The following is a 103,721-nucleotide window of genomic DNA, read 5'->3' as shown; positions in this document are numbered from 1 at the left end:
ATACAGTCTCGCATGATATTCTTATAGATAAGCTAGGAAAGTACAATTTAGATGGGGCTACTATAAGGTGGGTGCATAACTGGCTGGATAACCGTACTCAGAGAGTAGCTGTTAATGGCTCCCAATCCTGCTGGAAAGGTATACCAAGTGGGGTTCCGCAGGGGTCTGTTTTGGGACCGGTTCTGTTCAATATCTTCATCAACGATTTAGATGTTGGCGTAGAAAGTACGCTTATTAAGTTTGCGGACGATACCAAACTGGGAGGGATTGCAACTGTTTTGGAGGACAGGGTCAAAATTCAAAATGATCTGGACAAATTGGAGAAATGGTCTGAGGTAAACAGGATGAAGTTCAATAAAGATAAATGCAAAGTGCTCCACTTAGGAAGGAACAATCAGTTTCACACATACAGAATGGGAAGAGACTGTCTAGGAAGGAGTATGGCAGAAAGAGATGTAGGGGTCATAGTAGACCACAAGCTTAATATGAGTCAACAGTGTGATACTGTTGCAAAAAAAGCAAACGTGATTCTGGGATGCATTAACAGGTGTGTTGTAAACAAGACATGAGAAGTCATTCTTCCGCTTTACTCTGCGCTGGTTAGGCCTCAACTGGAGTATTGTGTCCAGTTCTGGGCACCGCATTTCAAGAAAGATGTGGAGAAATTGGAGAGGGTCCAGAGAAGAGCAACAAGAATGATTAAAGGTCTTGAGAACATGACCTATGAAGGAAGACTGAAGGAATTGGGTTTGTTTAGTTTGGAAAAGAGAAGACTGAGAGGGGACATGATAGCAGTTTTCAGGTACCTAAAAGCGTGTCATCAGGAGGAGGGAGAAAACTTGTTCACCTTAGCCTCCAATGATAGAACAAGAAGCAATGGGCTTAAACTGCAGCAAGGGAGATTTAGGTTGGACATTAGGAAAAAGTTCCTAACTGTCAGGGTAGTTAAACACTGGAATAAATTGCCTAGTGAAGTTGTGGAATCTCCATCTCTGGAGATATTTAAGCGTAGGTTAGATAAATGTCTATCAGGGATGGTCTAGACAGTATTTGGTCCTGCCATGAGGGCAGGGGACTGGACTCGATGACCTCTCGAGGTCCCTTCCAGTCCTAGAGTCTATGAGTCTATGAGAGCTTGGAGGCCCAACCAGGACCCCTCAACTGAGTCCCTCTGGGGGTTCAGGAAGCTTTAGTTCCCAGCTTGGGATTCCCTGAATTCCAACCACCCAGCCCAAAACCGAAACTGAACTAACTCCCTCCAGCCAGCCGATTGCTTTGTCCGGCTTCCTGGGCCAAGGTGCTGATTCCACTCCCCCTCCCCCACCTGTCAGGTTATAGGCTTAGATCTTCTCCCTCATTTAAAGAAATCCCCTGCTCTCCCATCCCCCACACAGACAGCCCCTACTCCATCACATCTCTCCCCCCTTTGAGACTGAACTGAGCGGGGTCACTCTACCCAGTGACCTGGGGAAGTTCAGGGCCCCCTCTCCGGGACAACGTGTCCGCTATCAGGTTGGCACTTCCCTTCACATGGACCACGTCCATGTCATAGTCCTGCAGGAGCAGGCTCCACCTCAGGAGCTTGGCGTTGGCTCCTTTAATCTGGGCCCTTCCCAGGTGGCCTGGAGTTTGTTTTTCCTCATGGGGATGAGGACCATCACCTGATCCCCGGTGGCGAAGGCGCGGGCCCGCGCTGTGCGGTCATACCAGACCTTCTGCCTCCTCTGGGCTCGGGCCAGATTCTCCCTGGCCAGGCCCATGAGCTCGGCCAGTCTTTCCCGGAAGGTCAGGACATACTCCACCACTGACTCTCCCTCGGGAGCGGCCTTCCCCTCCCATTCGTCCCTCATCAGGTCTAGGGGCCCCCTTACCAGCCTTCCATACAACAGTTCGAAAGGTGAAAACCCGGTAGATTCCTGGGGTACCTCCCTGTACGCGAACAGCAGGCGAGGTAAGTACTTGTCCCAGTCCTGCGGGTGCTGCTTCATAAATGTTTTTAGCATCATCTTCAGCGTCCCATTGAACCTTTCCACCAGCCCGTTGGACTGGGGGTGATATGCTGAGGCCCAGTTGTGTCGGACCCCACATTTCTCTCACAAGCACCGGAGCAGGGCTGACATGAAGTTGGACCCCTGGTCCGTTAAGACTTCTTTGGGGAACCCCACCCAGCTGAAAATGGTCAGCAGCACATCTGCTACGGTGTCTGCTTCAATAGAGGACAAGGCCACCGCCTCGGGGTAGCAAGTGGCGAAATCTACCACCACCATAGACTCATAGACTCATAGACTCCAGGACTGGAAGGGACCTCGAGAGGTCATCGAGTCCAGTCCCCTGCCCTCATGGCAGGACCAAATATTGTCTAGACCATCCCTAATAGACATTTATCTAACCTACTCTTAAATATCTCCAGAGATGGAGATTCCACAACTTCCCTAGGCAATCTATTCCAGTGTTTAACTACCCTGACAGTTAGGAACTTTTTCCTAATGTCCAACCTAAATCTCTCTTGCTGCAGTTTAAGCCCGTTGCTTCTTGTTCTATCATTGGAGGCTAAGGTGAACAAGTTTTCTCCCTCCTCCTGATGACACCCTTTTAGGTACCTGAAAACTGCTATCATGTCCCCTCTCAGTCTTCTCTTTTCCAAATTAAACAAACTCAGTTCCTTCAGCCTTCCTTCATAGGTCATGTTCTCAAGACCTTTAATCATTCTTGTTGCTCTTCTCTGGACCCTCTCCAATTTCTCCACATCTTTCTTGAAATGCGGTGCCCAGAACTGGACACAATACTCCAGCTGAGGCCTGACCAGCGCAGAGTAAAGCGGAAGAATGACTTCTCGTGTCTTGTTTACAACACACCTGTTAATGCATCCCAGAATCATGTTTGCTTTTTTTGCAACAGTATCACACTGTTGACTCATATTAAGCTTGTGGTCTACTATGACCCCTACATCTCTTTCTGCCATACTCCTTCCTAGACAGTCTCTTCCCATTCTGTATGTGTGAAACTGATTGTTCCTTCCTAAGTGCAGCAATTTGCATTTATCTTTATTGAACTTCATCCTGTTTACCTCAGACCATTTCTCCAATTTGTCCAGATCATTTTGAATTTTGACCCTGTCCTCCAAAGCAGTTGCAATCCCTCCCAGTTTGGTATCGTCCGCAAACTTAATAAGCGTACTTTCTACGCCAACATCTAAATCTTTGATGAAGATATTGAACAGAACCGGTCCCAAAACAGACCCCTGCGGAACCCCACTTGGTATACCTTTCCAGCAGGATTGGGAGCCATTAACAACTACTCTCTGAGTACGGTTATCCAGCCAGTTATGCACCCACCTTATAGTAGCCCCATCTAAATTGTACTTTCCTAGCTTATCTATAAGAATATCATGCGAGACCGTATCAAATGCCTTACTAAAGTCTAGGTATATCACATCCACCGCTTCTCCCTTATCCACAAGGCTCGTTATCCTATCAAAGAACGCTATCAGATTAGTTTCACATGATTTGTTCTTTACAAATCTATGCTGGCTATTCCCTATCACCTTATCACCTTCCAAGTGTTTGCAGATGATTTCTTTAATTACCTGCTCCATTATCTTCCCTGGTACAGAAGTTAAACTAACTGGTCTGTAGTTTCCTGGGTTGTTTTTATTTCCCTTTTTATAGATGGGCACTATATTTGCCCCCTTCCAGTCTTCTGGAATCTCCCCCGTCTCCCATGATTTCCCAAAGATAATAGCTAGAGGCTCAGATACCTCTTCTTTTAACTCCTTGAGTATTCTAGGATGCATTTCATCAGGCCCTGGTGACTTGCAGGCATCTAACTTTTCTAAGTGATTTTTTACTTGCTCTTTTTTTATTTTCTCTTCTAAACCTACCCTCTTCCCGTAAGCATTCACTATACTAGACATTCCTTCAGACTTCTCAGTGAAGACCGAAACAAAGAAGTCATTAAGCATCTCTGCCATTTCCAAGTCTCCCGTTACTGTTTCCCCCTCCTCACTGAGCAGTGGGCCTACCCTGTCCTTGGTCTTCCTCTTGCTTCTAATGTATTGATAAAAAGTCTTCTTGTTTCCCTTTATTCCCATAGCTAGTTTGAGTTCATTTTGTGCCTTTGCCTTGCTAATCTTGCCCCTGCATTCCTGTGTTATTTGCCTATATTCATCCTTTGTAATCTGACCTAGTTTCCATTTTTTATATGACGCCTTTTTATTTTGTAGGTAACGCAAGATCTCATGTTTAAGCCAAGGTGGTCTTTTGCCACATTTTCTGTCTTTCCTAACCAGCGGAATAGCTTGCTTTTGGGCCCTTAATAGTGTCCCTTTGAAAAACTGCCAACTCTACTCAGTTGTTTTTCCCCTCAGTCTTGATTCCCATGGGACCTTACCTATCAGCTCTCTGAGCTTACCAAAATCCGCCTTCCTGAAATCCATTGTCTCTATTCTGCTGTACTCCCTTCTACCCTTCCTTAGAATTGCAAATTCTATGATTTCATGATCACTTTCACCCAAGCTTCCTTCTACTTTCAAATTCTCAACAAGTTCCTCCCTATTTGTTAAAATCAAGTCTAGAACAGCTTCCCCTCTAGTAGCTTTTTCAACTTTCTGAAATAAAAAGTTGTCTGTAATGCAGTCCAGGAACTTATTGGATAGTCTGTGCCTTGCGGTGTTATTTTCCCAACATATATCTGGATAGTTGAAGTCCCCCATCACCACCAAATCTTGGGCTTTGGATGATTTTGTTAGTTGTTTGAAAAAAGCCTCATCCACCTCTTCCGCCTGATTAGGTGGCTTGTAGTAGACTCCCAGCACGACATCACCCGTGTTTTTTACCCCTTTTAGCCTAACCCAGAGACTCTCCAGACTTCCGTCTCCTATGTCCATCTCCACCTCAGTCCAAGTGTGTACATTTTTAATATATAAGGCAACACCTCCCCCCTTTTTCCCCTGTCTGTCCTTCCTGAGCAAACTATACCCATCCACACCAACATTCCAGTCGTGTGTATTATCCCACCAAGTTTCAGTTATGCCAATAATGTCATAGTTGTATTTATTTATTAGCACTTCCAGTTCTTCCTGCTTATTACCCATACTTCTCGCATTTGTATATAGGCATCTAAGATACTGGTTTGATCTTGCCTCCCAGCTTTGCCCTGACCCTCCTTTCTCTCTGCCATTATAGCCCGTGCTCCCTCCTGTTTCTAACCCATCTCCCAAGTCTTGTTCCCCACTTACCTGTGGGGTTTGCTCACCTGTACCCGTCGAACCTAGTTTAAAGCCCTCCTTACTAGGTTAGCCAGTCTGTGCACAAATAAGGCCTTTCCCCTCTTCGAAAGGTGAACGCCATCTCTGCCTAGCAGTCCTTCCTCGAATAGCATTCCATGGTCGAGGAAGTCAAAACCCTCCTGGCGACACCATCTTTGCAGCCAGGCATTCACCTCCACGATGCATTTGTCTCTGCCTGGGCCCCTACCTTCAACAGGAAGAATCGAAGAGAATACCACCTGTGCTCCAAACTCCTTAACCCATACTCCCAGAGCCCTGTAGTCACTCTTGATCTGCTCAGTGTCACACCTCGCAGGATGTTTTTCTTCCCCGACCGGGTCGTCTTGCTGAGAGGTCCCACTATGTCCATGGCCATCTTCTGGAAAGGTTCTTCTATGATGGGTAAAGGCCTCAAAGCCGCTTTCCACTTGTCCCGGGCCTTCCCCACCCTCTGGCAGGGATCACAGGATTGGCAGTACTGTCGCACATGGGTACAGACCCCAGGCCAGTAAAAGTTCTGTAGCAGCCTCTGCCTGGTGCGCCGGATTCCCTGGTGCCCTGTGAGAGGGATGTCATGGGCCAGGTACAGCAGCTTGTGGCAAAACTTCTGGGGAACCACCAGCTGCCTCCTGATCCCCCATGACTCTACTTCCCCTGGGGGAGCCCATTCTCGGTACAGGAACCCCTTCTCCCACAGGAACCTCTCCTTGCAACCTCTCCTCATGGTCTGTACGGCACTGAGGTCAGCCCGGTCCTGGGCTTCCACAAGGAGGGATCTTTCTGCAACTCGGCCTGGAACTCAGCAGCTGGGACTGGAATGGGGACCTGCTCTCTCTCGCTGGCTGGGTCTGAGCCCGCAGCCTCTCTGAGCCGTGTGCCTGGGCGTTCCCTCCTCACCAGGTTAGGGTCCTGCACCTCGGGCAGAGTACCTTCTCCGTTGTCAGGGTGCAGTGCCCTGCGCTGACTCTGACTAACGGGTCACGACCAGGGCACCCCAGGCGTTGCTTGGCCAGACCTCCAGGTCACCCCCATTAACGGCTCCGTGGGCAAATGTGGGTGTAACCTCACATCCTTGCGACTCTCCTTGGCCCCCCACTTCAGGTGTACCCTCGCCACGGGCACCTTGAATGGGGTCCCGCCCACGCCCATCAGGGTCAGGTAGGTGTTGGGCACCATCCGATCTGAGGCCACCACCTCGGGCCGGGCCAGCATCACCTCTGCGCCCATGTCCCAGTACCCAGTGACCTTCCTCCCATCTACCTCCAGGGGAACAAGGCACTCTTTCCAGAGGGGCAGCCTCGCGCCCACCCTGTAAACCAAAAACTCGGAGCCTGGAGCATCCAGCCCCCCAGAGGAGCTGATCTGGGGACCTCTTCCCTCCTTCGCAGGTGGTACATGGCCAGCCCCCCTTTCCTGTGAACGCTGCCCCTTGTCCAGCTGGGTCTCTACCAAGTTAACCCGATGTGGGGTCGGTCTGCTCAGTCTGTCCTTGAGCCTGGGGTACTGGGACCGTATGTGGCCCCTCTGACCACATTGATAGCAGCTCATGTCCCGTTGGTCCCCTCGAACCAGTCACTTGTCCCTGACACTGGGCATTCCCCTTGGGAGGGGGTTCTCCCTATTCCCCCTTTGGGAGGTCCCAGGATGACTCTCTCTCTCCATTGTGGAGGGCCTGTTCCTTTGGGACTCCTCCTTGCCACCCCCCGACCGGCTCTTCACAAACTCATCAGCCAGCCGCCCTGCGTGTCACGGGCTCTCTGGCTTTTGGTCCTGCAACCACAGCCTCAGGTCGGATGGGCACCGCTCATACAGTTGCTTCAGTACCAGCAGTTTAACCAGGTCCCCCTTTGTCTGGGCCCCATCTGCCAACTTGATGGCATATTCCTCCATGCGGACGGCTAGCTGCAGATATGAGACCTCAGGGGTTTTATCCTGACTCCAGAAGCTCTCCCGGCACATCTCAGGAGTCAGCCCAAACTCGCGCAGCAGGGCCTGCTTGAATAGTTCGTAGTTCCCTCTCTCCTTCTCTCCCAGCTGGCGATACAATGCCACGGCCTTGGGGTCCAGTAAGGGGGGGAGAACCAGGAGCCTGTCCGCAGGATCTACCTGGTGCAGCTCACAGGCCGTCTCAAAAGCATCCAGGAAGTCATCCATGTCCTCCGCCTCCTTACGCTGGGCCAGGATGCACTTCTCAAAGCTCTGCGCAGTCCTGGACCCCCCCTCACTCCCCACAGCCTGGGGCCCGTTGATCCTCAGCCTTGCCAGTTCCAGCTCATGATGACGCTGTCTCTCTTTCTCCTCCCGGTCATGTTCTCTCTGTCTCTCTTTCTCCTCTCTGTCGCTCACGATCCTCCAGCTCTCTCAGTTTTATCTCTCTCTCCCATTCCTGCCGCTTGCGCTCCACGGATGCCAAGCACCGCCGGGAGGATCCCCTGCTGGCCGGGGTGGTCACGGTGCCCTCAGCATTCGCTGGGCTCCTCCCCACCCTTCCCCTGGGCGTAGGAATGGGGGGTCTCGGGAAGCCCTCAGGGTATGTCTACACTATGAGATTATTCCTATTTTACATAAACCGGTTTTGTAAAACAGATTGTATAAAGTCGAGTGCACACGGCCATACTAAGCATATTAATTCGGCAGTGTGCGTCCATGTACCGAGGCTAGCATCAATTTTTGGAGCATTGCACTGTGGGTAGCTATCCCATAGCTATCCCATAGTTCCCGCAGTCTCCCTCGCCCATTGGAATTCTGGGTTGAGATCCCAATGCAAAAACAATGTGGCGGGTGATTCTGGGTAAATGTCGTCACTCAATCCTTCCTCCGTGAAAGCAACGGCAGACAATCATTTCATTCCCTTTTTCCCTGGATTGCCCTGGCAGATGCCATAGCACGGCAACCATGGAGCCCGTTTTGCCTTTTGTCACTGTCACCGTAAGTGTACTGGATGCTGCTGACAGACGCGGTACTGCAGTGCTACACAGCAGCATTCATTTGCCTTTGCAAGGTAGCAGAGATGGTTACCATCCTTATTGTGCTGTCTGCTATTGTAAATTGGCAATAAGATGACAGTTATCAGTTGTTTTGTACTGTTTGCTGCTGTCATGGGTGCTCCTGGCTAGCCTTGCTGAGGTCAGCCAGGGCACAGGGATAAAAATGGGAATGACTCCCTGGGTCATTCCCTTCTTTATGTTCTATCTAAAAATAGAGTCAATCCTACCTAGAATATGGGGCAAGTGCACTAGAGAACCAGAGAGCACAGCTGCTCCGTGTCAGAACCCCAGAGATCCCACAGAAATGATGAGCTGCATACCATTCTAGGGGGTGCCCCTGCAACAACCCCACCTGTTGCTTCCCTCCTCCTGCAACCCTCCTGGGCTACCGTAGCAGTGTCCCACCATTTGTGTGATGAAGTAATAAAGAATGCAGGAATAAGAAACACTGACTTTTTAGTGAGATAAAATGAGGGGGAGGCAGCCTCCAGCTGCTATGACAGTCCAGGCAGGACATCAAAGGGTGTGGGGTGAAAGGAGCGCAGCCTCCCACTGCTATGATAGTCCAGGCAGTACAAAATCTTTTCTTTAGACATGAAAGGGGGGTGGGGGCTGATGGAGCTCAGCCTCCAGTTGCTATGATGAGGACAGTTACCAGCTGTTCTGTATCATCTGCCAGGAATGACCAGAAGTCATTCCCATTTTTACCCAGGCACCCCTGGCCAACCTCATCAAGGCCAGCTAGGAGCACTCACAGGGTGATGAAGATGATGGATAGCAGTCATATCGTACCATCTGCCACCAGGAAGGGGATGCTAGTGTTCAGCGCTGCAGCATCCCGTCTACCAGCAGCATGCAGTAGACATAGGGTGACATTGAAAAAAGGCAAAAAATGTTCTTTTTCCCTTTTCTTTCAGGGTGGGGGGAAGGGTGTAAATTGACGACATATACCCTGAAACACCCCGGAAAATGTTTTTGACCCTTCAGGCATTGGGAGCTCAGCCAAGAATGCAAATGCTTTTCGGAAACTGTGGGGACTGTGGGATAGCTGGAGTCCTCAGTCCCCCCTCCCTCCCTCCATGAGCGTCCATTTGATTCTTTGGCTTTCCATTACGCTTGTCACACAGCACTGTGCTGTGGACTCTGTATCATAGCCTGGAGATTTTTTCAAATACTTTGGCATTTCGTCTTCTGTAACGGAGCTCTGATAGAACAGATTTGTCTCCCCATGCGGCGGTCAGATCCAGTAGCTCCCGTACAGTCCATGCTGGAGCTCTTTTTGGATTTGGGACTGCATGGCCACCCGTGCTGATCAGAGCTCCACACTGGACAAACAAGAAATTAAATTCAAAAGTTTGCGGGGTTTTTCCTGTCTCCCTGGCCAGTGCATCTAAGTTCAGATTGCTTTCCAGAGCGGTCACAATGGTGCACTGTGGGATACTGCAGAGGCCAATACCTTCGATTTGCAGCCACACTAACCCTAATCCGACATTGCAATACCGATTTCAGCGCTACTCCTCTTGTCGGGGAGGAGTACAGAAATCGGTTTAAAGAGCCCTTTATATCAATATAAAGGGCTTCGTTGTGTGGACGGGTGCAGCATTAAATCGGTTTAACCCTGCTAAATTCAGTTTAAATGCGTAGTGTAGACCAGGCCTGTGCCGCCGGCTGACCACTCCCAGCGGGGACAGACACTGGTGCCTGCGCTGCATCTGCCCTGCTGCTTCCCTCAGAGACAGGGCTCCGTTCATTCATGCAGTCTCCCTGCTCCAGCTGGGCAATCAGCTGGTCTTTCGTGAGTCTCCCACTGCGCAGCCCCCTCTGCTTGCACAGCTCCAGCAGGTCACACTTGCGCCGCTTGGCATACATCTTCCTGCTGGCCACTCACAAGCCGGGGTGCTCGCCGCTCCCCACGGTTTCCAGGGGGACCCCTAGTGCACCAGCCCTTCTTGAGGTCACCACCTCTCTGCCAGGGTCGAGCTGCAGACTCCTCCGCCCCTGGGACCGCTCGCTGCAATCCCCCGGGGGACCCTGTTACTGCAAAGTCCTTCTCACTGGGCACACACTCCCAGGGGTTAACCACCCCTTCGTTTTACTGCTCCCCAGTCACTTACTGCAGGAAGCGTCGTCCACAGGGTGCAGTATATCCCACCGCTGCCACCAGTTGTCACAGAGTGTGGGGAGTCCAGTCCTGCACCCCTCTTTCTGGGACCCAGAGTGACTCTCAGCCAGCCAGTAAAACAGAAGGTTTATTGGACAACAGGAACACAGGTTACAGCAGAGCTTGTAGTCACAACCAGGACCCCTCAATCAAGTCCTTCTAGGGTTCAGGAAGCTTAGTCTCCAGCTTGGGAGTCCCTGAATTCCAAGCACCCAGTCCAAAACCGAAACTGAACTCACCCAACTCCCTCCAGCCGGCCCCTTCCTTTGTCCAGCTTCCCCCAGCAAAGGTGCTGACACCCCTCCCCCTGCCTAGCTCAGGTTACAGGCTGAGCCCCTGTCCCTCACCTAAAGTAATCCCCGACTCTCCCATCCCCCACACAGACAGTGCCTACTCCATCACACTGGGTCACACACAGACCAAGCAGGTGGGGGGAGTGGTGCAGGAGCCTGGTCTTACATTCAAGGTCAGCAGCACGGCTCCCCCCATAAGCCCATGGCACCTGCACAACCCAGAGGAGCCAAACGCAGCACCCCTGCTCGCCCCGTCCTGCAGAGCTGATCAGGCAGCCCGGGCAGGAGAGGAGACCTGGGGTTCAGCTCAAGCCTGAAATGATGTGGAGAGAGGCTGCTCCAGCCAGCAGAACTGCAGTGGAGAAGGCTCTCACACCCGCAGCAGGAGACTGGGTGGAAAGCCTAGGGGAGGGAGGAGGGGAGCAGAGAGCAAGGGCAGGCCAATGTATGTCCACGGACGGCTGTCCGCCTTGTGTAGTCGGATGCAATGCTCAGCTTGGCCGCTACTATCCACCCCAGAGGTGGCTGCATTTCAGTGCTGCTGTGTGGAGTTTGTGAAGCACCTGCTATGCATACAGGTGCACTGCACAGCACTGTGTGGGTTTGGCGCCTTTCTGACAACCGAAGAGGCCTGGCAGGATTTTTTGCTTTGTAGGTAGGTCCCATGTTCTATGTGGGTGACATGGTGGGGTGGGGTGAGGCAGGAACTCTCATAGACACTTTGCTTTTCTTCACACCTCTTTGGCCAGGCCTACACTGTAGACCTAGATTAGGGGTGTGCAGAGCTGTGAGAGATCCACCCCCCTGAGCCACACACGTACACAGACCAACCCCTCGTGTAGACAGCGCTGTGGCAATGGGAGAGCTTCTGCCAGCACCGCTACCACCTCTCGCAGAAATGGGTTAACTACGTGGCCGGGAGAAGCTCTCCAATCGGCTTCCAGCGTCTTCACTAAACTGCTGCAACTCTGTGTGCAGGCTGCAGCCCTGCCCCCAGATAGCAGGGAGCGCTCCGCACTGGGCTTGGCCGTCCTCCAGCCAAATAAGGTGGAGGAGGCTGGGTGGGCCCGAACTGCATAGGGGAAAACAAGGAGCTGAAAGCTTTCACCTTCCTGGCCTCCTTGGCCCAGCAGAAGGACACTAACGAACAAGTCCACAAGTCCCAAAGCACGAGCACCGCCCTGATTACCCTGGAAGGGGACCTTTGCGCCTGGCTTCCATCTTGTCCCCTGCTCTCACCTGCCGGACAGAGGCCCCAGCTCAGCTTTCTGGAAAGTTTGAGTGAAATCTTGAAAGATCCTGCTGGTGCTGGCTGGCTCTGCAGCTCTCCCTGCACTCAGCCGCTGGCCAGAGCTGCAGCAGATCACGCCAGCCTGTGTAAGCTGCTGACTGTTAAAAGGATCCCATTTGCTTTTGTGCACATGGCGTGCCTGGTTTTCCTTACTGGAGTGAGGGAGGCCGGGGACTCAGAGCAGGGCTATTAGCGCATGGCTGGACTAGAGGCGCAGCTGGAGACTTCAGGCAGCATAAGGGTGCCATTGGGTGCTGCACAGGCATGTGGCCTGAACAAGCACCTGTCCTGCAGCACTGCCTGTCGAGGCTAACACAAGAGGCAGGAGGTGGGTGTAGCGGGGACAATCCCACCACATCCCAGGGTTGCAGGTGCCCATCCCAGCACCTTACCCTTCCCTGGGCTAGATAAAGTAGATAAATTCATGGAGATTAAGTCCATGTGTCATAAACAGATAGTTAAGGGTTAATGCCTCTTTTACCTGTAAAGGGTTAAGAAGCTCAGTAAACCTGGCTGACACCTGCCCAGAGGACCAATAAGGGGACAAGATACTTTCATATCTCAGTGGAGGGAAGTCTTTGTTTGTGCTCTTTGTTTTGAGTGTTGTTCGCTCTGGGGACTAAGAGGGACCAGACGTCCATCCAGGCTCTCCAAATCTTTCTAAACCAGTCTCTCATGTTTCAGAATTGTAACAGCCAGGCAAGGCGGATTAGTTTTATTTTTGTTTTTTCAACTTGTAAATGTCCTTTTTTGCTGAGAGGATTTTACCTCTGTTTGCTGTAACTTTGAACCTAAGGCTAGAGGGGGTTCCTCTGGGCTATACGAATTTGATTACCCTGTAAAGTATTTTCCATCCTGATTTTACAGACATGATTTTTACCTTTCTTCTTTAATTAAAAGCTTTCTTTTTAAGAACCTGATTGATTTTCCTTGTTTAAGATCCAAGGAGATTGGATCTGGACTCACCAGGGATTGGTGGGGGAAAGGAGGGGGGGGTGGTTAATTTCTCCTTGTTTTAAGATCCTAGGGGTTTGGATCTGTGTTCACCAGGGAATTGGTGAAGCCTCTCAAGGCTGCCCAGGGAGGGGAAGATTTTCGGAGGGGACAAGAAGTGCTCCAGACACTGAAATTTCTGGATGGTGGCAGAGTTATGAGACCTAAGATAATAATTAAACTTAGAAGTGTCCATGCAGGTCCCCACATTTGTACCCTAAAGTTCAGAGTGGGGAAGGAACCTTGACACCATGAATGGCTATTAGCCATGATGGGTAAGTGTCACGGAGTCCCTGGGCGATGCTCTGGAACTGCTCCCCACAAAGCCAGGCAGGACTTTGGGGAGCCTCCTCTCCCTCAGAGCAGTCTCCAGGGCAAGAAGCTCACACGTCTTCACCTCCTGGGTCTCTCCTTGGAGCATTCAGCATCCTCTGCCCCTCTGGGCGCTTCCCACAGTGAGCCCCCCCCCCCCCCCCAGCGGGGTCCTGGGGAAGCCACCGGGTCCTGCCCCCCCACTTCGCAGTCAGATGTGACTCTCCACCAGCCAGTAACACAGAGGTTTATTTGATGACAGGAACAGGGTCTAAAACAGAGCTTGTAGGTACAGAGACCCAGACCCCTCGGCTGGGTCCATTCTGGGGCCCAGCAAGGCAGATCCCCATGTCTACCCTCACTCCTCATCTCCATCCAGCTCCAAAGTGAAACCTCCTCCAGCCGCTCCTTTCTGGGCTTTGTCTCTTTCCCAGGCCAGGTGGTCACCCGACCTTTTTGTTCTCCCACACCTTTAGCATCCGCTTGAAGGGGGGGAGGGGGGCGGAAGGGCCTGGTCATTAGTTGCCAGGGCATAGAGGGCCACCCAGAAACTGAGGCCCCCACACAGTATTCAGGGAAAACGTTAAGAACAGTCCCACTTTGTCACAGTTAGGAATAGCAAAGAATCCTGTGGCACCTTATAGACTAACAGACGTTTTGGAGCATGAGCTTTCGTGGGTGAATACCCACTTCCTCAGATGCATGTAATGGAAATATCCAGGGGCAGGTATATATATGTGTGCTAGCAAGCAAGCTAGAGATAACGAGGTCAGTTTAATCAGGGAGGATGAGGCCCTGTTCTAGATTAAACTGACCTCGTTATCTCTAGCTTGCTTGCTAGCACACATATATATACCTGCCCCTGGATATTTCCATTACATGCATCTGAGGAAGTGGGTATTCACCCACGAAAGCTCATGCTCCAAAACGTCTGTTAGTCTATAAGGTGCCACAGGATTCTTTGCTGCTTTTACAGATCCAGACTAACACGGCTACCCTCTGATACTTGACAGTTAGGAATGGTGTCCCTAGCCTCTGTTTGTCAGAGGGTGGAGATGGGTGGCAGAAGAGAGATCACTTGATCATTGCCTGTTAGGTTCACTCCCTCTGGGTCACCTGGCACTGGCCACTGTCGGTAGACAGATACTGGGCTGGCTGGACCTTTGGTCTGACCCAGTATGCCAGTTCTTGTGGGCTCTGCAAGTTGGGCAGGGACATTGTCACAACGCCATCAGTAGGGTTCAGAGTTAACGGGGTCGGAGTGGTAACCCCCCCCCAGGAGTATGACATGCCCCAACAGCCCCCACTTGGCCACGCCCCTTCCTGCTGAACCCGCTTACTGAGCCCGCCCATCAGCCCCGCCCACCCACGCTGCTCACAGACGCTCTTTGCGGCAGGGGGCGCGGCCCTGTGCAACCCAACGCCGGGGAGGAGGGGTCTCTGAAGCCCCGCCTCCGGGGCCCACGCGGGGGGAGGGGGCAGTGCTGGAGTTAGACCCTCGCCCTGCAGCCGCCCAATGGGAGGTGCTTCTTAGATGTGACAGGTTCCGTTCAGCCAATGGGCGAGTGGCGTTCCGTCGCTTGGGAGATAGGGCTTGTGGGGCCTGGAGCGCATGCGCCCCCCAAAGGCTCGCCCCACAGTGTTTACTGTCTCCATGGAGACAGCAAGGCTGACTGCGCAGGCGCAGAAGTGATTGGAAGGCCCGAGATGGAGCGAGAGCGGCCGCGCGAGGACGGGACCCCGCCGGGGTAAGGGGGCGGTGCCAGGGCAAGGGGGTCATGGGTGGGGTCAGAGTTCGAGGGGATCAAGGTAACGCGGGTGGGGGCTCGCGCTGGGCTGAGGGCACCGGGGAAGTGGGGGCAGGGCCCAGGGTGGCGGGAGGGTGGGGCGGGGCGCGCGGGGAACTGGGGGCGGGGCCTGGGGCGGGGAACAGGGCGCGTGGGGGCGGGGCCTGGTGCGGGGAACAGGGCGCGTGGGGGCGGGGCTTGGTGCGGGGAACAGGGCGCGTGGGGGCGGGGCCTGGTGCGGGGATCTGGGCGCGTGGGGGCGGGACCTGGTGCGGGGAACAGGGCGCGTGGGGGCGGGACCTGGGGCGGGGATCTGGGCGCGTGGGGGCGTGGCCTGATGTGGGGAACAGGGCGCGTGGGGGCGTGGCCTGGGGCGGGGAACAGGGCGCGTGGGGGCGGGGCTTGGTGCGGGGATCTGGGCGCGTGGGGGCGTGGCCTGGTGCGGGGAACAGGGTGCGTGGGGGCGGGGCCTGGTGCGGGGAACAGGGCGCGTGGGGGCGTGGCCTGGTGCGGGGAACAGGGCGCGTGGGGGCGTGGCCTGGTGTGGGGACTGGGCACATGCGGTGTGGGGCCTGGTGTGGGGCTCAGAGCACAAAAAGGGCCGGACATAGGGCATGTGTGGGATTTAGGGTCAGGGTGTCAGGAGTATCTGTAGATGGGGCATGAGCTGGCCTGGATCAAGCCTCAGGGGTCGGCCATCACAGCACAGCTTCAGCTTTCATTTAAAGAAGGAAAGTTTCTGGCTCTTGCAGCCATAAAGTAAAGCCTGAAACTGACCCCAGGTGAGCGATGCTGCCTGTGTCTGCAGAGAGCCTGAGCTAATCGCTCTGTGGCGGAAAGCTGGGGCTGGAGGAACCGATACAGCCCTGTCTGCCTGAGTCTGAGATGATTGCTGAGAGGGGGAAGTTCCCTAGGCATCTCAGTGGCGTGTTAGATGCCCTGCTAGCCCCACTGCAGCAGAGGAATCTGTATATAACAGCTGGGGAATAACACAGGGGGCATGGCTCCTATCAAAGCAGATATCTCAGAAGCTGGTTTGTGAATGCTGGGGGACCTTCTTGCTGCTACCCATGTCACAGACCCACAAGACTGTAACTGTGTCACCAGCTTTAGAACAGTCTCTAGGAGGAACCTGTCAGTGGGCCAGACTCCCGAGGGTCTCAGTCTTCCTCCAGCATAAGCCACACAGCTTCACCACCTCCTGAGACTGGACCTCTGGGCCTGCAGCCCCCCTGCTTCACCCTGTGAGCTCTGCCCAGCAAGTCCCACTGAGACAGACCCTGATGGAGAGTTGTCCACTCCGCAGGGATTAATGCACCTTCCCCAGTGTGAGGAAGTGGAACTGTTATTATTGTTTCCCCTAATACTGTGTGGGGGCCTCAGTTTTGGGCCGGCACTCTGTCGCCTGGCAACTAATGGCCTGGCCCTTCCCCCCTGCAAGGCGATGCTAAAGGTGTGGGAGAACAAAGAGGTCAGGTGACTCCTGGCCCGGGAAAGGGACTCGGCAGAGGAGGAGGGGCTGGAGGGGGTTGGTCAGTTTGGGAGCTGCCTGGGGACAGACGGGGGAGTCTGCCTTGCTGGGCCCCAGAATGGACCCGGCTGAGGGGTCCAGTTCTCTGTCCCAGGGTCTCGCCATCCCAGGCATGTCTCCCGCTTGACTCATAGACTTATAGACTCATAGACTCTAGGACTGGAAGGGACCTCGAGAGGTCATCGAGTCCAGTCCCCTGCCCTCATGGCAGGACCAAATACTGTGGGGCCTTTTGCTCCCACTGGGGGTCCCAGGGGCCTGAGCTCAGGAGACTCCACGCAGACATATAGGCCGGGGCCAGGAGTGGGAGCCTGTCCACCACCCCACCCATCTGGCTGACAGCGTCTATGGCCTTGGGACTCAGCAAAGGAGCTAGATACTGGGGCATTTCCGCAGGGTCCCCCTGGTTCAAATCACCCGCCTGTCTGAAGGCAGTACGGTGGGTATCTACATCCCCTCCCTCCTTAACCAGGGGCAGCAATTTAGTGTTGAGGTTCCCTGTGGAACTGGCAGCCCGGGGTCTATCCCCACTCACCCCTGGGCAGCCCCCTATGCCTCTCAGCTCCACCATCACCAGTCCATGCTGCTGCTGCTTCTCCTGCAGCTTTTCCTCGGGCTCTTGCTCTCTCTCATGGTCCTCTCGCTCTCTCAGGATCTGCTCCAATCCCATCTGTCTCCAATCACCTGATGGGGAACCCGATCGTGAAGACTCTCATCTGGTTGGGGACCAGACTCTCGGGGATGCCTGGCTACTGCTCCAGCTGCTCCAAGATCCTCTTGTAGCCCCATTTGGGTCAGGAATCTGCTCCTCAGAGTGGTCCTCCTCCTTCAACTGCACGATTAACTGGGCCTTGGTGAACCTCCCAATACGTAACCCTCTCTTTGTGCACAGGATCACAATGTCCTTAAGGGGATGGTGATAGGCCATCACTTCACCGTTCCCAAGTGGCTCTGGACTCACAGGCTTGTGTGCTCTTGGCTGCCCCATGGTTTCCAGGAAGAACCCCTGGTGTGCCAGCCCTTCTCATGATCACCACCTCTTTGCCAGGGTCGAGCTGCAGACTCCTCCGCCCCTGGGACTGCTCCTGCCATCCCCAGGGGAACCCTGCTACTGCAAAAGTCCTTCTCTCTCCCAGGGTCGAGCGGCAAGCTCCTCTGCCCCTGAGACTGCTCGCTGCAGTCCTCAGGGGGACCCCGTTACTTCAACAGTCCTTCTCGCTGGTCACACACTCCCAGAGGTTAACTGCCCCCTGAAGCCGTCCCTCTCTGAGCCTTCAGCACGCCTAGTCTTCATTATCTCCCCTTTGTTTTACTGCTCCCCTGTCACTTACTGCAAGCAGCGCCATTCACGGGGTGCAGTACATCCCACTGTTACCACCAATTGTCACGGAGTCCCCCGGCGATGCTTTGGAACAGCTCCCTACAAAGCCAGTCAGGACTCTGGGGAGCCTCCTCTCCCTTGGAGCAGACTGTCTGCAGGGCAAGAAGCTCACACGGCTTCACCTCCTGGGTCTGACCTTGGAGCATTCAGCATCTTCTGCCCCTCCATGCACTTCCCACAGCGAGCCTGCCCAAGTAGGGTCCTGGGGAAGCCAGAGGGTCCTGCACCCCCACTTTGCAGTCAGACGTGACTCTCAGCCAGCCAGTAAAACAGAGGTTTATTTGATGACAGGAACAGGGTCTAAAACAGAGCTTGTAGGTACAGAGAACCGGACCCCTCAGCCAGGTCCATTCTGGGGCCCAGCGAGGCAGATCCCCATGTCTACCCTCACTCCTCGTCCCCAGCCAGCCCCCAAACTGAAACCCCCTCCAATCTCTCCTTCTCTGCTGAGTTCCTTTCCCGGGTCAGGAGGTCACCTGACCTCTTTGTTCTCCCACACCTTTAGCATCCCCTGCAGGGGGGAAGGGCCCCAGCGATTAGTTGCCAGGCGATAGAGGGTCAGCCAGAAACTGAGGCCCCCCCACAGTATTAGGGAAAACATTAAGAACAGCCCCACTTCATCACACCCAGCATCTGCAGTGACACTCACCCAGCACTGCCAGAACAGTCGGGTCTGTCCGTCACCTGGACACAGCACAGGGAGCGCTTAGGGTAGCCCAGAGAACTGATGGTTGGAGCATCCTCCAGTCTGGCCAGCCCAGAGCCCAGCCACGCTGTAGGGAACTCCATGGGCAGTGGTGCAAGTAGAAATCATTTCTTGCAGGTACTGCACTCATGGGACCTCCCCACGTGACCCTCCATGCGACCCCTCCCTGCCCCAGCTCAGGCCCCCACCCGCTCTCCCCGTCCCCTCTGATTACCCCCCCTTTGTATATACAAACATCAACATGCTTAGCTACTCACTTCCCCCCTCATGTATTCAGTGTTTATGTGGAATATGGGAGTTGGATGAGGAGCCATTTCAGCATATGTCTGACTTATTAATAGACAAATTTTGAGTAGAACCGTACCCTAAACTAACTAACTATTGTACCTAACGTATTTCAATGGGGGATTTGACTTCCTTTACAGGAACAGACTCCTGAAACTCTTATCAGCCCACAAAATTGGTCCATAGGCATGCAGATAGTCTCATTGTCTTCAGTGGGGTTGATCAAATGATTAAGGGTTTACAGGATTAGGTTCCAAGTTTGTAAATTGTTTTGGACAAAACTGATGCCTGAGCTGTGAGATCAGAGGGAGCTTCATTCGAATAAAGATGGGCAGGCGTGTGATAACTCTTAGCTCCGTTGCTAAGATGAGGAACATATTGTCAGCAAAGTTCTTGGCAGATTCCTGAGGCAACTGGTTTAAGGCCGTCAGTGTCTGGCATTATAATCTTCACTTCTAGTTCTCTCACCCACAAAGCTGGAAAATGAGGCATTTGTTTTCGTTTTGCTGCTCCAGTTCCAGTTAGCAAAATGCATGTTAGACTAGTTTGGCTGCAAAGAAGAATTCTTTGTACACTGGGAACAACACCTGATTCCTGTCAGGCTGCAGAACTGGGCTGACATCAGAATCCAAACATCCTCTGGGCAGTGCAGGCAGAGGCATTCCTCTAATGATTTGGACTTGATGTGATGCAGTATGGAGGTCATGGATAATTCAGACCAATGGGGAGAAACAGAGTCAAAACCACTGTTTAAACACCTTTCATCCCCCCACTCTCCGCTCTTGAGGACTCCCGACCAACATAACAGCACAATACATATGCTAACAATCTTAAACAAAGCCTTTGTTTAAGGTTATTAGCATATGTATTGAGCTGTTAAAGCCAGTTCGAGAATGAATGCCCTCCCTAACAGCATTCTGCTCCTTTAAGGAGCAGAGTGCAGCCCAAGGGTGAGGGGGGACTAGCTCCAAGTCTTTCCGGTACCCAGTACTCGCTCAAATCTCTTGCCGGTACTGCGTACTGGAGGGTACTGCCCTACTTGCACTCCTGCCCTTGGGTCAAGCTCTGTCTGTCTCCCCATCTGATCTCGTAGGTCAGACTCCAGGTGAGAACCCGGCTCCTCCCAGCTGCCAGCTCTGATCCCCCACCTCCTTCTTCCCCAGTCCTTTGTTCTCCAGCTGGGGAATGGTGCTCAGCCTTCCTGCTGAGAGGTGGGAAATCCCAATCCCTCTGGGGCCTTGGTCACATGGAGTCAATGTCCGGGTGACGAGTTGCCATTGTTTTCTCAAATGCTGTACTGTGTGGGGACCAAGGCCCAGACAGCTTGGTGACACACACACCTGTGTCTCTTAGCCCACCCTAGAGCAAACAGCCCTTTCCCACTCACTTGGCAACAGTGCAGCACACAGAAGAAACTGAGGCACACAGGATTCTCAAAAATATTACAGAAAATTCCAATTTCTTCACACCCTACCTCTCCAGGAGGGAACAAGAAACCCTGGTGCTCCTGATGGGAGAGGGGCCCTGCTGCAGCTCCTGCCTCATTGTGGGGGAGAATGGGATCCCTGCTACCACCACTGGTCTGAGAATGGCAGGACCAGGTGGAGGGGGGGAGGGCCGTGCCATGAGGCAGGGCTCCATAGGTAGAGCCCCATGGACCTCTGCATCAAGGTGCACCTAGGCCCTGGTCTAGCTGGGTCTCTGGGTTGGGTCGAGGGTGAGACGGCATCTGATGTGGAGAGCAGATGTTGATTGTGAACCCATTGCAATGTGACCATAGTGTAAATGACAGCGCTTTCTCCTTCCTCCTACACACAGGTTAGCTCTTCCAGAGCAAGCCGTGCTGCATAGCCAGGGAGAGCTGCCAGGGAGCAATGGAGAGATGCCGCCCTGCCACAGAGAGCTATCGCCCTGCGTGGCAGAGATGCCTGGGGAAATGCCACCCAGCAAGATTGAGATGGAGCCCTGTCTGGTTGAGCTGCCACCCAGCCATGGAGAGCTGGGAAGCAGCCTTGGAGAGCTGCTGCCCTGCATGGTCGAGATGTCGCCCAGCAAGGCTGAGATACCTGAGAAGCAACCAGGGCTTGTATCCCGCGGGAAGTGCCTAGTCCATAACTGGCAGGAGGAGGTAATTTCCCCCATCTGTTTGCAGCAAAGTGGCAGCCTGCTGGTATTTACACAGCAGCACATACAATGCCACATTGATGCAAAGCACTGATGTCCCTACATCACTGCCCCGTGGCCACCAGCCTGGCATCACCCCACCCTGCCAATGGCCCAGCGAGGCCGCTGCCTCCACCCCCACCCCCACCCCGGCACTCTGCATCAGGGCCCAGCTAGCCTGGTACCCACCCCTCACTATACCAGAGCAGACCAATGCCTAGCATCTGCCTGAGTCTGTAGGCCCCTGCGGCTGCTGCTGCTCTGGCTTCCCTAATGAGCCTCTGGTCAGTTTCATGACAGCTTCGCCATCCTTGTGAGCAGTGGGGGTGCTATGGAGTCCTGGGGCAGTGACTTGTGCTGAATGGTGCCAGTGGCTGCACTGAAGCCATTCCTGGTGGGAGGTCACATGTATCAGACCCATCCCCCCGCCCCCCCAGGCAGAGTTTTGTATGATCCACCATCCTGCCTGCTACCCGGGGCCATAACCTCGCCTCATCTTCTACTCGGGCACTTCTGTAGGCCCTCACCCCCAGGCGAGGTCTGCATCCCGCTGAGTCTTTCTGCATCGTGTCTGGAAGACCCAGTCTTTCCTGTCCACCCACACAGTGAAAACTCTTCTCCGAGATCCCAGCGCCTCGCACCCCTCTCTGGCCTTGACAATGCAGCCCTGCCCCACTCGGCTGCATTCAGAATTCTGCTACCCAGGTCATTCTCCTCGCCCGTCACTTTCCCCACGTCACCCCTGCACTGGCTTCCCCGGCCAGCCTCAGCGGTTTGTCTGCACTTGGCCCACATGTCTGATCTCACCCGCCCTGACATCTTCTTCATTACTGAAATGTCAATGTCAGCACCCTCCCGGCCAGGGCTCTCGGTGCGCATACAGTCCCAACCCCGTACACTCAGCACCGGCCAGGATAGGGTTCCCTGCAGGGCTCCTAGCCTCCCAACAGCCAGGATAAAGAGCCACAGGGTGTGTGGGGATTGGGCCTTTCTGTTCAGAGGCTCAAAGGATCTGTCTCTTTTATGCTATGGCAACACTTGTCGCCAGGCTAGTCGTGGCTCAGTGAATTGAGTTCCAGGGTGGGAGAGTCCAGTACCCTGATGCCAGTTTCACATCATAAGTCCTAGACTCCAAGGCTGGAAGGGACCAGTGTGATCATGCAGTCCGACCCCGCGCACGGCACAGGGCCCTGGGACCGGTCCGACCCCCCCCGCGCACGGCACAGGGCCCTGGGACCGGTCCGACCCCCCGCGCACGCCACAGGGCCCTGGGACCGGTCCGACCCCCCGCGCACGCCACAGGGCCCTGGGACCGGTCCGACCCCCCGCGCACGCCACAGGGCCCTGGGACCGGTCCGACCCCCCGCGCACGCCACAGGGCCCTGGGACCGGTCCGACCCCCCCGCGCACGCCACAGGGCCCTGGGACCGGTCCGACCCCCCCGCGCACGCCACAGGGCCCTGGGACCGGTCCGACCCCCCCGCGCACGCCACAGGGCCCTGGGACCGGTCCGACCACCCCGCGCACGGCACAGGGCCCTGGGACCGGTCCGACCCCCCCGCGCACGCCACAGGGCCCTGGGACCGGTCCGACCCCCCCGCGCACGGCACAGGGCCCTGGGACCGGTCCGACCGCCCAGCACGGCACAGGGCCCTGGGACCGGTCCGACCCCCCGCGCACGGCACAGGGCCCTGGGACCGGTCCGACCCCCCCGCGCACGGCACAGGGCCCTGGGACCGGTCCGACCCCCCCGCACGGCACAGGGCCCTGGGACCGGTCCGACCCCCCCGCACGGCACAGGGCCCTGGGACCGGTCCGACCCCCCTGCACGTCACAGATCCTGGGACCAGTCTGACCCCCTGCACGACACAAGGTGTGATGAACTGGGAACATTCTTAATGTTCCCTCTGAATACTGTGGGGGGGCCTCAGTTCCTGGCCGACAGTCTGTCCCCTGGCAACTAATGGCCCAGCCCTTCCCCCCTGCAAGGGGATGCTAAAGGTGAGGGAGACAAAGAGGTCAGGTGACATCCTGGCCCGGGAAAGGAACTGAGCAGAGAGCAGGGGCTGGAGGGGATTTCAGTCTGGAGCTGGCTGGGGACGAGGAGTGAAATGCAGACGTGGGGGTCTGACTCACTGCCCCCAAGAATGGACCCGGCCGAGGGGTCCGGTTCGCTGTATCTACAAGCTCTGTTTTAGACCCTGTTCCTGTCACTGAATAAACCTCTGTTTTACTGGCTGGCTGAGAGTCACGTCTGACTGTGAAGTGGGGGTACAGGACCCTGTGGCCCCCCCAGGACCCAGCCTGGGTGGACTCACTGTGGGAAGCACATGGAGGGGCAGAGGATGCTGAATGCTCCAAGGAGAAACCCAGGAGGTGAAGCCGTGTGAGCTTCTTGCCCTGAACAAGTCTGCTCCAAGGGAGAGGAGGCTCCCCAAAGTCCTGCCTGGCTTTGTGGGGAGCAGTTCCAGAGCATCGCCCGGGGACTCCGTGACACAGGGCCTGGACCAGTCTGACCTGCTGTATAACAGTGGCTGGAGAACTTCCTTGGATGAATTCCTGTTGGAAGGAGAGCAGCTTTTATCTTGAGTTACAAGGGTCAGCAATGGAGCATCCCCAGGACTCTCAGGAAACGGCGAATTTTTCTCACTGCGAAGCACTTACACCTCAGCTCCTATCTGAATGTGTCTGGCTTCAACTCCCAGCTGCTGGATCCTGCTACACCTTCCTCTGCTAGACCAAAGAGCCGCGTGTAGATATTTGTTCCCCTTGTAGAGATGAGAAGACTGTGACAGAGGCACTCAGGGTGCTGGCCTAGGAGGCAGGGGGGTCCAAGGAAGGAAGAGGAACAGTTGGGGTGATCCCTGGTAGGGGAGCGAGGGAGGGGGTTGAGCTGGACAGTTTGGTGCCATCTGCACCTTTTCCCTGCCCCAGGCCCAAGGGCTGGTTTCCTTCTTCCCCTTTTGAGAGTCTCTGAGACGAGTCCTGACACACTGAGGCAGCCTTGCTTCTCTGGACCCTGCAGGAGAAAGTGCCCCCTTCTCAGGCCCTCTTCCAGCCTGTGGTCACTGAGCTGCTGCTCTCAGGGCTCGTGCTGGGCTCTGAGTGTTGGTGCGAGGCTGTATCCGTGCAGCACATCTCACTGTGCGGAGGGGTCTGTAAGGCTCCCCCCGCTGAGGGCACAGTCCTGGCATTAGCAGGCGTTGGCACAGCTGCACGTGTCTCGCAGCTCCTCGGGGACTGGGGGAGCAGACGAAGCTGGAGAAGGAGCTGGGCTTGGGGTGAGCTGCCCTCAGACCCATCCCCTTGGCAGGCTGCCTCGCTGCCGAGGAGTGGTGCATGCTGGGTGCTGCAGTCTCCACAGGCCACGCTGCCCGATAGCCATCCTCCTTTGGCGTGGAAGGCTGGGGCCGGGCCTGGCTGTGCCCTCCCCACCCTGGACTTGCTGTTGCTGCTGCTTGTTTCCAGAGAACCACAAACGAGCTGGATCGAGTGCCGAGTCCGGAGCTGGGCAGTGAAGGCTTCTTCTACCGGCACGGGCACCGCGGGCTGCTCACTCTTCAGCTCCTCTCGCAGCTGGCCGACAGCACCACCATGAAGGATTCCTATCGCAGGCCCCAGCGGACCGGGCTGCCTGTGAGAGGTGAGGCCTGGGGGTCTGGAGCAGCTCGGGTGGGGAGCACAGGGCTGTGGTTCCATGTGCTCCAATGTGAAAGTGGGGTGGGGTAGCACCCTGGGCCACTCGCCTGTCCCTGTGCTCTGGGGCCTGGCGCTGCCCCACTGGCTCCCCAGGGGTCTGCAGGCTCAGTCTCTGCTTGTGGGGATGGGCCTCATCACCAAACCCCGGCGGGACTAGCAGCGCTGGTCTGCGCCCCACCCCTGCCATGGCAGCCCCCATCCCTGTTCCACCTGGCTTGGGGAGAGTAACAGTATCAGGCAGTCTTAGCACTTTTCCTCCAGGCAGCACCCGAGCGTTTTGTAGCTGTGTATGCAGGGATCACTTACCCTGCCTCTGGGGTGGGGCATGCCAGCTGTTTAACAGCCCACAGCAACACAGCCATTTGGGACAGGAAAAGTAGACTTCAGTGCAGTTCAAGCTGTGCCCTGGTGTGTGAGGTGGCATGGCGCCCCGGCATCCCGGGGAGACTGGTAGGGAGTAGGGACTGGCCTGTGAGCCATGCTGCTGTAATGCTGTGTAACGGCCCCTGCCTCCCCGGCCACCTCATCCCTCACGTCTCAGGCTGGCAGATATGTGACCCTCTACGCCGCCCCTCCCGGGCTCGTGCTCATGGGCTCCCCCCAGAGGCAGCTCTCTCTGGGTCTCAGGCGCCTGGGCTGTATCGCTGCCCTTCCCTATGTAGCCATGGTGCTCCCTGCGCCCCGCGGGCTGCCCTTGTTTTCTCTTGGCCCCCCAGCCCACCCCATGCCACTGCCTGGGCAGGGGCTGTGAGTCCAGGAGCTGCAGCATAGAGCCGTGCCCCATCTCTCCCTGCAGGGCAGCGGGAGGCCATGCTGGAGTTAATGCTGTACCAGAAATACAGGTGAGTCCAGCAGGGAGGGTGGGAGGGCAGTGCGGGGTTGGCAGTGAGCAGGCTGGCTGCTGCAGTGGGAGATGGTGCTCCAGCCGGGTAGCTGAATCACTGTGGGCATTGCAGCTGTGGCAGACGTTCAGCCTGGCCACACGGGCTCTAGCCCACTCTACCGACCCTGGGGGCCATGTGTGGTCTCCGACTGAGTCTCCCACTGGTGCTGCAGTATTTCCATTAGGGTGACCAGACAGCAAGTGTGAAAAATCGGGACGGGGTGGGGGGGGTAATAGGAGCCTATATCAGAAAGACCCAAAAGTCGGGACTGCCCCTATCTGGTCACCTTAGTCTCCACTGCTGTTCTTAGCGTGCTGGCCAGAGTCCCGCTAGCGGAGTCCGTCCCCCCGGCGAGGAGGCGCGCGCTGAGCAGCCGGTGCTGGAGAAGAGCCTGTGGAAATGCTCCGATATGCTGCTTGGCTGCCCTGGCACTGCCAACATTCCTGGGCCTCCTGGCCCCACTGGGTGCTGCTTGCCCTGGATTCCTGCCTCCAGCCCTGGGTACAGGACCCCCGGTTTTCCACAGCTCCAGCACAATGTCACTTGGCTCTGCCAGCTCGTGGCTGTGGTTTCCCAGGCGTCCCGTGGGGCTAGGGCAGGGGGACATTCTGTGGGGGTCCTCATCTCTGAGGGGCTGGGGAGGGGTTGCAGCTGTTTCACATGCAGTTTTATCCTGCATAGCGAGAGCCCAGCCCAGCGCGACCCTTCCCGAGGCTGCCCTGGCCCAGTCGGGTGCCCAGCCTGGAGGGGGTGTGACACACTTGGCTGGCTCATGCCCTGCCAGGTGAGCGCTCCGTGGGGCCCAGACTCCGGCAGTGCCGGGTGCCTGTCTGGACTGTAGCCCCCCTGCGGGGTGGCTGGCGGGCTCACTGCTGCGAAGGGCCTGGGACCAGTGCGGCTGGTTCCTGGTTCAGCCCAACCCACGCCGACCCCAGCAGAGGCGAGTGCGGCTCAGACTCAGGTGGAGGAACTCCTTTTTCCTCGCCTGCACCCTGTGCTGAGCCGCTGGGCTGCCTCATGCTCCAGGCCTGGGGGTTTCCTGTTGCTTTTCCTTCGTGATAGCGTCTGGGGCCCATGTGTTGGCTGCTCCCCCAGCCCGTGATAAGGGAAGCATTGTTGTGAGCCTGGGAAACGAGGCAGCAGGAGAGATTAGGAGCCTTTCCAAGGCGTCTGGGGGGCAGCGCTCCCTCCCAGGCGCAGTGTGAGCAGGTGGGGCTGGGAGCAGCCGCTCCACTGGCCCGGCCCGGGGACCCATTCTAGCACATGTCCAGTGGGGAGGGAAACGCCTGGGTGGCCATGGGCCTGGCAGCTGGAGGCCAAGGAGCCACTGTCTCTAGGCCTGGTGGGGTGTCCCAGCTGGCCCATGGAGCCCCAAAGATGGACTGTTCTGGGGGCGGCCAGCGGCTTTGGGTGTCTGACTAATGGGAGCCCTGAGGGCACGGCCCAGCCAGGGCCTGCGTGATGCTGCGGGGCACTGGCTTGCCGGGACAGAAGATGTGGGCTTTGCTCCCAGGCTCTGGCCAGCCCCGAAGAGGCTGCAGCCCAGCCTGATATGCACCATTCTGCTGCTTTCCTACCCAGCGCCCTGCAGCCAGCGCCCATGTGGGCACCAGGGCACAGCCAAGCCCTGCCCTGAGTATATTAACACTCGCCCAGCGCCACCCTTGTGAGGGGGCGGGGCTCTTCAGACTCCTCCCATGCTGTGTGGTGGCAGAACCTTCCCATAGGGCCCCTGGTAGGTGCCTGGGGTGCTGCGCCCCCATCCCTCAGTAACCCCGCGTCTCTCTGCAGGAGGGAGACCCTGACGGAGCTTTCCCCTCTGGCCGGGCCCATGGAGTCGCTCTCCACCAGCCACCGGGACTACTGCCAGGAGGGCTTCCAGGCTGCACTGCTGCCCCCCACCAGGGCTCTGCACCGCTTCAGCGCTCAGCCTGCAGGGGCAGAGGTGGGGCACAGGGCGGGCGGGCTAGTGACTGATCCATGGGAGGAGGGGCCAAGCGGGGAGGAGCTGGATGGGCACATGGCCAGGGCATGGACCTGCCACCTGCACTCTCCCAGCTGGGGTAATGCGCAGCCTTTCAGCCCCTGCTGTTCCTGGCGCTCGGCATCACAGCCAGCACTGACGGGGGCTGAGCTGCAGCCTCACGTGCTGCCCACTCTAGTGCCCGCCTCGGGGTCCTCAGGCAGGGCAAGCTGAGCGCCCATCCCAGGAGCTCGGGAAGCCTGGGGGGGGGTGCAGCTCCCTGCACAGCCAACGGGCACTCCCTGCTGACGGGCACGCTCTGCGTTTGTGCTTCTCTCAGCCCCACGACTATCGCCTGGAGCAGCCCCACACCTTCTGGCTGGAGAGCGCCCGCCAGCTGCCTGTAAGTACCCCCAGTCCATGCCAGCCGGGCTGCCTGCGAGCAGCGGGCGACTTTCCCAGCCGCTCAGCCGTACCCACCTGCCTCCCGTGCACAGCTGCTAGCAGGGCTGGGCCTGACCCAACACACTGGCAGCCACCCCCGCGGGCAGGGGAGTGGAGTGACTCCTGCTGCTCTCCTCAGCACACCTCTGCCCCGTCCTCCAGCTGGGGCCTGCCACATCCGCCACATCCCCCAGCTGGAACCCTGCCGCCTCTGCCCCGTCCCCCAGCCGGGGCCCTGCCTCGTCCACCCCGTCCCCCAGCCGGGGCCCTGCCGCCTCTGCCCTGTCCCCCAGCCTGGGGGCCCTGCTGCGTCCGCCACATCCCCCAGCCGGGGCCCTGCCATGTCCACCCCGTCCCCCAGCCGGGGCCTGCCACATCCACCACATCCCCCAGCTTGGGCCCTGCCGCCTCTGGCTCGTCCCCCAGCTGGGGCCTGCCACATCCCCCAGCTGGGACCCTGCTGCCTCTGCCCCATCCCCCAGCTGCGACCCTGCCGCCTCTGCCCCGTCCCCCAGCTGGGGCCTGCCCCATCCCCCAGCTGTGTCCCTGCCGCCTCTGCCCCATCCCCCAGCTGGGACCCTGCCGCCTCTGCCCCGTCCCCCAGCTCGGGCCTGCCCCATCCCCCAGCTGTGTCCCTGCCGCCTCTGCCCCATCCCCCAGCTGGGACCCTGCCGCCTCTGCCCCGTCCCCCAGCTCGGGCCTGCCCCATCCCCCCGCTGTGTCCCTGCCGCCTCTGCCCCATCCCCCAGCTGGGACCCTGCCGCCTCTGCCCCGTCCCCCAGCCGGGGCCCTGCCTCGTCCACCCCGTCCCCCAGCCGGGGCCCTGCTGCCTCTGCCCTGTCCCCCAGCCTGGGGGCCCTGCTGCGTCCGCCACATCCCCCAGCCGGGGCCCTGCCACATCCACCACATCCCCCAGCTTGGGCCCTGCCGCCTCTGCCCCATCCCCCAGCTGTGTCCCTGCCGCCTCTGCCCCATCCCCCAGCTGGGACCCTGCCGCCTCTGCCCTGTCCCCCAGCTGGGGCCTACCACATCCCCCAGCTGGGACCCTGCCGCCTCTGCCCCGTCCCCCAGCTGGGGCCTGCCCCATCCCCCAGCTGGGACCCTGCCGCCTCTGCCCCATCCCCCAGCTGGGACCCTGCCGCCTCTGCCCCGTCCCCCAGCTCGGGCCTGCCCCATCCCCCAGCTGTGTCCCTGCCGCCTCTGCCCCATCCCCCAGCTGGGACCCTGCCGCCTCTGCCCCGTCCCCCAGCTCGGGCCTGCCCCATCCCCCAGCTGTGTCCCTGCCGCCTCTGCCCCATCCCCCAGCTGGGGCCCTGCCACGTCCACCCCCTCCCCCAGCCGGGGCCCTGCCGCCTCTGCCCTGTCCCCCAGCCGGGGCCCTGCCACGTTCGCCCTGTCCCCCAGCTGAGGCTCTGCCCCATCCTCCAGCCAGGGCCCTGCCATGTCCGCCCCGTCCCCCAGCCGGGGCCTGCCACATCCACCACATCCCCCAGCTGGGACCCTGCCGCCTCTGCCTTGTCCCCCAGCCGGGGCCCTGCCACCTCTGCCCCGTCCCCCAGCCAGGGGCCCTGCTGCCTCTGCCCCATCCCACAACTGAGGCCCCCTCTGGAAGCCCTGCTCTGTTCACCTGGGACGCTGTCCAATTCCTCTTCTTTCAGGGCGTCTCCAACATCCGTACCAGCGACACCCCCTTTCGGAGGAACGCAACCTTCACCACCCCGATCAGCGACTACCTGGACCAGCCCTTGCCCTACGCCCCAGAGAACTACCCCAAACTTTAGGCCTCGCAGGGCAATAAAGAGTGGACGGGACCGGCTGGCTGGTGTGACGCTGGGGGCTCCGCGCTGGGCTGGAGGGCTGCTGCGTGTGCTGCAGGAGGTGGCTGTTAGTGCCCCGTACAGGCTTGGGGTACTCGGGCACAGACTTGGGCCCCCGCCAGCCCTGCCCCCTCCCCAGTGCATTTTGGGGGGGGGGGGCTTGAGGTGCTGTGCTGAGCCAGGGCCGACAGCATCCCTGGCTGCCTCGCTTGAAGGGGGGCCTGTTAGCCCGGCGTGCCCAGTGAGTCCAGCTGCAGCAGGCCAGGGAGCCTGGCTGAGCGGGAGCTTGGTCGGGGGACATTGTGCCAGGCAAAGGGCTCCTGTCCCCGTCATGTCCCAAGCGCCCCCTCCCTGCTGGAGTCTCATGCAGCTGTTGGGGCAGTAGCAGGCAGTTCCACCGGGCGAGGCTGGCTGCCCACTGGGGCAGGCATGGCCCAGCCCTGGCCCTGGTGCTACTGGGGATGGCGGAGGCAGCAGCTGCTGCCATCAGGCGGTGGGGTGGCAGGTTTGCTGATTTCCTTGCAGCTCTGGGGTTGGTGCAGGCGGCTGCAGCACAGGGTGGGATACCAGAGCCGCCAGCTAAGCCCTGCCTCCCATGGGCACACACTCGTGAGCCTGCACTGGGTTCTTCTGGCATCATGGAACAGGGGAGCCCACCCCTGCCGGGCCCCCATGGGACGGACCAGATCTGCCAGCTGGGGCATCCTGCCCACCCCTGCGGCTCAGCCTGCTCAGTCCTGCCTCCTGCTGGTGAGGCCAGAAGCTGAACAGGCCCCACGGGGCCGGACCCTGCTCCCCACGACACCAGTGCAACCCCAGTGACGGCATGAGCAGAGCCCTGGCCCTGACCCCCCCACCCTCCCGCCTTGAAAGGGGGAGCAGCCCCAGTCCTGGTCATGGCCCACTGCTCCCCCTCACGCTCTCTGGGAACAGGGGTGATCTCATTCTCACCAGCCCCGCTGCGGGCTCCCGGCAAAGGTGCCTTCCCGGAAGGGGCTGGCTGAGCAGGAAAGTGCTCCAGTCACAGGCCAAAGCAAACCCAGCGGGGGCAGCGAGCCGTTCCCTGGCTGTGCTCCAGGAGATGCAGTGACCCAGGAGCCAGGCGGGGCCTGCGGCTGCTGCAGGGCCTTGCTGCCAGGGCTGGGCATGGCAGTGCCAGGACATCACTGCACACAGGGCCACCTCCCATGACACGGGCACACACTGCAGGAGCTGGTCTTCACTGCAGCCCCTGCAGCTGGGCACCAACTACCCAGCCAGGCAAAGCAACCTGACTGGCCAGGTCTCCCCAGCCCTCCGCTCAGGGTGGCACCAGCTCCCCTCTGCCCCCGACAGCCGTTGGGGTCGCACCGCGGCAGCCTCTCCCCCCCCCAGCCGCCTGGTTTGCACCGCAACAGCGTCTCTCCCCTCCCCCCCCCACAATACCCGCTCGGGGTCTCACTGCGGCAGCCTCTCCCCCCCTCAGGACACATGGTGGCAGCGTCTCTTCCCCCGCAGCTCCTAGACAGCTGCCCGGGGTCACACCGCAGCAGCCCCTCTCCCCCCACAGCCACTCAGGCTCACACCCTGGCAGCCCCTCTCCCCCCCAGCTGCCTGAGGTCGCACCGCAGCAGCCCCTCTCCCCTCTCCCTACACTCCTGCCACCTGGGGTCGCACCGCGGCAACATCTCTGAAGCCTGCCCGCCCCCCCATTAACCCCCCGAGACACGCGGGGTCCGGTTCAGGAAGTCTGTATTTCAACACAGCCGTGTGCACGGTTTGAGTCCTGTATTCACACCCGGGGGAGGATGTGGGCACTGCCAGGGTGTGGGTGTTGGCCCAGCCCCCTAGGTAGTTACAGGGCAAGGGAAGGCGCAAGCAGCTGAATCGTGCTCGTGTGAACCAGGCCACAGGACAATGGGGGAGGGAGCCGTCCCCACCCCAGCTGAGGGCCAGCCCTGGCAGCAGCCCCAGCTCGCTCACCTCGGGGCAGGGCGCTGAGTACCGGAGAGAAGGCCAAGTGCCATGGGGGAGCAGCCAGGCCCCTGGGGGGATGGCTCAGAGCCGGCTGGGCCCAGGGGTGGCGAGGCTGAGGGGCTCAGAGCCAGCCGAGCCTGGAGAGGGGATCACGGGTTACAGAGACTCAAGGCCCTGGGGCTCGTTCTCAGGCGGTGCCCAGGGCCCCGCCAGCCCCTCCCTGGCACAGGGTACAGCCAGGCTCCAAGGAGGGCAGTGGGGTTGTGCCGGCACCAGTCAGGGCCTGGCAGGTTCCCGCCATCAGCACCAGGCCCTGGACTCGGAGGCTGAGTGGAAGGAGACTGCAGCTGGGGCAGGCAGGGCTGGCTGGGCAGCACGGCTCACCGTGCACAGGGCGCCTCGGCTGAGTGCCAGCCCTGTGTGTCTGCCAGCAGAGCAGGGCCCCGCTGTTCGGCCGGTTCGGTTGGGGCCTGCAGTCCGGAGGCAGAGCCTGCGTGCCGGGCGCTCCCTGCCGTGGCTGAGGGAGTGGTGCTCGGAGATGGAGTGCAGCCTCCTGCGCGCGGAGCTCAGCGACGGAGCCCCTCTCAGTGCAGAGCCCGAGTCAGCCGAGGGCTGGCCTCAGATGATGCTGTCGTCTGTCCGCTCGCCCAGCAGCCAGTACGTCCGCATCTTCCCTTTCCCCTGGAAGCCAGAGGGGAGCAGCTCAGGCCAGAGCCACACCCCCCCGCGTCCTCCATGGCCCAGAGCTGGAGCCAGGCCCCCCTAGGCTTCCCCTCCGCAGAGCCAGGGCCACCCAGGCCCCGAGAAGGGATGTCACAGCTGAGAGCTCGGCTGTGCTCGTCGTTCCAGGCTGTGCAGTGAGCTCCCGAGAAGTCTCCCCGCTGCCAGGATGTGCCCTCCCTGGGCAGAGCTGCTGTGGTGCAGCTGGCACAGGCTGCTGGGCTCAGCTGTGCAGGGGCCAGTATGTGCATTCCCATGGCCCTGGCATCCTGGGCTACTGGCCCCGCGCCTAGCCCCTCCACCTGCTCCCAGCGCCCGGTGCCCCGTCGGCTCTGTATCTCCATCCCTGCCGGGCCCAGCTGGCCTGTCCCTGCCCAGGAGCACTGAGATGCCAACAGCCCTGGCCCCGTCTGTCCGGCCCTGGCAGAGCAGCGCCCCAGACTCACCTTCATTTCCACGTCACCTCGGAGCTCCAGCTCGAAGCAGCCGAACTCATCCAGGACCTCCTTGGTGGTGGATGAGACGTGGATCTTCAGTGCTGGGTCAGAGGAGGGGGAGGCGTCACCAAGGGCCAGAGCAGGGGGTCTGGAGCTACACTCGCAGACCCACCGCTTGGATCTGGGCTGGGGGCTACTGGGCTAGATGGGCTCAACTCGCCTTGCCACTGGGTGGTGAGGGCCAGACCCCTAACATGCCCGGCCACTGGGTGGGCCCTGGGTGGGGGCTGGGTGAGCTGCCCACTGCGGAAGAGACTTACCCTGCCCATTGGACTCCATGCGCGAGGCTGTGTTCACCGTGTCCCCAAACAGGCAGTACCGGGGCATCTTCAGCCCTACGACCCCAGCACAGACGGGACCTGCCGGGGGAGAGAGCTGTCACCCTTGCAGGCCCTGGGAACCCCTCCCCTCCCAGGCCAGCACGCCCCCGCCAGTCCTGCTGGTGACTCAGAGCGTGTGCCCCCACCGGGGAGCTGGGCCTGTGCCCGTCGCCAGCTGCAGGAGCCTGGTCTCTGCTGAGCAGTGCTGGTGGCTCACCGGTGTGGATGCCGATGCGCAGCCGGAGCTGGTCATTGGGCCGATGTCGGATTTTGAAGGTTTTCACGGCCTCCAGCAGTGCCAGCGCCATGCGGACGATCTCGTTGGCGTGCAGTTTCCCGTTCCGCACCGGCAGCCCTGACACCACCATGTAGGCGTCTCCAATCGTCTCCACCTGGGGGCCAAGCAGAGTCAAGGCCGAGCACCGGCAAACGCATGCCCAAGTCTGCCACTCCAGGGAGATCAAAGGGGAGAGACCCCATCCCACTGAGAACCAGGCCCCGGGGGCCCTTGCCGAGGTGCACCATCCCAGCTCCGCACCCCCTCTCTGGGGCACGGCTTCCCCCAACCCGCCCAAGTGCCAGGGCTGTGTCCAGGCCCTGCCCCGATAGCAGCCGGCCAGTCTCACCTTGTACACGTCGAAGTTATCGATGATAGCGTCGAAGCAGGTGTACAGATCGTTCAGCAGAGTCACCACCTGCGGGTGGGGAGCACAGGTGAGGGCCCAGCCTCCTTGGCCACTCACTGCGCTGCTGGCACTGCCCCGGGGCGCCCAGCCACACCCACACCACGGGCCACGGCCCCCCACGCATTGGCCAGCCCATGCTCAGAGCTCCGGGAACTGGGCTGCAAGGGGGGGTGGGACGGCTGCTCACTGGCTGCTTCCCTACAGAGCCATCCCCGCAGGGGTCCCCCCGGCTCCCTGCAGGGGCGCTGCTCTCCCCCCACCTAAGTGACGTGCATGGGGGGGCTCTTCCCCCCCCAGTTACCTGCACAGGTGTGTTCTCTCCCCCCCAGTTACCTGCATGGGGGCTCTCCCCTCAGTTACCTTAACAGGTGTGTTCTCTCCCAGTTACCTGCATGGGGGCTCTCCCCTCAGTTACCTTCACAGATGTGTTCTCTCCCTCCCAGTTACCTGCATGGGGGGTGCTCCCCCCCTGTTACCTGCACAGGTGTGTTCTCTCCCCCGAGTTACCTGCATGGGGGCTCTCTCCCGGTTACCTGCACAGGTGTGCTCTATCCCCCCAGTTACCTGTACAGGTGTGTTCTCTCCCCCCCAGTTAGCTGCATGGGGGCTCTCCCCTGGTTACCTGCACAGGTGTGTTCTCTCTCCCCCCCTCCCCCGTTACCTGCATAGAGGCAGCTCTTCCCTCAGTTACCTTCACAGGTGTGTTCTCTCCCGCCCAGTTACCTGCATGGGGGCTCTCCCTCCCCTGGTTACCTGCACAGGTGTGTTCTCTTCCCCCAGTTACCTGCACAGATTTGTTCTCTCCTCCAGTTACCTGCATGGGGGCTTGTGATGAACTAAGAATGTTCTTAATGTTTTCTCTGAATACTGTGTTGCTGCCTCAGTGTCCCCATGGCAGTTCTTAAGTATCTGGCAGAGCAAAGGGCCAGTGCTCCTAAATGCCTGGCACTGTCTCCTGGCAACTGATGGCCTGGGCCCCTCCCCTGCAAAGGTGCCAGCTGAAGGTGTTGGAGACAAAGACGTCAGGTGACCTCCTGGCCCGGGAAAGGGGCTGAGCAGAGAGGAGGGGCTGGAGGGGGTTGTTAGTCTGGAACTGGCTGGGGACGAGGAGTGAAGGGCAGACGTAGGGGTCTGGCTCACTGACCCCTAGAATGGACCCGGCCGAGGGGTCCGGTTCGCTGTACCTACAAGCTCTGTTTTAGACCCTGTTCCTGTCATCGAATAAACCTCTGTTTTACTGGCTGGCTGAGAGTCACGTCTGACTGCAAAGTTGGGGGTACAGGACCCTGTGGCTTCCCCAGGACCCCACCTGGGCGACTCGCTGTGGGAAGCGCACGGAGGGGCAGAGGATGCTGAGTGCTCCAAGGAGAGACCCAGGAGGTGAAGCCGTGTGAGCTTCTTGCCCTGGAGACAGTCTGCTCCAAGGGAGAGGAGGCTCCCCAAAGTCCTGCCTGGCTTTGTGGGGAGCAATTCCAGAGCATCGCCCAGGGACTCTGTGACAGGGCTCTCTCCCCCCAGTTACCTGCACAGGTGTATTCTCTCCCCGCAGTTATCTGCATGGGGACTCTCCCCCGGTTACCTGCACAGGTGTATTCTCTCCCCGCAGTTATCTGCATGGGGACTCTCCCCCAGTTACCTGCACAGGTGTATTCTCTCCCCGCAGTTATCTGCATGGGGACTCTCCCCCGGTTACCTGCATGGGAGTGCTCTCAGCTGACAGGGCTGTGAACCCCACAATGTCGCTGAAGTAGATGGTGACGCTGTCGAAGGCCTCGGCCCGCACCGTCTCCCCACGCTTCAGCTGCTCGGCCACGGAGCTTGGGGGGAGCAGGTCAGTGTGAGCTGCTGTCCCAGACTGCCCCCCCCCCACCCCCGCTGTGAAATGGGAGCAAGGCAGGAGCACTAGGCCCCTGCCCCCCACCCCAGGCACGAGGCTGGGTGCACCAGTGCTAAGGCCTCTAACCCCCATCCACCAGCCACTCCCGTGAGTCAGCAGCGAGAATGCCTGCCAGCCCCCTCGTTCCCCCAGTCTGGTGGGGCCAGGGCGAGGGAGGGTCTCTGAGGGAATGGCAAGGATCCTGTGGGGCTGTGGGATGGCCCAAGGGATGCTTAGTGGTGGCTCAGGCATCTGCCGCTTGACATCCCTCCCCCAAACCATCCCCAGACCTGCCCCCCACAAGCCCCCGCTCCAGCCATTGCATAGCATCTGTGCTGTCCCCCCAACCCCAGGCTCTGGGCAGGGGCACCCTCCTGACCCAGTGTGTGAGGGCGGGCGGCCAGCCAGGGCAGGGGAGCACGTCTGGGCCTCTCACCTCATGGGGGCACCCTGACCTACTGACCTAATTCCTCGGGTTCCCCGAGGCCTGGCCCACCTGCCCTCCCCTGCTTGTTCCAAAGTCCTGGGCAATATTCATGTGCACCGGGTGCTGACCTCCCCAGGGGGCATGCTGCCCCGCACCCCACCACATGCTCATGGAGGTGCTCCACACGCTCAGCCCGTGCCAGCACACACCCGTGGGGGAGCTTGGCATATGCCTCCTCGGCTCCCCCCCTTGCCACCGCGTGCTCAGGGGCTTGTGTGGGTCTCTTACTGGGGCAGGATCTGGTAGAGCAGGTTCTCGGCCTTGCGCTTCTCCTCCAGGTAGGCCTGCGTCCGCTCCTCCACCAGCTTCTCCAGGTTGTTGGCGTACTGCTCCATGCGCGACAGCAGGTTGTCCAGGATGCTGGTGCTGCCTTCCCTGCAGAGCCAGGCCGGCAGGGAGGCCATGGGAGACTTATGGGGGGACCTTGTGTCCACAACATGGGGGCACCATAACGCCCACCCACCCAGCGCCTGCTCCCCAAGGGCTGCTGCTCCCCAGTCTCCTCCTGAGGCTGGCACTCAAGAAGAGGCTGTGGCATCACACAACCCTGGTTGCTACTGTGACCGAGTGGGAAATTTCTGGAATATGTTACATGACCTTGCAGTGTGCCTCAGTTTCCCCTATATTTTGTATGCTCGTGGGGGTAGTGGGGAGAAAGGACCGTTTGCTCTCAGGGAGGCTGACACACAGGTCTGAATGTCGCCCTGCTGGCTCTGAGGCTGGCCCCGTATTGATGGAGGATCTGAAAACCCAGTCACCAGGACAGTGACACCTGGCACCCAACGCCCCGTGGGGAGCAGAACCCCCCCCACCCCCAAGTGGGGAGGCTGAGCAGCATGCCCCAGCTGAGAACACACGACTGGGAGGTGGGAGATAAGACCAGCCACCCACGCGTATTCCCCCCGCCCCCCCAGAGGGGCTGTGTGCGACACCGTAAGGCTCCTGTGTTCGCACGCACTCGCCATCCTGCTTCCCCGTTCCTGCCCGACATGTGCCCCCCTCACACGTCTCAGCCCTGCTCCCAGGTGTTCCCACACCCCAGACACCTCCCCAGCCCCTGGGTGCCAGCTGCGCCCCAAGCCCTGTCCGCCCCAGCCAGGGCACCCACTTGTTGAATCTGCGGATGAAGATCTTGATCTGGCTGAAGTCGGGGCGCTCAGCGGGCTCCTGCGCCCAGCAGCGTTCCATGAGCACGGCCAGCTCCTCGCTGTGCAGCCCCATGTCGATGGAGGGCCGGAAGAACGGCTTCTGGCTGTTCCGCACCTTCTGCACGATCTCTGCGGGGACGGGAGCGCGTCACCGGCCTGGGCAAGGAGTCCAGCCAGGCCCGGGGCACCAACGCCCGCGCTGCCGGCTGTGCAGCCTGGGTGTCTTCGCCCTGGCCTGGACCAGCCCTCGCACCTCAGCTTTCGGGCCCTGCCGCCCTGTCCCTGGGGCCCAGCCCTGCCTCCCAGCCCTCGCACCTCGGGGTCCGGGGCCCCGCTGCCCTGTGCCTAGGGACCCAGCCCTGCCCCCCAGCCCTCGCACCTCGGGGTCCGGGGCCCCGCTGCCCTGTGCCTAGGGACCCAGCCCTGCCCCCCAGTCCTCGCACCTCGGGGTCCGGGCCCTGACGCCATGTCCCTGGGGACCCAGCCCTGCCCCCCAGTCCTCCAACCTCACGGTCTGGGCCCCACCGCCCCATCCCTAGGGACCCAGCCCTGCCCCCCTGCACTCGCACCTCGGGGTCCGGGGCCTCGCTGCCCTGTGCCTAGGGACCCAGCCCTGCCCCCCTGCACTCGCACCTCGGGGTCCAGGCCCTGCCACCATGTCCCTGGGGACCCAGCCCTGCCCCCCTGAACTCTGAGCTCAGGGTATGGGCTCCTGCCGCCCCGTCCCTAGGGACCCAGCCCTGCCCCCCAGCCCTTGCTTCTCGGGGTCCGGGCCCCACCGCTCCATCCCTGAGGACCCAGCCCTGCCCCCCCACGTTAGGGTCTAGCCCCCCACTGCCCCATCCCTAGGGACTGTGACCTGCCCCACCCCCTGCCCTTGCACCTCGGGGTCCAGGCCCCGTCGCCCCATCCCTAGGGACCCAGACCTGCCCCCCCAGCTCTTGCACCTTGGGGTCTGGGCCCCACCGCACTGTCCCTAGGGACCCAGCCCTGCCCCCCCATGTTAGGGTCCAGCCCCCCACTGCCCCATCCTTAGGGACCCAGCCATGCCTCCCCCACCCGCAGTCTCACCTCGGGGTCCAGCCCCCACTACCCCATCCCTGGGCCCCAGCTCTGCCCCCCCATTAGGATCCAGCCCCCCCACCGCCCCATCCCTGGGGACCCAGCCCCCACTCACCCTTGGGGCTCAGGTCCATGCCCTCGATGTAGAAGGGCCCGTTGCGCAGGGCGATCTCCTGCAGGATGATGCTGAAGCTGTACACATCAGCCTTCTGCATCCCTGGGAGGGGCAAGCGCCCCTGCTGCAGCAGCTCTGGGGCCGTCCACAGCTTCTCTGGGAGGAGCAAGGAGCACAGCCACCTCTGAGTGGAGCCCCACGGGTCCGACCTCCACCCACCCTGAGAGAACCCAGCAGCCCAGAGCCAAGCCTCACCCAGCTCAGTGGAGCCCGGACGGGAGCAGTGCGGGGGCCAGGCTGGGTGGCCAGGGGAGCACGCTGTGGGGCAGCCCAGGCCTGAAGGACCACGCTGAGCTGCCCTCTCGGTCCTGAGCAGGTTGGGGAGCATAGGGGACCCCTTCTCCTCTGTGACGTTATTGACATGAACTGTGACCGTAGAGATCATTGTTGCAGCCACTGTTATATATTTGCAGCAAATATTGTACAAAGGTTGTCGTGTGAGGTGTCTATGGAAAGGTTAGGATTTGCTGGTTATGATGATGCTGGCTGTGTGTGTGTGTATCATTTTGGAATTTGAAGTTATGAGTATGGGCTATGTACTTGTATCTCAAATGTGTTTGATTCCAAAGTAGCCTCAGTGAAGCATTTGCTCAGCTTCTTGAGAATGGGCACTTACTGAGAAACACTTAAGAACATAAGAACGGCTGTAGCGGGTCAGACCAAAGGTCCATCTAGCCCAGTATCTGTCTACCGACAGTGGCCAATGCCAGGTGCCCCAGAGGGAGTGAAGCCAACAGGCAATGATCAAGTGATCTCTCTCCTGCCATCCATCTCCATCCTCTGATGAACAGAGGCTAGGGACACCATTCTTCACCCTTCCTGGCTAATAGCCATTTATGGACTTAGCCACCATGAATTTATCCAGTTCCCTTTTAAACATTGTTATAGTCCCAGCCTTCACAATCTCCTCAGGTAAGAAGTTCCACTTAACTGACAATGGACTTTGGGAGACGCCAATCCACATCTGAGCTTTCCTGGAAAGGTTCAAACTAACATGTAAACAATGGCGTCAGCCTGCAAACGGAGTCATGCCTGGACATGTGACTTCCCCATGTGACGTCAACCTCCATCTTGCTGCTGTGATTTTCCACAGTAAGAAAAAGGGGTGTCCTTCCACAGGGAAGAGAATATAAACGGCCCTGGAAACCTCTCCATTTTGTCTTCTATCCAGCTTCTTGCTTCTGCAGAAACCTTGCTACAAACTGAAGCTCTGAATAAAGGACTGAATGACCCATCCCAGCAGGGGATGTTCCAGAGACTTGATTTGCACCTGCAGTTTACTCCATCACTGCTACAAGCCTGAACTAAGAACTTTGCCATTACTGTATGGAATTGATTCCATTTAACCAATTCTAGCTCTCATCTCTATCTTTTTCCCTTTATGAATAAACCTTTAGATTTTAGATTCTAAAGGATTGGCAACAGCGTGATTTGTGGGTAAGATCTGATGTGTATATTGACCTGGGTCTGGGGCTTGGTCGTTTGGGATCGAGAGAACCTTTTTCTTTTACTGGGGTGTTGGTTTTCATAACCATTCATCCCCAGGACGGGTGGCACTGGTGGTGACACTGGGAAACGGGAGTGTCTAAGGGAATTGCTTGTGTGACATGTGGTTAGCCAGTGGGGTGAAATCAAAGTCCTCTCTGGCTGGCTGGTTTGGTGTGTGTTAGTAATAAAGGACCCCCAGCCTGGGGCTGTGACTGCCCTGCTCTGCGCAATTTGTCCTGAACTGATACTCTCAGCTGTGTCCCGCCAGAGGCTGCATCGTTCCATGCTGCTGGCAGGGAAGGAAACGGGGCTCCTGGGGAGTGCGGACAGCAGGTGCACTCCAGGGCGGGGGCACTCACTGGCATACAGAGTGTGGCTGTCCTCGGCATCGCAGCTGGAGCGGAAACTGGCCAGCCCGTAGTCCGTGATCTTCAGCACGAAGCGACTGTCCACCACGCAGTTGGAGGACTTGAGGCTGCCGTGGTGCCCAATGATGCTGTTGTGCAGAAAGGCCATTCCCTGTGCCAGACAGATGCTGCTCAGACGTCACCCGTCGGGACTCCTGGGGCTTCCAGACTAGGAGACAGCCCCGACCTACCCTGCCCACCCCCAGCCAGAACCTGGGGGCACCCCATCAGGGCAGAAACTCTACCCCCTACGGCCCAGAGGGCACAAGAGCTGGCACGATCCAGCCACAGCTACCCAGGGGTCACCAGCAGGGAAAGCGCCAGCGTCCCACCCTGGCTAGTGGGCTGGTGCCACGGGGCTCTGCACTCCCTGAGGAACCAAGAGCAGGGACAGGTGGTTCCCTGGTACCTTCCCTAGTGTGGGGAGGGGCCTAACAAGGTTCCCCCCCACCTCCAACACCACAGCCAGAGTGGGGAGCGTTGCCTGCAGGGCCGGTGATGTTGACTGGCCATGGCGTTCCCACACTGCTCCCCCAGTGCCAACAGGGCCCCAAGCACAAGGCACCAGACCCACAGATGCAGGGCAGAGAGGAGCCCCGCCCCACGCTCTCGTACCTTCACAATGTCATTGATGAGCGAGTAGCGGAACATCCAGTCCAGGTTGATGCTCTCGTTCTCCAGGATGTCCTGGGAGGTGCCAGAGAGTGAAGTGTGTCAGGAGTGGGCTCCGGGCACTCCAGCCAAGCCACCCCCAGCCAGGCCCTCTCCATTGGGCAGGTATGCCACACCCCATGGGACACTCCAGCCACCAGCACCACGACTCCCCCTCAAGACATGCCCGAGCCCTCGTGGCCCCGTGCCAAGGCTCCCAGCCCCTGGACACAGCAACCCCCGTGCTGAGACAGGTGCTGCAATCCGGGCCACAACTGGCATGGCAATGGGGTTTCTCTTTCACAGATTCACAGAGTGCAAGCCAGAAGGGGCTATTAGATCATCTAGTCTGAACTGCCACAGAGCACAGGCCATTCCAGTCCCCCTGCACACCCCTGTACAGAGCCCACCGACTGTGCCTGCCAGAGCATCTCCCGGAAAGGCTCCAGTCTGGGTCTGAAGGCCCCGAGATGGAGAAACGCCATGGCCCTTGGCAGTCTGTTCCAGTGGTCAGTCACCCTCACTGGTGCTGTATTTCCAAGCTGAATGTATCTGGCTTCAACTTCCAGCCGTCAGTTCTTGTTCAGCCTTCAGTGCCCAAGGTTTGCTGCCTGGGAAGGTCCTTGCACGCTGTCAGCAAGTCGCTGCTCAGTCTTCCATTTGCTATGCAGCACGGAGGTGATTCTACCTCTCTACAGCACTGGGAAGCCTGATACTAGATACTGCGTCCAGTTCTGGTGTCCACATCCTGAATCGCATCTTGGCAAGGGGGCAGAAAAGAGCCACAACAATGATTTGAGGGCTGCAGAAAATGCCTGACAGTGAGAGACTTGAAGAGCTCAGTCCAAAATATGGCGAGTGCCGTGATCAGTGTGTAAATACCATTACAGATAGAAAATTCTGGGCAGTGAAGGGCTCCCAATCTAGCAGGGAAAGGCAGAACCACCACTGAAGGCTGGACATTAAAGCCAGACAAATTTCAATTGGAAATACGGCTGCTGAAGCATGGGAACTGACTGCCATGGGCAGTGGTGGAGTCTCCATCTCTTCGTGTGTGCAGATCAGCCCCCAAGGCCTTCCTCTAAGATGCTTTAGTCAAACTCAAGTTCTGGGGCTCAGTCTCAGGGTAACTGGGGGGGGGTGTTTCCTCTGGTCTGTGCTCTGCAGGGGGTCACTGCCATTCAAACTTGACGAGTGCAGGAATAGCAGCAAAGAGTCCTGTGGCACCTTATAGACTAACAGACATTTTGGAGCATGAGCTTTCGTGGGTATGTCGTGGAAATTTCCAGGGGCAGGTATATATATATATGCAGGCAAGCTAGAGATAATGAGGTTAGTTCAATCAGGGAGGATGAGGCCCTGTTCTAGCAGTTGAGGGGTGAAAACCAAGGGAGGAGAAACTGGTTTTGTAATTGGCAAGCCATTCACAGTCTTTGTTTAATCCTGAGCTGATGGTCAAATTTGCAGATGAACTGGAGCTCAGCAGTTTCTCTTTGAAGTCTGGTCCTGAAGTTTTTTTGCTGCAGGATGGCCACCTTAAGGTCTGCTATAGTGTGGCCAGGGAGGGTGAAGTGTTCTCCTACAGGTTTTTGTATATTGCCATTTCTAATATCTGATTTGTGTCCGTTTATCCTTTTCCGTAGAGACTGTCCAGTTTGGCCGATGTACATAGCAGAGGGGCATTGCTGGTATATGATGACGTATATTACATTGGTGGATGTGCAGGTGAATGAACCAGTGATGATGTGGCTGATCTGGTTAGGTCCTGTGATGGTGTCGCTGGTGTAGATATGTGGGCAGAGTTGGCATCGAGGTTTGTTGCATGGATTGGTTCCTGAGCTGGAGTTACTATGGTGCGGTGTGCAGTTGCTGGTGAGAATATGTTTCAGGTTGGCAGGTTGCCTGTGGGCAAGGACTGGCCTGCCACCCAAGGCCTGTGAAAGTGGGATCATTGTCCAGGATGGGTTGTAGATCCCTGATGATGCATTGGAGGGGTTTTAGCTGGGGGCTGTATGTGATGGCCAGTGGAGTCCTGTTGGTTTCTTTCTTGGGTTTGTCTTGCAGTAGGAGGCTTCTAGGTAGACGTCTGGCTCTGTTGATCTGTTTCCTTATTTCCTCGTGCGGGTATTGTAGTTTTGAGAATGGTTGGTGGAGATTTTGTAGGTGCTGGTCTCTGTCTGAGGGGTTAGAGCAGATGCGGTTGTACCTCAGTGCTTGGCTGTAGACAATGGATTGTGTGGTGTGCCCGGGATGGAAGTACAGGAATGTTCTTCATGTTGTACATTCTAATTCACATCATTTGCCAGGGACACCTAGTTCCCCCTTTTCCATATCCAGTTGCTGCCATTGTAACCCCCACACCTCCTGGGGGTGGTGTCTGTCCCATCTAGTGGCACTGAGACCACTTAGAGAGGGAGACTGGTGAGTCTGCTCTCCAGCGTTAGCCAACAGCCAGATGGCTTTCAGCTCAGCACTAAGCTGCAGAGGTCCCTGGTTTGATCCCACGTGTAACGCCGACAGACCCGGTCGCTGGCGGGCAGGATCGAACCTGGACCCACTGAAGCCAACTGGCTGTAGAGCAAACACATTAACCCCTCGCTCTCTACGGGGTCTCAGTGCCGCTAGCTGGGACAGACACCACCCCCAGGAGATGTGTGGGCTACACCATCACTTCCCCACTGAAACACGATGGGCTCCAGGGCCGTCCTAGCTATTTTGGTGCCCTACGCAGCCCTTCCATGGAGAGGGGGCTGTGTGGGGGGCCCTGCCCCAGCCCTCTGTGGGGCTGGGGGGAGGGGAGGCTGGCCACTTCCTGCGGGAAACGGAGTGGAGCCCCAGCCTGCTCTGCTCCCCTGGCTCCCAGGCTTGGGGGGAGGGGGAACCACCCCCCAGCACTCACCAGCAGTGCAGCTGGGAGCCAGGGGAGCAGAGCAGGCTGGGGTCGGGTCGCTCCGCTTACCATGTGGTGAGTGCAGGGAGCCCCACTGCTTCTGGAGTCCTCAGGGGAAGAGGTGGAGTGGGGGGCGGGGCTGGGGTGGACCAGGGGTGAGTAGGGCGGGGCTGGGGGAGGGGCAGGGGCTATGGGGAAGAGCCGGGGCAGGGCGAGGTGGGGCGGAGCTGGGAAGGGGCGAGGTGGGGGTGGAGCAGGGGCGAGTGGGGCGGGGCTGGGGGAGGGAAGGGGCAGGGGCAGGGGCCATGGGGAAGAGCCGGGGCAGGGGTGAGGTGGGGGTGGAGCAGGGGCGAGTGGGGCGGGGCTGGGGGAGGGAAGGGGCAGAGGCAGGGGCCATGGGGAAGAGCCGGGGCAGGGGTGAGGTGGGGGTGGAGCAGGGGCGAGTGGGGCGGGGCTGGGGGAGGGCAGGGGCAGGGGCCATGGGGAAGAGCCGGGGCAGGGGCGAGGTGGGGGTGGAGCAGGGGCGAGTGGGGCGGGGTTAGGGGAGGGAAGGGGCAGGGGCCATGGGGAAGAGCCGGGGCAGGGGCGAGGTGGGGGTGGAGAAGGGGCGAGTGGGGCGGGGCTGGGGGAGGGAAGGGGCAGGGGCCATGGGGAAGAGCCGGGGCAGGGGCGAGGTGGGGCGGAGCTGGGAAGGGGCAAGGTGGGGACGGAGCAGGGGCGAGTGGGGCGGGGCTGGGGGAGGGAAGGGGCAGGAGCAGGGGCCATGGGGAAGAGCCGGGGCATGGGCGAGGTGGGGGTGGAGCAGGGGCGAGGTGGGGCTGGGCTGGGAAGGGGCGAGGTGGGGGAGGGAAGGGGCGTGGTGGGGGCAGAGCTGGGAAGGGGCGAGGTGGGGTGAGGCTGGGAAGGGGCGAGGTGAGGGCAGAGCAGGGGCGAGTGCGGGGGCTGGGGGAGGGAAGGGGCAGGGGCCAAGGGGAAGAGCCGGGGCAGGGGTGAGGTGGGGGTGGAGCAGGGGCGAGTGGGGCGGGGCTGGGGGAAGGAAGGGGCAGGGGCAGGGGCCATGGGGAAGAGCCGGGGCAGGGGCGAGGTGGGGCGGAGCTGGGAAGGCGCAAGGTGGGGACGGAGCAGGGGTGAGTGGGGCGGGGCTGGGGGAGGGAAGGGGCAGGGGCAGGGGCCATGGGGAAGAGCCGGGGCAGGGGCGAGGTGGGGCGGAGCTGGGAAGGCGCAAGGTGGGGACGGAGCAGGGGTGAGTGGGGCGGGGCTGGGGGAGGGAAGGGGCGGGGCAGGGGCCATGGGGAAGAGCCGGGGCAGGGGCTGGAGCAGCACACAGCTGCGCAGGGTACCAGGATATGCGGTGCCCCAAATTTCCTGGTGCCCTGCATAGCTGTGTGCTCTGTGTATGGGTAAGGACAGCCATGACAGGCTCTTCACCGGAGTTCCTCGCTTGCACAATTGTGGGATAATTTTTGGCCAGCCAATAAACTCTGCTTTCAAAATTCCCACTTTTCATTCAAATTCTTCTGTCTAAATTTTCCCTCCCAATAAATTTTACTCATAATTTTCCTCTGGGTTGGGAGAGGCCCTTCTGAAGCAGCAAGTACTGATTTCCCTGCTTGGAGCTGTCCTCCGCTTCCTCGTACTGAATGTGGTCAGGTCTCAATCACTGGTCCTTGGGCAACCACCAGCCTCCACACCAGTGATTAATTCATCTGCACCCGCGCTGGGTGTAACACCTTTCGTGTTAGAAAAGCATCAGCTATAATGTCTAGAAACTGCTGATCTTGTACCACGGGCAGCAGGAGACCTCCTGACTGACGTCACCCACAACGACGCCATTTTTCTTTCCACACTTTGCGGAGAGGTGCCGAAGGAGGAGTTCGTCCTGCTCTCTTGTTGGGCCAGTGCGCTGTAACAGACCCTGCCAGCCCCTTTCCGGGCCTCTGTTGGCTGCCGCAGCCTCTCCATGGGTCACCGCCCAGCGGCAAGCGAGCCGGCGGCATGCCCCAGCCCCCTCACCTGCAGGCTGCCCCGCGGGCAGTACTCCGTCACGATGCACACGTTGGGCGGGTCGATGCAGGCACCGATGAACCTGGTCAGGTGGTTGAACTGGATGTCCCTCATCTAGGGCCGGAAACAGAAGCAGGGACCCATCAGAGCCCTGGCTGGTTAACCCCACACCACCCAGGTTGGGAGGGGATGGGGCCGGCCTGAGTGTCTGGTGACCAGCGCAGGCACTCTGGAATCAGAGCCACACGACACGCTCGATGCTAGCACAGCGACGGCTGTTCCTGGGCCTTGGCTCAGGCCCTGAGAGCCAGATTCGGGCTGAATGATAAAATGGGGCTTGTGGGGTCCTGGGCAGAGCAGGGCGGAGGGTGCATCTGCGTTTGTGCATTGCTGCCTGTGTGCCCCCACCCCCATGGACACACGTGTCCCTGACATGTCTCGGGCACCTGGCGTCACGTAGGACCCACCAGGCTCCACAAGGCACCTCGATGTGAGCTGAGCACAGCCAGAGCTCTGAACCATGCCGCACTCAGCCAGTGCTGGGGTAGGCTGGAAACCCCACCCTGCGTCAAGCACTCCTGCTCCAGCACAGACCCCTGGGCCCCCAGTCGCCTCCCCGGCCGCGAGCCCAACCTGCCCAGCTCCCCAGTACATACGTGTTTGAGTTCGAAGAGCACCTGCCTCGTCAGCTCGATCCGCTTCTTATTCACATGCTTGATAGCCACCACGTTCCCCTGGGGGCCAGGGACAGGGACAGGGTCAGCGCCGCACGGGCGGGAGGGCAGTGCAAGGGGACGGGGCAGGCGCAGATGCCTTTTGAACACCATGTTCCCCTGGGGGGTAGGGACAGGAACAGGTTCAGCGCCACATGGGGCAGGGCTCAATGCAAGGGGAGGGGCAGGCGAATGCCAGGGACTCACCTTGAAGTGGCCAGTGTTGGCGAAGATCTGGTACTTGCCCTGGGCCGTCATCAGGGAGCCGTAGCTGGAGCCACGCTGGGAGGGAACAAGGCAGTTAGGAGAGCGTAGCAGGGACAGTGGGGGGCAGGATGTGGCCTGGGGGGCGCTCTAGGCTAGGAGGTGGCAGGAGGACCAGGGGCTGGCATGGCGGGTGCCTCGAGGTGACGGGTGGGTTATAAGAGCTACGTGGGGATGGCTGGGGAGGTGACAGGGGACAGTGCAGAGAAAGGCTCTGTGGGGGTGCCTGAGGGAGTGTATAGGGCACGGTACAAAGGGTAGGGCCCCACAGGACAGGGGCCGAGGCGCAGGGGCTGTCGGGGAGGGGCCGAGGCACAGGGGCTGTCGGGGAGGGGCCGAGGCACAGGGGCTGTTGGGGAGGGGCCGAGGCGCAGGAGCCCCCTTGGGGAGGGGCCGAGGCGCAGGAGCCCGGTCGGGGAGGGGCCGAGGCGCAGGGGCTGTCGGGGAGGGGCCGAGGCGCAGGAGCCCCGTCGGGGAGGGGCCGAGGCGAAGGGGCTGTCGGGGAGGGGCCGAGGCACAGGGGCTGTTGGGGAGGGGCCGAGGCGCAGGGGCTGTCGGGGAGGGGCCGAGGCGCAGGGGCTCTGTCGGGGAGGGGCCGAGGCGCAGGGGCTGTCGGGGAGGGGCCGAGGCGAAGGGGCTGTCGGGGAGGGGCCGAGGCACAGGGGCTGTCGGGGAGGGGCCGAGGCGCAGGGGCTGTCGGGGAGGGGCCGAGGCGAAGGGGCTCTGTCGGGGAGGGGCCGAGGCGCAGGAGCCCGGTCGGGGAGGGGCCGAGGCGCAGGGGCTGTCGGGGAGGGGCCGAGGCGCAGGAGCCCCGTCGGGGAGGGGCCGAGGCGCAGGGGCTGTCGGGGAGGGGCCGAGGCGCAGGAGCCCCGTCGGGGAGGGGCCGAGGCGCAGGAGCCCCCTTGGGGAGGGGCCGAGGCGCAGGAGCCCGGTCGGGGAGGGGCCGAGGCGCAGGGGCTGTCGGGGAGGGGCCGAGGCGCAGGAGCCCCGTCGGGGAGGGGCCGAGGCACAGGGGCTGTCGGGGAGGGGCCGAGGCGAAGGGGCTCTGTCGGGGAGGGGCCGAGGCGCAGGAGCCCCGTCGGGGAGGGGCCGAGGCAGAGGGGCTGTCGGGGAGGGGCCGAGGCAGAGGGGCTGTCGGGGAGGGGCCGAGGCGCAGGAGCCCCGTCGGGGAGGGGCCGAGGCACAGGGGCTGTCGGGGAGGGGCCGAGGCGAAGGGGCTCTGTCGGGGAGGGGCCGAGGCGCAGGAGCCCCGTCGGGGAGGGGCCGAGGCGCAGGGGCTGTCGGGGAGGGGCCGAGGCGCAGGAGCCCCATTGGGGAGGGGCCGAGGCAGAGGGGCTGTCGGGGAGGGGCCGAGGCGAAGGGGCTCTGTCGGGGAGGGGCCGAGGCGCAGGGGCTGTCGGGGAGGGGCCGAGGCGCAGGAGCCCCGTCGGGGAGGGGCCGAGGCGCAGGGGCTGTCGGGGAGGGGCCGAGGCGAAGGGGCTCTGTCGGGGAGGGGCCGAGGCGCAGGGGCTGTCGGGGAGGGGCCGAGGCGAAGGGGCTCTGTCGGGGAGGGGCCGAGGCAGAGGGGCTGTCGGGGAGGGGCCGAGGCGCAGGAGCCCTGTCGGGGAGGGGCCGAGGCGCAGGGGCTGTCGGGGAGGGGCCGAGGCAGAGGGGCTGTCGGGGAGGGGCCGAGGCGCAGGAGCCCCGTCGGGGAGGGGCCGAGGCAGAGGGGCTGTCGGGGAGGGGCCGAGGCGCAGGAGCCCCGTCGGGGAGGGGCCGAGGTGCAGGAGCCCTGTCGGGGAGGGGCCGAGGCACAGGGGCTCTGTCGGGGAGGGGCCGAGGCGCAGGGGCTGTCGGGGAGGGGCCGAGGCACAGGAGCCCTGTCGGGGAGGGGCCAAGGGGTACAGGCGCAGGGATGGCCACAGGCGCGGGCGCCCTGGAGCCACGGGGCGTACGGGCTCTATAGGGGAGAGGCCAAGGCGTATGGGCGCCGGGATGACCACAGGCGCAGGCGCTCTGGAGGCGCGGGGCGTACGGGCTACGTCGGGGAGGGGCCGAGGGGCAAGTGCTCTACTGGGGAGGGGCCGAGGGGTACAGGCACAGGGATGGCCACAGGCGCGGGCGCTCTGGAGGAGCGGGATGTACGGGGGTGGGAGTTCTCACCAGCGACAGGGTGAGCCGGCTGCCCGCCCCCTTGTAGTAGCGCTCGGCGTTCCCAAACTGCAGCTCATCCCAGCGGATCCGCCACAACATACTGGCCAGCTCCTTCTCCAGCATCAGCTTCCTGGGGAGCACAGGGTGTCAGGGGAGCCCCTGGACCCCCAGGGGCACCGTGCGCACAGGTGACACATCTGGAGTGTCCCAGAGAGTCCAGCCCCCAGGCCTGTCCCCACCACCCTGTGCCCAGGGTGGAGTCAGACCCTAGTGCCAGGTAGCCCCCCCATGTCTGCTCTCAGAGCCCAGTCACACTGGGTGTGCACGCAGGAGATTCACCAGGCATGTGCAGCGTGCTATGCTGTGTGTGTGCAGCGGAGCACAAGCCCGTGCACATACAGCATGGGGTGGGGGCTGTACCCGTTAGCCACCGCACTGGGGTGGTTGAGGGAACGGGGTTCTGTCCCCTGGGAGCAGCATCCTCTGAAGCCTCCTGTGGGATCCCTGTGGGGCACCCAGTTCCCCTGCGCCGGACGTGGCACCGCTCAGGGACTCCGTGCAGATCAGGCGGGAGCAGGGGCAGCACACACTCCCCAGGATGGTGCACGTGGCAGGCTCGCTCCTGGAGGGGCCCTGGAAAGCCCTGGCCGCAGCCTCCCGGCCCCTGCACTGGTGCTGTGACGCCAGCCAACGCCTTTGGATACTGTGGGGCAGGGGGCAGGCCGGCAGCTCAGATACCGTGCCGGTGGGCCAGGCTAATGGTTTCCCAGCTGACACGGAGCAGGATGGTGCCATGGGGCTGAGCTCCCCGGGAGGCTCTGGGGTTAATACAGAAGCTCTGAGCAGAGCGATTCCCAGAGGAACCCAGCTGCCGGTGGGCCTGCTGCTCTGAGATGTGGGGGTGGCCCCAGGCCGGGCAGCGTGAGGCTGGAGCCGGCCGGGCAGAGGACCCAGAGCTGTGCCCTCCAAAGGGCAGCTGGTATCGAGGGATCTGGCTGTGCTGTGTATGGCTGTTCCCCTTCACAGCTCCCTCCCCATTGGGCTGCCTGGGCAGACTGGCCGGCTGTGATCACAGGGTGGGACATTTGCCCAGGAGCCCCCAGGACAGGACGTCTCTGCCGGGGTGGCCACCAACCAGGCCCTGCACCTTGGCACTCTGCAGATGGGACTGGCTGGGCCAGGCACAGAGCACCCCGGATGGTTGCAGAGCCGCCCCCCACTCCTGGCCCTCAGCTGGTCCCCCTCCTGGGGGCTCCATTCAACAGGCCCCTCTGCCTTTGGCCTCTGCTGAGGGGCTGCTGGGTGCCAGTGGGAAGGGGACTGCTGAGGATTCACCCCACCCCACCCTGCACACGCAACCTGCAGTGCACATGCAGTGGCTGTGATCCAACCTGGGAGCAGGGAGCCATGGCGGGGCTCCGGGAGCAGGGTCCAGGGCGGGGCTCCGGGAGCAGTGTGCCAAGGCCAGGTCCCGGGAGCAGGGTCCAGGGCGGGGCTCCGGGAGCAGGGTGCCAGAGCGGGGCCCTGGGAGCAGGGTGCCAGGGCGGGGCGCCGGAAACAGGGTCCAGGGCGGGGCGTCGGGAGCATGGTGCCGCAGCCGGGCCCCGGAGGCAGGGTCCAGGGCGGGGCCCTGGAAGAAGGGTGCCATGGTGGGGCCCTGGAGGCAAGGTGCCAGGGCCGGGCCCCAGGAGCAGGGTGCTGTGGCCAGGCCCCGGGAGCAGGGTGCCAGGGTGGGCCCCCAGGAGCAGGGTCCAAGGCAGGGCCCCAGAGGCAGGGTGCCAGGGCAGGGCCCCGAGGTCCAGGGCGGGGCCCCGGAAGCAAGATGCTGCAGCGGGGCCCCGGGAGCAGGGTCCACGGCGGGGCCCCGGGAGCAGGGTGCCGTGGTGGGGACCCAGAAGCAGGGTGCCACAGCGGGGCCCTGGAAGCAGGGTGCAGGGCAGGGCCCCGGAGGCAGGGTGCAGGGCAGAGCCCCGGAGGCAGGGTGCCAGGACTGGGAACAGCCGTCTCACCTGAAAATCAGGAAGCTGGAGATTCCAAACATGACAAGGGTGAGGCCGGTGCCCAGCGCCACGATGGCCAGCGTGGAGAGTGGGGCTGGAGAGACGAGTGGAGAGCTCGTTAGCAGGGCAGGGCTCCCCACACAGCCCCCAAGCCCTGTCCTGCTCCCTGTTGAAGGTTCAGCCCTTCCCTCGGGGCACCCAGCATGTGCTGCTCGGTGCCCAGATGGCCCCAAGCCTAGTCCTGAGGGCAGCAGCCAGAGACCTGACAGAGCTCCCCATGCTCAGAGATCCGGGGATGGATCCGGGGGGTGTGCGGGGGTGGGGCTCAGGGGAGCAGGCCTCCTGCAGTCCCAAGGCTCCTGGCTCAGTTGGGCATTTTCCTGCATATGGGGCAGGCGCCTTCCAGTCCAGACGCTGCTGCGACAGAGGGATGCCGGGGCCCCTGACCCCATCCCCAGGGCAGGCTGAATGGGAGGCAAGGATGCCGGGGGCTCAGGAGACAGGCCCAACAGGATGCAGGCTGCCCAGGGCAGGGGTGCAGGCCCATCACACCCACTTTTATCACAGGAGGGGTCATCCACATCGAAGACGCAGGGGGGGTTGTCAGGGGGGGGCGCCCCCTTCACCCACTGAATGGGCCTCCCCAGCCAGTTCAGCTTCTTGTCTGCCCCGGCGTAGTGCCCTGCCACCTGCATGGAGACAGAGCACAGCTGGGCCACAGCGATCCCTCCACAGCCAGACCAGCAGATCCCCCACCCCTCCATGCATCCCCTTCCTTGACAAACAGCCCCCCAACAGCCCAGAGCACAGGCATCACAAAGCCTCCCCCTCCCCCCACGTACCCACTTTGTCCCCCAAAATCCCCCCAACCCCTGCTGGGGGCACTGACCCTGCTGCATCTGCCTCCCCCAACCCCCACGGCAGGCTCAGCTCCTGCTCCCAGCACTGCCCTGCCCTGGGAGGTGGCTCGGCAGCTGGGACAGTCCTGAGGACACTGGAGCCCCCCTGGCTCAGGGCTGCACCCACCTCGTATTCCCCGTTCTCGGGGTCCCCCATCACCCACAGACTGAAGTCCGTGTCCCGGTCGTTGTTGCTGTCCATGCTCACCAGTCCGGTGACCCCTGGAAGGGAGGGGCAGGGGTGAGCACCCTGGGGCTGGGGAGGCAAAGAGAGGGGGTGGGGGCCCCCTCCTGACCAGTGAGCACTCGGCACCAGCTTCTCTCCCGAAACACCGACGAGCAGTAGCTGGGCCTGGGGCTGCTTGCCCCCCTCCCCCTGGCAACTTGTGTGCCTGGCCGGGCGCTGAGCCTGAGCGCACCCAGCGGGACCAGCACAGGCCATGGCTGCCTGGCAAAAGTTGCTGGGATAGTGACGGGGACACAGCCTGTGGCAGCCAGGGTGCCTGGCCTGGTATCTCCCCTCGCCTCACGGGCTCCCCAGGCCGGTACCCTGGAACTTCCGGTCCCGCATCTTCTGCACGATGCGGGTGCCATCCTTCTTGGAGCCGCCCTCGGCCAACGTCTCGTTCAGTGCCATGGCGTAGAGCAGCACGCCGTCGTAGAAGCAGCCAGCCACCAGGTTCATCTGCCCGCAGGAGAGAGACATCAGAGCCCTGCGCCCGTCCTGGTGCCTGCACCGGAGACAGCCCTGCACCCGGCACAGCGTCAATCCCCAGCACGGCTCCCCAGCCCTGATCCCCGACACGGCTCGTACAGCCCCCCCATGCCCTGCACCAGAAACAGCCCCGCACCCAGCACAGCGCCAATCCCCAGCACGGCTCCCCAGCCCTGATCCCTGACATGGCCCATACAGCCCCCCTGTACCTCCTCCACGGTGCCCTGCACCAGAAACAGCCCCGCACCCAGCACAGCGCCAATCCCCAGCACGGCTCCCCAGCCCTGATCCCTGACATGGCCCATACAGCCCCCCTGTACCTCCTCCACGGTGCCCTGCACCAGAAACAGCCCCGCACCCAGCACAGCGCCAATCCCCAGCACGGCTCCCCAGCCCTGATCCCTGACATGGCCCATACAGCCCCCCTGTACCTCCTCCACGGTGCCCTGCACCAGAAACAGCCCCGCACCCAGCACAGCGCCAATCCCCAGCACGGCTCCCCAGCCCTGATCCCTGACATGGCCCATACAGCCCCCCTGTACCTCCTCCACGGTGCCCTGCACCAGAAACAGCCCAGCACCCAGCACAGCGCCAATCCCCAGCACGGCTCCCCAGCCCTGATCCCTGACATGGCCCAAACAGCCCCCCTGTACCTCCTCCACGGTGCCCTGCACCAGAAACAGCCCCGCACTCAGCACAGCGCCAATCCCCAGCACGGCTCCCCAGCCCTGATCCCTGACACGGCTTGTACAGCCCCCTCGTGCCCTGCACCAGAAACAGCCCCGCACCCAGCACAGCGCCAATCCCCAGCACGGCTCCCCAGTCCTGATCCCTGACACGGCCCGTACAGCCCCCCTGTACCTCCTCCACAGTGCCCTGCACCAGAAACAGCCCAGCACCCAGCACAGCGCCAATCCCCAGCACGGCTCCCCAGCCCTGATCCCTGACACGGTCCGTACAGCCCCCCTGTACCTACTCCACGGTGCCCTGCACCAGAGACAGCCCCGCACTCAGCACAGCGCCAATCCCCAGCATGGCTCCCCAGCCCTGACCCCCGACATGGCCCGTACAGCCCCTCCGTGCCCTGCGCCAGAGACAGCCCTGTACTCGGCACAGCGTCAATCCCCAGCACAGCTCCCCAGCCCTGATCCCTGACACGGCTCGTACAGCCCCCCCATGCCCTGCACCAGAAACAGCCCCGCACCCAGCACAGCACCAATCCCCAGCACAGCTCCCCAGCCCTGACCCCCGACATGGCCAGTACAGCCCCCCGTGCCCTGCACCAGAGACAGCCCCGCACAGCGCCAATCCCCAGCACAGCCCCCCAGCCCCCTGGGTCTGATCCACAGCACAGCCCATACAGCCGCCCATGCTTGCCACAGTCCCCACTACCAGAGACAGCCCCGCACCCGGCACAGCGCCAATCCCCACTACGGCTCCCTAGCCCTGATCCCCGACACAGTCCATACAGCCCCCCTGTACCTCCTCCACGGTGTCCTGCACCAGAGACAGCCCCGCACCCGGCACAATGTCGATCCCCAACACAACTCCCCAGCCCTAATCCCCGACATGGCTCGTACAGCCCCCCGGAGCCCTAAGCCAGAGACAGCCCTGTATCCGGCACAGGGTCAATCCCCAGTACGGCTCCCCAGCCCTGATGCCTGACATGGCCCGTACAGCTCCCCTGTACCTCCTCCACGGTGCCCTGCGCCAGAGACAGCCCCACACCCAGCACAGCGCCAATCCCCAGCACGGCTCCCCAGTCCTGACCCCCGACATGGCCTGTACAGCCCCCCCGTGCCCTATGCCAGAGACAGCCTTGTACTCGGCACAGGGTCAATCCCCAACACGGCTCCCCAGTCCTGATCCCCAACATGGCCCGTACAACCCCCCCGTGCCCTGCGCCAGACAGCCCCGCACCCAGCACAGAGCCAATCCCCAGCACAGCCCCCCAGCCCCCTGGCTCTGATCCACAGTACAGCACATACAGCTGCCCATGCCTGCCACGGCCCCACACCCGACGTGGTCCCTATCCCTGACACGACCCCACAGGCCCCCGTGCCCCACCTGGCAAGAGTGCAGCAGGAATGCAGGGCTTCTGAGCAGGGCACGGAATGAGCAGGGACTGGGGAGACGCCCGGTATAGGGGGAGAGTGCAAAGATTGGGGCTGTACAGGAGGGACCCACGGTGACAGGTGAGGGAACGGGGCTGGGGCGCTGCTGCTCCCTTCAGAGGTCCAGGCTGTGGGGTGCAGGGGAAAGCCTCAGGAGGCTGTTGTGTGCATGTGCTGCTGTTCTAGGGGCTGTGTGAGCACCTGCCTGTTTCTCTCACCTGCAGCAAGACCTCCCAGCTCCGTGGGGCAGGTGACCTTCCAGCTAAGCAGCTGGCATCTCTCTGTCCAAGCTCCTAGCGGGAGGTGCTGGGGCCTGCACAAAGCAGGTGGGCTCCCCACATGTTCTCCAGGGCACCATCAGATCCACTGGCTTGTCCTGGGCCGCACTGGCAGGCAGCAGGAGAACCCACTCCACCTCCGTGGGGTCACACCTCAGGGGCAGCGCGGGGTTCTTGGGGACAGTGCGGGTTGGGTGAGGGCAGCTTCCCAAATGTCACTCCAGAGGCTGCTTGGCAGAGAGGATCTGCTCCCAGGCACCAAGCCCTGGAGCTTCCCGCTCCCCTGGTGCTGCCCGACACAGGAAGCCAGGCAGTGCTGCAGCCTGAGCGTCGCCCAACAGCAGCTGGCTGGGCTCCCAGCCCAGCCCAGCCCAGCCAAACTGGGAGTGTCACCAACCCAGACATGCTCCAGAGACTCACCAACAGCAAGAGTGACCCCCGGCTCCAGTAATTCCACAGCAGCTTTCAGCCCCATCCTGGGGCCCTTGGCCACCCACCAGCCCAGCCCCACGGGGAAGCTCCTAAATGTCTGTCTACAAAGCAAAGAAAACCCCATGGCTGGCCCCTGCCAGTTGACTTCAGCTGCAGGGCTGTTTCATTGCTGTGGCTGGAGCCCTGGGTTCCAGGACCCTTCGGGGTGGGAGGATCCCAGCGCTCAGGCTGCAGAATCCACACAGCAGGGACGAGCCCCACGGCCCAAGTCGGCTGGCACGGGCCAGCGGGGGTTTTGCTTTGCTGTGTAGACAGACCCTGAGACGACTACAGACTCCAGCTTCCTGGCTGAGGAGTGGCTCCCAGCCACCAGGCCATAGGGCAGTGAAGTCTGGGCTCCAGCTCTTACCATGACCTTCACATAATGGGGCTGAACCCCGAGAGTATCCTCATGTGACAAACTGGGAATGGTCTTAATGTTTGTTCGGAATACTGTGTTGGTGTCCAGGGCCCCCTGTGCAGTTCTTAATATCTAGGTGGTGGGATAAGGGTGTGTGATTGCTACAGAGCAAAGGGCCAGTGCACCTAAATGCCTGACCCTCTGTCTCCTGGCACCTGATGGCCTGGGCCCCACCTCCAAAGGTGCCAGCTGAAGGTGTTGGAGACAGAGATCAGCTGATCTCCTGGTCCGGGAAAGGGGCTCAGCAGAGAGGAGGGGCTGGAGGGGGTTGTTAGTCTGGAGTTGGCTGGGGACGAGGAGTGAAGTGCAGATGTGGGGGTCTGGCTCACTGCCCCCCAGAATGGACCCGGCTGAGGGGTCCGGTTTGCTGTATCTACAAGCTCTGTTTTAGACCCTGTTCCTGTCATCGAATAAACCTCTGTGTTACTGGCTGGCTGAGAGTCACGTCTGACTGCGAAATGGGGGGGCAGGACCCTCTGGCTTCTCCAGGACCCCGCTGGGGCGACTCACTGTGGGAAGCGCATGGAGGGGCAGAGGATGCTGAATGCTCCAAGGAGAGACCCAGGAGGTGAAGCCGTGTGAGCTTCTTGCCCTGAACAAGTCTGCTCCAAGGGAGAGGAGGCTCCCCAAAGTCCTGCCTGGCTTTGTGGGGAGCAGTTCCAGAGCATCGCCCGGTGACTCCATGACACCCCACAACAGCCACTCTACCCTCATAGGAGGGATCCCAGCATACGGCATAACCAGGGCAATTCCCTTTGTTCATAAAGATACAGAGAAGTTAAGCAACTCATGGAGCTACCTGAGCCACAGAAGTCAACACCCGCCAGCTGCAGCACTAGAGGAGCTGAACCTGCCGCAGCCCCACACCCCAAGGATGGGATGGCAGCCCCATCCCTCCGGGCTCTCCCACTGTGAGGTACGGGTCCCTCCCAAACTGTTTTTAATCCTTAGTATTGTGAGTCTGGCTGGTCTCATTCACCACAGAAATAGCTGAGCCTTCCCTGGGCTTGCAGCCTCAGTGACACCTTGTGGCGGACAGTTCCGCAAGCCGATCACACATTGTGCATTTCCTTTCATCAGCTGTAACGCTGCTGCCCCTTGGTTTCCCTGGAACTTCCTTGTCCTTGTGGCATGTGAAAGGAGCGAGAGGCTCTCACGAACAGCCACTCCCACCCCACGTGCACAGCAGACACCGCCGACAGCAACAGCCCAGGCGACTCCCACTGCAGCGTGCCAGATTCGACCGCACGCGTCGCCCCTTCCGAATCCAGGAGGTTGCTAAGCGACACTCTCAGAGTATTCAGAAACCCGGGCCCTTAGTAGCACAGAAACGATAGGTCAAGGATGCCCTCAGCCTCCACCTGCCTGCACCGCAATCAGGGGTTGTTGTCACTGAGCAGGGCACTGCAGCGGCCGTAACTCTGTGAGTCATGCGGGCAAGGCCCAGCCCACGCTGCCACCGTGACAGAGACCTGCTGTTCTTGGAGGGGCACTGTTCAACGGGAACCATCCCCAGGGCCAGTCCTCAGCGAGTGACAGAGCTTGAGAGGGAGCTCCCACTGCCGCTGCTGCAGGGGGTTGACGTGCCAGAGACAGAGGCAGCATGTGTGTCAGGGCAGCATGCACACTTGTAAGGGCAGTGCATGTGTGTCAGGGGAGCATGCACATGTGTAAGGGTGGTGCATGTGTGTAATGGCAGTGTGTGTGTCAGGGCAGCATGCACACATGTAAGGGCAGAGTGTGTGTCAAGGCAGCATACACACGTCTAAGGGCAGCGCGTGTGTGTCAGGGCAGCGTGCACATGTGTAAGGGCAGCATGTGTGTAAGGGAAGTGTGCACACATGTAAGGGTGGTGTGTGTGTAAGGGCAGCATGCACATGTGTAAGGGCGGCCCATGTGTGTCAGAGCAGCATGCACACGTAAGGGTGGCCCATGTGTGTCAGGGAAGCGTGCACACAAGTAAAGGCAGTGTTTGTGTGTACGGGCAGTGTGCACATGTGTAAGGGCAGTGTGTGCTTGTGTGTGTAAGGTCTTCCTGCAAGTTCAGCCAGTGCCATGCACGTGTGAACAGGACCCTGCAGCCCCACAGCACAGACCTCAACGGCTGGGCTCACAGAGCAGCACTGTCAGGAACGGGGGTTGGGCGGGCCCCTAGATCCTCCGGCCTAACCGGGCCAGACGGGGCCCCTGCCGATCCGTGGCACAGCCAGAAGGGCCCTTTGTGTCTACCAGCCTGTTCCCTTCCTGCTCGGAGCCCTGGGAGAGGTTTCCCAGAGCGGGGCAGGTGGGCGGGATGGGGACTGGCCGGGATCCACCTGCTTCCAGCTGCCAGCACTCCTGTGTGGGGAATCCTCAGGGCCTGCGGGTGGGGAGAGTGTCAAGAGCTCCATACGGGGTGGGGGGCGCTCACCCTCCACACTCCTGTGCTGGGTCCCTCCTCCTCTCTCACGTTTTCATTTTCTCCATCCCACCCTGCGCCCTTCATCTCCTGCTGGCTCGCCCAGCCCATCCCTGCCCTGGGGAGGGAGCCAGCTCGCACACCCGCTCCCAGGCTGCTCTATGCCACCGGCACACATGGGGCAGGCTGGCCCGGCCCAGCCCTGGGACCAGGCGGCTGAGACCAGGACCAACATTTTACAGGCCTTGCTAAGGATGCTCGGGCCGGGCCCCGTCCCCGTAGGCCTCTTGGGTCGTGCCATGGCACCCCCTGCCCACAGCCCAGCAGGGAAGGTGCCAGGCAGACAGAAGCCCTGGCAATGCTCCGGCAGGCCCAGCCCACTTACCAGCGAGTAGCCGAGCTCCACCTTGAACTCCTCCTTGGCTCGCAGGATCAGCTGGGTCTGGAAGTGCTGGTACTCGGGGTTCTGGGGTTCATGGTAGGTGATCACCAGCACCGTCTGCAAGGCAAAGCACAGGCCACAGCCTCATACCCAGCGGCAAGCCCATCCTGCTGGGGCCAGGGAGAGGAGGATGACACCGCCCCTCAGAGAGGGGTGTTCTGTCTCTGGGCCCCGGGTGACCACGTGGGAATTTTCTGTAACATTTTTATGCAGTCTATGTGTGCCTCAGTTTCCCCAGTGTGCTGCAGTGTTACCTAGTGAGTAGAAAGGCTTGGTGCTCTCTGCAGTGGCTCAGAGACTCGGGTGTGGATGGCTCTCTTCAGTCTGGGGCTTGGGCCCCATATCCAGAGAGTTTTTGAGAAGACAATGGCAACCCCAGTCACTGGGACATTGATACCTAGCAACCAGCAGCTATGGGTGGCTCCCTCTAACCAAGAAGACAAGTAGCATTTGCCCAGCTGGAGAACAAAGGGCTGGGGAGGTGCCAGGGGTGGTTAAGGGCTGGCTGCTGAGCGCTTAGGGCACACCCAACGGGGACACAGCGGTAAGGTGACAAGATGTCCCAATTTTATAGGGACAGTCCCAATTTTGGGGTCTTTTTCTTATATAGGCTCCTATTACCCCCCACCCCCATCCTGATTTTTCACATTTGCTGTCTGGACACCCTGCAAGGTGGTCAGGGGCCAAGGCTTGGGGCTCTGGGCGGACCTGACCAGCTGTAACTTTCTTTTCTCTGGGCTAACCAAGGACTTCCTATGCTGTGCGGCTAGTCGACTAATAATCCCGACTGTCTGTCCCCACTGGCTGAGTGTCCCTGCAGACGCTGGCGGAAGGGTGCGTTGCTCCCCAAGGTTGGACAGGTCTGCCTTGGACTCGCTGGGTGGAGCTCACAGGGTGGAGCAGGGGGTCCAGCCTAAGGAGGTGGAGAGGCCGCGTGGCTCACCCTGGAGGAGAAGTGACACCCTAGGGTGTCTGGCACATGATGGGATCCTTGTAGAAGCTGTTCCAAAGTTGGGGTCATAGCACCGGTCCTGTGTGACACCATGTGTCCCCCTGGAGTCTCCCAGAATCCCCCCCACGGGTGGAGTCCCACCACCTGTGTCCTGCTCCTGAGGGAGAGGGCACTAGGTGAGGCTCCTCACAATCACTGAAGAGGGAATGGCTTTTATGGGAGCCCCCAAACCCCACCCCAGGCATGGACCTGGAAGCCCTGGTGCAGTCCCGACCCCTGACCCCCAGACTAACATAGGCCTGACCCGACTCCAGCCCTGGCCTGGCATAGGCCCAACCCCCATGTCACAGAGTCCCTGGGCGATGCTCTGGAACTGCTCCCCACAAAGCCAGGCAGGACTTTGAGGAGCCTCCTCTCCCTTGGAGCAGACTGTCTGCAGAGCAAGAAGCTCACACGGCTTCACCTCCTGGGTCTGACCTTGGAGCATTCAGCATCCTCTGCCCCTCCGTGCGCTTCCCACAGCGAGTCCGTGCAGGTGGGGTCCTGGGGAAGCCAGAGGGTCCTGCACCCCCACTTTGCAGTCAGACGTGACTCTCAGCCAGCCAGTAAAACAGAGGTTTATTCGATGACAGGAACAGGGTCTAAAACAGAGCTTGTAGGTACAGCGAACCAGACCCCTCGGCCGGGTCCATTCTAGGGGGCAGTGAGCAAGACTCCCACGTCTGCCCCTCACTCCACATCCCCAGCCAGATGCAAACTGAAAAACTCTCCAGCCCTTCCTCTGGCCTTTGTCTCTTTCCCGGGCCAGGAGGTCACCTGATCTCTTTGTTCTCCAACACCGTCAGCTGGCAACTTTGTAGACAGAAGACAGGGTGTCAGCCATTTTCTGTCCATCATCTGCCCTCTAGGGCTCTGCAACAATCACACCCTCTTCTCCCACCACCTAGATCGGGGTAGGCAACCTATGGCACGTGTGAAAAGGTGGCACACAATCTGATTTTCAGTGGCATTCACAGTGCCCAGGTCCTGGCCACCAGTCCGAGGGCTCAGCATTTTAATTTAATTTTAAATGATGCTTCTTAAACATTTTAAAAATCTTATTTACTTTACATACAACAATAGTTTAGTTATATATTATAGACTTATAGAAAGAGAGCTTCTAAAAACGTTCAAATGTATTACTGGCATGTGATGAACTAGAAATGTTCTTAAATGTTTTCTCTGAATACTGTGTTGGTGCCTCAGTGTCCCCATGGCAGTGCTTAAGTATCTGGCAGAGCAAAGGGCCAGTGCACCTAAATGCCTGACCCTCTGTCTCCTAGCAACTGATGGCCTGGGCCCCTCCTCTGCAAAGGTGCCAGCTGAAGGTGTTGGAGACAAAGAGATCAGGTGACCTCCTGGCCCGGGAAAGGGGCTGAGCAGAGAGGAGGGGCTGGGAGGGGTTGTTAGTCTAGAGCTGGCTGGGGACGAGGAGTGAAGTGCAGACGTGGGGGTCTGGCTCACTGCCTCCCAGAATGGACCCAGCTGAGGGGTCCGGTTCGCTGTATCTACAAGCTCTGTTTTAGACCCTGTTCCTGTCATCGAATAAACCTCTGTGTTACTGGCTGGCTGAGAGTCACGTCTGACTGTGAAGTGGGGGTGCAGGACCCTGTGGCTTCCCCAGGACCTCGCCTGGGCGGACTCGCTGGGGGAAGCGCACGGAGGGGCAGAGGATGCTGAATGATCCAAGGAGAGACCCAGGAGGTGAAGCCGTGTGAGCTTCTTGCCCTGAACAAGTCTGCTCCAAGGGAGAGGAGGCTCCTCAAAGTCCTGACTGGCTTGGTGGGGAGCAGTTCCAGAGCATCGCCCGGGGACTCCGTGACATGGCACGCAGAACCTTAAATTAGAGTGAATAACTGAAGACTCAGCACAGCACTTCTGAAAGGATGCCGACCCCTGAGCTAGATACTTAAAAGCAGCAAAGAGTGCTGTGGCACCTTATAGACTAACAGACATTTTGGAGCATGAGCTTTCGTGAGTGAATACCCACCCACGAAAGCTCATGCTCCAAAATGTCTGTTAGTCTATAAGGTGCCACAGGATTCTTTGCTGCTTTTACAGATCCAGACTAACACGGCTACCCCTCTGAGACTAGATACTTAAGAAATGCAAAGGGGAAACTGAGGCACCCACACATTATTCAGAGAAAACATTATGAACATTCTCACTTCATCACATCCTGATCCCCAGCCTGGCATAGGCCTGACCCCTGACTCCAGACCCGGCCTGGCACAGGTCCGACCCCCAACCTCTAGCCCTGACCTGGTATAGGCCTGACCCCTAACCCCCAGCCCCAGCCTGTTGCAGCTATGACCCCTGACTCCCAGCCTGGTGTAGGCCCAACCCCCAACCCCTAGCCCCGGCCTGGCGTAGGCCTGACCCCAGTCCTAGTCCCGACCCCTGACCTCAGCCCTGGCCTGGCATAGGCCTGATCCCTGACTCCAGCCCCAGCCTGGCACAGGCCCGACCCCCGACCTCTAGTCATGGCTTGGCGTAGGCCCGACCACTGACCCCCAACCCCAGCCTATTGTAGCCTCCACCCCTGACCCCCAGCCTGGCATAGGCCCAATGCCCAACCCCCAACTCCAGCCTGGCATAGGCCTGACCCCCGACCCCCAGCCCCAGCCTGTTTCCCTCTGGACTTGGCAAGGCCAGGCACTGCGTGGAAGGGAAGGGAGGAGGTGCTGACTCAGCAGCCCGGCTGGGAACCAGAGTTATTAACATGAATGACATCCACAGGTGTGTGAATGGAGGCTCCGGCGAGCCAGGGGGGCCCCAATGGCGAGACAGTTGCATCGAGTGATAACAGCCAAGGAGGGAGGTTCCCTGCCTCTCTGCAGTGAAGCAGAGCAAAGCCCGGAGCGGAGAGCACAGGGGACCAGTGCCAGGTGGCGGTGCCAGGAGCTGAGTGCGCAGAGACACTGAGCACACACCTGGGACAAACGACAAAGGGTGAGACAGGGCTTGGCTGGGTGTTGGCTAGACTGACCCGTCTGAACCTCTGCATCTGTCTGCCGACCTCGGGACCTTCACACACTGTGCCAGGTGAGTAATAAACTGCTGCCTCGGGCCCTGGGGGAGCTCCCTCGGGGCTCTGGCTCTGCAGGATTTTCTGCAGGGAACCAATAACAGGGTGGCTCACCCCTTAGCAGCTGGAAAGCTGAGGCTGGCCCACCCTGGTTGCAGACTGAGCCCCCCGAAGAGGAATCAGGTGATGCCAGGAGAGAAGCAGCAGGAGGCCGCGGAGAAGGGTAAATCCAGAAAGTTGTAGTTATGTCTGCAGAGCTCCAGGCCTGTCTACAGTCAGGGTCAGGCTCGTGTGGAACTAGCTGTGCATGTCTCTACGCTTCCATTCGTCTCCCGCCCATGCATGCGCCCTGTTACGGCGACGCAGTAACACCACCGGTCCTCTGGCTGCTGTCCCACAATGCCCAGTACAACCACTCTGGTCACAACTGTGAACTTGGCTGCCCAGGGGCACGAAGACCGGAACCCAGCACCCTATTTAAAAACCACCAGACATTTCTGAAATGTCTATCTAGCCTAGCAGCCCTCCACCATCATGTGCAACCGCCCAGCCAGCAACACGCTGTCCTGGAGCAGACAGGTACCAGATCTCCCGGGCCTGTGGGGAGCACCGCTCCGGACCGACCATAGAAACGTGGACAGCCGTGAGCCAATTGCTTGGGGGATCCAGGAGAAGGGGTGTGGCAGGGAGTAGCGGCAGTGTGGCATGAAAGCAGAGGAGCTGTGGTGGGTGTAACAGGAAGCTAGGGAAGCCAACAACCGATCTGGCGCCAAGCCACAGACTTGCTGCTTATACAAAGAGCTGCATGCCACCCTCAGCAGAGACACCCCCACACCTCCACGGATGCCTCCAAGAGCCAGAGCTGGATCATTGCTGTGAACAGTGAGGACAAGGAGAGGGGGTCCTGCTACGCCACGAGCCAGAACCCGTCTGAGACTCCCCCAGGCCAGCCAGTCCCACCTGGAAGGAACGTGAATGCCCTTCTCATGACAGTCTAAATGCAGTGGTGGTGATGGAGCACACTGTGAAAGGACACAGCCATCGACTTCTCGCTCATGTACTCGTACAAGAAGAGGTAGAAGCACACCAACGAGACGAGGTGGTATCTGCCCTGTTTGAGTTAGGCCAGGGTGGCAGGCGGAGCAGCTTATTCATATGCTGAGGGATGTTCCTTGCCTCCTCCCATGAGCTCTCGGTGAAACGTTCACGGAGAGACTCTGCAAGAGTCTCGCTGTGTGCGCCAGCTCTAGCTCTGCCACTGCGGCTTCAGGGGTTTCCCCCTCCTGAGCCAGAAGAGGACTTGGGATTTAAGAGGACATGCACCCCCACACCCCATGTCCAGTGAGATCCTGCAAGCCAGCGCTGCATCAGACTGTGAGCAGAGTGCCCAGAGTGAGAATACTGCAGACTGTATGGAGAGGGAAAGAGCAGACAAGAGAAAGGCCCCAGGGTCCCGGCAGGCCAAGGAGAGGGAGGTGCACCAGGCCATGATGGGGCTTCTCCGGCAGCAAACACAGATGCTGCAGACTCTCGTGGACCTACAGATTCAATAAGCCCGGGCTCGCCTCCCTTTGCAGTCCATGGAGAACTCCACTGCAGCACCTCCCTATAGCCCTCTTAACAGTCCATGTCGCATGGGGGCGCATCCCTGCCTGCACCCCTACACCCAGAGGGGCAGCCAGGAGCAGCCCAGCTTCCTGTACGCTGACAGGAGAGAGCCTTGGCTGTGGTATGGGCAGCCAAAATGGGCTGAACTGGACAAGAATGTTCTTTCTCCTTGTTTCGTTCTGTTCCTTTCTTTCCGAACTTTCTAGCGTATCGGTTTTTAATTGCACACCATTGCCATGCACCACTTTGGGCACCAACAGAACCTGGCTTGGGACCATCGTTTATCTTTATTTAGCCACACATGCTACAGAAGGTCAGCGCTACTGAAATGCCCCTGACTTGTTCTCGTCCTGGGCACCAGAATTCTTGGGCTCAGCCACGCACAGTGGGATAATGATAAAGGTACAGCACGCAGCGCCCAATTCACAGGTCCACTGACAAGCTGTTCTTATTAGAAATGGTCCCCAGCCCCCACACAATTCCTAACAGTCCCAATGCGTAAGGGCCAAGTGGAGGACTGGCCCCCACACCACACTGTCGGGATCACGGGTAAAGGGCTCTTTCAAGGCCTCTCGCAACCACACGAGCTCTTCTCACAGTCCTTCTGTCTGTCTGGTCAAACTCAGGAGACAGCCACTCCCTCTCCACGCTAACAGCAGCTTCTCCTCCCGTGCCTCACCGGTATTCTGCAGGACACAACAGGGGATGTTTTTCTCACTGAGATCTAATCCTGTGAACAACCACCACCAGCGTCTTTTCACTTGACCAAAAGCACATTCCACGGGCACATCTCTCCTTGGTGCTGTCCAGGTGGCTGGTGTACAGCTTCGTGAGCCACAGGAGTAAGGGGTGGGCTGAGCCCCCAGGATCCCTCCTGGCATTCCAGCATTGCCAATGAGGATCCATTGATCGGGAAATAAAGTCCCTGCTTGCAGCTTTCTGAGCAGTCTTATGTTCTAAAGATGGGAGCGTCCGGACCAGCAAACACTGACATCAGTGAAGCATCCACAGTGATGCACCAGCGTTGCATAAACACAGAAAAGCCCATTCTGCTGATGCGCTCTGTGGCAAGGTGGTCTGGGGCTAAAATAGAGCTATACGTGCTGTCTATTGCTCCACCGCTGTTCGGGAACCACATAGCTGCAAATCCATCCACTACGTCCTACACGCCGCCGAGAGTCACAGTCCTGCATAACAGGAGATGATTAATGGCCCTGCAGGCTTGAATAGTAATGGCCTGTGCTGTGCATTTTCCAGTTGCAAACTGATTTCCCACGACCAGTAGGAGTGGGGCATTGCAAGCTTCCACAGTGCAATCGCCACTCACTTCTCTGTCGTCAGTGCAGCTCTTGCTCTGGTGTCCCTGTGCTGGCAGCCTGGGGTGAGCTCGGCACACAGATCCAGGACTGCGCCAATGCTTGTCGTCCCAAATCTGCACCGCAGTGCGATCCCACCGGTCACTGCTCATTTCTCAGCCCAGGAGTGGCGTTCCACCATCTGCAGCTGCCCTGTGAGACCACCAACAACCTTGAATTGGTTTTCGGACGTCCCATGGTAATCTGTCCTCCAAGAAATCATCACATTCCCTGTTGATGCGGTTCTTCCTGCAGCTCTGCAAACACCAGAGGCTCGTACGTCCCATGTTCGCAACGCATCTGACAAGAGCGCAGAGCGGTGCAGGCTCCATGCTCCTGTCAGATCCAGCAGACTGGGAAGTGCTGGGTGAGTCTGCAGGACTTTTGAAAAAGGTGCAAAACTTACAGCCTAGGCATGGCATTTGGGAGGCTGTTGCGTGCTGGGGACTTGCTGCCTCACTCCCTGTCACCCCTGCACAATTAATCTCTGCCCCATGTCGCATCACCAGCATTTGCCAAAAGCCAACGTGCCGGATGATGTGAGTTCACGCTGGGACACCTACCCATGGAGCACCGCCCTGATCATGGCCACAAGCACAGTGCGAGGACCCCAGCAGGCATGTGCACAAACGATGTACTAACTGCAGTGGCTTCATGCCAGCGTCTTGTGCGCCACCCGAGGTCTGTAGCATAGACACGGCCTGAGGAGGTTCCTGCAGGGCCCTGAGTCAGCAGTTGGGGGAAGGACCCACTCCAGGTGGGAGGTGCGGGGGGGCAGGACTGTGCCTGGCTGCAGCTGGGAGGTGGGCTGCCTGAGTGGGCAACTGCTATTTGAGTTTATCATGAGAGAGACACTTAGCTGGGGCTAGAGGGGCAGGGGCAATTGGATCCCAGGCAGGGAATGCTTCATTTTCTCTGGACTGGGTGGTGCTGGAAGCCCTGAAAAGGGGAAAGCAGAAGCTGACCACTGCAGAGGTGCCCCTGGGCACCAGGGGATGCTCTGGAGGCAGCTGACTATTATAGAGCCTCAGAGGGAGACAGGGATCGTGTGCACTCAAAGGCCCTGCTTTGGAATCTTGGAGGCTGCCTGGGGGCTGACACGGGACTGGCGCGGGACAGGCCCAAGCCCTGAGCCCCAGTCCCCGAGGGTACCTGGAAGGCCTGACGCAGGCCCACGTCCTGACTCTGTTTGTTCTGCCAGGGTTTCAAGGCATCGCGGGTGGCACTGGCACGCAGGCTCTCCCCAAACACGTCCACATAGAAGAAGACGTAGTCGCCATTGGTCAGGCTCTCCCGCTGGGCCAGCCTCATAATCTGGTGCAGCATCTCCAGGGGGCCGCAAACGTAGATGACTGTGGGGGGAAACACAGGGGAGGCATCAGTCACTGTGGGCAAGAGATGGGAGGGAAGGGGTGGTGTCAGTTTGCTGCAGAGCAGAGACAGGCAGAGGAGGGGGGACGGGAGGTATTAGTCATTGGGGGCAGAGAAAGGCGAAGAGCTGACGGGGACAGAATGGTGTCAGTCGCGGGGCAGAGACAGGCGGGGGCGGGGACAGGCAGTGTCAGTCACTGAGGGCCAGAGACAGGCAGAGAATGGGGGTGTTACAGAGTCCCCGGGCGATGCTCTGGAACTGCTCCCCACAAAGCCAGGCAGGACTTTGGGGAGCCTCCTCTCCCTTGGAGCAGACTGTCTGCAGGGCAAGAAGCTCACAAGGCTTCACCTCCTGGGTCTCTCCTAGGAGCATTCAGCATCCTCTGCCCCTCCGTGCGCTTCCCACAGCGAGCCCGCCCAGGTGGGATCCTGGGGGAGCCACAGGGTCCTGCACCCCCACTTTGCAGTCAGACAAGACTCTCAGCCAGCCAGTAAAGCAGAAGGTTTATTTAGATGACAGGAACACAGTCTAAAACAGGTCTTGCTGGTACAGACAACAGGACCCCCTTTACCCAGGGAGGCCACGGCCCTGTTGGGAGGCCCAAGCCCTGTCGGGACTCCCCTCCATTTCCCAGCCAGCTTCCAAAACTGCCAAACTCCCTGCAGCCCCTCCTCTCTGGGCTGTGTCTCTTTCCAGGCCAGGAGGTCACCTGATCTCTTTGTTCTCCCACACCTTTAGCATCCCCCTGAAAGGGGGACCGGGCCGGGCCATTAGCTGCCAGGTGATAGAGTGTCGGCCATAACTTAGGCACCCACACAGTATTCAGAGGAAACATTAAAACCAGTTGTCACAGGGGGTGTTGTGGTGTCAATCGCTGCAGGGCAGAGACAGGCAGAGAATGGGGATGTTGTGGTGTCAGTCACTGCAGAGCAGAGACAGACAGAGGAGGGGGGACATGCAGTGTCAGACGCTGCAGGGCAGAGACAGGCAGAGAATGAGGGTGATGTGGTATCAGTCACTGCAGAGCAGAGACAGGCAGGGGGGACATGCAGTGTCAGACGCTGCAGAGCAGAGACAGGCAGAGAATAGGGGTGATGTGGTGTCAATCGCTGCAGGGCAGAGACAGGTGGCGAGTGTAAGCATCAGTCACATCTCACTGCACAAACATGTGCCCCAGCTCACACCCACCTGGCAGAGCTCTGGCCTGGGCTCTGCCATGACTGGCCAGCTGGGATCTGCCAGGCGGCTGAGGGCTGTGGGCCCCCTGGGAACACACCGAGCTGTCCCAGGCAGGAATAGCTCAGAGTCTGCACAGAACTGGGGGGACCGGTCCAAGTGTGATGCAGGGCCCAGAGCCCCGATGGCCCAGCCCCAACGGCATGGCAGCGCACGAGGCCGATGCAGGACTCACCCCACACCAGCAAAGGAATGTACTCAGAGCCCACCCCCACCACCTGGATGGGTTCGCAGGCACTGCCAGATAGGATTGATCCGGCACCCATCAGCCCACGGCCCCGCCCATGGGCAGTGCTAGATACTCCAGAGGAAGGCACAGCGACCCACAGGAGCAAGTGTGGGATTATGGACCTGTAGCGGGGTGGTTACCTGCTCTTGCCTAAAAAGGCATACAGCAGCCCGGGGAAAGGCTGTGGCAGAGAGGGAAAAGCGGGGCTGACGGGGAAAGCAGCCTCAGCTGGGGGCCATGCCTCAGTCAGGCCGTGGCTGGCTTAATGAGGGCCCAGCTGGCCATTATAAGAGGGCTGGGGCCAGAAGCCAGAGCAGGCCTCTCCCTCTAGCTCTTGAGAAAGAAGGGTCTGGCTGCCTGGGAGTGAGCACGGCTGGGGGAAGGCCAGAGGAGCTCTGGCCTGGAAACCTTGCCCCCCCCCCCCCCCGCCTGGCTGAGGCTTTGTTAAAGGCCAAGAACAGGTACTAGGGTTGCAGAGGCAGCAGGTCCAACCCCCCTTGCTGGTGATGTGCGGCTGACACTGCAGTCTGCCCCAGGGAATGGGGGCTAGGTGATGACTGGCAGTAGCCTGATACTGAGGTGAGGTGAGAATGGGGTGGGGGTTCCCTGGGGAGGGGAGATCCAGATCTGTGGTGGGGGGGTACTGCCAGGGGGAAGCACCCTGGCCTGAAAGGGGTACTGGGGTCCAGGAGGGACTCAGGCCCAGCGGCAGGGGGACACTGGCCTGCAGAGGGTGCTCTGAAGTTGGAAACACTAATTCCCTGGATGACCAGCAGGAGGTGCCGGAGGGGGGAGTCTTGCACCTTGGCAGTACCCCACATCAGGTCCCATCCTGGTCTCTAATAGTTAGAGATTGTTCTCTGGGCTTGAAGCAAAGTTTAATCTCCCTGCCAGAAGTGTTAGCATTAACTGCACCCTGAATATTGCTGTAATGCTCAGGAAGGGCCAATCCCCTTTGAAACTTGTTAAAAGTTTGGCCTCAATGAAATCCTGTTGCAGTGTATTGCACAGGCCAATTACACACCATGTGAAAATGAGTTTCATTTGATCCATTTTTCAATTTTCCTCCTTTCAGTCTCACTGGATGTTCCCCCTTTCTCCTTGTGGGGGGAATGGGGACAAGGAAAGTTCCCAATCTACCTTTCCATTTAAGGTGAGTACACCCCCAACAAAAACTCCTCAATGCTCCATCATCTCCATCTGGATGACACTTCTGTGTTCCAACTCTCCCCGCCAACAAGTCACCCCCCTGGAACAGCACCTCAATCGCCCCCCGAGTCACCTTCCCGAGATGGCCCCTCTACATCCCAAACCCATGAGTGTTCCCCCTGTGACAGCTCCTCCATGCCCCATTCCCCCACAACAGAATCACCCCTCTGGGATGGCCCCTCCACATGGCCTAGGGTTGCCAGGTGCCCCTTTTTTCAACTGGAAAGTTTGGTTGAAAAGGGCACCTGACAGCTTCTAGTCAGAAACACTGACTGGACACCCAACGTCTGGTTGCTGCCTGCAGGAGCACTGGAACAGTTGGGGTCAAGCAGGTACCTGGGCAGGGAGGTGCTGTGAGGGGATTGGGCACAGAGCGGGCAGCAAGGGCAGCAAGCGGCTGTCCCCCCACCCCACACACACACACTTTGCTTCTCTCAGTGTGTGCCTGCGCCAGAGTCTCCATTGCCGTCTCCTCCGCTCCAGCAGCAGCGCCAGGGATGGGCAGCCCAGGCCCTCCCCCTGCTCCTGCCCAGCTGCCCTCCCTCAACCCCCCCACATCTGTGCCTCTGCTGCGCCACGGCCAGCTTCCCCCTGGCATAGGTGAGTAGCCAGGGCAGGGTGCCCCCATTTGTGCACGTGCTGTGCCCCCTGCCCCGGGCAGCCCACCTGCCCCTTGGCAGTGTGTCACGTCACTGCCAACTCCCCTGCACACACAGCCTGGAGCTGCTGTGTCCCCAGCCAGCCCGAGGCTGCAAAACCCCTGTGTGCCCCACTCCCCCAATGGGGCCAGCTTGGCTCTGAGCCTCATCCCCCTGCCCATGCAGTCCTCCCCCTCCCTGCACAGGACTAGAGCCAGCTCCCCTGGCACTCATTCCGCAGGAGGAACACAGATACCACAATGGACCCCCCGAGCCCAGCCCCCTGGAATTACTGCATGCTGCAGCCTCGCCTCAGCCATTGTGTTAGTATTGGAGTTTATTTAAAGGTCTTTGACTTTTTAGGAACCTTTTTTGGGAGGGCGCTGGAGGTTTAGTTCAGTAGAGTCAATATCTCTCCTCCCCCCCAAATGCTTCCCTCAATGCTGTGTCTCTAAGAGGGTCCTAAATACCCGCTACCTCGTTGGGGTTATTCCAGGACCTGCCTCATGGAGCTGTGACCTTTTCTCTATGCAGCGCAGAGATAAGACATGGAGCTACACCTATCGCATAGAGCTGGAAGGGACCCTGAAGGGTCATTGAGTCCAGCCCCGGCCTTCACTAGCAGGACCAAGTGCTGAGTTTGTCCCAGATCCCTACGTGGCCCCTCAAGGGCTGAACTCACAACCCTGGGTTTAGCAGGCCAATGCTCAACCCCCTGAGCTCTCCTCCCCCTCCAATCTCTGGGGAGAGGAATGTGTCACCTGATCTCAATGTGATCTTGGCAAAGACGGGGCTCGAGTACTGGCTCTTCCGATAGAGGAGGGGCAAGAATGAACTTCTCAGCCAAAATGAAAATGCAGCCAGCAAAAGTCCATGTTTTGCTTTCGTTGTACAGAGGGTGAATCAGAGCAGGGTTCTGCTGCTGAAATGCATTTTCTGTGTTTATATTTTATGGTGCACAGTACTTGTGTAGTAACTATCTGTATCCCAATGGCTCTCTGCTGACGGGTTGTTATGGCAGCAGTCTCATCCCTCTTTTCCACAGCATCTCTGGCTCAGCGCGGCAGGGATACAGGTAATGGTACTTATTGCAGTAGGAGTGAGCAACTCCTTGACACTTTCCAGAGTCCCTGACAAATACAAGAGAAGTATTGCAGCAAAGCTTCACCACCCCCTTTCCTCAGAACACATGATAAGGGTTAAGATTGAAAGGGGGTAGGAAACATGCAATTTCCTGCAATAATTCCTGCTTTGGGGTTTAGATGTTTTTGTTTGGACTGAAGGGGAGAGGAGTGAGTGGGGGCAGGACCTCAGGGAGAGGGGCCAGAGCAGGGTGTCTGGTTTTCAGAAACTGGAAAGTTGGCAGCTGAGTCACACCCCAACCCCCCAATGAGTCTGTGATGAAGTAGGAATGTTCTTAATGTTTTCTCTGAATAGGGTGTGCCTCAGTTTCCCCCATGCGTTACTCAAGTACCTTGGTGGGACAAGGGTGTGATATCATTGCAGAGGCCCCTAGAGGGCAAGCGTGACACCAGCTGGCTGCCATAGACAGAGAATGGCCAACACTCAGTAGCCTGGCAACTGATGGCGGGAGCCAGCCCCTGCAAGAATCAGCTGGAGATGTTGGAGAACAAAGAGAAGTGGAGGCCAGGTGAGGTGACCTGCTGCTTGCCTGGGAAAGAGACAAAGGCCAGAGGGGAGCGGCTGGGCCTGACAGAGGCTGGGCTGGTCAGTCTCCTGTTTTGGGACTCGGAGGAGGGGATACGGGGAGGGAGCCCTAGGTCCCCCCAAGATGGACTTTGCTGAATGTTCCTGAGCTAACAAGCTTTGCTCTATGCTGGGGTCCCGACAACTAATAACGCGTCTGTGTCACACGCTGGCTGGGTCAATGCTGGCTGCGGAGTGGGGGGCAGGGCCCTGTGGGGACGTGAGGCTGCCCAGGGGGACTCGCTGTGGGGAGCTCTCGGGGTGATCGGAGGGCTGAACGCTCCAAGATCAGATCCAGGAGGTGCCGAAGCCGAGCAGGCTCCTTGCCCTGGTGACAGGTGCCCTGAGGGGAGACGCTGCCCCAGAGTCCTGGCTGAGCTTCATCCGGAGCCGTTCCCGCTGTGACTCTGGGACAGTCACCCCCCAGGACAGTCCCCCCATGAATCATCCCCCTCTACCCCTCCACCAAGAGTCACCCTCCTGGGACGGCCCCTCCCCCCTAGGAGAGTCACTCCCCCAGATGGCCCTTCCGCCCCAACTCCCCCAACGAGCATCACCCCGTGGGGACAGCCCCTCCGCCTCCCCTCTCCTTTCCCCCCCCTCCCGCCCAGGAGTCACCGCTCCAGCTGGGGGTCATTGCCAATGCCTTCCCAGCAGCCTCTGACTGCTGAGCCAGGCCTTCCCCGGCTAATCCACTCAGCGCACAGGGACTAGCAGGCTTCAGCCTGGCCCCATTAGCTGGTTCCCCAGAGAGCCGGTGGCTCCCAGCTGCCTGCCCTGGCAGCTGCCTGTGCAGGGCACACAGACAGAGGCAGCCAAGGGGGCTTTACTGGCTCCCAGCTGCTGCCGCCTGGGCCTAGGGATTGGACTTAGGGTCAGCGACTGTTCAGGGGGAGCAAACTGAGCCCTGACGAGAGCACTGACTTGTCATCTCCTCCCCAGCCCAGCCCCTCTCCTGGCACTGACAGCCTAGGACAGGGGTGGCCAATGAGAGCTGAGAAGGAGCCAGAACTTATCCAATGTACATTGCCACAGTAATACATCAGCAGCCCCCCATCAGCTCCCCACACCCTGCTTCCAGATCCTCCCACCCACAAGCAGCCCCACTGATCAGCGCCTCCCCAACCCTCCCCGTACCTCCAGATCAGCTGTTTCATGGTCAGCTGTTTCACGGTGTGCAGGAGGCTCTGGCGAAGGAGGAGCGAGGGCTCAGCAGGCTCAGGGGAGGGGGCAGGGCCTGTGGCAGAGCCAGAGGTTGAGCAGTGAGCACCCCCCGGCACATTGGAAAGTTGGCGCCTGTAGCTCCAGCCCCGGAGTCGGTGCCTATACGCGTGCTGCATATTAACTTCTGAAGAGCCTAGGGCGCCCCAGGGCCAGATCTCTGCAGCTCTCCAGGGCTGTCTGCAGCCAGGAGCTGGAGGCACCTCCCTCGACCCCTAACGCTCGTTCACTGTATTCGGTGCAAGCACCAAGCGGGGCAGCACAGGAGCCCCGGACGCTCGGGAACACAGGCTGTGCCAGGCCTGGGACTCCTCAGCCAGCCAGTGCCTGACGCTCTAGCCCAGGGGTTTGCAACCTGTTTTTTTCTGAGGTCCCCCAACATGCAATATGAACTGCCCGGCCCGCCTATGGCACAACTGCTAAATGCCAGGGCCAGCATTAGGGGCTACCAAGCACGGCAATTGCCTGGGGCCCCTGCAAAGCTAAGTTGCTCGGCCTTCGGCTTCAGCCCTGGGTGGCAGGGCTCGGGCTTTGGCTTTCTGTCCTAAGCTGGTGCAAGGATATTTTGCGCCCTAGGCAAAACTTCCACCTTGCACGCACCCTGACTGCTGCCACCACCTCAAAACTAGTAAACTTGGCATTATAAACAGCCTGTCAGAAGGGGGAAGGGCTTTGTAATGTGTCTTTTTTACCTTTAAGGCATTTCAGTGGTTTGCCATTGCCTCTGATGTGTCCCAGTCAGTCTTACTATTGTGCAAAGCTAAACAATTGAGCCTGGCATTGCATCACCAGCCAGGGTGACAAATCCCCCTTGCCCCAAAGGGCCATTATCCCCTGGTGACTGATTTCTACGCCAAGTCTATAAAGCACTTCTAAGGTAAATCCATTATTCCTTCAGTATTACCCATGCAGACATCTCACAAAGAGTCTCACTCTTGACAAGGTACCAGCCTTGTGTAGATCCCTTCCACGTTCCTCTTTGTGGGTAAGTGCCCTGTAAGACTCATGTGGGGTGAGTGAGTTTGTCAGGCCTGCGGTGACAGCTGTTTGTGAAGATCAAGGGGCCCTTTGCCAAGGGGTGCTGGTGTCACAGTGAGCTTGGGGTGGCTGACAGTATGGGGCAGGGCACACTCACTGGGCTGGGGGGCAGGTGGTGCCGGGACGGGGCAGGGGCAGGTATAGGTATCTGTCAGTCTCCAGTGCTCAGGCCACACCAGCAGCCTCTTCACCTCGGAGTCTCCCCTGCTTGCCTGGGGGCCGCTCCTCCTCTCAAGCACCCCGGCCACGGCCACCCGGGAGGACACAGCGGGAGGTGCCGCTGCGGAGGAGACGCAAGGGGCTCAGCTGGGGCCCGGCAACTGCCAGCCGAGAGCAGCAGGAGCAGGGTGCTGCTCAGGGTGAGCCGGGTGGCCTGAGCCCAGGGCAGCAGCAGCCTCCACGGCAGCAGGGGCAGGCGGGGAGCATAGCCGCCATGGGGCAGGAGAGGTCATGCTGCTGCTGCTGCTGTTTCCCACCTACAGCCGACCTTCGCGCTACATGGCAGTCAGCGGCCCCAGGTAAGTGGGGGAGACTCCAAGGTGAACAGGCTGCTGGCGTGGCCCCAGCGCTGGAGACGGACAGGTACCTGCCCCTAAGCAATAGTATAAAAACAAATTGGGGGCACCCTTTTTGGCACCCCCAAATCTTGGCGCCCCAGGCAGCCGCCTAGTTAGCCTAGTGGTTATAGCAGCCCTGCCTGAGCCCCAGTGAGTCTAACACGGGCTCTGCTCTCTGGTTTCTCTGGGCAGCCCCCCGGCGGTCCTGCACCTCAGGTCGAGAACTGCTGCTCCAGAGGAAGGCACAACTCCCCACCCCTGCCCGCCTGCCCCAGTGCTGCGTGGCTGATGCCGGGCGCGTTACTGCACTGCCAAGACTGGTCAAACTAGTGCGAGTAGCGGAGGCGAAGGGGCTGCTGCCTGGTCAGCGCCGCTGCCCTTCCTGGGCGAGGCAAGACCCTTCCCCCAGCCAAAACAGTGCTGCCTCTACCCTGCTGTGCTCAGCAGCCCCCACTGCCTGCCAGGGAACCTCCCTGTAGAGAGAGACCCACTTCTGTCCCCTGCTCCCCAGATTACGTCCCAGCTCGGCAGGGGCAGCCCTGCACGCGGTGCCGGGATGGGCCCAGCTGGGGGATCCCGCTCCCCTGAGGATGGAGACACTGGAGAACTCAGCCTGTTGGTGAGAGCGCTGAAGGACGGCTCAGCGGCAATGTCCCCCGACCTGTCAGCCCTCGGCAGGGGAGCGCACTCAGGGCAGTGAGCGGGCAGCTGGCACTGGGCAAACCCAGCCAGACGCTTGCTAGTGAGGGGCACAATGCCTGGGCAGAGCTGCCCTGGAGATGGGGGGATTCTCCATCACTTGGGCCCTTGCACCCAGATGGGGCATCTCTTCCTGCAGCCGGGCTCTGGCTCCCCATGGCTTTGGGGGGGGTCTCTGGCCAGGTGATCCTGGAGCTCGGGCAGCCCCAGATGGTCAGACTGGTTCCTAGGATGCTGGCTCCAGTGACCCCCACCCCCACCCCCACACTACATTCAGGGCAGTCCGGGACAGAGTCCAATGACTCCAAGGACAGCGGGACCCCTGTGTCCACCCAGTCTGACCCCGGTAGGACACGGGCCAGAGACACCAGGAACAGATCTCTTAGCAACCCATCCCATCCTGAGTGAAAAACGGTCACTGGGGGAGAACCCACCTCAGACACTTGTCCCCGCAGTTCGTTCCCCTCCCCCCACCCACCTCCTCTCTCTCTGCACACCGGGACCAGAGCTTATGGCCCTGCCTGTCCCCTCTTTGCAAAGTGCCCATGGAGAAGGAAAGTGCCATTTCTAGGGTGGCCAGCAGGGGGCTTGATCCCCAGGGTGGGGGGCGAGGGGGACCCCCTGCAGAGACTTGTGTGATCTTGCAGGCAAAAAAATACATACATCAAAGTGACCCCCAGCCAGCCAGCCCCCCACCACAGCTTGCCAGCCCTCCTAGCCATGCCTCAAGCCAGACCCCTTGTGCACCCCTGGCCAGCCAGCCCCTCCCCCCCATATGCCCACAGCCAGGTCTCCCACACACATGTCCCCAGCCAGCCCCCACCCCCCACTCTTCTAGCTAGCTCCCATAGAATCCTAACCAGCCCCACAGACATTCTCAGGGAGACCCCTGTGCCAGCCCCACCCCACGCAGACCTCCAGCCAAACGCCTTCGCCAGCCCCCCCACATGCTGGGCATCCCCCCCCTTGCAGGCCTCCAGCCAGCCCCATGTACCAGGCCAACCCCAGCAAGTACTCCAGTAGCAAGGTGGGGACCTGCCCTTTCTCATTGCTCCAGCCTCGCACCTGCCCTTCCTGACCCCCATCTCCTGCTCTGGCATCTCCAGAACTCAGCCCCCAGAGCCCTGCCCCCATTCCTCTCTATCCCCCAGCCTAGCCCTTCGCCCCCAACAAAGCCCGGGTCTCTGCCCTTGGAACAGTCCGGGGACTCACAGCATAAGCAGCCCACGAGCAGGGCACCGAGGGACGGACTTCGAAACAGGCCCCAGCTGTGTGGGGCAGAAAAGTGCTGGGGGAGCCTGCTCTGAGACACCCCCCTTGCTCATCCCCGGCCCTGGGTCCAGGAGCCCCTGACACACATGGGGGAGAGTCTGGCACAGCCGGGGAATCCTTGGCCAAAGCCACCAGGCTCCAAGCAGGGTGAAAACATGTTTGGGTTTGAGGCGGCGGCAGGAATGTGCAGGTCCCTGGATTCCTGCCCCTAGCACCGCCCCGGCACTAATTGGAAACAGAGCAGCTGCCCTGCCAGCGCCTCCACGGAGAGGAACGGGAAGCCCAGGCTGTCTCCCCGGCCAGGCCAAAGCCCTGCTCAGCACCCCAGCTGCCAGCACTGCCCCAGGGTGCCCCCAGCCTGCCAGCTGAAATCCCCTCCCCAAGGGGGCCCCTTGCCCCAGCAGGGGCACAGAGGCTGGGGAGCAGCCCGGGCCTCCCCCAGCAGCTAGCAGGCCGTAGGATTGAGCAAGCCGGGGGAAGAGGCTGCAGCAGGAATGCCACACGGTGCTGCAGGCCAACCCCTTGCACACAGGCATGCCCACGCCCTGCTGTGGGGGGAGCAGGGCAGCAAAGGCCAGGCGCAGCGGGACGGGGGAGATGCCAGGCTCTGGGACAGGCCTGGGCGCTGGAAGGAGCCAGGTGGGCACAGGGCCCCGGTGCCAGTATCGCTCCCAGGCAGGGATCCGCTACTTCCGACGTCATGCCCACGATCTGTCTCAGCCCAGCACTTCTCCGATTGATCTCAGGCCCTTTAGCCCAAACTGAGGCCTGCTGGGCCCGAGCACAGCGCTCAGGACATTCACTTGGGGCATGGGAGACGCTGGGCACCCACAGCACAATGAACAGAGGAGCCCTGGCTCGGGGTGTCTCCCCACCCTGAGCACTCGCTGCCACCGTATAAATAATTAAACCATCCCTGGAGCAAGGACTTAGCCTCGGTCTCCAGCACCTACCGAGTGCCCTGGCCACTGGATCACCCCCAGTGCCCTTCCTCTGCCCTAGCCCAACGACTGCCCACCATCAGTCACAGAGCCCTGGCACTGACCCCTCCCTGAGCTGGGCATGGGGCCCTGAGGGCCCAGAATTCAGACCCTCCGCTGGGCTCAGGGGCTGGGTCCCCTCATGCTCTCAGCCCCCCAAGGGCCAGGTCACTGCAGCTCCTAACTTTCAGCAGCAAACACTGCGTTTCCAGCCTGGGCCTGCACCTGCCTGCTCCCAGCATGAGTGTGGGGCAGCACAGAGGGCACCCCAGGCCCAGCACCTGGGGCAGGAGCCAGCACGAAGCACCAACTGCCCCATGCCCCACTCCTGCTGTGGCCAGGCTTCCATGGGATCAGAGCAGAGCATCCACCAGCCATGCCGGCTCCAGCATCCCAGACTCCCTGCCCTTCTTAATGACACAGCATCTTAGGATCCATTAGCCAGCAGCCGAGCAGCTGCCTCCGGAATCAATAACCCCTTCTCATCAATAATGAAACAGCCTCAGGCTGCCCTTGGGCTCCAGCTGCTCCGTAATCCTCTCCATTTCCTCCTGCTCCCAATATAGCCACTCTCCCAGGGCCACCTCCCCAGCGGGCCAGCAGCTTTATCAATCCATCAACAGGCTGGCGCAGCCCCCAGGCCACCCCCCCCCCCCCCGGGCCTGGAATCCCAGCTCCCGGCCAGCTGCCGGGAAAAGTCACGCACTTGTTTCCAGCTCTGTGCTCTGCTCCCTTGCAGCTACCCTCCTGGGGACCGTGCTGGGGCCGGAGAGGGTGACACTGCCCAGCCTGGCCAAAAGGGTGCATGCCAGCTCGGAGATTGGCACTGCTCTGCCGCTCCCTACAAGGGCGTTTAGCCCATGGTGCCTTCCCCAGGCTCTACCCAGGCCAAACCCCGCCCTCATCATGGCACTAGCATGTCCTTCGCCACTACCGTGCTGTTCCCCTCCCCCTGCCTTGTCTCTCACTGTATCAGTCTGGGCAGCGCCCAGCTCAACAGGACCCCGATCTCGGCTGGGGTGGGGCAGTGCCTGGCCCAATGGGGCCCTCGATCTTGGCTGAGGTCTGGGCAGCAGCCGGCCCGACGGGGCCCCCCGATCTCGGCTGGGGTCTGGTCGACGCTCAGCCCGGCGGGCCCTCAATCTCGGCCAGGGTCTGGGCGGCGCCCAGCCCGACAGGGCCCCCTGATCTCGGCCGGGGTCTGGGCGGCGCCCAGCTCAACGGGCCCTCGATCTCGGCCAGGGTCTGGGCACCACCCGGCCCGACGGGGCCCCCCAATCTCGGCCAGGGTCTGGGCAGCGCCTGGCCCGACCAGGCCCCCGACCTCGGCCGGGGTCTTGGCAGCACCGGGCCCGACGGGGCCCCGATCTCAGCCGGGGTCCGGGCAGCGCCCGGCCCGACAGGGCCTCCCGATCTCGGCAGGGGTCTGGGCAGCGCCCGGCCCGATGGGGCCCCCCCGATCTCGGCCGGGGTCCGGGCAGCGCCCGGCCCAACGGGGCCCCCCCGATCTCGGCCGGGGTCCGGGCAGCGCCCGGCCCAACGGGGACCCCCCGATCTCGGCCGGGGTCTGGGCAGCGCCCGGCCTGACGGGGCCCCCCGATCTCGGCCGGGGTCTGGGCAGCGCCCGGCCCGACGGGGCCCCCCCGATCTCGGCCGCGATCCAGGCAGTGCCCAGCCCGACGGGGCCCCCCCGATCTCAGCCGGGGTCTGGGCAGCACCCGGCCCAACGGGGCCCCCTCAATCTCGGCCGGGGTCTGGGCAGTGCCTGGCCCGACGGGGCCCCCCCAATCTCAGCCAGGGTCTGGGCAGCACCGGGCCTGACGGGGCCCCCCCGATCTCGGACGGGGTCTGGGCAGCGCCCGGCCCGACGGGGCCCCCAATCTCAGCCAGGGTGTAAGTGCTGCTATCACAAATAATAATAATAAAGTCTCACGCAGTGCCCCTGAGCCACATTGCCAGGACGGGACCAGGGGTGCCCTGGAACAGCCAGGAACCCACACCAGAGCCAGGCCTACAAAGCCTGTGGGGGGCGGGTGCCTGAGGGTGCAGTTCCTGTAGGGCGCAGCCCCGGGACTGGGGTGTGGAAGGGGCTGGGGACTCCTGCAGCTCAGTCACGGGCTAGTTCGTTCCCCTCTGGCTGGTCTCAGCCCCCTGCCTGGGCACAGAACTCAGCCTGGGAGCCGCTGGGGTCTCTGCTGGCCCCGCCCCACCTCGCCAGGTCCATTTACTCTTCGGCCGGATCCGCTGCGTCCCGCCCCCCCCCCCTCAGCCCCCACCCCCCGAGCTAAGTCGCCCCGACGCACGGTCCCTGCCGCGCCCCGGACCGCTGGACGGCCAGAGCGCCGGGGAGGCTGGGTCCGCGCCTGGGCCGAGGAGAGCTGGGCGGCTGGTGGGCGGCGTGGACTGCCCCACGCAGGGGGCCGGGCAGGGGCTGTGGGGCGCAGTGGCAGGTGCCATGGAGCGGAGGAGACCAAGGCGTGGCTGGGCACTGGGCGGAACGCTGGGCTAGTACCGAGACTCCTCCGGGCGCGGTGATGCCCCCTGCTCCGCCTAAGCCCCAGCCTACCCGGCGACACCTCCTGCGCGGACACTCAGCCCAATTTCCAAAGGGCTGCGCTCGCCCTAAATTCCCACCCAGGGAGCAAAACGGGGGTGCGGACCCCTCGGGAACCGACCCATGAGTGCGCCCGGCCGTCCCGCTGCATCCCGGGACACCTCTGCCGCTGCGCGCCCTGCGCCGCGCAGAGACCCCGTGCGCACTCACCGCGCAGAGGCCCCGCGCGCACCCCCAGCCCCCGCGCACTCACCGCGCAGAGGCCCCGCGCGCACCCCCAGCCCCCGCGCACTCACCGCGCGCGCTGGCCCGCAGGAAGTGCAGGGCCGCGTCGGCGCCGCCCTCCTCGGGCGCGTAGATGTGGTAGCGCACGCTGAGGTTGAGCGCCTCCTGCAGCTCCTGGTACACGCCCTCGATGGTGAAGTAGTAGGGCCGGTCGTCGGTCTTGTGGTCGGCGTAGAGCAGCGCGGCGCGGGCGCTCCAGTTGAAGTGCGCGTGGAGCTGCGAGACGAAGGCGCCCAGCTTGGGCGCGGAGGGCCCGGTGCGCACCGTGGTGCCGTAGTGCTCCTGCTTGTGGCTGAAGCCCGTGGCCACGGCCCCGGCCGTGATGAGCGGCAGGCGCCAGTGCGAGGCGAAGCGCCCCACCGAGGCGGCCGGGTAGACGCAGCCCGGCCCGAAGAGCACGTCGGGGTCGTGGTAGAGCTTCAGGTCCACGGCGTTGAGGGGCGCCACGTACTCGGAGCAGGCGCCCTCCAGCTCCGAGCTCCTGAAGTGGAGGCGCACGGCGAGCGGGCCGGGCAGCAGCGGGGGGTCGCCGCGCTCCAGCGCCTCGAGCGCCAGGCGGATGGCGGGGCCCACGCGCGGCCAGGCCCACGGGTAGCTCACGTTCCGCTCGGGGAGCACCACGGCCAGGCTCAGGCTGCGGTTCGCGCCCTCGGGCTCGGCGCGCCCGGCGGCCCAGAGCGCGGCCAGGAGCAGCAGCGGCGGCGGCGCCATGGGGGGCCCGGCCCCGGCCCCGGCCCGGGAGCCGCCCGGCGCTGTCCCTGCCACGCTCCGGCCCGCGCGGCTCCTGCTCCCTCGCCCGCCGCTCGCTCCGAATGCGCCGAGCTCCCCAGGAGAGGCGCCTCCTCCCCCGGCCCGGCCCGGCCCCGGCCCCGGCCCCCGCTGCCCTGCGCCTCCCTCCGGACGTGACTGTACAGAGCCCGCCGCTGCGGAGCCGCCCAGCGCCCCCTGCCGCCTCCGCCGCCGCCAGGAGCCGCCCGCCGGTCCCCGGGCTGCGCGCGGGCCAGGGCCGGGGGGCTCCCGCGGGGCTCGGCACTGGGGCCTGGAAGCGGATCCGCGGCCCGAGCTGGGGGCCGGCTGCTCCTGCCCGCTGGAGCTCGGCGCCCCTCGGCCAGCGCTGAGCTGGGGGCTGCGGGGATCGGGGCCGCCAGCTGCAGCCCGTGGGCGCCTCGCGCGCTGGCCCCACGATCCGGGTGCCAAATCCTGGAGCGAGGCCGGGACGCTCCAGGGCTGCAGCCGGGCAGCAGTCACAGGGGAGGAAGCCATTCACCACAGGCTCGGCGCTGAAAGCTCACAGCACTCCCCCATCCTTAGTGACACGAGTTAACGCCCTGCGGAGGTGAAAGAGGCAGCTGGCAACAGGACCATACCCCCCTCCATATGTTCCTCCCCCAGCCTCCAGTCATGCCCACCTCCCTGCCCTCCACATGCCCAGCTGAGCAGCTCCCCAGACCTTCACCAGGCCCTTGGATGGTACTTCCACAGCAGAACTGCAGCCCCCCAGCTGTCAAACCAGCTGCTGGCCCCTGCGCTCCCCGTGCCCCCTTCCACCTCACCCCACCTCTAGCGCTGCCCCCAGGTGGGGGAGTCCCCGTGCCAGGTAGCTGTACAGGGCCCTGGCACAGGACTGCAGCCAGAGCATATGGAAGGGGCATGGGAGGGGCAGAGGGGCTCTCAGCTGGCAAACTCGTCTGTGGGAGTGGAGCAGGGGGCCTCGTGGTACCATCTGTGCAAGCCACTGAGAGCGTTGGGGGTATGGATGGGACGGGGTCCTGCACCCTGCTGCCCTCCCTGGGACTGGCCTAGGCTTACACGCCCGGGGCCGACCAAGGCGGTTTTCTCAGCAGGCTGCAGCCTCTGCCCTGGCAATGTGGCACAATCCCACGTGTGGGCTCCCTGGGCGCTGCTGGCAGGAATTCAGTCGGCACCATGGCGCAGAGCGAGCTGGGAGCCCGGGCTCAGCACAGCTCCCCGGGGCCACTCCAGACAGTGCACCGGGTGTCCTCCGTAGTGCCAGTGTGAGCAACATCTGGCAGCCTGGGAACCGCAGCTGTGGCTCCAGTCTCCTTACACAGCAGCTGTAGAGTGGGAGGGTGGCCGCGGCTGCAGTGGCCCTTCTGACATGCCAGGCAGGGCTCTTACACCCGTCTGAGCAGCTTGTGGGTGCCCCACTGGTCTCTGCCGAGCTGAGCACCGCTTAGTGCCAGACGTCTCCATGGGAAGTGTTTTATGAGCTCTGCAAAATGAAGGATCTGAGGTTCCAAACAACTGGAGCTGCTTCAGAGCCTGCCCCGCCCCACCCCAATCCCCTCGCAGCCTCGTCCCTGGCTCCCCCCTCCAGGGCCAGCGCTTCCATTTAGGTGACTAGGGCACCAGGATTTGGGAGGGCGGCAGACTGCTCCGGTGGACCTCCCACAGGCGTTCCTGCGGACGGTCCGCTGGTCCCGCGGCTCCGGTGAAGCATCCGCAGACACGCCTGCGGCAGGTCCACCAGAGCCACGGGACCAGCGGACCATCCACAGGAATGCCTGCGGCAGGTCCACCGGAGCCCTGGGACTGGCAAGCCGGCCCTGCGCCTAGGGTGCCAAAAACCCTCGCGCCACTCCTGCCCCCCTCGGACGCCTCGAGCCTGCCCTTCTGCCCCCCCCCATCTCAGCCTTGTCCCTGGCTCCCCCCTCAGACATGCTGCCTTCAGCCGCCTTGGAGCCTGCCCCCCCATCCCCTCCCAGCCTTGTCCCTGACTCCCCCCTCAGACACGCTGCCTTCAGACACCTCGGAGCCTGCCCTCCTGCCCCCCCAAATCCCAGCCTTGTCCCTGGCTTCCCCCTTGGACACGCTGCCTTCAACCACTTCAGAGCCTGCCCCCCCATCCCCTCCCAGCCTCATCCCTGACCCCTCCTCAGACAAGCTGCCTTCAGCCACCTCAGAGCCGCCCTTCTGCCCCCCAAATCCCCTCCCAGCCTCATCCCTGGCGAGTTGCCTGTTGGGAGCTGAGCTGTGCCCTTGCCGAGTGCCCTGTGGGGCTGAGGTTGCTGCTTGCCACAGTCTCTAGGGCTGCCTGACTGGCTCGGCCCTGAGGCCAGCACAAGAAGCCAGCGATCACCAATAGCCCCCATGCTGTACAAATGTGTGCACCTAGACACAGCACCCTGCGAGCCTCCCGCTGCCTCCCTCACAGAGCCAGGGAACCCCAGATCAGCAAGATGTACTGTGTAACCCACCCCCCCTCCGCAGCCCTGCCCCAGCCCACTGGCATCACCCCTCCCCAGGCAAATGCCATGGGGAGACAGGGAGAGGCTCTTAGGCTGACGAGGCCCAGCAGGCTCTGAGAGAAGGGCGCTCGGTCAGAGTCACCCAGTGGCAAAGGGCTGGAATGGCCCTCCCATGGGGGTTGCAACCAAATGCCCTATGGGCAGCACTGCTGCTGGCCCCCCCAGCCAGGGCCCAGGGTGCCCGTGGCCACCCTCCTGTCTGGCTGCTGCCTCCTATTTTCTCCAGGCTGCTGTTGTGAGAGGAAGTGCTGGGCCGGGGGAGCAGAAGCGTCTGGGCCAGTGGCCAATGCCCGGCCTGGGCCGCACAGCACAGAGCAGGTTTGCATGTGTCTGTCTGGCGCTGCACGCAGCATTCCTCTCATTCCTGGGCAGGACCCATGGTCCTGCGGGGCCGGCCCTGGAGCAGGGCCTGCTGCACGCAACGCCAACGCCAGCCCTCGTAAACTCGGCAGCAGATGTGAGAGCCGCTCCCCACCCGGCTACAGAGGCAGCTTCCCCTGCGGCCCGGGCTGCAGCCTGGAGCAAGGCTGGGGGACAGAGCCTGGCCTGAGGTGTGGGGGCACCAAGCCCCCGGCCGGTGCCCACTGATCCACGCACAGGGAGCTGGCAGCGGTGCTGGGGAGGGGTTTGGAGCTCCCAGGAGCAGAGGGGACCCGGGGAGAGGGGAAGCAGACAGAAGTACAAAGGGCCGAGGGTGAGCTGGGCAAACAGGGAAAGAAAAGGGCTGAGGCAGAGGTGAGACCTGGCAGGGGCAGTGCCCATCAGAGGGCAGTGTCCCGTGGTGTGGGGGGGCAAGGCAGGACCCAGTGGGGGAGGGGGAAGTGGCCTGTGGTTGGGGAGGTGGGGCAGGACCTACTGGGGGAGGGGGCAGTGGCCTGTGGTGTGGGGGGCAGGGCAGGACCCAGTGAGGGAGGGGGCAGTGGCCTGTGATATGGGGGAGGACAAGGCCCAGTGGTGGTGGAGTGGAAAGGCAGGGCCCAGTGGTGTGTGGGGCCCAGTGGAGGTGGCGGCAGTGGCCTGTGGTGGTGGGGGGCAAGGCCTAGTGGGGAGGACGGGACAGGGCCCATTAGGGGAGGGTGGGCAGTGGTTTGTGGGGTGGGGGTAATTCCCCCCCATCCCTGCCCCCAGGCACAGACACTAGGTGTGAGGGAGGTGGTAGGGCCCTCCATGGGGTGAGGCCCCGGCCCCAGTGGGCACATTCCAACCATGGGCGTAGTTAGGGGAGGGTGAGGCGGCATAGTCTCCCCCGCCTGCAAGCTTGGGGCAGGTGCAGAATCCCCCCACACACACACGCAGGGCCCCATTGGCCTGACTGGAGCTGCCCCACCCAAATACACAGCAGAACCTCGGAGGTACAAACTGGCCGGTCAGCCACGCACCCATTGGAACCGGAAGTACAGTCAGGCAGCAGCAGAGACCAATAAAGAAAGAAACTCACTGAAGTGAATCCCGCACTGTTCTGTGTTAAACGTAAACCACTACAAAATAAAGGGCAAGTTTAAAAAAGTTTTGATGGGGAAGGAAACTGTTTCTGTGAGACTTTCATTTAAATTCACCTGGGTAAAAGCAGCATTTTCCTTCTGCACAGCAACGTTTCGAAGCTGCAGGAAGTCACTGTTCAGCTGTAACTTTGGAAGGAACCAGGAGGTTTTGTCCGAGTTATGCCCGTTTCAGGGTTACGGACCCTCCATCCCCGGGGGGTCGTTACGAGTTCTACTGTGGACGTCAAACAGTGTTTCCTGCACGCCCCTGGCCGTCACTCGTGGGCCCACACACGGAGCCCCCAGCTCTGCCCCAGAGCCGCACCCGGGGGCTGCAGCCTGCTCTCCCTCCCTGGGGGCTGCCTCCGTGCCCCCGGCCAGCTGTGGGGTGGCTTTACTGACATGAGGTGACACCTGGTGGCCAGCAGGGGAAATCCAGGCTCCCTCCAGCTCCCGGGGCAGCCGGCCAAGGAGCCAAGCCTGCGGGATGTGGCCCCCAAGGTCACACCGCACGAGCCAGCCCCACAGATCTTCACATGAGCGTGTGGCTTTTGGCCTGGCCTCTGGCTGTTGAGCTCCCACAGCGCCTCACGGCCTCCATGCTCCTGCCAGCGACCCACATTTCTGGAGATGGAATGAGGTGACTGAGATCAAGTTATAGGGAGCTGGATTCAGCACTGGGCTCCCAGTCCCACCCCCCCCAGCCCCGCTCTGCATCCCCTCCTAGCAATTAGTTCTGCCCCCCAGTCCCACCCCCCCAGCCCCGCTCTGCGTCCCCTCCTAGCAATTAGTTCTGCCTCCCAGTCCCACCCCCCCAGCCCCGCTCTGCGTCCCCTCCTAGCAATTAGTTCTGCCTCCCAGTCCCACCCCCCCAGCCCCGCTCTGCGTCCCCTCCTAGCAATTAGTTCTGCCTCCCAGTCCCACCCCCCCAGCCCCGCTCTGCGTCCCCTCCTAGCAATTAGTTCTGTCCCCCAGTCCCACCCCCCCAGCCCCGCTCTGCGTCCCCTCCTAGCAATTAGTTCTGCCCCCCAGTCCCACCCCCCCCAGCCCCGCTCTGCGTCCCCTCCTAGCAATTAGTTCTGCCCCCCAGTCCCACCCCCCCAGCCCCGCTCTGCGTCCCCTCCTAGCAATTAGTTCTGCCTCCCAGTCCCACCCCCCCAGCCCCGCTCTGCGTCCCCTCCTAGCAATTAGTTCTGCCCTGTTCTGCTTCGACATCAGTTCTACCCCCACCCAGGCCTGCACCTCCAGGGGCCCCTCCCCCTACTCGGCCCCTTCCCAGGCGGGGGCTGCAGGGAGCATCCAGGGCTCTTTCTGTTCCCCCTCCCCTCCTGTGAGCTGCTCCTTCCTCCCTCCCCACAAACTCCTCTGGTTCTGGGGTGGGGGGTGGGTGCAGATGTTTCCCCCCAGGAAAGGGAGCAGCAGGGAAGCCTCCAAACAGAGGGGGCTGAGGCTGCCAATGCCCGGCTGGGCTCCAGCCCCCACTGATGCCCTGCGGCAGGGCAGTTGGCAGTGCCAGCACCTAGAGCTGGGGGAGCTGGGACCAGAGACCCGGCCCCACTCCTGAGCTGGCACCAGACTCCTGTCCGTGAGCCGGCTGCCCCACCCCACCCCGTGCCTGCCCCCGGTCCGTCACACAGCACAGGTGCTTAGTGCTGGGGATCATTCTGGGTCTGGCCCCGCGCAGTCATGGAACAGCCCTGCTGGGGCTGGGCTGTTCTGCAGCAGCACGTTGCACCTGCCCCCGAAGCTCGCACCAGCCCCAAACGTCCCTCCCGCTCGGAGAGCTGTGCAGACAGGCCACCGCAGCTCTCCGCACAGCCTTGGAGCTGCACAGAGGGCGCGACCCCAGCCTGTCTCTGCAGAGAGCAAACGCCAAGGGAGAAAGACGCTTCCCGCAGAATGCCAGAGCTGGCCTTTCGCCCAGGGCCTGCGGGGTGCACAGTTCCATGCATGAACACATGGCTGCAGCTCACAGCTGGTGTGCCCCTCTGATCACAGGTGTGTGCATGTCCCAGCATTGCACTGGCTGACCAGGCAGGTGACTGCACGTGCAGTTTTGGGCATGGAGCCTTGGGCAGAAGGGCCCTTTCTCATGTGATCTAGCACATCAGGTCTGGAATGTCTTTCCTCCTGTTTACAGGCATTACCTGTGCCACATCAGCATTACAAGAGTGTGTCCCCACGTATTCCCCTTAACATGGGCAAGGGATTTTTCAAACGATTGGGCACATTGTACATCTTTACAAGTTTTGATAATAGCGACACAATGGTTACAAAAATCACCATTAGCAATAACAACAAATTCATTGCACGTGTCCATCTACAATCATGTTTGTCTGCCACGCCTTTGGATCAGTACCATTGGAGTTTGGGCATTTTAGGGTTAACTTTTGGCTTCCCTTTGCAAAATTCAGTTCTTTCTTTCCTCCTTGTCTTGAAGGATCAAACCCTGATTTCTCTTGCTTAACAGAATTCACTGGCTCATGGGGTGGGCTCTCTGTGCTAACAGCTATTAGTAAGTCTGTCTTCTCCCTGCCAGCCAGGAAATTTGCATCAACACAAACACTAGATTAACTCATTTTCACACCCTGCAGTTGCAGTAAACTGCCTGCACAGGTTACCATGAAGATTCCTTTCCCTATGAGATTTTCTAAGCAGCAGTTCATCCCTCTCAGAAGTTCTGCCCTTACCCTCTTCACCTAGGGCTTGCTCTAAAGGAACACTTCTCTGAGCCCCCACAGACTCTTTCTGGGTCTCACTTACATCCATGATCACCTTTGGCCCATCAGGCAGATTCCTACACAATCCCCTTTCAGGCAAATGTATAGACTCACTAGATAAAGGGTTAGAAGCCTTCTCCTTCCCTTTGCCACATACACTTTCAGGAATCTTGTTCTTCTTGCTAGAAGTTTCCAAACTGTCAGTAGGTACCACAATCAGATCACCTTTATGCTCTCCTTGTGCCCTGGCTAGGATATCACCCTGATCAGACAGAATTGCTACACCCTTTTCCAGCCACACATTAGCAATAGGCAAAATACAAGCACCAGAATTGTCTGGTCTCTGGGATTTTGCTACGACACTAACTGGATGCACCCTAGTTACAGTGCCATTCTCCCCAGCAGACACAAACTTAGGACCATTCTCTTCCTGGGCTTTGGTTGAATCCAGAACCAACTCTGAGGCAACTGCACTATTCTCAAGCATCACAGGCTGAAAGGCAGCTTCTATGTACTCCACAGGCAAAGAAGAGCCGGAGACACATTCTTCTTTACCAGACACACAGCTTGGGATCTCATTTCCCTTGTCCCAGCACACAGGGCTGTTCACAGACAACTGCTTGGAAACTGGGGTAGCTCCCCCCAAGGGCTAAGTCAATACCCCTGACAGACACAGGCACATTCCCTTCACTGTCGCAATTCTCCACACAGGAAACAGGTAAGGGATAGGGACACTCATCTTCCACTATCCTTGTCTTCCCAAACTGCTGACTAGACAAAGCCATCGGCTTACAAGGCTGCCTAGGGTCCTCCCAAAATCTTGTCCTCCTCCCCCTTGTCTTGATCTAATTCCAGATTCACTTCTGAGACATTAGACAGACATTCAGAAACTTCATTCACAGATTAACTGCTTTTTTGCACAGACAAACATTTGGAGAAAGCCTCCCACGCAAATCATTGCCCATAACAGACATAGGTTTAAGATCATTCCTGTCCTGTGACTGGCTACCTGGACTGAACAAAGCTTTAACATCTTCCTCAATCAAAAGATCCTTAGGCAACAACTTTCTTACCCCAGCTATAACTTCATGCTTGGCCCCATTCCATTCGAGGTGAATTCTGGCTAAAGGCATACGGACAGTAAACTCCTAGAGGACTACAACATTCACACTCTGATTTGGTAAATAATCTTCCTCTTTGACCAGATCTGCTTTAACAAGAGTGATGTTAGAAGCCATAATTTGCCCTAAACAGCTTTTACCATTGACTTTTACAGTCTCTATGAATTTTCCATTACCACTCCTGTACACAGCACTGGCACAACTTGTGGGGTCACCCTCTACTGACCTCACAGTAACAGCATTGACATAACAGGTGGCAGTGTTGGGGTACATTGGGTTACTGTGACGAACTGGGAATGTTTGTAATGTTTTCTCTGGGTATGGCTACACTTGAAACTTCAAAGAGCTGCTGCAGCAGCGCTCCCGTGGCAGCACTTTGAAGTGTGAGTGTGGTCGCAGCGCCAGCGCTGGGAGAGAGCTGCACGTACTCCATATCCTCTACGGGTGTAGCTCCCAGCGCTAGGAGCCGCGCTCCCAGCACTGCGGCACTGATTACACTGAGGCTTTACAGCGCTGTATCTCACAGCGCTCAGGGGGGTGTTTTTTCACACCCCTGAGCGCGAAAGTTGCAGCGCTGTAAAGTGCCAGTGTAGCCAAGGCCTCTGAATACTGTGTTGGTGCCTCAGTGTCCCCTATTCAGTTCTTAATATCTAGGTGCTGGAATAAGGGCATGTGATTGCTGCGGAGCAAAGGGCCAGTGCATCTAAATGCCTGACACTCTGTCTCCTGGCAACTGATGGCCTGGGCCCCTCCCCTGCAAAGGTGCCAGCTGAAGGTGTTGGAGACAAAGAGATCAGGTGACCTCCTGGTCTGGGAAAGGAGCTGAGCAGAGAGGAGGGGCTGGAGGGGGTTGTAAGTCTGGAGCTGGCTGGGGACGAGGAGTGAAGTGCAGACGTGGGGGGTCTGGCCCACTGCCCCCCAGAATGGACCCGGCTGAGGGGTCCAGGTCTCTGTACCTACAATCTCTGTTTTAGACCCTGTTCCTGTCATTGAATAAACCTCTGTTTTACTAGCTGGCTGAGAGTCATGTCTGACTGCGAAGTGGGGGTACAGGACCCTCTGGCTCCTCCAGCTGGGGCGGGCTCGCTGTGGGAAGCAGACGGAGGGGCAGAGGATGCTGAATGCTCCAAGGAGAGACCCAGGAGGTGAAGCCGTGTGAGCTTCTTGCCCTGGAGACTGTCTGCTCCAAGGGAGAGGAGGCTCCCCAAAGTCCTGCCTGGCTTTGTGGGGAGCAGTTCCAGAGCATCACCCAGGGACTCGGTGACAGTTACACCGAGACAACTGCTCAGAGTTACACAACATACCAACATTGTTACAAACTGGACTTTCAAGAGGATACAATTTCTGCTGTTGTTCCCTTGCTTCTTTGACTTGGAGCTGAAGTCTGGCAGTTTCTTGTCACATTTGGCGAACCTTCCTCAGTAGCCAGCAGCTCCATGCGCTCCTTACGAGCTCTTTCTTCTCTCTGATCAGCCTCCTTCTTTCTTTTATCAGCTTCTTTCTCTATCTCAGCAGCTTCTCTTTCTAATTCAGTTTTTTGTCAAGACCCTCATATGCTCTTTGCTCATCCATTGCAACTGCTCTTTAACCAACCAAACTCTCAATACCAAAATTCGAATTTGGATAGCGTGGGGTTCTGACCCAAAGCTTAATTGACCTGGTTCTGTGGATCTGCTGACTATGCCACTGTGACGGTGCTGCCCGTGGGAGCCAGCTGAGGTCACTCAGTTAGGGTGAACTGCAAACAGAACGGGGCAGACCAACCCCAGAAGCTGGTGGTTATTCCAATACGTAGATTTACCAGCCAGCACAGAACAGCTTCTACAGCACCTCTCTAGTTACTCAGAAGTCCAAACAACACAGTTCTCTTAAAGTGCCCAGCCTCAAGCCTCCATCCAGACACATCTGACGAAGTGGGTATTCACCCACGAAAGCTCATGCTCCAAAACGTCTGTTAGTCTATAAGGTGCCACAGGACTCTTTGCTGTTCATCCAAACACACTTGTCAAATATGATGATAATTACTGAAAATCTTATCTCATCATATAAAAGAAAAGGTTCTTCCAATCCCAAAGAATCCTCTAGGTACTTACACACTGATTGTTTAAGAATTTGTTCCAGTATCTTTCCAGGTATTCAAATTAGGTTGACATATCTCATAGACTCATAGACTCCAGGGTCAGAAGGGACCAATGTGATCATCTAGTCCGACCCCCTGCACAAAGCAGGCCACAGAACCCTACCCATCCACTTCTATAACAAACTCCTAACCTATGTCTGAGTTATTGAAGTCTTCAAATTGTGGTTTGAAGACCTCAAGCTGCAGAGAATCCTCCAGCAAGTGACCCATGCCCCACGCTGCAGAGGAAGGCGAAAAACCTCCAGGGCCTCTGCCAATCTGCCCCAGAGGAAAATTCCTTCCCGACCCCAAATATGGCGATCAGCTAAACCCTGAGCATGTGGGCAAGACTCACCAGCCAGCACTCAGAAAAGAATTCTCTGCAGTAACTCAGATCCCATCCCATCCAACATCCCATCACCGACCACTGGGCATACTTATCTGCTGATAATCAAAGATCAATTGCCAAAATTAGGCTCTCCCATCATACCATCCCTTCCATAAAATTATCAATACTAGTCTTGACGTCAGATATGTCTTTTGCCCCCACTACTCCCCTTGGAAGGCTGTTCCAGAACTTCACTCCTCTAATGGTTAGAAACCTTCATCTAATTTCAAGTCTAAACTTCCTAGTGTCCAGTTAATACCCATTTGTTCTTGTGTCCACATTGGTACTAAGCTTAAATAATTCCTCTCCCTCCCTAATATTAATCTCTCTGATATATTTATAAAGAGCCATCATATCCCCCCTCAGCCTTCTTTTGGCTAGACTAAACAAGCCAAGCTCTTTGAGTCTCCTTTCATAAGGCAGGTTTTTCATTCCTCGGATCATCCGAGTAGCCCGTCTCTGAACCTGTTCCAGTTTGAATTCATCCTTCTTAAACATGGGAGACCAGAACTGCACACAGTATTCCAGATGAGGTCTCACCAGCGCCTTATATAACAGTACTAACACCTCCTTATCCTTGCTGGAAATACCTCGCCTGATGCATCCTAAAACCGCATTAGCTTTTTTAACAGCCATATCACATTGGTGGCTCATAGTCATCCTGTGATCTACCAATACCCCAAGGTCCGTCTCCTCCTCTGTTGCTTCCAACTGATGTGTCCCCAATATATATCTAAAATTCTTATTATTAATCCTTAAGTGCATGACCTTGCACTTTTCACTATTAAATTTCATCCTATTGCTATTACTCCAGTTTACAAGGTTGTCCAGATCTTCCTGTATGATATCCCGGTCCTTCTCCGTGTTAGCAATACCCCCCAGCTTTGTGTCATCCGCGAACTTTATTAGCACATTCCCGCTCTTTGTGCCAATGTCAGTAATAAAAAGGTTAAATAAGATTGGTCCCAAAACCGATCCTTGAGGGACTCCACTAGTGACCTCCTTCCAGCCTGACAGTTCACCCTTCAGTATGACCCGTTGTAGTCTCACCTTTAACCAGTTCCTTATCCACCTTTCAATTCTCATATTGATCCCCATCTTTTCCAATTTGAGTAATAATTCCGCATGTGGAACTGTGTCAAATGCCTTACTGAAATCGAGGTAAATTAGGTCTACCGCATTTCCTTTGTCTAAATAGTCTGTCACCTTCTCAAAGAAGGAGATCAGGTTGGTTTGGCACGATCTACCTTTAGTAAAACCATGTTGTACTTTGTCCCAATTACCATTGACCTCAATGTCCTTAACTACTTTCTCCTTCGAAATTTTTTCCAAGACCTTACATACTACAGATGTCAAACTAACAGGCCTATAGTTACTTAGATCACTCTTTCTCCCTTTCTTAAAGATAGGAACTACGTTAGCAATTCTCCAGTCGTACGGTACAACCCCTGAGTTTACTGATTCATTAAAAATTCTCGCTAACGGGCTTGCAATTTCATGCGCCAGTTCCTTTAATATTCTCAGATGAAGATTATCTGGGCCCTCCAATTTTGTCCCATTAAGCTGTTCAAGTATGGCTTCTACCTCAGATGTGGTAATATCCACGTCCATATCCTCATTCCCGTTTGTCATCCTTCCATTACCCCTAAGCTCCCCATTAGCCTTATTAAAGCCTGAGGCAAAGTACTTATTTAGATATTGGGCCATGCCTAGGTTATCCTTAACCTCCTTTCCAGCCTCAGTGTGTAGTGGTCTCACTTCTTCTTTCTTTGTTTTCTTCTTATTTATACGACTATAGAACCTTTTACTATTGGTTTTAATTCCCTTTGCAAGGTCCAACTTTACTTGGCTTTTAGCCTTTCTCACTTTATCCCTACATGTTCTGACCTCACTAAGGCAGCTTTCCTTGCTAATCCCACCCTTCTTCCACTCCTTGTAGGCTTTCTGCTTTTTCTTAATCACCTCTCTGAGATGCTTGCTCATCCAGCTTGGTCTACAACTCCTGCCTATGGTTTTTTTCCCATTTCTTGGGATGCAGGCTTCTGATAGTTTCTGCAGCTGCGACTTAAAGTAATTCCAGGCCTCTTCCACATTTAGATCCACAAGTTCTTCAGTCCAATCCACTTCCCTAACTAATTTCTTTAATTCTTTAAAGTTAGCCCTTTTGAAATCAAAAACCCTAGTCCCAGATCTATTTTTGTTTATCCTTCCATCTAGTTTGAACTGAATTAGCTCATGATCACTCGAACCAAGGTTGTCCCCTACAACCATTTCTTCTATGAGGTCCTCACTACTCACCAAAACCAAATCTAAAATGGCATCCCCTCTTGTGGGTTCTTCAACTACTTGGTGAAGGAATCCATCAGCTATCACATTCAGAAAAATCTGAGCCCTACTATTCTTGCTAGCACTTGTCCTCTAGTCTATATCTGGGAAGTTAAAGTCTCCCATGATCACACATTTCCCATTTCGTGTTTACTTCCTTAAAAACATTAAAGAGGTCTCTATCCATATCCAAATCAGATCCCGGCGGTCTGTAGCACACCCCAAGCACTATCTCAGGGGAGGCTCTAGTAGCTTTCTTTCCCAGTGTGATTTTTGCCCAGACAGACTCTGTCTTGTCCATTCCATCACTTCTTATTTCTTTACAGTTAACCTCCTCATTGATGTACTATGATACTCCACCACCTTTGCCTTTATTTCTGTCTTTCCTAAACAGCACATAGCCTTCAATACCCGTACTCCAGTCATGACTACTATTCCACCACGTTTCTGTTATCCCTATAATATCTGGTTTCACTTCCTGCAGCAGTAGCTCTAGTTCTTCCATTTTGTTCCCTAGGCTCCTCGCATTAGTGTACAGACATCTTAATTTTTGCCATTTGGCTTCACTGACATTCTTTACCCTGTTAGACACAGACATTCTACCGCCAGCATCATCTGTTAGTCTGCTATCTACACTACCCTTCCTCCTTATGCCAATTCTTCTGTCCATGGCTGTATCCCCCCTTACTTTGTTTACTTCCCTCTCCAGGTTAAATTCCAGCGTGGAGATCTCCCGAACATCTCCCAACCATCTCCCCCAAATTTCTAGTTTAAAGCTCTCTTAATCAGGTCGGCGAGCCTCCATCCTAGAAGTCTATTTCCCTCCTTACTCAGGTGAAATCCATCCCGAGAGAACAGTCTTCTGTCTGTAAATGCTTCCCAGTGGCCATACATCCCAAAGCCCTCCTTATAGCACCACTGCCTGAGCCATCTGTTGATCGCCATAATCTTGTCACACCTTTGTCGCCCTTCTCTAGGAACTGGCAGAATCCCACTGAAGATCACCTGAGCCTCGATTTCCTTAAGCGTCTTCCCCAGTCTGGCATAGTCTCCCTTGATACATTCCAGAGAGTATCTCCCCGTATCATTCGTTCCCACATGAAGGACAATCAATGGATTCTTTCCCGCTCCTGCTAGGATTCTTTTCAGCCTCAGGTCCACATCCTGTATCTTAGCACCCGGCAGACAGCACACCCTTCTGTTCTCCCGATCAGCTCTAGTTACAGGCCTGTCTATTCTTCTCAGTAAGGAGTCTCCAATCACGTAGACCTGCCTTTTCCTGGTGACAGTGTGATTCTCCGGTCTATTCCCTGCTCCCACTGGCTGCAAGTCCTCTCGATTCCTATTCACCCTTGCAATCCTCCTGGGGCTCATATTTGGTGTTGCTTCCATTGACTCCTCCCCTCCTCTTGCAGGACTATCAGCTCTTCTCTTTTTCCTTGCCCTCTCTCCTTCAGCGGCTACCTGCTGTGCCCCTTCTTCATTTTCCAACTCTGCAAACCTGTTCCTGAGTTCTATTTCTCCTTCGCTGGCCCGTCTTTTCCTCTGCCTGGTTCTCTCAGTCACGTGCTTCCACCGTCCACTGTCCTCACCCAGCAGTCTCTCCTCCAAATTCTTTGGTCCTGCTTCCATCTGCACGTCTGAGCTTATCCCTTCAGCCCCCTCGTGTCTGTGCTCCATCGTCTGCTCAAACCCCCTTCTGAACTCAACCAGAGTTTGCACCTGCATCTCCTGTCCTCAGATCTTCTCTTCCATCAGCTCTATCAGGCGGCACTTCATGCAGACAAAGCTCTTCTCAGGCTCCCCCTCCAAGATCATGTACATGCCGCAGCTTCCACATCCAGTCATCCTCATTGTGTCTTTCACTGCTGCCTCTGTATCAGTCATGGCCTTCCCACCTGACGCCTGGTAGTGCACGGAACAGAACACAACACAAGCCCCCAGCAGGCACCAGACCACCACCCTATCCCTTAACTAGCTTGTCGGTTCCTCTGTCTTAGACTCCCCTGCAAACTCCCTCTGAAACTCCCCTGTTTACAGCTCTGTGTGCTGGCTCCTGTGCCGCTGCAACTGTCTATACATCTATACATCCCCAGGTCCTCTTTGTTCCCCCTTTTAAAGAGAGGCACTATGTTTGCACTTCTCCAGTCCTCTGTGACCTTAGGAGTTCCTCTCTCCTCCAGGAATTCTCAAATATAATTGCTAATGGCTCTGAGATTGCTTCAGCTAGTTCCTTCAGTACCCTGGGATGAATTTCATCAGGCCCTGCATCTAACTGATCTAAATATTCTTTAACTTGTTCCTTCCCTACTTTAGCTTGTGTTCCTCCCCACTTGTTAATTGGGTTGAGTATCTGGTCACCATTAACCTTTTTAGTGAAGACTGAAGCCAAATAGGCATTAAACCTCTGAGCCGTGTGATGTCATTAGTTACTATCTCTGCTTCCTTGCTGAGCAGTGGACTTCCACTTCCATTCATCTTTCTCTTGCTCCTAATGTATTTGAACCTTTTCCCTCAGAGTCCTTTCTGTCCCTTGCTAAGTGTAAATCCTTTTGTGCCTCAGCCTCTCTCATTTTGTCCCTGGAAGCTTGTGCTGATCCTGTGTACCCCTCTTTAGCTGTTCATCCATCTTTCCACTTTGTGTTGGATTCATTTTTGATTTTCAGATCATGAAAGAGCTCCTGATGGAGCCATATTGGCCTCTTACTATTCTCTTCACATTGGGATAGGTGGCAGTTATGCCTTTCATTTTGTCTCCTTGAGAAACAGCCAGCTCTCCTGAGCAACTTTGTCCCTTAGATTTTCTTCCCATGGACCGGACCTATCAGTTCTCTGAGTCTGTTAAAGTCGACTTTTCTGAAGTTCATTGGCCTTATTCTGCTGCTTTCACTCCTTCCTTTCCTTAGAACCATGAAATCATCACTTCACAATCACTGTCACCCAAATTCCCTTCCTCCTTCAGGGTCACTACCAATTTCTCCCTGATGGCCAGAATCATGTAGAAAATGACTGTTCCCCTGGTTACCTCCTCCACTTCCTGAAACAAAAAGTTGACCCTGACACATTCCAAGAACTTACCAGAAATTTTGTGTTTTGCCGTATGACTTTTTCCACAGATGTCTAGGTCATAAGTGTGGGAACTAGGATGCAGGGGGTCCTCCAGGTTTTACACGGGGCTCCACTCCTGGCCCCTCACTTGCCCCCAGCCTCGGCCCCCTTACCCTTGTCCAGGTCCTCCCTCCTGGAGACATGGCACTGCTCCAAGCCCCAGCTCCGGCGGGCAGTGGGGGACATGGACGGGGACGGGCGGGGAACACAAGGTATAAAGTTTGGGAACCGTTGCTGTACAGTTTCTTTGGCTTTCAGCACCCCTACTATAAAAAGAGTTCCAGCGCCCCTGGTTTGGGTAGTTAAAGCCCCTCACTACTGCCAGGTCCTGTGTTTTGAATATTTCTCTTATTTGTTCTAGAAATGCCTCCTCTGTCTCCTCCTGCTCCTGATTCGGTGGTTTATAGTAGCCCCCCATGACAGGCTCTGCTCCTGCCCCCTCCCCCAGTGGCTGCAGTTCCCGACCAATGGGAGCTGCGGAGCCAGCACTCATGGCAGGGGCAGCATGTGGAACCCCTTGGCCACCCCTCTGCCTAGGAGCCGGACATGCCAGCTGCTTCCGGGAGCTGACTGGACTTTTAGCAGCCTGGTCAGCAGTGCTGACCAGAGCCGCCAGTGTCCCTTTTTGACCAGGTGTTCCAGTCAAAAACCGGACACCTGGCAACCCCAACAATGGACCTGGGACAGACTGGAACCCCCCAAGCCAGCCAATCTCCCCTGCCTGGGGCCAGGTGAGAGCCAGCACCTGCTACTGCAGAAAGGCCCCATGTGCCACTCCCCACCCACTGGACTAGCCATTCCTCCTGCCATGTGCCCAGATTGGAGCTGGTATTTCCCCCGCACCCTCGCCATGGGCCATCACACACACTCCAGCTGTGATGGCTCCTACACAGGCCCTGTTCCCAGGTTCCCAGCAGGCCACCTGTTGCCCCGGCCTGAGTCTGCTTTCTCTCTTCTGGCACCGCCAGGCTGAGGGGGCGGCTGTGCCAGGGAACGCACAATGTGCCATTCAGGGCTCCCTGGGCTGGCACAGCCCTCACAGTCACTCTCTCTCTCACTGTCTTCACCTTGGACTCAGTTCACAGGCTCCCGTGCTGACTGCCCGAGCCAGGCTGCAGGTTTGCCTGAGCTCACTGATTCCTAGAGTCCTAGGGCAGAAGGGACCACTGTGATCACCCAGTCTGACTCCCTGCACAGCACAGACTGTGGGACTAGTCTGACCCCCAGCATAGGATGGGCCAGAGAACTTCCTCAAAACAATTCTCAGAGCAGATCTGTTAGAAAAACATCCCATCTTGATTTAAAAGTTGTCAAGGACGGAGAATCCCCAGTGAGCCTTGGTAAACTGTTCCAGTGTTAAAAATGTGCTTTATTTTGAGTCTGAATTTGTCTAGCTTCAGCTTCCAGCCATTGGATCATGTTTAGACCTTTCGCTGCTAGACTGGAAAGCCCATTGTTAAACATTTGTTCCCCAGACAGGTGCTTACAGACTGTAATCAAGTCACCCCTTCACCTTCCCTTTGTTAAGGTAAGATTGAGCTCTTTGAGACTGTCACTACAAGGCAGGTTTCTAAGCCTTAAATCATTCTTGTGGCTCTTGTCTGACCCCTCTCCATTTTATCAACGTCCTTCGTGAACTGTGGGCACCAGACTGTATTCCAGCAGCCGCCGCACCAGTGCTCAATAACCTCAGTGCTACTCCTGGAGGTTCTCATTTACACGTCCCTAGCTCACTGGGGTTCCCATCGAAACCCAGCACTGCAGTGAAGTGTGCCTGTTCTAGGCAGTAACCAGCCCCGTTCTGCCTGGGGGGATGTAGCACCCAGCCTGCCCTGCCAGCTCTCCTGTACCTACCAGGTTCCAGCCACTGCCCTTTGCTCACAGGCGCTTCCTGTAGGAGCCCATGTGGCCTGAGAGCGACTGGACGGCCAGGCACTGAGATGCGGGTGCTGTGGAGAGCGTAGGCTGTCGAGACCGAGGGGTCATTGCTCAGTGCCCCAGCACTGCTGGGAGGACACCACAGGGTGGCTTTGCTATTCTGAGAGATTATTGGCCCCCCAGTAGCCCCCGAGGACCTGCTGGGAGCCGGTGCTGGCATCTGTCCGGACAGGCACTGCCCCAGAGAATGTACAGGGTTAGTAGCAGAGACATGGGAGGGTGGAGAGGGGGAGGTGGCAGGAGACGAGGGTCACAGTGGAGGGGATATGAGTGTGTGTGGGGTATAGAGGCAGCATTGCTTAATGCCACCCCTGCTCCCAGTCCTAGGGCAATTCCACCCCCAGTGGGACTTAGCGCAAACTCAGCTGTTTCCTCTTCTAAGCTGTGCCATAACGGTCCCCCGCGAGCACTGGAGGGCAGCACACACTGGCCCCGCCCCACTCAGCACCTCCACCCTGGCACACACCCTGCGCCAGGGCCAGACGGGGCTTGATGGCAGCTGGGGGTCCCCCTCACTCAGTAGAGAACGTCTCAGCAGCCCATTTAAAGCAGCCGTAAAGCAGCAGAGCAGTGCCCAGGGGTGCAGCCCAGGTGTGTTGGAGCCCCATGGAGTGTGGAACACCTGGGGCGCTGCCTCTCCCTAACCCCCAGGGGCCGCGCCTGCTGCAGGAAGGTGCTCAGAGCCTGAGGCAGAGTGGGGCTGCATGAACGGACGGCCCCTGTTGTGGCCCCAGGTCAGGTGTCCCTGAGTCAGTGTCGCCCAAGGGGGCCAGCTCGATGCAGGCACTGCGGGGGTACTGCATGCCTGGCCATAGCTGGAGCCAGCGTTCCAGGGGAGGCCGGCCCAGGGGTTAGACAATATTATCGCCCTACTGTAGGGTCACTGCGTGTCCCTCTCTTCGCTCACCCGAACGCCACGGCCCCCACTAGGCCTCAAGCCAAGCCTGGCCTGAGATGCCCATGCCGGCTGCTGGGCCTTTTCCTGCACAGACCCAGGTAATAAAATCCAATCAATCCCTCCAGTGTGCTTCCCTGGGCATTTCTCAGCATGGAACCCGCTGCCAGCCTGGTGCTCTGGGGTTCTCCTCCAGGCTGCTTTGCCCCAAGTCAGCGTTACCGGCCAGCGTCGCCCCCACCCTGCTCCCTCCCTTTCCAGAGCAGCACGAACCAGCCTGGAGCGCCCCGGTCCTTGGGACACTTCTGCTGTGCTGGGAAGGGTCCATTCCTTCTCTTCGCCAGGTTCAAACCCAGGGCCGTGCTTTGCCCTCACCTCGTGGACACCACCTTCCTGCGGGACAAAGGGGTTCAGGGACAAGCAGCAAACAGAGTGGTGAGTGCATACACTGCACCAGCACAGGGTGCTCTCCACCCACAGAGCGGTGCTGGCTCCAGGCAGGCTTGGGACACAGGGAGCTGCTGGGAACTTGAGAAGCGAGGCAGGGAGCAGGCTGCCCCACCCATTGCCCCACCCTAGCCCCCAGCTGAGGAAGGTGGGGGTGGCCAGTCTGTAACAGGAGGGTGCAGGCTCAGCCTCACCTGAGGGCTAGGCAGCCTGGGCAGCTCCACTTCTCTGCAGCAAAGCGAAATATCTGAACACCCCCCCAGCCCCACCCCACCCTGCAGTCCTGTCTCTGGGCTGCAGCAGGGAACACAAGCCAGCCTGGGCTGAGCCTACAGAAACCCTCCTCCTTATTGAACTACATCTCTAATCAACTGCACAGAGAGACCCAGACGCCGACCCCTTGCTGGCTGGAGGGCAGAGGGTAGGTACAGGTGGCTGGACAGAGAGGCAAGCACAGAACTCCAACCTTATTACTTGGAAGCAGGGTCTGAAGGAGCTCTCCCCTGACAGCTAGCAGGGAGGTGGGGAGACTTCAGGACCAGATTGTATTGACATGAACACCCACCTCTGTGTCAGTATCCAGCAGACAGAGCTGTGCTGGCCAATGTCGGCTGGTGTTGGGATACAAATCACTTTAGTACTGACTGCAGGGGGGTGAAATGCTGTTATCCATGTTTTTAATTGTAGGAGTAAAAGGGGGACAGGGCTGTGCTTACCCTGCCCCAAATGAGGGGCTGTCCTCAGCTGAAAGGACCTCATTAAGCCAGAGCCCCGTGAAAGTAAGAGGGGTGGAGACAGGTGTGGATTCTCCCTAAAGTAGGGTGACCAGGTGCCCTGGTTTTATAGGGACAGTCTTGATTTTTGGGTCTTTTTCTTATATAGGTGCCTATTACCCACCCACCCCCCTCAATTTTTCCGCACTTGCTGTTTGGTCACTCCTACCCTAACAGTCCCCAGTCTCTGAACTGGAAGGGAAGGGTCATTGAGTCCAGCCCCCTGCCTTCACTAGCAGGACCAAGTGCTGATTTTTGCCCCAGATCCCTAAGTGGCCCCTCAAGGATTGAATGCACAACCCTGGGTTTAGCAGGCCAGTGCTCAAACCACTGAGCCATCCCTCCTCCCTCTGCTTTGAACTGTTCCCCCTACTCTTCTAAGGCCATGTCTACATCTAAAATTTTGCAGCGCTGGTTGTTACAGCTGTATTAGTACAGCTGTATAGGGCCAGCGCTGCAGAGTGGCCACACTTACAGCAACCAGCGCTGCAAGTGGTGTTAGATGTGGCCACACTGCAGCGCTGTTGGGCGGCTTCAAGGGGGGTTCGGGGAACGCGAGAGCAAACCGGGAAAGGAGACCAGCTTCGCCGCGGTTTGCTCTCGCGTTCCCCGAACCCCCCTGCAAACCGCAGGGAAGGAGACCTGCTTGTTCGGGGAACGCGAGAGCAAACCGCGGCGAAGCTGGTCTCCTTTCCCGGTTTGCTCTCGCGTTCCCCGAACCACCCTGCAAACCGCAGGGAAGGAGACCTGCTTGTTCGGGGGTTCGGGGAACGAGAGAGCAAACCGGGAAAGGAGACCAGCTTCGCCGCGGTTTGCTCTCGCGTTCCCCGAACCACCCTGCAAACCTCAGGGAAGGAGACCTGCTTGCTCGGGGTTCGGGGAACGCGAGAGCAAGCCGGGGAAGGAGACCAGCTTGATTACCAGAGGCTTCCTCAGGTATGCTGGGATACCTGCTTATTCCACGGAGGTCAAGAAAAGCGCTGGTAAGTGTCTACACTTGATTACCAGCGCTGGATCACCAGCGCTGGATCCTCTACACCCGAGACAAAACGGGAGTACGGCCAGCGCTGCAAACAGGGAGTTGCAGCGCTGGTGGTGCCCTGCAGATGTGTACACCTCCTAAGTTGCAGCGCTGTAACTCCCTCACCAGCGCTGCAACTTTCTGATGTAGACAAGCCCTAAGATAAAATAACAGGCTCCTACTGAAGTCTATTTAGCTCTAAGGGCTTAAACGAGAGCTTGTTGTGGGGCAGTGTTTGTGCCCGGCCCGCTAAAAGCTAACAGTCACTAGGAGACTGATCTGCAGAGGTCCCAGCAGAGAGGCTGGTGGCAGCAGAAGGTAACTAACAGTCAGCGGGCAGGAGCCGCATGAGTGGCCGCCAGGGCAAGTGCTCAGAGGATGGAGCGAGCCAGGTGCCTTCTTCCCCAGGTGGGAGGGGAACTCACCCAGCTGCGCCTCTGGGTTTCACTGACCCAGGACACCCCCTGTGAGTGGGGTGCGGTGAGGGAGCAGGGGGGGCACAGAAAAGGAACGGTCGGCTGTAGAATGGAAGAACGCGAGGTGGAAGCTCTGCCCCATGCACTCTGGGTGGGCGTCCTGCTCACAGTTTGTTTATGAATCCTGCTTGTGGCATTTTCCCTAGTTAATGTCAGGTGACTTCCCTCCTTTCATGAAAAGTGTCTTTCCTACACTCTGTGCTTGCGAGGGGAAGTTTGGCCTCTCAGAGGCACCCGGGGTGGGTGTAATTGTCCCAGGTCACTGGGTGGGGGCTTGAGACGGTTCTGTGTTGTATGGTTGAAAAAGAACCTCTAGCTATGGAACCCGGCCCTGGTGCTGCTGGCTCACATACTCTCCAAAGGGGACTGAGTATCCAGGGTGGGTACTTCGATTAGCGATTCAGGTGATCATGCCACTAGTAAGTAGACTGGTGGTGCCAAAAAGTCATTACACGAAGCACATCCTGGCACTGCACGCATGGT

The 103,721-nt window shown here is 59.5% G+C and overlaps 2 protein-coding genes across 3 annotated transcripts; one reads left to right on the top strand and one right to left on the bottom strand.

Moving 5' to 3' along the window:
- Positions 1-15,074: 15,074 nt before the first annotated feature.
- Positions 15,075-29,957, top strand: SPAG8 (sperm associated antigen 8). The gene is made up of 7 exons (XM_050943704.1): positions 15,075-15,112; positions 20,812-21,121; positions 24,625-24,799; positions 25,652-25,697; positions 27,531-27,645; positions 28,043-28,105; positions 29,805-29,957. Exons 2-7 carry the CDS (start codon positions 20,876-20,878, stop codon positions 29,925-29,927), a joined length of 768 nt encoding a protein of 255 aa, XP_050799661.1. The 5' UTR covers positions 15,075-15,112; positions 20,812-20,875; the 3' UTR covers positions 29,928-29,957.
- Positions 29,958-31,677: 1,720 nt separating this feature from the next.
- On the bottom strand, positions 31,678-81,868 carry NPR2 (natriuretic peptide receptor 2). Of its 2 annotated transcripts, XM_050943565.1 has the most exons (22): positions 81,169-81,868; positions 67,313-67,512; positions 59,122-59,235; positions 52,889-53,024; positions 52,467-52,561; positions 51,997-52,129; positions 51,450-51,534; positions 49,450-49,570; positions 47,251-47,325; positions 46,987-47,064; positions 46,340-46,444; positions 41,401-41,472; positions 40,738-40,897; positions 38,831-38,986; positions 37,614-37,782; positions 36,734-36,880; positions 35,836-35,959; positions 34,083-34,151; positions 33,674-33,848; positions 33,397-33,495; positions 33,086-33,177; positions 31,678-32,600 (listed from the first exon to the last, which is right to left on the bottom strand). In XM_050943565.1, the coding sequence occupies exons 1-22, from the start codon at positions 81,866-81,868 to the stop codon at positions 32,538-32,540; spliced, it is 3,168 nt and encodes a 1,055-aa protein (XP_050799522.1). In that variant the 3' UTR covers positions 31,678-32,537. The 2 variants fall into 2 exon arrangements, with proteins under 2 accessions (XP_050799522.1, XP_050799523.1); XM_050943566.1 differs by lacking the exon at positions 46,987-47,064.
- Positions 81,869-103,721: the final 21,853 nt, after the last annotated feature.

Source organism: Gopherus flavomarginatus, chromosome 3, assembly GCF_025201925.1.
Source record: "Gopherus flavomarginatus isolate rGopFla2 chromosome 3, rGopFla2.mat.asm, whole genome shotgun sequence".
Taxonomy (NCBI): Eukaryota; Metazoa; Chordata; order Testudines; family Testudinidae; genus Gopherus; species Gopherus flavomarginatus.
Note: the sequence above shows the minus strand (reverse complement) of the source record. Positions and strands in the feature narration are given on the sequence as shown.

What these genes read in the sequence shown, in the direction of transcription:
- SPAG8 (XM_050943704.1), top strand. Translation starts at nt 20,876, where the DNA reads ATGCCGCCCTGCCACAGAGAGCTATCGCCCTGCGTGGCAGAGATGCCT. An exon ending in ATGCTGTACCAGAAATACAG is followed by an intron (nt 25,698 to 27,530) that starts GTGAGTCCAGCA and finishes GTCTCTCTGCAG; the next exon opens with GAGGGAGACCCTGACGGAGC. An exon ending in CACTGCTGCCCCCCACCAGG is followed by an intron (nt 27,646 to 28,042) that starts GCTCTGCACCGC and finishes TGCTTCTCTCAG; the next exon opens with CCCCACGACTATCGCCTGGA.
- NPR2 (XM_050943565.1), bottom strand. Translation starts at nt 81,868, where the DNA reads ATGGCGCCGCCGCCGCTGCTGCTCCTGGCCGCGCTCTGGGCCGCCGGG. An exon ending in TGGAGCTCGGCTACTCGCTG is followed by an intron (nt 53,025 to 59,121) that starts GTAAGTGGGCTG and finishes TCCTGCGGGCAG; the next exon opens with ATGAACCTGGTGGCTGGCTG. An exon ending in ATAACTTCGACGTGTACAAG is followed by an intron (nt 33,849 to 34,082) that starts GTGAGACTGGCC and finishes CTTGGCCCCCAG; the next exon opens with GTGGAGACGATTGGAGACGC.